At 47.8% G+C, this 139506-nt stretch overlaps 7 protein-coding genes across 7 annotated transcripts; 1 reads left to right on the forward strand and 6 right to left on the reverse strand.

Annotated features, from left to right (window-relative positions):
• The first annotated feature begins 33650 nt into the window (after positions 1 to 33650).
• On the forward strand, positions 33651 to 33953 carry LOC136500220 (uncharacterized). Its single transcript, XM_066495588.1, has one exon. The coding sequence runs from the start codon at positions 33651 to 33653 to the stop codon at positions 33951 to 33953; it is 303 nt and encodes a 100-aa protein (XP_066351685.1).
• A 21002-nt stretch (positions 33954 to 54955) lies between these two features.
• LOC136501363 (beta-1,2-xylosyltransferase RCN11-like) lies at positions 54956 to 65214 on the reverse strand. Its single transcript, XM_066496876.1, has 3 exons — positions 63476 to 65214; positions 56667 to 56816; positions 54956 to 56108 (listed from the first exon to the last, which is right to left on the reverse strand). Exons 1-3 carry the CDS (start codon positions 64160 to 64162, stop codon positions 55389 to 55391), a joined length of 1557 nt encoding a protein of 518 aa, XP_066352973.1. The 5' UTR covers positions 64163 to 65214; the 3' UTR covers positions 54956 to 55388.
• A 6217-nt stretch (positions 65215 to 71431) lies between these two features.
• LOC136500632 (tonoplast dicarboxylate transporter-like) lies at positions 71432 to 74126 on the reverse strand. The gene is made up of 6 exons (XM_066496035.1): positions 73532 to 74126; positions 72953 to 73445; positions 72592 to 72635; positions 72352 to 72447; positions 71765 to 72275; positions 71432 to 71657 (listed from the first exon to the last, which is right to left on the reverse strand). The coding sequence occupies exons 1-6, from the start codon at positions 74012 to 74014 to the stop codon at positions 71623 to 71625; spliced, it is 1662 nt and encodes a 553-aa protein (XP_066352132.1). The 5' UTR covers positions 74015 to 74126; the 3' UTR covers positions 71432 to 71622.
• Positions 74127 to 80945: 6819 nt separating this feature from the next.
• LOC136501858 (glycerophosphodiester phosphodiesterase GDPDL3-like) lies at positions 80946 to 91857 on the reverse strand. Its single transcript, XM_066497384.1, has 9 exons — positions 91593 to 91857; positions 90484 to 90783; positions 90112 to 90224; positions 89134 to 89635; positions 83169 to 83207; positions 82790 to 83080; positions 82499 to 82638; positions 81681 to 82167; positions 80946 to 81579 (listed from the first exon to the last, which is right to left on the reverse strand). Exons 1-9 carry the CDS (start codon positions 91762 to 91764, stop codon positions 81284 to 81286), a joined length of 2340 nt encoding a protein of 779 aa, XP_066353481.1. The 5' UTR covers positions 91765 to 91857; the 3' UTR covers positions 80946 to 81283.
• A 1206-nt stretch (positions 91858 to 93063) lies between these two features.
• Positions 93064 to 96641, reverse strand: LOC136500223 (uncharacterized). The gene is made up of 5 exons (XM_066495597.1): positions 96497 to 96641; positions 95958 to 96268; positions 95794 to 95872; positions 93581 to 94152; positions 93064 to 93138 (listed from the first exon to the last, which is right to left on the reverse strand). The coding sequence occupies exons 1-5, from the start codon at positions 96639 to 96641 to the stop codon at positions 93064 to 93066; spliced, it is 1182 nt and encodes a 393-aa protein (XP_066351694.1).
• A 201-nt stretch (positions 96642 to 96842) lies between these two features.
• On the reverse strand, positions 96843 to 98018 carry LOC136499145 (uncharacterized). The gene has a single exon (XM_066494836.1). The coding sequence runs from the start codon at positions 97977 to 97979 to the stop codon at positions 96843 to 96845; it is 1137 nt and encodes a 378-aa protein (XP_066350933.1). The 5' UTR covers positions 97980 to 98018.
• A 29656-nt stretch (positions 98019 to 127674) lies between these two features.
• Positions 127675 to 129088, reverse strand: LOC136502041 (fruit protein pKIWI501-like). Its single transcript, XM_066497523.1, has 2 exons — positions 128986 to 129088; positions 127675 to 128781 (listed from the first exon to the last, which is right to left on the reverse strand). Exons 1-2 carry the CDS (start codon positions 128998 to 129000, stop codon positions 128095 to 128097), a joined length of 702 nt encoding a protein of 233 aa, XP_066353620.1. The 5' UTR covers positions 129001 to 129088; the 3' UTR covers positions 127675 to 128094.
• Positions 129089 to 139506: the final 10418 nt, after the last annotated feature.

Consider the following 139506-nt stretch of genomic DNA (forward strand, 5'->3'; position numbering starts at 1 on the left):
ATGAAGCGAACCTTCTATTAAAAATAAAATTTAGGGATGAACTAATAATGGTGATCATCTTGTGTTGGCACAAAAATGTGTCAATCGTGTCGGGCACACGAGCAAGCCAGAAGGGTCTGCTCGATGGAGCTAGAGATCTGCCTGGCTTCAACGCAGGGATGATCGGTCCTGTGTACTCCTCCTGAGACATGCTAGTCAACTTGACCCTGCAATTGACAAGGAGAGAAAGTTTATCTGTAATTTAAGGTGGAACATGCCGGTCTGTGCTCAGACAGTTCTAAGTGTGCCGCTTCGGGAGTAGCCATACGGGAAGAGCGACTGAATAGCCGATCCGCACAGAAATCGACTGTTACAGACTGTAAAGCTCATGGGTAGCAATTAATTTTATGTTGACAGGTACAATACGTATATGTAAATAAGATCATCAGCTAGGTAGATATTATCAGTATGAATTATTGAGCCAATGAATCTAATCAGGAAGAGATATAACACGCAAACGAATTGACTATCTAATACAAACAGATCTACCGACGCTCTGAGTCTAATCTGTTACCACCAACAGTGAGGTTCTATCGGATCGATGACAAATATGATGATAGTAACAAACTAAAACTGAAGAATCCGCAAAAAAACATACATACTTCGATAGGCTTTCCGAAAGATATGCTATATATGAAGGCTTAGATGAATCGGCTAAAATAGCCGATTTGGGTGAGAAGGACTACGGCGTGTGAACAATCGACTATTTCATATGAATAAACCTATGGACTCCTTAGACTCAACCTGCTATCTCTAACAGTGGGGTTTGACCGGATCAATGCAGTCGTGAAAAAGACAACGAATCAAACCCTTAAAGCACACAGATCTATTCACGATTTACAGAATCATGAATGCACAATATAGGCATTATCACACAGGCAATCGGCTATTTAGCCGATGTAGGCATAGCAAACAGCTAAGGTCATGCCTAACCAGGAACAAATCTACTAACTAGCATCCTCCAATCTACAGTGCCATCAGTGGGGATCAACCGGATTGTTACAGCCATAATGGTGAACTATAAACCAGATTCAACTAGCCAGCAAACCTCTTTAAGATTATTCATGTCTTAATCGCGTACTATGCATGATCAAGATCAAAGTAAAAATAGCCAATGAAGCATAATCCGTCGCTCAGGGTAAGAAGTAATGTGTTGCAAAAAAAATGAACGACGGATCTAAAAGATATGAGGTCAATCTAATTCGATCTCGACCGGGCGAATTGATGTTGCTGTAAACTAATATCAATGAAAACATCAGCAAGATCAATAACTTAATGAATCTACCCGAAGGACGCCACCCTCAGACAGAACCGATAACTTGACCTTAATCTAGTTTGAGCAGTGGAGGTCGACCGAATCGATGTAGCCATACTTAAACTAGACAAGAGTCAATAACTAGCTTATACAAGAGTCACAGTAGAGGTCAACTGGATCGATGCAGTTGTATGAACAGAAGTATAAGCCATGACGGTACTTACTAACAAGCCGGAGGTCGGCCGAACCGATGTAGCCCTGCTCGCTGAAGAACTCGTCGAGATCTACTCTACTACTACTCCTAAGGGGTGGCCAGAGCCGAAAAAGTAAGTAACTTGTATTTGATTGATTGTGTGTCCTTTACAATAGGCGGGGGCCAATATTTATACCCAGAACCTATGCATGAATCCTACTTAAGCATGACTCATTATAATCTTTGGTATAAGAGAAAACATTCCTAATTTAAGATAACTTGGACCCTAATCTTTCCCTTTTTGTAGAGTCCAACATGTTTTTCCTAACGCCAACCGCAGTTTTCATCGTTATCTACTGGCGCTATCTGAAGAGAGCCGATTCCAGTACTGTATTCGAATCAGCTGATACCTACCTTTATGCGATTGATTCCTTGATGACACGATCTTGGGAGCTTTCGAGTTCCTGTAATTTTTCTTCCAAATTTTGGTGTAAACATCTTGTTTGTGCGGGAGTCAAACAGATAATTAGGCAAATGGTGTCTGTCTCTCTTCAGAGAATTGGTAGTTTGATACTGTCCCTGGTTAGATATGTTAGTAGAAAAATTATTAGTCTATTGGTGATGGTGTTTGGACTTTAGATGAGGCTTTCCATGAGCTGCCAATGCTGATGCTACTTTGTAGACCCTCCTCTCCTAGTCCTACTACTTCTACTCTTCTCCTCTCGTGTCCTATGCTTCTACTTCTTCTACTCCTCTCCTCTCACGTTCCTCTACTATAACTGTTTTCCTTTACATAAATTTAGGAGAAGATATGACCGAACTCCATTCGCCGGATCTGCCAAATAATTATGTGTGTGATCTGGGCTTCCATCCAGCATTGGGGAGGGCAAACCACCCATATCCAAGCATAGTAAGTAACATGTTTAAAGACACCTCTATTGATATTTTGTTCTGATATATATAATTCTTAAATGTAGATAATTCATCCTATACCATGGTTCAGAGAGATACTCTCAAATTTCGGGGTTGATTTCCTCAATGTTGATACATTCCCTATAGATGGTTGAATCAAGCAATGTCGAATTGGCTTTTCTATTCTTGCTAGGGCAGGTAACCAATAAGGTATGGTTTTATACATCGATAGGACGAGCAGCGGTCAACCTCATGACATTACTACGCAAAAATATGTTGTGTAAGCATGTTTAAGGGCGCTTCAAAATATTGGGTACAATATTCGTACATACTCCTCCATGAGGATTGCTGTTTTGAATGTGGGCCTCCACCACGATATTAGACTGTTTTGTGCAAAGCTTGCTGAGGACAACATTAATGATGTGGTCAGTCTCATAACTTATATCCAGATTAATTGATATGTCTATATATATGCATGGTTCTGATAACCATATTTTTCCCAACACTTGCAGATTCAGGAGAACGACGTAACATACGTAAGTTGTAGCTTTGAAGCCATTTTAAACCAAGCCATGTATCACTTGGGTCATTATAAATGGAAATATGGTGGCCCTATTCTCACTTCAGAGGGAATCCTGGTAAAAATTTATGTGACTAGGAGTGAAGGTCTCGACCAATGCTGATCGTCGTCAGTAGACCTTGTGAACGATCCTGTGAAGCAAGGGAGAGTGCACTAGTAAATACATTGCGCTACATCAGTGACATTTTGGCATATGAAATGAATGATCTACACTTCTCCGAGTACGTGGTACGATGTTAGAAAATTCTAGGAAGTTAAATTACTGTTAGTGGTAATAATGAACTAATCTAAATTATTATGGTTTGTAATGAACAAATTTAAATTATTATGTATTTGTAATGAAGTAATTTAAATTATTATGGGTTTGTAATGCATTTATCTTCTTATCAATTAGTTGTTGATATAATATCTTTGTGAATTATATTATATATATATATATATATATATATATATATATATATATATATATATATATATATATATATCTATGTATGTATATATGTTCTGGTCATATTTAAATTTTTAATTTTATTTTTTTGATGTGAAAATGTACTGTAGAGGCGGTTATAGAGTGAACCGGCCATACAAATAGGATTTATAAGAGCGGCTAGTGTTACAACCGCCCCTACAAATTATTTTTATAGAGGCGGCTGGTGTTACCAACCACCCCTACAAATACAGTTGTAGGGGCCGCCCTTACAAATCGATTTATAGGGGCAGTCTGGGAACCGCCCCTATAAATCGGCGATTTGTAGCCACGCTTTGGTAGGGGCGGCTAGCCAAACCGCCCATACAAATGTCTATGAGCCGCCCCTACAAAGCTTATATGTAGCAGTGAGTGAATGAGCAACTCAGTAATAAGCAAACAATTTACAAAAAGATATCCCTGGCTGCATGAGACAGACACAGCACCTATGACATAGCCCTCAAGACAAGAAGCATACCTATGAAGAGATTGGAAATCCCATTGATATTCAAGCAAATCTCATTTTTTTTGCGTACCAATTCACGCATCAAATTGGCATGTAACACATTCGATCCCAGTTTCCCAAGTCTTCTACATAAGTGCTTTGTAGTTGCCATTGGACTTTCTGAATACAGTAAGATAGCATGCACAAACATGGAGAATATAATTATCCAACTAACTGATTATAAAAAGTTGATATGAAAATCAAACTAGATGGGAGGGATGGGGTGATGACTGAGATCACCTGTGAGTACTATTACACTCAGATCCATATCAATAAGATTATCAACAGCTTTTGCGCTATCACTTCTGAGTTCATCTATGAAAGGTAGAAGACCAATGATGTCCAAATGACAGTTAACATAACGCCCAATAGCAATACATTTATACCCATCAAGACCAAGCTTGTCAATTCGTGTGAGTATATGCTCTTTGGCTTCTTCGCTCCAACTGCATTCACGGAGAAACTGCACCAAGAAAAGAAGAAACTGAAAAAGTCCATCTATGCGAGTCTTTTGCTCTAAATACAGCATAGATCAAAATCCTAACAGAGAGTAACAACCTAATGATGGGCCCACACATGCATAGGAACCTACTTACACTTTTGTTCAAAGAACAAACTGGGAGGTGCTATGATTTGGATCAGCAGGTCACGTAAGCTAGAGCGAGACAATATAAACTGGTGATGTGGTATAAGAGACGAGGTTGCTACATCTTTTTTTTTTTATGGACCAGATAGATTGCTTACCATTGCAGGGTCACCTTTCAGCACAGAACAAATGGAGCCATTTTCATCTACGTAAGTTGTCTTGTACATCAACGTCATTGCAACACACATCAACTGGTTGATAAAGGATTTTGCAATGGAATAAGAAGGAAAAAACATACATAACCTGACCATCACTTATCAAAAGATACCTTTTCTGGATCATCCACAAGGTCTAGAATGGCTGCATCAATTGGTTCTTTGTACAGTTCATTGTGAACTTTTCAAGCACGTGCAGCCAAAAGGATAGCATGATCTTTATCAATACCTTCTGCATACACTTCAATCTTGTCCGGGTTAAAACAGGGCTTGTTGCATGTCAAAGTCCCAGTCATGTTAAAGAGCATATCATCAATGGTAGCCAGATCTTCAAGAGCGAAAGTTCCTCTGCTGACAATCCCCACTTTAGAAAGCCGCTGAGAGCCCAATGCCAATACCAGGTAGAGCATAGCAGGCATGGCCATTGGTATGACACCAATTAGCGACATAGTGTGGCTGTTGGTTCCCAGATCTCCGGCACGGATGAGCCGACCACTCACCGTCGTTGCCGACCACACACACTACGGCCGTAGGTAGAAAAAAGGGAGAACAGAGCGTGCGCACACACAGCACAAGCACCAGCGTTGGCCGGAGCTCTGCAGAGGAGATGGCAAAGCTGAACTCGCTCAACTTTACTGAGTTGTAGTGGGAAGCTATATATATAACTCTACCCATCTAATCCTAGTATACAGACATACCAGGGTGCCATGCTGCTACAGTGACTAGATATGACAGTAGGGCTGACTTTGGCGCCTGCTCCTGCTGTGGCTACAGTGCGGCAGGGGAGCCTTTTCGACGCCTGCCCCTGCTGCAGCTACAGTGCACCAGCAGGGGAGCCCTTTCGGCGTCTGCCCCTGCCGTGCGTATAGACGAGAGAGCAACAGATTACTTTATAATTCTTTCCTTAACCCTATTGCTGACCCTAGAACCTCCACCATGCCGATCATCTTCTTCCGCTCCGTGAACCGAAGACGGCTGAGTGGCTCGGTGCGGATGTCCGTGAGTTGCTGACCAGTTTCGACGAACTCGATGATGATCTGCCCTTCATTAACACAGTCCTTGAGGAAGTGGAACTTGACGTTGATGTGCTTGCTTCGGTCGTAGAGAACCGGATTCTTCGCAAGGGCGATGGCGGGCTTGTTGTCCACCTTCAGTGCTGGTGGGTGAGCTTCCACACCGGTCAGTGTAGCAGAACCGTCCAATTTATAAGAGCACAAGTACAACGGCAGCCCGTAAGCGGTCGCACTGTCATACTTGAGCCCAAATAAACCTGATAGTCCGTTGATTACCACAAAGGGTCTCAATTCAACCAACATACAACCAAGATCGTACATAATTCAACATACATGCCACACGTTACATAAAGTTCATAAATAAAGTTCCATACATCAGAGTACGATTAAAAGTTATTACAAACCGAGTTTAGGTAAAATAGTAGTGGAAGTAATTAAAGTTTGAAACCAACATCTTCATCGTTGTTCGAATACTGTGCCAGCTCATGATTACAATCCCACAAAAGCATAAGAGAGGGATTAACAAGAGATGCCTTGCCTAGGGCCCTACTCCTCGTCAACGGTGGGACAGAAGCAGTTCTTACAGTAGCCATGATACATTGTATTATCTACAACAATGGAAAATAAACACTGAGTACAAGAAGGTACTCAGCTAGACTTACCTATTATAAACCAAAATAAAGTAACTCCAAGGATCATGCAAGGCTTTATAAGTAAAGCTAGCTTGACAACATTTTGCATAAAAAGCCACTAATTCAACTATACCTTTTATAATTCAGTCATCAAGTTAATTATAGCTATTCATCTCTAGGTTAGTAACTAACATGTGCTAAACATGTGGTATATCATTTAGTAGCATACAGTAGTAACCATTGCTGATGTAATAATTCCATGTTCATCATAACCCTCTATTCTATAATATAGTTACTACGATGTTGGAACTAGCCAAGTTTCTCACTGTCTGGGAGAGACGACGATTTAAATTGATTTCAACCAACTAGGAATTTATTCCTAATACAAACCCAGACAGACCATATCAACGGTCACCTTAGGTCACCTTTGGTACAACTCAGGTCCATATTTCACAGGTTCCATCAGCGCCGCACAATTAGGGACGACTAGCTGCCGAACGTTCAGGCCCGGTCTACCCTTGGGCTCATGTCTGACTCCCCACACATCCTTACTACCATCAAGAGTGCACCCTCTTATAGAACGGGGCCCGACATGAGTTGAGCTACTTGGCTTCACGGTCGGAACTAGTTATCCGGCCATCTAAGTAAGAGGCATACGTTCAATCTCGACAGAAGCGCCAACAATGGTACGATCCTTAATCAGCGTAGATAGAATCACATGAGTCAACCTATGCATAGATTTTGTCCGACCTCCAGTTACATTATTCCATGGTTCTTTTCCACGATAGCAAATATAGCCAACCGTGCTCTGGTATCCACCTATATCTCGCAGGTGATAGGAAATCACCTGACTCCTACCAGTCTAAGCATGGCTAAGCGTATATTCGATTCTGGACCTACAAAGGGTTAAAGATATATATTTGGACAAGGTACTTCTATGCATCAAGTGTTTTCAACTAACTCTTATAACCTAATGCATCAAACATAAAAGACTCAAGTGATATTTTATAAAACATAGGAGACTTAGAATGCTCCGTGGCTTGCTTTTGATAAAGGAAGTTTGCCTATGATCCGAGCACTCGGTAAGTCCTCAAAAGTTTTCTCCTCTCCTTCTGGAACTATGGCCTAAGGTGCCTCCTGTTGTTTCTCTTCTTGTTCGTTGAATTCCAATAGAGTGATCCCCTCGGACGATCCTATATGCATGAGCATGAAATAAGATATCATGAATGCATATATAATGATATGTATAATATGATATGATGTGATGAATTCATCCTCGTAAGTGTTCTCAGTAGCATTGCATTATGGTGATAGCAAGTTATATTTTCTTTTACTGAGTAGGTGCATATCTCTTCTCTAGTAACTTAAACAAACACTTATGTAAATCATTTTCTGTACTACAAGATAGTAGCCACTTGTTTTGATCATAACTGGAGTTATACACATCAAAATAATATGGTTGTGGATATTCTGGAAAGCTTATGAATTTGCCTACAACTTTCTTTTAATCAACTTAATGTGATTCAGTAGTTATCTAGGTCAAACAATTCAATCTTTCAGATCTATCCATAGAGCAAGCATTTCAGATAGCAGACTTTCAACCACCATAATCCTCAAACCATAAGGGCCTATGACTATGAAAACATAATACCAAGTAGATAAGTGAGTTATTTACAACTTTGTTATTAACAAGTTTTACAAAAAAGATCATTATCATCATGAAATCATCACCACAACAGAAACAACACATGCAGTCTTATAGTTGCATTATAAAGCAATAATTAACTAGTTGCCTATAAACAAATACTTCTAAGCCCCATTAATAGTATCAACAGATTATATGCATCACACACTACAGAAAACATCATGATTAAGCCTAACTAATTTATTTATATTCATTTATTGATTTCCTTAGATAATAAGGTGATTTACGGAGTAAATATTTCTAGTACTCAATAAATTCTGAGAAAATTACAGTAGACTACACATGACTCTAACAGTTTACTGTACAAATTGTATGCCATTTGGATAAGTATACCCACCTCTACAAAAATGACAACTTACAAAAGCTTATTTTAGCAAAAATAGTTTAGCATAGTGAAAAGTGTTAAACAACAGATTTAATATTTTTCTTACTTTTCTCCTACCATGATAATACTGTGTAAAAATTTGCATGATCATATGTTATATATTTTTACCCTATTTATTTTCACTAGAAACTAGCAACTAATTAATATTAAATAGGAAGACCATAATTCAAGTATGCTTACTATAGGTTTAATATTTTTTCCTAGCTGGAGCATGTCAACTCAAGACCAGCAAAATTAGAATTACAATTTTATCACCTTCCTAGCTCAAGTTATGCAATTTACAAGATAAAAACTATTTTAAAAACACTTATATTGCTGAATTTAATTCTCCTAGAAAAATACCATAAACAGTAGATTTCATATTTTTATCAGATAGTACACTTTGAGATGAAACCAACAAAATTTGGTTCATCCCATTTAGATACTCTTAGCTCTAGATATAATTTTTGCAAGTTAGCAACAAAATCTATGAAATAAATAAAGAAAATCAAATTTACTCGGGCGCTACAGTTAGGTGTGCCTAGTCTATACACCCACGGTGGCTGACAGCGGTAGCCCGCAGGTCAACCTGGCCCCACGTGCCAGTGAGACCGAGGCAAAGGAGACGGTTGACCGACGAAAAGCTCGCTGACGGCGAGGTCGCCGGCGGTAGCATCACCCCCGACGTGTTCCCCAACCCATTCCGCATCTACGGGTGCCCTTGGTTGGCTCAGAGACTCGCTAGAGCTAGCTCGACGACGGCCATGGTGGGCGGCGGCGCTGCGCTTTGGCGGGCTCATCGTCTCCGACGTTGGCAAGCCAAGGCGAGCACTGCTGCAGCTTTAGGGATACCTAGTGAAGACCTAGGGTTAGGTGAGGGTGACGGTGGAGCGGCAGTGAAGCTTGGCCACGTGTATGGCATGGCGGCGGTGAGAGCATGGTGGTGAGCAGCCACGTTTCGACACCGGTGTGTCGGCATTGGCTCGACGGCCAGCGGCGTGAGCTAGACATGACCCTAGGCTAACCCTAACGAGAGAAAAGCGTGAGCGAGATGGCTCGGTGGAGCACGGCCATGGCGAGCGCGAGCTTGGTGGTGCTCTGGCGAGGGCATGGCTACGACAAACTCGCCCTTAGGCGTTTACCTTGGCTCGGGTTAAGGCAATAGGTGGTCAGTGAGGTGGAAGAGGTGATGGCCGAGCGGTGCGCATGAGCAATTGGACAATGGCATGGTGGCGGCAGTGAGCGAGCTCGGCGGAGGTACGACGGTGATGACGGTGCTGCGGTTCGCTCGACGAGCACGAGAACAAAAAAGGGAGGCGAGTGAGCACGTGAGAGAGAGTGGGAGGGAGTGGCGCGCTTATCTACCCGCGCTGGCCCGACTGGTGGGGCCGACGTCAGCGTACGGCCACCACACGGTGGCCGTGGCCTAACACCGGTCGGCCATGACGCGTGCGCGCGGCATCGATTCAGTCCACCCTGAACCTGATTGACAGCGCATATTCAAGTGATTAGTACTAATCCGTGGTGAATCAGTGCAAGCTTCATTAATAAAATTTGTAGAGCTATGTGAACACTACAAAAATTCTTAAAGGAGGTTGGCCTAATTCCCAACAGTTTTCAAACTACAGTGCTCCAAAGCAAGGTACTTTGAAACTAAAAATAGCTTCAGCACTTAGAAAAATTCTTAAGTCACCAAACAACATTTTGTAGATACATGTGAGCTCCATTTGACCATGTTAGACATTGAATTAGCTCATGACCCTTAAATAAAGTTTGTTACCCATGATGTGAACTACAACTTCTATTTAGGTCACACAGCCATGCAAGCTCTTTAAACTACTGTTCAACTTTAGTCAAACTAGTATCATGAAAATGGTATTTCCAAGTAAACCAACACTTAGAAGCAAATTTCGTCTATGTCATGAATATAAATATTGTTCCAATTACCATCCTAGATGTGTCCAAGGTGTTTTCATGACCTGATAACCATCTCATGCATTGGTCACATATGATCACAAGCATAATTAAGTATATGAGCAACATCCCATGTGATAAAGAGAAGGTAAATGAAATGAAACTTCATATGCTCATGCTCATGAATGAATGGATGATGCTTGTGCTCATGAAATACAAATGCCAAATGCAATGCTTAACACTGGGGTGTTACAATCAACTTGCCAAGCAGCTGGCACTGCCACATAGCTTGGCACGCTGTTATGGCTGCTGCCACATACTCTACCTCGCACGTGGACAACGCCACCACCTTCTGTTTCAGCGACAACCATAAGACTGGAGTCGACCCAAGGAAGATGAGCACACCAGAGGTGCACTGCCATCCATCGATGTCCCCCGCCATGTCTGCATCGCTGAACAAAGTGAGCTACATCCCACTTCCACCAGTCTTGGAGAAGACGATCACCTAATCCACCATTCCATTAACGTAGCGTAGCAGCCGCTTCACCATGGCCCAGTGATCCTCTCGAGGATCCTCCATGAAGTAGCTAACGTAGCCCACGACGAACACAATATCCAGTCTGGTGTGGACTAGGTAGCGCAGACCGTCGATGATGCTTCAGTAGAGTGTTGCATCTACCTTCGTTATGGTACTGGCCTTCATCAGCTTCAGCTGCTCCTCCATCTGAGTCACGCATAGCTTGTACTCAACCATGCCGCTCTGCTCCAATAGCTTTGAGGCGTACACGCTCTGACCGAGCATGAGCACCTCCTTCCCCTATCTCACCTCGATGCCGAGGTAGTTGGAGAGCGTGCCAAGATCGCTCATTTGAAAACAAGCCACCAACTCGCGCTTGAAGCTTTCGATGTCCTCCGCACACGCGCCGGTGATGATCAAGTCATCCACATACATGCTGATGATGAGCTCCTCCTTCCCCCATCGCCGCGTGTAGAGCGCATGCTCGATTGTGCACTGCATGAACCCAAGCTCTCCTAGCATGGCGTCAAGCTTGGCGTTCCATGCTCGTGGGGCCTGCCACAGCCCATAGAGCGCCTTGCATAGTTGGAGCACCCTGTGCTCTGCTCCCTTGATGGCGAAACCCAGAGGTTGCCTGATGAAGATCGTCTATGCCAGCTCATCGTTGAGGAAGGCTGATTTTACATCTAGGTGATGGACACGCCAGTCCTTCACTGCTACCAAAGCCAGTAGCAGTCGGGTAGACTTCATGCGTGCTACCGGTGCAAAGACTTCCTCGAAGTTGATGCCCTCACGGTGTACAAAGCCTCAGGCGACGAGGCGCGCCTTGTGCTTGATAATGGCGCTACGCTCGTCCCTCTTTACCTTGTACACCCACTTTAGGCCAATTGGACGACATCTTAGAGGTGGATCGATGAACTCCCAAGTCTTGTTTTCCTCGATCGCCTTCATCTCATCTAGCATCGCCCATCACCAATTTGCATCACGCTCGGCCAGCGCAAACGTGGGTGGTTCCTTTGCACTGACGAGAAGCAGCTCTAGGTCATTGAGCAGCCGACCCATCAGGCCTGAGGACCCTATGCCACCGACGATGTCGTCTAGCTTGTGGAACCGCACCTCCTCACCATCATGGAAAGCATCCACGAACTCAATGATGTTGCTTGAAGGTGAGGCGAACTCGATCGGCATCTATGGAGTCCATTGTTCTGCTAGAGTGGTCAGCACAACACCTGGAGTGCTCAGCACCCTAGCTGCAGTGCTCAACACTACTCCTGGACCACTCGTCACCACTCCTAGAGTGGTTGGCACCACTATAGGAGTACTCAGCACTAGTCTTGGAGTGGTCGACACCACTGCAAGACCTCTTGGCTCTGCTACGGGAGCATTCGGCACCCGTCCTAGAGTTGTTGGCACCACTATAGGACTGCTCGGCACCACTCCTAGAGTGCTTAGCACCCCTCCCAGAGTGCTTAGCTCTGTTGCTGGAGTGGTCGGCACCTCCTCTCCAGCGTCTCCACCACCATGGATGACTAAGTGCTCGACGACAAAGGTGTTAGTGAAGCCGCCAGCTTCCCCCATGCCCAAACTATCCTAGTCCTAGGCCGCCTTCTCGTCGAACATGATGTCACGTGAGACAACCACCTTGCCTCTACTGGGTTGTAGAGCCGGTACACCTTGGTACCTTCCTCGTAGCCCAGGAGCACCATCGGTGTGCTCCTATCCTCTAGCTTGGTGAGAACCAGCTTCGTCTTCCTGACGTGGCCGATGCAATCAAATGTCTAGAGGATGGATATGCTCGGCTTGCGCCCATACCAAACTTCAAATAGCGTCTTGCCCTTTAGGGCCTTAGTGGGCGTGCGGTTGAGGATGAACACCGCCGTGGTCACCGCCTCACCCTAGAACCTTGCTGGCATGCTCTTGGCCTTCATCATAGATCGAGCCATGCCGACCACCATCTGGTTCCGTTGCTCCACCACGCCATTCTGCTATGGTGAGTACGGCATGGTGTGGTGTCGCACCACACCCTGATCCACATAGTATGCAGTGAACTCCACCGAAGTGAATTCGCCACCATGATCAGTCTGTAGCACACGCAGCTTCTTGCCGCTCTCCACCTCTGCGCGTGCCTTGAACTTCTTGATTGTCTCCGCCGCCTCATCCTTGCTCATTAGGAGTTGCAACCACATATAGCGACTGTAATCATCCACAAGCAGGAGGAAGTACCGCCGACCACCGTTTATGGCCGGCGTAATTGGCCCATAGAGATCGTCGTGGACGAGCTCGAGAGCGTCCGCCGCCCGATACTTGGCCACCTTTGGGAACAGCAGCCGCCTCTGCTTCCCGGCTAGGTAGCTGTCACATAGCTCGCCTCCGTGCTTGATGTGGGGCAGTCCTCAGACCATCTTCTCTATTTGACCGAGCATGTCGAAGCTAAGATGGCCGAACTAGGCATGCCATAGCTACAACTCCTCGATGTGCCGTGCTGCCAGGCACACCGGCTGCTCCACCTTTAAGTCGAACATGTACAATTGATTACATGAGTGTTTTACCTTTGCGAGAAGACGCCGCTCCTGATCCCAGATCTTTAGGATCCCGCTCTCGATCAGTACCTCACATCCACGCTCATCCAGCTGCCCGATGATGCTTGAACGCGGCTGTGGGATGTAGTACATATCCGTCAGCACGCGGTGCTCACCATTTTGGCACCTAAAGATGATGGTGCTACGCCCTCAGATCACCGCCCTTAAGCCATCACCGAACTTCACCATGCTGGTCATGTTACCATCGAGCTCGGAGAAGGCTTCCTTAGAGCCCGTCATATGGTTGCTGGCACCGGAGTCCAGGTACCACCGCTGCTCCTATTTGCCACCCACATGTCTGAGGTGGACTTGGGTGCGTGGTTCATCGAGGTTGACAGCCTTCAGAGCCTTGTCGTGCCCTTCCACCGCCATCACCTCTCCCTTCTCTTTGGCCTCAACGTCGTGTAGTGCACAGAGCGTCGTCATCTGGAAAGTGGCCTCATCATCCTCATCAGCTTGCGCTAAATGAGCCTTAGCCTTCTCTTGCTTGCGATTTAGGCACTCCTTTGCCCAATGACCTGTCTTCCCATAGCGTCAGCGGGCGTTGGGGTCGACCTTTTTCTTCTTCTTCTCCGAAGAAGCCTTGCCGCGACGCTTGCCATTGCCACCATTGCTGGAGGAGGCTTCCCCAGACTTCTTTCGGACAGCCCACTCCTCCTCTGTCAGCAGCAATTTGCCGCTGTCCATCGTTGTTGTGACCTGCTTCATGCGCTCGTCCACCACCCGTAGATGCCTTGTCACATCCTCAATGGTGAGGGTGGACAAGTCCAACATTGTCTCTATGGAGAGAGCGATCTAGATGTACACCGGCACGGAGTGGAGGTACTTGGAGACCACCTCTTCTTCGTCGATGGTGATGTCGTGGCTCCTCAGCTTGCTGATGAGCGACTGTAGGCGGAGAGAGAAGTCTTCCACCGACTCACCATCCTTGAACTTGAGGGTGGCGTACTTCTGCTTCAGTAGCTGGGCCGTCGCCTTCTTTGCGCAGTCAGAGCTGACGCGCATCGCTGCAATGGCCTCCCACGCCTCCTTAGCAGAGTTCTTCGTCCCCAATGGCTCCTTGTACTATGCTCGCACAACAGCGAGGATAGGCTCCAACGCTGACATGTCATCTTTTTCATTGTCGATGCCCTTATCAATGGCATTCTAGAACCGTTGGGCTCTAAGATTGACCTTCATGGTCACCGCCCACTCGTCATAGTTGGTGCGAGTCAGCGTCAACCAACTGGTACCACTGACCTCCCGCATCGTGCGCACGACGACCTCCTGTCGTGGCTGGGCAGCCACAGCAGCGCCGCTGCTATCGCCCGTCTCTAAACCGTCAGTCATTGTCAGCGGTTAGTCTGCGACGGCGCTTGTACGGCTCCAATACCACTTGTTGGTCCCGAGATCTCCAGCACGGGTGAGCCGACCGCTCATCGTCGTTGTCGACCACACACACTATGGCTGGAGCTATAAGAAGGGAGGGAGAACAGAGCGCACACATACAGCATAAGCACACAGACATGCCAGAATGTCATGCTGCTATAGTGACTAGATGTGACAGCAGGGTTGACTTTGACGTATATCTCTGCTGTGGCTACAGTGCGGTAAGAGAGCCTTTCAACGTCAGCCCCTGTCACGGCTATAGTGCAACAGCAGGGGAGCCCTTTCGAATAAAGCACCAGAGTGCTCTTGGGAATGCCATTACCTGTTGTGGTAACAACAGCAGTCCCTTCCCCACAGAACACAGACCAGCCGTAGTATATACAGGAGCCATTCACGCAGTCGACAAACCTTTCACCACGGATGGTTTTGGTCCCAATCCTTGCGAGATTGAGAACAAGAGCATTGGCTGGCACAATGTCACCGCACTTGAGAAATATGATATCCCCAGGGACAAGATTGACCGCATGATCATCTTTCCATATCCCATCCCTCAGGACCATGGCCCTTGGTGCGAAAGCCTTAGCTTCCAGCAGTGCCTTCGCATGGTTGGCAAGACACTTCACGACGCAGCATGCAATCAGACTTCCCCCGAGCAAGGTAATGACAATGGCCAGTTCATAGGGTGCCAGACCAGCTGAGCTAATGGCGAGGGATACGGTTGCAGCCACTATTGCTGTCCATGACAAGAAATTGATGAGCATGATACACAACATCTCCTTGGACCAGGGAAAGATAAGCTGCTCCCATGACTCCCATCCAATTTCGTACTTGATGTACTCAGTGAAGGAATGATCCCATCCCCAGAGTAAAAGGATGCACATCAGTATGGTACAAAGATAGCAATTCACCTGCAACCTGGCCCAAGCTGGGGGTCTGACACGCCGCCGGCATCCGCTTCGCCGCCACCGTTGCCGAACCGATGGCACCGCAGCTATGGTGCGGAGCGTCGTCCCAGACCTCGGTCAAGCCAGCTGGGATTGTTGCTGTCATCGGGATCTCCCGGCGTGTCATCGGTTGAGGACGAGGGCGGCGAGTTCCAATCCTGGGTTTCCACCAACCTGATGCGCACCAAGTACCGCTCTGGCCACGATCTGCGGTGCCTCTTCAAGCCTTGCACACGAGGAACCGAGGATAGCTCCATCGTGGAGACGTCCCAGGTGTGCGCCGGCATCCCCTTCATGCCGAGGAGGACCTTGTACCACAAAAACCCGGCAGAGGCCATTGATTGACGGTGCCACTGCTTCCAGATGAGGAAGAACGGTGTACCCATAGGCACAGGCACGTGAAGGACATCCTCGAGGTCGGCATTGCTGGTGAAGCGGACGAGGAAGTCTTGGGGGAGTATCTGCTCACCGAGAATGAGTCCGTCGGGATGCAGTAGAACGACTCGATCTGGTTCCGGACCTCCGCAGGTGACATCGGCGGCCGATTCCCACCGACGGACACTGGAACGAGTTCACCGTACGAAGAAAGACCGACATTTCTTAGCGCAGTCATCAAGTGATAAGGTTTTAAGTCTATCACCGGTAATAGCGTCAGAAATATCTATTGGTATTTCTTAACACCACTGCTAAGATTGAGTTAATCTTAGCAACGCCACCAAAAAACACCAACTACGATAGTTCTTAATGATTACAGAGAATATCCGCAAACGCATGAATCTATCGTTGTAATATTTCACCCGGAAGTATTCAGGTTATCGTTATTTATATTTTCCTAAAAGAGGACAAGTATGCAGAGTCTAGCATGAGCATGATCAAGATTACATACTTACATTAGTAAACCAATAGTTCATGACAGGAGTAAAAACGATATTTCATAGATAATGGACACACATCTAGACCGACCTCAAGGATAAAAGAAAAATAAAGAATAAAAGAATGTTCTTACATGGAGCCGGCATGTTCTAATATAGCCGTGCAAAGAACAGTTAATGATCATACAAGTTATATGACTAGAGTTAGAACTAAGTGTGAGATGGACGAGGAGATCTTCAAGCAATGGTCTGCCAGCAAGCGTGAGAGACTTTAAAACTTCTACACAGTACCCGGACGTGGGGGATTATTAGGGAATACCGTCATATCCGAAGGTTCTCATGTACCCGAGCACCACACCCATGTACAAAGAAACTACCTATATCCCTCTGGGACTCCAATCCTATGGATCGACAAGCAAGAATATAGGCAAACCCGAAGGAACGACGAACTGCCACCTCAACCCTAGTTCTACTTCTACTCATACAATTCATATGAATGATTAAGCATAAAGTTGGACTTGTTAAGATCATAACACACAAACTATATGCTAGTTCATATATCATGATTATAACATGAAAACTATAGTCTAGTTCATATGCACTACTATATAAATGATATGAGAGCATAACTATGGAAGAACTCTTCACAGTATTATTCATACCAAAGTTGCTCTTCTTCCAAGGAGACAAGCTCTCTAAGTAACTTTGCTAGCTCTAAATACTACTAAAAGTAAAAGTACAAGAGGTGGTAGTGAGGTGTAAATCCAAATGATGGTGTGCCGAGGAATATGCTCTACTCCTTATATAGTGAAGCTTGGTCAGTTTGGTGCAGGTAAATTAGGAAATACCTGGGAACCAACTAAGCATGTCGCCATGCAACCGCCTGCAAAGGCTAGGCCTAGGCCGGGCTGCCTAGGGTGTGGCCACACCCTGGCTGGCTCGCCTGGCCTTCGCCTTTGCCAGGTGAGCTGGTGGCTAGGCCTAGGCTCCTCCTATGCCGGTGTTCTGTCCAGGTAAGTTGCGTAGGTGGGCCTCTCTATTCATTTCTCTTGCGCATTTCTGCATTACACTTTTTGAATTGCGCCTTTTCTTTGGTTTTCCACTTGTATTTGAATATGTGACCTGCAAAACATGTTTTTTCCAATACAAATGGAACTAGGTTAATAGTAAAGGCATATGTGTCAAAAATATATTTATTTCTCCTATTTTGGACTATAATTGGTGGTCGGATTTGGTTGTTAGTGACCATCAACAAATCCTCCAAGCTTAACCTTTGCTTGTCCTGAGCAAATAGCTAAGTACTTGATTGTTGATCAGGAGTTGCTACTATGTCGATACAATTCATAAGTTCCATGTCTATAACAAAGTATTCTTCCGTAATTTAAATAAGTTAACATTTTATCCACCCTTTACCTTGATCCCCGTGGGGCGTATAGTTTTTCTAAGTTCTTGGGCGGTTGCAAGATAGAACGGTTATAACAGAATCACTAATCATTCATTCCTCGGTTAACCATCTATCCGGATGTTTTATAAGTTTTTGCAAAATAAAAGTAAGTTCCTCGAATGATTCTCTCGATCACTCAATGTGTATGAAACCTCACCAAGGCATTTGATATTTTGCCTTCTTTTCATATCCTACTACTAAGACTTTTGAGTGGAGTTTTGGGTAGGTATGAAAGTGGGGCATACTTGCATCACACATTTTGCTAAGTCAGAACCGGATCTCAAGGAGATGCAAGTTATACATTTTGATCAAGACGTGCGAGTGTGTGGAATTTTTATAACTTCCTAATTCTAAATATTTTTTTGTACTCCTTTGAATCATGACTCTCTCTTTTTGAATGAATGCCTTTTATTTGAAAGTATGGGCTATCTTTATTTTCTTCTTTCTTTTTCTTTTCTTTTTTTCATGCTCTTTGGCATGCATTTTTTTCTCTCATCCCTTTTGGCATGGATATTTATTTATAATTTTTTAGCATAGCTCATACTATTCTTTTTTGGCATATGAAACTTTTGAGAGAGACACACATGATAAAGTGAATAGAGTAATTATTTTGATGGACGAAAAAACCATATTTTTGCGTAACTCTCAGTGACCTCCGACAAAGACGACCAACTCGGTATCGGGGCGTGTGGAGATATGACCCGGTGGAGGCGATGGCGGTGGTGTCTGCGGTGGCGGGTGCGGCGACACCAGAGAAGAAGGCGACGTCGGGTGGCGACCTATGCTAGGGCGGACACGATGGGGTAAGACAGGTCTCATGGCCAGTGGGGGACGGGGTGACCGGAGACCGTCCCTCCATCCGAGGAACGAGCGGCGCGACGGACAGGACTACGGTGGTGACATGCGGCACCGGCTTGACCCCTGGCCTCGACTGCTGAAGAAGTGGAGTTCGATGGCGAGCGTGTGCGCTTGTAGGCTCGGGCGCGGTGGCTGGTGCCTCAGCAGTGAAGACAACGCGAGGGGAAGTGATAGTTTGCCGCGACATGGTCGTTGGCCAGACAATTGAAGCAGAGTTCGACCAACTGTAGTGGAACAGGATGTGGCCGATGCACCGGAGCCCTCTTCCTCCTACGCCAGCGACGCCGACTCTAGACGACGTGAAAGCCGTCGGCGTCCACCGAGGAGTCCAAGCGTGGGGGGTGAGCACGGCGAGGGGCACGTGCTCGAGGAGGGGGCGATGGCGACCTTGTACGCGGTAGGGAAGAAGGCATCAGGCAACCGGCGTGGCGGATGGGCGCGCCTCGCGTCAGCCATGAAACCCCCACGGCGCGGACGGCAATGTGCGTGACGGGGGCCTCTCTCCTGCAACGGCGCCTTGGCCTTGCCCTTCGGAACCGGCGGTGGTCAGACGAAGCCTCAGAATCCATGAAGGAGAGCATTTCCCTTGGCTCCAGCGTGGAGGGACCCGACAGGTGGTGAGGCGACGCGGACGCTGCAGGGGAACAGAGCACCCTTGTAGGCCAGATCACGCTGGCGAGGCTACGGACGCGGGTCGCCTCCGCGGCAGTGGCCAGCGGCGGAAGGGGAGACCCCCAAGGTGTCGATGTTGGAGGAGGAGCCTGCCATGGCTGCGACGGAACTAGGAAGAGGAAAGGGGACTAGAGAGGGAAAAGGGGAGGAGGGAGGTGGCCGCCGGCGCTAGAGTGGACGCCGGGGCCGGGGTGGCTGCGGGCATTGGGGCTCCTCATCGAGCCGCGGTGAGGAATCACAGCCTTACTCAGCTCCAAAGCGAGGCTTCGCTCTCAGGAACATGTTGATTCCCACAACTCAAATCAGGCCCCCTTGAGCAAGCATATTTTTGACCCGGCAGTTTTGCTAGGCTAGCTGACACCGTGTACTGTTCGGGGGCAGAGACCTTGTTACAGAGAAATTGCAAGTATACGAGCCTATCAGTAATTGAATTGCCAACTGGAGGCTGAGCGGTAATTCAATTGCCCACATGTACACTAAGTGCATCTCCAAGACTTTTTCCAAAATTTACTTACTAAATCATTATTTAGAAAGTCATTTGAGTATAAATTTCTTTCTATATGTTTGTACCCTCCGATCCCTTTCTAGAGAGCCACCTTCTTTATCTATATTTGGCAAGTAAGAAATTCAAAACAGAGGAGATCTATATTTGGAGATTCAATTAAAAAGATGTTGGAAGATATTTTTTTCACAAAAATCTCTATTTCTATAAATTAGAGAATATAGAGAGTCTCTTAGAGTTGCTCTAAAGCCACATGTAATCCACAAATTGGGGACAGGCTAGCGCCCCGACGTCTGGCCCTAAGTCCGCGTTCGGACGTAGCTCCCCACGCCCTGTGGCTGCTCCGTGCCGCACGCCTCGCTCGCTCATCTTCTGCGCCACTCGAACGAGTCGCCCCACCCTTGCCGCCTGCCCCCACACGGGTCCACGCCGTCCGAACATCACCAGCATCGAGAAGAGGAGGAGACACCGAGGTGAGGCAACAGAAGACGAGGAGAGAGATACAACACCCGATCTACTTTTGAAGCATCCAAATAAAATATTTGTAATATACGTTTAAAATAGTTGAAACACTTATAACATACGTCTGAAATACTAGTAAAAACACCTGAGAAATGCTTGAAAAAGCCATTACAAAATATAAGCAGCATCCAGATAAAACACATGCCACATACAAATAACACATTTGCAAACATATGTCTAAAAAACAGATGAAACATTTAGAATAGACGCTTGCAACATACGTGTACAACCATTGCAACATATGATACATCCATATGAAACACTTGCAACATACCTATCAAACATCTGAAACACTTGAAACATACACCTACAACATATTTTTTCACCCTTCTTCTTTCAGACGGCATAGAACAGAGCGGGGAATGACCGGTTCCGTCCAACCGATGGTAAAGGACGGTGGCACGGCATGGCAGCGACCAGTTGCGCCTACGCCTGGCATGGTCTGGCCACTCCGGATCTCTGATGTCGTGAACTAAGGACGAGCGTCGCAGCAGCGCCGGCATCGAAGCGGCCACGTCCTTCTGGTAGGGAATGACGGCGTCGGCAGCACCTCGGCACCACCTTGACGCGGCGGGGGACGGGGCATGACGCATAGGGGCAGGGATGGGGCACAGCGAGGTGGAGCGTGTGCGGCTGGGGATGGAGTGCGGTGCGGGGATGGGGGCGCGGCGCGGCGCGGCGTGTGGCGGCGAGGAGGCGCAGTGAAGCCGTGCGACGTGAAGCGAAGTGAGTGGGGACTGGGGATTTCTGTTTTTTTAGAGAAGGTGAGGATTTCTAGGAGAGCTGGCACATTGGACCTGCGCTGTGCCGGCCCTAGGGGAGGGGCGAGGGGTGCTACCGCCGGGGGCCTAGCCCAGATAGGGGCCCAAACCCAGGTATGTAATCCCTCATAGACCATAGACTTTTAGTTGTTAAGCCTTCCTAAGGAGTGACGAGAGCGAGGCCCAAGTAGTATAAAGACGAAACGTCCGCGCGTCCATGATCCATCGGCTCATCCTCACCCACTACTGCTTGCATGGCCTTGTGTGCTTTGGTGATTCAGTTGCCTCATGCAGTGACGCATGCGCCGTCCGCGCCTACTACTCGATGCAGGCATCAGCCGAGCTATGCTGGCGTGCCGCGTGCAACAAGCGAGCAGGAGCCTAGCATCCTGACTAGCAGTAGGCCATGGCCATCGGGCATTGGCCATCAGATTCAGGGATCAACACTAGCATGTGGCGCCCTGAAGTTTGAAGATTCAATTGTCAACTCTCAATCGCCATGCAGCATGCCAGCCACGGCTAGGCATTGAAGTCGATCCAGGCAATGGATATGACAGATATGATCAGTTTATAATAGTGTTGTTCATCGATTATTATTAAATATAATAAAATTGAGAATATATTCCCATAAAAATTGAGAATATATCATTACGTTTGTTTTTGTTTTGCAAGTGAAATTAGATATACACAATTCCTATCTATCAGTCGCCTGATTTTTTTTAAGTCCATTCAGGCGACGCCGTGCACTCGTGCCATCACTGGTGCGTTCCGTGGTGCTAGAAAAGCTGGTGCATGGTCGGAGCGACGACGCTGTTGCAGCACGCGTGCACCTGCGAATGCTGAAGCTATGCGACGGAGCATGTATGAGGCAAAAGAAGCGGATTTCCTTGGATGCTCCTATCATTAACGTGCTGAGTAGTACTAGTAAGCTAGTAGCAGCTAGATTGTTTTGTTAATTGTTTTTTTTTTGTCATACTATATATTTTTTTGGCCCTTGTCTACCTCCAGAAAACAATTGTACAATGTTAATTGTCTTTGTGCCAATATAGATCAAATTTTTTCAGGTCTGTGGTTGTGTCTAGCGAGTTTTTTATTCTCGGACCTGAAAATTGCAGATTACGGTCTACAGAAATTGCGATAAACTAAAGCTGCAATTTTAACATAAAACATGTGCAATAACCGTCGCCTGAAATAAAGTTAAAATTCAAGCACCTGAATTTTAGCAACTCCCTTAGATATAAGTATATATCTATTCTAAACAAACATTAATGAGTTTGCTTTAGGGCCCTTAAAATCATAGGCCCCGCATTGGGAACGGCACATTTGGATGGACGCCCTCACCAGAGTATTTTATTAAGAAGCTATCGATTTTTTTAGGTTGATTAGCGTGTACACCCGAAAGGGTGAGAAAGAGGCACGGTCTATTGGTTTCTGGATTGTCGATAGGCCTATGGACTGCCGGATTGTTGATCGGTACTGTATGATCATTACTTATGCTTAGCTCGCACACACTCATGGAAGACAGGTTTAGTGGCAGCCCCATAACCGATAGGCTAGTCGACGGTTTGTACACGGCGACACGACTAATTAGCTCTTTGGTTGCCATAGGTATCTAGTTGGCCCTCTAATTGTCGACTAAAAATCTTACCTCTGATGGGATGTCTGTCACATGGGTCTATCGGTAATTAAATTGTTGATAAATACTACATTGGTTATTTGATTACCAACGTAGTTCTGTTTTTCAATTTCCTGAAGGTAATGTTATAAAAATGTTGCTAGTGGTTAGGACCTTCTTCTCTTCATCTCTCACGATCAACACAGTAGATGAAAGTAGAACATAGACACAAGGGATTGGGAGACTATTCTTTATTTCTCTCAATATTAGTAATTTACAACATAGAGCTCCCACGTATATATAGTCATGCCAATGCCTAAGAGTTTGGTAAAAGCTCACATGCAAACGGGCTAGGATTAGGATTCCTCATTCTCTTTTTCTTCTAGGATAGAGTCCGTATGTTTTACAATACTCCCCCTTGGGCGATTACCACGATATGCACATGCCTCGTTAAAAACTCCATCCAAAAATCCAGTGGTAAAATACGGTTCTCGGAGAAAAGAGTGCATTACATTCGTTAATTGCTTTGCACATGTTGTCTCATTAAAAACCTTGTGTGAGAAACCTTCGAGTAAAAACTCATATAAGGAAAAAGAGTATAATATTTAACCTTCTTGGTCATGTATTCTTCAGGATATTCTATTCTTTATGAATAGATATTGATCTTTATGATCTATGCATAAACTTTAGTGTTTTAGCAAATATAAGATCTACTTGATCTTTGTAATTCTAGTGGTTTACCTTCAAGCTAGATTCAATAAAAATATGCTCCCCCTCATAAAGCCAAATTTTGAACTTCATTATTCAAATCACACTTTACATAAATGTGTGCTTAATTAATAGTATGCAATACCACAATATTATATCTTTCAAAAAGTTGGCTCATAATTCTTCTATGAATTATATGGGTATAAACAAGAGCAATATGCTTCATGCATAATAACCACTTATTAGTTGTGCAAAAAAATAAATTTTATCCTTCAGGGAAATAAATCCTTTCAGAGGATTATTAATAGGGCTAAATAAGTTACAATATTCAATATCTTCAAGATAGTGCATCAAATCTCATACTAGAGTATGAATAGTTATAATTCTTCCTTAGTGGATTTTCATATTATATGTTCTACAAATCTTCAGGATTTAGATTGTACCACTAAATAATAAATTCAGTCTTGCATCTGGCTTTTAGGGAAAATTCAATTGCCAAAATCACCAATATTCTCATACCTTTTATGGTATTTAGAGGATATCATCACTTCATTATGAGCCTTTCAATATGCACTTCTTGAGTGTTTGTATGGCACCTTCATGATATTTAGGATTCCTAATTTTCTTTTTCTCGGGTCTACATTCACTTCAGGGATTAATGATGCTTTTCAAGAATCGACTAGTAAGTCCTTCATGGATTAAATCCTTCAAGGACGTTCTTATTCTCAGTGAATAATATTTCTTTTCTATGAGATATATTCTCTACTACATGAGAGCTTATTATGTTATATACACAATGAGATAGTGTTATTCACTACAAAGTCATTCGATGACTATTCCTTCTAGGACATGCTCTTCTTTGATACTTCAATATTCATTCAAGAACATATTATACCTTAGACTTCTTAATACTTTGTATAAGATTCAATTTTCATATGTTGCGATTTATATTCTTCTGGAACTATATGGATCTTCATAATCCACTTATTAACTGCATATTTCATATTCATTCATTTCATTTGCCAGAGATATAGCAGAACATTTATTTCTTCTGAGTAGGAGATTTAGCCTCAATTGCTTTCTTCATTGACCCGATATAATCACTACAGGCGACTTTGCCATGGACTTTGTTTTCGGATCTGGGTTCTCATAAGAGAAATATTTGCAATTTCAGAGGTAACGTTGTCGATAACTATTATTTTCTCCCAATATTCTCACAATGTGAGATTATTCTATCTCTTTATCATTTCCTAAACTAGAGATAATTTATTGTTCTGTATCCCAACACTAATGATGCACACGCTTAGTGTGTTGGATTTCATCTTCACGATGATTCTCTTCATAAGGTGCTTAACCTTCTTCATGAGGTGTTCTCTTCATAAGAATGGAGGAGTTTTATTTTATTTCTATCCAACAAGTACACACTAAACTAGAATCCACTGGCATCCCCGTAGATTTTAGCTTGATAGTATACAATATTTAGTTTACTACTAGTAAACACAACTTCTGATTTATAACTTCAAGTTACTCCTCTTATTTTCAAAAATATCTGGCATATGCTCCACTTCATGCTTCACAAGAGCATTAGTCAAACTATTGTTTGATTTAGTGCGTGATACTATTCCTGCTTCAAGCTTCAAGGAATATTTTTTCTCTTAAGATCATTTTTCTTCTATGGAAATAATATTTAGCATTCAACATAGGCTTTCTCTCCCCCTAATACCAATATTAGATCTTTTATAGCATACTTCAAAAGATATCCTCTATCATGGGCTTAAAGTATTTCAAATTCATGTATCTCCAACTATAAGTGGAGGCCCATTCATGTATGCTATGATGTAGTTTTATGGAAAATATTCACGCACATATTTTAACATGGGGTTATTATTCACTAAATGCAGCGAGCTAGAATAAATAAAGCGCACTTAAGAATGTTCAGCATTCCTACAAACTCAGGGATGTTCTCCCCCTAATTTGCACATATCATGGTTTAGAAAACTATTTCATTGTCTGGCTTCTTTATTGTTTAGCCAAAAAAAATGATCCAATTACAAATACATAAAAATGGACCATATACTTCAAATGTATATAATACGCAACATTCAAAATCACATAGAATTTCTTCTAGAAATTTCTAATTGCCATTAATACAAAATTCCCAAAATGTCTTTTCTTTAAAAATCCCAAATCATCTAAGTGTGTAATCCACCATCTTAATTCCACAATTATTTATCCCATCAATTGGGTCACTTCTCCATTTAGCTAATTTTAGATTAACCGACTCCCTTGATCTTAGGCTAATTGGCCATAGACCAATGTATTGCTTATGCATGCAACACATTGAAAGCAAAATATTTTTTCGTTCAACGAGAACTAGCTGCTAGCTAGCCAATTTAATTGAGGGGAAAAGGTAGTAGCTATAAGCTATGAATATAGTTTCTATGCTAATACTCATGTAAGAGTGGAGAAGTTGCAACTCAACGAGAGCATAACATAGTGATACACATTTATGTGTAATGTGGAATGTTGGTATTTAATCTAACGTAATAGATAACAACAAAATGCAAAGCTACAAGTTTACTTACAATTCGTGCAATGTAAAGAAAGTTAACTCAGCCAGAGAGAACGCGGCTTGGATTTCAAGTCCTGATACATGCACTTAAAGATAGATTTAGAAAAGCTTAAATATATATTACCCATATTTTCTTATGCCTTTACCCAAAATTGCTCCCTCTTTTTATGCCATAATTACTTTAAGTAGTAATATGCTTCATGCATCATCTATGAATAATTATTCCTAACGTTTCAAAGAATCCAAGCATACTTCTAGTATTCATTTATTATGGCATAAAATTCACATATATAGTGTACTATTTAGTGTATAACTATATATTCAGGGTAGAACATAAACTTCTAGTTTTTGGGCTAACGTATTAAATACTTAGTTTTAGAATTATACTATTTCTTGGCTAAGTCGATCCTTCCAAGATCAGTTAATGTGCCAGTATAGTCCAATTGTTCATGTGTTTCTAGGAAATCTAGTTTCCCTACTACATATATGGCAGTAGTGCACAAAGAACTATAACCTTCATGGTTAATTAAGGTTTCTTTGTGGATAAATCATTGCAAACTTATTTAGATAGGCAAAAATAGATAATTATTTATATGCGAAACATATAAAACTTATTTATTCCATGCAAAATTGACACATATTACTGGAAGTAAGAATTGCAACTAAGAATATATAAATGCTTCATATTAGTCTTCAAGCTAATAAGGTAACCATTAACTATTCTATGTGTTTACATAATCCACTTAATTCAACGGAAACTAAAACTTAAAGCACCATTACCACTACTACTAATACTTTAGGATAGTAAGTGTAAAGACATACAAGTCTATAAGCACATGGCTAAGCTCTTCTTCAAGAGAACCTTTAAATATTCTAATTCTTATCCATTCTTACATGTCTTAGCTTCTATGCTTGACATTTAGCAGCTTCATGCATGCTATACTTCATAGTTGTGATATGTAATCATGATCCTTCTAGGAGTACAACATATGCAAGTCATATATCCTGATTCATAATACTGTTCAAAAATTCTAACTCAATTTTTACTTGATATTGAGTAATTATGGATGATAAATTTGAATACTTCTAGTACTTCAATGCTCTCGGTCTTTCTATTTCAAAAAATATTTCTTCTAGAATTAGAAGAAGTCTTATTTACCATCTCATCTTCTATGACTTTTAATCACAAAGCTTCAAGCTTATTGTATTTGTTTATAGAACGGCATTATATCACATATGGTCATATAGCTTGAAAATTCAATTTTCAATATTTCTGGCATTATACAATCACAATGTAGGATATCTACTAGAATTTCTCATTTAGTGAGTCCCATAAGACCTTCAGGATTTAGCTTAGTCACATACTTATTCTTTGAGAGTAATATAAGGAACTATAATGCTTAAGGTCAACTCCACTTCAGTGGCAGTAAAATATCCTACTAGGATTTAATAAATGACCATATTATATAATTCTGTCATTCAGGACAAATCCAGGATATTCCTTCTTCACGAAGGTATTCATATATTATTATTACCGGAATCATCATGTGCGTATGAGTTTACTGCAAGTAAACAAGTGGCAAAGTGCAAAAAAGATAGCGGATGGTTATACAAAATACTCTTAGAAGCATCTAGCATTTTTCAGGATTATGGTATATGCAAATTTTTAGAATTAATACCAAGCATTCATTCATCCTAAAAATTATTCACTGCTAGGAAAGAAAATAGATATGAGCCTCTTGAGAGGGGGGGGGGGGGGGGGGGGGGGGGGAGGGGAGTCTAGGGTCCACAGGATTCAGCTGTTATAATTATTCAACATTTTATTCTTGTAATTACATGATATAAAATTCATAACGAGGTTGCACTAGCAATTTTCAGAATTAAATTGAAATCAAAGCATAGAAATTTTTCAGAATTAATCTACTATTTGATTCGGAAAAAATTAAAGCTAGACAAAACAACAATTAAACTCCAGATTTAATGTTGTATACAAATCCTATACGGCGAGATATAAGAGAATTGTACAATAAATATAACACGTGTGTCTAGGGTTAATTATTATTCAGAAAAAGTGCTGTAAAAACTGAAAATTGGAGAGAGTTTTCGTTTGAAAACACCTTAATGCCATAATTTCCAGAAACGTAAGTGCTGTTCTGCAAGAGTACACAACCAATGCATCAATTCTGCTAGATTTATGCGATTTTTCACATAGCCCAATTCACGTGTCCGAGTCGGCCTATTGATTTTTCCTTTCACACGTGACACGTTTGTTGGCCTCTTTACTCGACTCGGCCTGCTCGTCCCGTAAGCCGAAAATAGAGCCCGACGGCTCATCCGTAACCCCCACTTGTCTCATCTCCTTCTCCCTGGCCGTGACGACATCGCCACGCATCCGCGGTTGCTTACGCAGATAGAGGCCCTGCGGTGCTGGCGTAGCGTGCGCCATGCAACTGCTTGCTGACAGTATCATATCAGATGAGAACATGCAAGCTATTTACGAGTCCAGCCAGGAACAATATTGTTGCTGCCATGCCCTTTTTTTTAATTAACCCTAGTTGCCATCTATGTATAGCAAACACTGTTCGTGTATGTATATACTTCGAGTATATATATACACTTCATGTACATACAAATTTCTGCGTACTACGTGTACGGTAAAAACGATTTCTCAGCTTGATGTCAGGATCTAATGCAATCTGCTTGATGCTATTTTTTCCATACATGATACATGATGCCAATTTGATCTACCTTACATGCTGCGTAGGGCTTGACATTGTCGTAGAACTGTCTGCTTGATGACGACGGTGCATGTCGATGCAGTGCAGATAAGTTGCAGGTAGAGGTAGCAGATCCATTCCGCTAACAACGTCGGAGATATCGACGTCGTCGAAGTAGTCGCGGCGGGACGTCGATGGTACAAGTGTCGGCATCGAAGATCGACGACGACTCCAACAACGATGTCGGCGAAGAGTTTGTTGTGCTGATAACGTGTTATAAAACATGTTGACAACGGTTAGGACTTTTCCCTCTCCGTCTCTCACGACCAACATAGTAGATGAAAGTAGAATACAGACACAAGAGATAGAGAGTGTCGGGTACCATAAAACGGGGTACCCCGAGCGTACACCAAAAGAGTCACTTAAACCCCATCAACAACAAAGCCAGAAGGTAAGCCGTGGGTCAACCACCGGCCCCGTCCGAGCCCACCGGCTCTCCGACTCGCACGAGGCCTCGCACACGAGGTCTCGACGCCCTGACGAATCTCCGCCTCGCGCGAGGCCTCTCACGGGAGGCCTCGACAAGGAGCCCAATCTCCGTCTCGCCCGAGGCCCCGTGCGTACAGCCTCGAACGAGACAGCGATTCATCGTATCACTCGAGGCTGGCTTGGCAGTAACCCGCCGCTCCCGCCTCGACCAGTCTTCCCAACAGCGCGTCACGTCCCATTAATGCGTCAACCACTCCCGCGATCTCAGCCGGACGACGGCTCGACACCACGGAGTGGCCAACGGGACAAGGAGTCGCATCAACGCCATACCAGCTAGGACAAGGCACAGCGGGGATTACCGGCCACTGTGTTCTGGCGCTGTGCCCACGATCAGCGCATGCACTACAATGCACACCGTAACCCCCGCCCCGAAGACAACGCGGCATGGGAAGTCTAGTCCGGGTCATCATCGCCTCAGAATCAGTGTACAAGATCAACCGCTCCCTCCGAGCCTCGGCACCCCATGATAGGGCCTCGGCTATCTCGAGATTCACGTCTGCCGAGAACCCCCACCACGGTTCAGCCTAGGCACCAACCGAGCCTCGGCTTCGCACGCAGTCAAACTACAGTGACCCGCGCGCCAACCGACGCGCCCGCTTCGAGGTAGCCCTGGAGCTCCCATGACGCACAGGATCGGATGTGACCAGCACGACGCCCCAGTACTTCAAGAACGGACCACTCCATCGGTCACGCCGCCACAGGAACAGGCTACAGGACTCGGACACGCCGCTTCCGTTCGCACAACGCCGTGTAGTTGGCACACGTATTACCCTTGTCCCCCTTCAACTATAAAAGGAAAGGACCTGGGTCATTTCTAGGGGACGAACACACACGCGCACAAGCAACACTCTGTAACACGCACGCTCCCCCGCTGCCAGAGAGCAACATCTCAAGCAGCCCGCCTCACTCCACGCCGAGACCTGGGACTAGCTCCCTCTCTCACCCAGCTTGTAACCCCCTACTACAAGCACTTCGGTGCGAGGAATACAAGGTCGATCTCTCAGACTGGATGTAGGGCATCGATTTCCTGAACCAGTATAAACCTTGTGTCTCTTTGCATCACCATCAGAGATCAGGAACACGCAGTACAAATTTAATAGTTGGTTGAGGACCCCCCGGTCCGAAACATCAATAGTTGGCGCGCCAGGTAGGGGCCCTCTGCGTGTCAGCTTCGTCATCCCAACAAGTTTCGGATGGCAGACCCCGTACGACCACTGCGTCTCGGCATAGTGGTCTGGTTTGGGAGCCTAGAATTCATGTCTCTTGGGCACGAGTACGACATGGTACTCCTCACACCCCGAGCCCCGCCTACCGACGACGACGTCACGCACCCACAGCCTAGGTGTAGGCGACGCCCGGGCGGCCGCTCTCGTCGCACTCGCCAGGCACAACGCGAGTGGGGCCACGCTGACATCACGCGAACCCAGGACGACACGCCGCGCTCCGCCGGTATCCCGTGCCTAGCTGTTGGCACAGGGCCCCTGGCTGGGGACCTGTCTGGCCTGAGCCTAGACAAGGGAGAGATGCCGGTGGCATGCAGCAGCACCCCGTCACCGAGCTATGCTCCGCTACCCCCTGAGGCGCCGGCTCCGGCAAGGCGGAATCCAGCGATAGCACTGTCTCCGTACCCCTTTGGGTTGAGAAATGCCACCGCCTCCTACGCTTATGCCTACGCTTCCATTCACGCGGAGCCCTCGGGTCACCACCAATGCTTCGCCATCGACTTTGATACCGTGACTTCGACTCACTCCCACGTCGACTCCTCAGAGGAGGACGAGGTGTGGGCCGGAGCGGATTTCTCCGAACTTCGTGACCCTGAAGCCATGCGCCGTTTCCTGGCCGCGAGTGACTATTGCTTTGGCTACTCCGACTCTGACGACAAAGGTACTCACGATCCCGCTCGTGAGTGCTTCCACATCGGACTTGGGATGCCAAGCACGGGCGATGAGGACGAGGGGGCAGGAAACTGTACTCCGCTTCATCAGGGAACGGGCGATGCCACGCCCTCGCGCATTATCCCACCGGCAGCACGGAACGAGAACCTTGCCCTCGGACAACTCCGACGCCTGGACTTGGAGCAGCTCCGAGAGCTTTAGGCCAAGGTCGAGCAAGATCGACTCCTTCTGCAACAGCTCCAAAACACTCTTGAGCAGGAGCAGCAGGGCCACGGTGACGACGGAAGAGCCCGGCGACGGGCTCGTGACGTGCACCACCGCATCAACGACGACGAAGGGGACGATCGTCCCCCAATCTTCAATCGTGCTAGCCAGAATGTCGTGGCTGCAGTGATGCTAGTGCGCGCGATGCCCGAGCCCTCTACCACAGAAGGGCGACGGGTTCGCGGCGAGCTCCGAGATCTCCTCGAGACCGCCGTGGTGCAGTAGGCCGAGAGTTCCGCCTCTCGGCGGCGTGGAGCCATCTCGGACCTCCCCTCAGCACCGCATCGGCAGGATAGGGAGGCCTCGGTTCGTCCCGAGCCCACTCGGGCGCCGATAATCAATAGGGTCCCCTCGGTCCACGACCGCCTCGACAACCGACGTGAGGCGCAGGGCGACCACGAGGTGGTCGGCCGACGACGGCGCCACGACAGTGAGGGGCCCGCCTGAGGCTACCATCCGCATCGGGGCGGCCATTATTACAGTGAGGAAGACCACAGTCCTTCTCCTGAACCACCTGGCCCTCGGGTCTTCAGCAGAGCCATCCGCAACGCTCAGTTTCCAGCCCGATTTCGCCAGCCAGCCAACCTCACAAAGTATAGCAGTGAGACCAACCTCGAGCTCTGGCTTGCCGATTACCGCCTGGCTTGTTAGCTAGGCGGCGCGGACGATGACCTGCTCATCATCCGCAACCTCCCCTTGCTCTTGTCAGACTCAGTGCGAGCCTGGCTCGAACACCTCCCTCCCTCACAGATCCATGATTGGCGCGACTTGGTTAGGGTCTTCGTCGGGAACTTCCAGGGCACATACGTGCGCCATGGAAACTCCTAGGATCTTAAGAGCAGTCACCAGAAACCGGACGACTCTCCGAGACTTCATCCAGCGCTTCTCTAAACAGTGCACCGAGTGGCCCAGCGTCGGCGACTCAGAAATTGTCCAGGCTTTCCTCTCCGACACCACCTGTCGAGACTTGGTCCGAGAGTTAGGCCAGAACATGCCGCGCTCGGTTGCCGCTCTCCTCAACATCGCCACCAACTTCGCCACGGGCGAAGAGGCTGTTGGGGCCATCTTCCCCGAGAACGATGCCAAGGGGAAGCGGAGGGACGAGGCCCCCGAGGCCTCGGTTCCCCACCTCCCCAAAAGAAAGAAAAGGGGTCACCAGGGGAAGCAGGCCGTCCTCGAGGCCGATCTGGTCGTGGCCGCAGAACGCAAGAATCCCCGAGGCCCTAGGGGCCCTAGGCCCTTCGACGACATGCTTAAGAAACCCTACCCTTATCACCAGGGCCCAGTGAGGCACGCCCTCAAGGATTGCACCATGCTCCGGCGTTATTACGCCAAGCTCGGGCTCCCCGACGATGATACCAAGAAGAAGGGCGCCGGCGACCAGGACGATGACAAGGATGAAGGGTTCCCTGAGGTACACAATGCCTTCATGATCTTTGGCGGACCCTCGGCGTGCCTTATGGCGCGCTAGCAAAAGAGGGAACACCGAGAGGTCTTCTCGGTTAAGGTAGCCACTCCCCGATACCTCGACTGGTCTTTGGAAGCAATCACCTTCGATTGGGATGACCACCCTAACCATGTTCCGAATCCTGGGCAGTACCCACTTGTTGTCGACCCAATCATCGGCAACACCCGACTCACCAAGGTGTTGATGGACGGAGGCAGCGGCCTCAACATCCTCTACGCCAACACCCTGGAGCTCCTGGAGATCGATCGATCATGGCTACGAGGTGACACCGCACCTTTCCACAACATCGTGCCGGGGAAGCGCACACGACCCCTCGGGCGCGTCGACCTTCCTGTTTGCTTTGGCACCCCCTCCAACTACCGCAAGGAGGTCCTTACCTTCGAGGTGGTTGGGTTCAAAGGAACCTACCATGCCATCCTAGGGCGGCCATGCTACGCCAAGTTCATGGCGATCCCCAACTATACCTACCTCAAGCTCAAGATGTCAGGTCCCAACGGTGTCATCACTTTTGAGTCAACATACGAATATGCATACGACTGTGATGTCGAGTGCGTCGAGTACGCCGAGGCTCTCGTGGAGGCCGAGAGCCTCATCGTCGACCTTGAACGACTCGGCAGCCACCTGCCTGAGCCCAAGCATCGAGCCAGAACTTTCGAGCCCACGAAGGCCGTCAAACTCGTCCCAGTCGACCCTGCATGCCCCGACGACCGGGCGCTGAGGATCAGTGCCACTCTCGACATCAAATAGGAAGACATGCTCGTCGACTTTCTCCGCGCTAATGCCGATATGTTCACGTGGAGTCCCTCGGACATGCCGGGCATACCAAGGGAGGTCACCGAGCACGCCTTGGACATCCGGACCGGCTCTAAGCCGGTGAAGCAACGCCTACGCCGATTCGACGAGGAAAAACGCAGGACCATTGGCGAGGAGTTGCAGAAGCTCTTGGCGGCCGGATTCATCAAGGAGGTATCCCATCCAGAGTGGTTAGCTAACCCTATGTTGGTCAAGAAGAAAAATAGGAAGTGGAGGATGTGTGTAGATTACACCGGTTTGAATAAAGCCTGTCCAAAAGTCCCCTTCCCATTACCCCGAATCGATCAAATCGTTGACTCCACTACGGGATGTGAGACTCTGTCTTTCCTTTATGCATACTCTAGTTACCATCAAATCAAGATAAAAGAGTCTGACCAGCTCACGACTTCTTTTATAACACCGTTCGGCATGTACTGCTACGTGACTATGCCTTTCGGCCTCAGAAACGTAGGAGCCACATACCAGCGGTGCATGACCTAGGTCTTTGGTGAGTACATTGGGTGAACCATCGAGGCCTATGTGGATGACATTGTGGTCAAGTCCAAAAAGGCCGAGGATCTCGTCGATGACCTGGAGATAGCCTTCAAATGCCTTAGAGAAAAGGGCATCAAGCTCAACCCTGAGAAGTGTGTGTTCGGGGTTCCCCGAGGCATGCTCTTAGGGTTCATAGTCTCAGAACGTGGCATCGAGGCTAACCCAGAGAAGGTATCAGCCGTAACCAGCATGGGACCAATCCGAGACCTCAAGGGAGTGTAGAGGGTCATGGGATGCCTTGTGGCCCTGAGCCGCTTCATCTTGCGCCTCGGCGAAAAAGGCCTGCCTCTGTACCGCCTCTTGAGAAAATCCAAACGCTTTTCTTGGACCCCCGATGCCGAAGAAGCCCTTGACGGGCTCAAAGCATTGCTCACCAATCCACCCGTCCTGGTACCGCCGGTCAGGGACAAGGCCCTCTTACTCTACGTCGCCGCAACAACCCAAGTGGTCAGCGCTACCATAGTGGTAGAGAGGCAGGAAGAAGGGTACGCTCTACCCATCCAACGACCTATTTACTTCATCAGCGAAGTGCTCTCCAAGACCAAAACGCGCTACCCCCACATCCAGAAGCTAGTCTACGCCGTAGTCCTGGCCCGGCGCAAGCTGCGTCACTACTTCGAGTCCCACCCAGTGACCGTGGTATCGTCTTTCCCCTTGGGAGAGATAGTCCATAACCGGGAGGCCTCGGGCAGGATAGCCAAGTGGGCCGTCGAGCTTATGGGGGAAGCCTTGACTTTTGCGCCTCGGAAGGCGATTAAGTCTCAGGTCTTGGCTAATTTTGTGGCTGAGTGGACCAACACCCAACTGCCACCTGCTCAAATCCAGATAGAATGTTGGACCATGTACTTCGATGGGTCTCTAACAAAGACCGAGGCAGGCGCGGGTCTGCTCTTCATCTCGCCCCTCGGAGTACACATACGCTACATGGTACGGTTCCACTTCGCTGCCTCCAACAACGTGGCCGAGTACGAGGCCCTCGTCAATGGCTTGCAAGTCACCATCGAACTTGGGGTACGACGTCCCGACGTCCGAGGTGACTCGCAGCTCATCGTCGATCAAGTTATGAAGGAGGTGAACTGCCTCGACCCCAAAATGGAGGCATACTGCAAGTTGGTATGACGCCTAGAAGACAAGTTTGATGGTCTCGAACTCAACCACATCGCGCGGAAGTACAATGAGGCCGCCGATGAACTGGCAAAGATGGCCTCGGTGCGGGCTCCGGCCCCCCAAACGTCTTTGCCAGGGACCTCCACAAACCTTCCATTGACTATGCCTTGGCAGCAGAGGAGGGCCCACCGGTCGAACCCACGACGGGGCTCAACTCCCCCTTTGCCGCCGAGACTTCTTCGGCCGAGCCCGAGGTCATGGAAGTCAACGCAGAGCCTTCCTAGACCAACCAGGACATGGACTGGCGAGTCCTGTTCCTTGATTGGCTTGCTCAGGGAAAGCTTCCTAGTGACAGGACCGAGGCCCGACGGCTTGCGCGGCGAGCCAAGGCTTACGTCCTCTGCAATGGCGAATTGTACAGGCGAAGTCCCTCTGGTGTCCTCCAATGATGCATCACCACCAAGGCAGGCCAAGCCCTGCTTTGGGACTTGCACGTAGGGGCCTGCGGGCACCATGCAGCGCCTCGGACGCTCGTCGGAAACGTTTTCCGCCAAGGGTTCTACTAGCCGACGGCGGTTGCCGACGCCACCAAGCTAGTACGCTCCTACGAGGGATGCTAGTACTATGCGCGGCAAACACATCTCCCAGCCCAGGCCCTCCAAACCATTCCCATTACATGGTCGTTTGCCGTATGGGGGCTCGACATGGTCGGGCCTCTACAAAAGGCCCCCGGGGGCTATACCCATCTACTGGTAGCAATCGATAAGTTCTCCAAATGGATCGAGGCTCGTCTGATCAATCGAATCAAATTCGAGCAAGCAGTGCTGTTCTTCACTGACATTATCCATAGGTTCGGGGTCCCTAACACCATCATCACCGACAACGGGACACAGTTCACCAGCAAAAAATTCTTGACGTTCCACGACGACCACCACATCCATGTGGCCTGGTCGGCCGTAGGACACCCAAGGACCAATGGCCAAGTAGAATGTGCCAACGGCATGATCCTACAAGGCCTCAAGCTAAGAATTTACAACCGGTTGAAGAAGTTTGGCAAGAAATGGCTCGCCGAACTCCCATCAGTCATCTGGAGCCTGAGGAACACTCCAAGCCGAGCCATGGGGTTCACGCCTTTCTTCCTAGTCTATGGAGCCGAGGCCATCCTCCCCACTGACTTGGAATATGGTTCCCCGAGGCTACAGGCCTACAACGAGCAAAGCAACCGCACCACCCGCGAGGACGCACTTGACCAACTGGAGGAAGCCCGAGACGTCGCGCTGCTGCACTCGGCCAAATACCAGCAAGCCCTATGGCGCTTTCAAGCCTAGCGCATTCGAAGCCAAGACCTGAAGGTAGGCAACCTAGTGTTGAGGCTGACATAGACCAACAAGGGCCGCCACAAGTTGACCCCACCATGGGAAGGGCCGTACATCGTCGCCCAAGTGCTGAAGCCCGGGACGTACAAGCTAGCCAACGAGAAGCGCGAAATCTTCACCAATGCTTGGAACATAGAACAACTACGTCGCTTTTTCCCTTAAATTTCCAAGCATTGTATATATTGTTCCTTGGAATACAATTGAGAAGCGTTCTTTAGTTGTTCTAATTTTTCGAGAAACCCCCCCGAGCCCATCGTGGGTCTCGGCAATATGATAACACTATAAGGGAGACTCGGCTCTGCCTCCACAGAACTGAGCCTCCCTCGGGGGCTAGATGGGGGATTCCCCCCTAAGTCCCACGCACCACTTTTTAGTCATTTTTCGAAAAATTCCTACGCCAAACCCTCTAACACGCTCTGACAAATCGATTGTGAAAAACCCAAGGACCGAAAGCCCGTCTCAGGGCCGGAGGGCCAGTAGAGTCATGAGACAGGCTAAGCCTCTGGGCTATGGCGCTCCCTCACCACCTTTCGCCCAAGGGACGGCTTAGGCTCTAAGGAAGTTTTTTGCGAAGAAATCTGATCAGAGACAACAAGAGGGCAGAGGCTCGGAAATATAAGACAAACGATTAAGAAACACGAGTACTTTAAAAGAAAGGCCTCGACGGCCACAAGCGTTACGATGAAAAGTTAATTCCTATTCTATTTACATGGCCGCTTGGGCCCAGGTCAAGGCTCAGGACCTCCAGCATTGGTAGATGGTAGGGGAGGGACCACCTCCTCTTCAAACAACATTGCCAGCGCCGTGCCAGGGACTTCCGCCACCTCTAACAGCTTCGTCACCACCTTGTCGGCCTCCGCATCATCATCAGGCAAGACATAGCCATCGCTGATGGCTTGGAGGTCAACACCAACGTAGTGCGAGGCGATGACGGCCAGTGCATGCTTGATTCCCGTATGCAGCGCTCCTCGGAGCCACTCACGCACTTGACCGCTCAGTGCAATCAGACGGCTCCCAAGGGAGCTGCCTGACTGAACCCCCTCGACCTCTAGGGCCTTGCAGGTGGTACGGGCGGCACCCTTCAGCACGTCGTGCTCCCTAATCTCGGTCTCGAGCACCGTCTGCACCGCGACGGAAGCCTCGGCTGCCCGGGTGACCTCCGCCTCCGACTCTACGCCATAGGAAACGGAATGGGGTTGAGCATGAGGGAAAACAAGCCAAATAGGGATGGAAGCCTACGGGACTCACCCTTGGCCTTCTGCTCCTAGCGTCGGGCCTCGACCCGAGAGGCCTCGGCTTTCTCCTTCCAGCGCAGGGCTTCAGCCCGGGAAACGTCGGCCTCCTCCTTCAGGCGCTGGGCCTCGACCCGAGAAACCTCGGCCGCCCTAGAAGCTTCACTCCCCAGCTCTGCATTACACTAGGGAGTTAGGGAGCGAACATAAGAAAAAGCGAATAAAACGAGGGGAATAGGACTCACCCTCGGCCTTTCCCCTCCAAACCACAGCCTCAGTTCGCGAGGCCTCGGCCACCATAAGGGCCTCATCCAAGGCGCCTTTCGTCAGCTAGTGCGCACACTGCTCCGCCCCTAGCTGCCCAGCAAGGACCTTGCTCAAGGCCGTGGCCTCTCCAGCCTGGGACCTAAAGGCGTCCCGCTCACCGGCCACGCGGGTCAGCTCCTCCTCCAACTCCTTGACTCACGCCGCTAGAGGGGCGACCTGCTCCTGATCCGTGACCGCCTCGACCTTCGCATCGGCACAACGAAGGCAGAGGTCCTCCACCTCTGTGCTCCGCGCCGATAGGAGCTCGTTGGCACCGGCAAGAAGGCCCTTTTGCCGCTGAAGCTAGTCCCAGATGTCCCTCTCCCGCCGGAGAAAGACCAACTTCCCAAGGGACTAGGTCTCGAGCTCCTAGAGGAAACAGAATAGGGGTCAATCCCTACAAAGAAAACTCAGAAAAAGACCACCGCATATGAAAAGAAAGCACGAACCTGGGCGACTCTGGGTAGATCGTCGGCCACCACGGACAGCGCCGTCCGTAGTGACCGCTCCGCCAGCTGGCGGTACTGCTCGAACGTGTCCCAGTGCCCGCCCTCGGCCGCGTCCTCGAGGGCGAATAGAGGCTCCACCTTAGGGTCGTCCTGGCTCTGCCACAGGACACGCGGGTGATCCCACCCGCGGGGCTCGGGTCGTACCCACGCAAGGGCCGAGCTTCCCTCACCTAGGGTCGGAACCGGCTGTTCCACGGCACCGGCCACCTCGGCGTCGACCATCTCCTGCGCCCGGGAAGCATCGTCGGAGGAGATCGGAAGAACCTCCACCTCCCGGGCGCTCTCCCGCAACGACGGTGGGCCTTGAACCAAGGGGGCCATCCAGACCTCTGCCGCCTTCATCTCCACTTCTTGGGCCGACAGCCTCGCCGCAATCACGTCGGCCTCGGTAGTCCTAGGGGCTCTGGCCCCCACCATCGTGGCCTCGATGGTCCCGGGGGCTCTGGCCTCCGCTATCGTGGCCTCGGTGGTCGTGGGAGCTCCGGCCACCACCGCTGCGCCTCTGGCGGTCCTAGGCGCCGTGGCCTCCGTCGCCCCGGCCTGTGAAACCCTAGGGACCTCGATCCCGATGGCCTCGGCAGCCAAGGGAACCTCGGCCCCACCGGACCCACGGGCCTCGCCATCGCGGGGCGGAGGCGCTCCCTTCCCTGCCTACGTTGGGGCCGCCTCGGTGGCCCCTCCTTGGGTGGCCGGCTCCTTCGGGTCGGCCCTAGCTGACGCCACGCCACGTTGTAGGGTGGCTTGCGCCTCCACCACCCAGTGGGCGGTGGAGCCAGGGTTAACCTTGAGCGCTTTGAGGGGCGCCAAGGTAGGCACCTCCGCAGGTCGCTTCTGGCTAAGGACAAAACTTTACAGGGTCAGCACGAGACAAAAGAACGAACGGAAAGCACTGTGGCTCCACCAAAAATACACCTACCTCGAGCGGGGCTGCAACCGCTTCGGCACGGTGACCCTTGTCTGCAAAGGTGGTGGCGGCGGCAGAGGCACGGCCTCCGTGTTCATCGGCGCCGGTTGGTCCTCAACGGACCCCGATGCCCCCTCGGTCCTCTACGGGGGCAGTTGCGTCGCCCCCGCCGCCACCTGCTCCACCGCTGCCACCGAGCCCACCGGGCTGACGGCACGCTTGCCCAACACCCGCTCCTCGGGCGTGTCGGCCTCAGCCCCGAGGCGGGCAACCGCTGACCCCAGGGCGGCTCCTCCTCCTCCCCCCGGGAGCGCCGGGTTGCTAGCCGACGCCTCGGGCACCGTCTCCCTTACGTCAGGGAGATGGTCTAGGGGACCCCGCCTGTAACACCCTAAAATTTACCTCTTTTAAAATAGAGCTAAAATGATTTATTTATGAATTTTTGTGCACATAAAATATAGCAAAATAAAAATTTTCATTAAATTAAAATACATTATAAGGTAGCAATATGTTTGATGCATACATGCTATTGCATTTAATTTTATTGGTTGAGTGGTTTTAGTTTAAAAGTCAAAATGGTTAAAATGCTTTTGAAAAGTGTTTGAAAATGGCTTTGAAATAAAAGAAAAGAAAGAAAAGAAAATTAAAAAATAAAAGTATTTTTAAAGTTGTAAAGTTTATCTTGGAAAGCCTAATAGAATTATCTATTTTTATTGAATGGGAAAGTATTTTTGAAACCATACTCGAATTGGATTTGAATTTAGCTTAGAATTGGAAGATTAGAAAAAGAAAAGGAATTGGAAAATGTAAGAACTTAAAAAGTTATTTTTGGAAACTTCCCAAAAATTGGTTCATCTATGTTGGAATTAGAAAGTATATTGAAATCATATTTATGCTTGATTTGGTTCATATTTGAAATGGTTTTGAATTAAGAAAAGAAATAGAATTTAGAAATAGAAAAGAATTGAATTTGGAAAAAACTTCATCTTCCTTCAGCCCAACTCCCGGATTTAGCCCAGCAGCCTCCTCTCCCTTTTCTCCCCTGCTTTCTCTTTTTCTCCAGGCCTCGGCCCACCGCTGCCGGCCCGCCTCCCTTCCCTTCCCATCTTTCCCACTTTCCTGGCTTTGGCCCACTCGGTAGCCTAGCTCGTGCGTTGCCCGCGCGCCCTTCTTCCTTCTCCCGCGCACCGGTCTGCACCGCATCGGCCCACTCCGCGCGGCCTAGCTCGGCGCTGCAACCACTTCAGCTCTTCACCGCACGCGCCGTCCGCTCCTCTCTCCCCCTCACTGCGCTGCCGGTCCCGCATGTCAGCGCCGCGCCTGCCTTCTTCCTTTCCTTTCTTTCCCGCTCCCTTTCCTTCCTCCGCCCCGTCAATGGCGTGGCCATGCACGGCAAGCCACCGCCGCCGTCTCTCCCGCAAGGCAAGCGCCCCATCTCGCCCACGCGCCCTGCTCCCTCTTCCTTGTACACCGCGCCTGCTCACCTATAAAGCCCGAACTGAGCGCCTCCCTTCTCCCCTTTTCCTCTGCTCGCGTCCAGCAACTCCCCACCGCCGGCAATCTCCCTCACCCGCGCCTCAATCCTCGACGCCGACGCGCCCGTGAGATCCACCACGACCCGACGCAGCCGTAGGTGCCTCCTCTTCTCGATTTTGGTTTTGTTTTGCTCGGATTTCCTCTCACCCGTGCGCCTTTCTCTCTCTCTAGTCGCCATCGCCGTCGACGACCCGCTTTGGAGCCCTCCCGAACGCCGCGACCACCACCGTCGACCTCGCGGTGAGATTCTCCACCTCCCGGTGCCCCCATTTTTGCAGTTGGCGCCCTAGAACGCCGTACCCGCAAGCATAGTCGCCGCCGGCCATGGCGGGCTCGCCGGTGATGACCGCGCTGTCGCTGGAACATATCCTGAGTGTCCCTCACCGCCGGATCCTGCACGGGCGGTTGAGATTAGATCATACCGATTCATTGTGTTGTCGGTCCACAGCGACCCGTGAACCCGGTCCACCCCGCCGCGTCAGCACGCGCCCACGCACGCGTGGCACACCGCGCCAACCAGCGGCTGCCGCGTGGCGCACAGTCAGCAGCCACGAGTCAAACCCCCAGTCAGCCGCGCTCTTTTGCAGAAAAGCCCTCCTATTTTTGTAGAATCAACCCGCAGTCCGATTTAGTTCAAAATAATTACAAATCCGCCCTGATTTTATTCGTTTAGGACCCTATAAATTCCAGAAATAGTATGCCCAGTCCAAAATACATTTAAATTCAGATTTTTAATTGTTTTAATTCAAATTTGAGTTCAAATATTTACAGGAATGCCACTGAATCTTATTTCATGCGTAACTTTTGCGTTTTAAGTCCGATTTGATCCGTTCGAATTGCGTTAGGACCGTATTTACGTTATCTACGTGTTTATACTACTGTTAGGCATGTTTTCAACACTTGAAATTCATGAGTAGATTTAATCTATTATTTAATTAAAGTAAAACTTGTTTAAATCGTAACTTATTTATTTAAACTCTAAAATAGTCCGTTCAAGTTGCGTTTGTTTCGTAACGACGAGATCTACGTATTAGTAATGATGTTTACTATATTACTATTTCATAAAAATCATAGTTTAAATCATATCTTGATTAAAGATTATGCAACTAGGTTTTATACATAAAATATGATTTGTTTTACTTTTGTTTTATAATTTAAATCTAAGATTGACTTGATTCAATCCATATTGTTTATAAAATATCTTTTGTATATGAATTCATATAGTTAACATAAATGAAGCCTATAGTTTCTTTTCCACGTATTAAGCAAATCTTTCGGTAGATGTATCTTTTTCATCGTAGCTTTGATTAGCGTGCTTCTCGCGACTGTGTGATCGTAGTGATACGTAGAATCGTATATCAATCTCTTTTACTTAATTTTTCTATGATTGGTGTACTGTTCTAATATAGATGCAACTCTATGCTATGCATGTATGTGTATGGATGTTTGTGTGGTGTTCTACGATTGTCCAGTCGGTGAGATACACGTGGTGATCAAGAAGAAGAAGAAAGACATCGAAGAATAAAGCTTACCGAAGGATCAGTGTGTAAGGCAAGTATAGCATGGGACTATCCTTGTTACCTATTCACATTTAAACACTTAATTCATATTGCATGTGTCTACCTTGGCAACTGTAGTAAATTCCCTAGCTAATTGATATCCTGGATTCCTTGACACCTTTGGGTAATTGCATTGGATAGTTTTTGCTAGTGCTTAATCAAAATCATGATCTTGTAACTTGACTAATGGTATATGCAATAAACATTAAAACATGACTTTTTAGTAACATGGAACCAAGGGGCTGGAGTGTTTATATGCTTCAGATTCCTCTCCCTAAGGACTTATCTGTAAGCGATCATCCGGGACTTACAGTACAGCTGTGAGGGCCATATGGCTCTGGCTTTAGCTCAGTATGGGGATCTTTTCTAGCTTGTTAGTGGTTACCTTTGAGGTGCAGGGTATGTTTCCTTTGCTGCTGGGAAGTGTGTACCGTGCTACGATGCCCACGCTTGCCACTCCTAGAGATGGGCCACATACGCTTGGCGGCCCTAACTTGTTAGACGAATTCTTTAAAAGGCTTCATAGTGAACCCTGCCGACCTTCCTTGGAAGTGGGTCAAGAGAATAGCTACCTCGGGCGAAAGGGTAAATCACAACTCACAGTGAACGTGTACAAACTCTGCAGAGTATAAAACTGTTATAACAGCCATGCTCACGGACACGAGCGGCCTTGGACCCTTATGGAATAGAGATGATCACTAATGGATAATGATGATGCTAATGATCAACTGTTTATGCTATACATTATTCATGTTTACCCGATCATGTGTTTATGGGAATGATAAATTCTTTGCCACCCAACTGCTTTAAAAAGATGATCTACTAAAGCTAATCGCAGTAAACCAGTGTCAGCCCTTTTGAGCCTCATGAACCCCATGATATAAATCATATAATTGTTAAGTACGACATGTACTTACTCTTGCTTTATTTTCCTATACATTGGATAAAAAATCCCGGATGGGTACCAGATTGCTGGTTTGGAGGAGTTAGGCTTGTGGTCAACCAGTTAGTCGTCCCTGTAGATTTGGAGTCTTTGCCAGAAGATCGGAGTCAACTTTCCGCTGTCTTTACTCTGAGGTTATTTTCCTTTTTACTAATACATTATGTAATAAGTATTGTTTCTTGATATTACCCTTATTTGTGGCTATATGTGAGATTTGACTTCCTAGGCTCACATATAGTGTGTATCTGGTTTTGTCTTTAAAACCGGGTGCTACAAAGTGGTATCAGAGCAATGCTGACTGTAGGACGCAAGCCTAGATAGAACTAGATGTTTTAGCATGCTTTTATCTTGCTGAGTTCTTGTTTTCTCTCCAACCTTGCTATTTGCTAAAATTTATGCTCACTTCCGCCTCTGTCTGTTATAAAAACTTTGTCTCTACTCTCAATCCTCTATCTTTGTCTATATAGATGGATCGTAATGAGGAGACCACCGGTATCAAAGGTCAGGAGGATGAAGCTACATTGCCCTTGACTGCATTCAACAAGGAGAAGTTTGTAGCTATGCAACTACAAGCACCAGAAGGTATGGCTCAACCTAAGAGTTTTCAACAGTGCTTGCCACAAGGTCAAACCAACATACCAAAGGGACTAGTGAAGAGACAAGTAGTAGAAGCTTGGAAGAATATGAAGTCCAATGAAGATATTGGAAGAATGGCACGTGAATGCCAAGATCACCCACAACCGAAGCAAGAACAGAAGGTCCAGAAGAAACAGGAGCAAGGAAGTAAAGCAAAGAAAAACTACATCCAAGGAAGATTGAATAATGTGGATATGACTACTACTCATGGGGCTAAGGAGGTTGTGTATGGTATCATTCAAGTAAACTCAGCTTCTACCACAGTGCTATTTGACCCCAGAGCTTCACATTCATTTATCTCTAGTGCATATGTAAAGGAACATAAGATAACTATGCTTCCAATGAGGAGACCAGTGATAGTTAAGACCCTAGAAGGAGAAATGAAGGCAAACCGCAAATGCCCCAGAGTTAGTCTTAACATCAAAGGAGTAAAATTTGAAGCAAACCTTATTGTATTAGAGTTAGTGGACATTGATGTCATTCTTGGAATAGGATGGCTATCTACTTGTAAAGGAGTGATCAAGTATGCCCAGCGTTCAGTGCTTCTAACTGCACCGTCAGGAGAAAGAATTGAGTATGAAGGTATTCAGCCTATACCTGAGGACAATGTGGATAAGAAGAGAAAGGAGATCTCACCAGAGTCAGAATTGGGAAGCAATCAACATTTGAGTTCTATTACATCGTCACATCCAACTCCAATCCCTAGTCAGATAAACTCATACTCTAAAGAATTAGAAGTTTCTCAAGCTAAGGTTACTCCAGTCTTTCCACATGAGGTATGCATAGATGGGTGGACAATCACCTACACGGAGTTTCAACCCCAAAAGATCAAGCGAGCTAAAAAGCGGTCTAGTCAAACAAAGATGAATTTACAGAGTCAGCAAGCTAACAATACTCTAAGCAACAATTCTGTGGAGTATGACATCACTAAGGATCTAGCAAAGAGGAAGTGTTATCATTGCCAGCAGGAAGGACATTATGTTAAATCTTGCCCATAGAAGGATCAACAATTATGCCATGGAGGTAGCCAGAGTTAGGTCAATACAGGACTACCACCAACAAACGATGGTGACACACAATACAAGGGAAGCCCATGATGAAATTGATGTAGTGGATGACGCGTCACTCCCATGCGAGAGATGTCCCTGTAATCATGCCATTTTTAAGAAATAGGAGTTGTGCCCCTTATGTAATAAAAACGATAGTATCGCAAGTGAGTCAATGAATGAGTTATGCATTTTTAAGTGATTTGTTGATTTGTCATTATGTTATGCTTGTTTTGCATCTTTGTAATGATTGCAATGATTTTGTTGGGTGTTCCCGCAATTTCATTTAGTTTATAGGTTTAAGGTATAAGGATTAATGAAATAAAAAGTTGGGTTACGGTTTTCTTCCGTTTTCCCTATCTTGTCTTTAGAACAGCCTGTCTTTATCGGTTCATATCTCTGATTTTGGACGATCAAAAAAATCCTAAGGAAAATTCTGAACAATAGTATACTACAATCACAAGAGGATGCAAGCTATACTTTGGTGTCCCCTAGTTTGTCTCATCTTAAGGGGGGTAGCCAAGTTGAAGAATTGGTAAGATGAAGTGTCATACGTTCGAGTTTGCACAGCGGAAATCAGAGTGCGCAGCGGAAGCATGGTGGTACTCAAGGATGTAAGAGAGAACTCAGAGTTTCAATGAGTTTTGGTTAGAAGTCCAAGAAAGGTTTATCCAAGACCAGCAAGATGTTGATAAAGCTACCGGAGGAGCTTTTAAGTTAGTTTGGATCAGGAGACTTCAGTCAAGTGTTTGAAGGAGTCCAAGAGGTCAAAGTAAAACCTGAGTATTAGCTTGTAGATCAAGATGAGAGCTTTGTATCTACGATAATGCATCTTGTGAAGGTGTATGATGTGTCCTTATAAGCGTGAGTTGAACTAACCTGTTATCTGGAGTTATCCATTGCGAAGCATGGAAGTACCATCTTCTTGAAGGAAAAAGTAATATCTAGGAGGATCACAAGAATATATAGGACATCTTCACCAAGTTGGTCTTTAGCTTGTGATAACCTCGTTGGAATGAGATTGATTGTGACTTGGAAAAATGCTATCACTTCGAGAAGCGAAGTCATGGCCAATGCCCTTAGCAACAGAGAATTGTGCTAAGAAGGTTCGAGTGACACTAAGGATTAAGAGTTGTATTCCCAGTTCAAGCAACGTCACTAGGATCATTAATGTTTTGAAGATTAGTGGTAGATTCTCTTTTGGACCAAGAATATAAGGAAGCCTTGTTGAAAGGTGAACATATGAGAAAATAGAATTATGGTCTAGTGATTAGGGTTACCAGAGAGTTGTTCAAGGAACCTGTCAAAGTTTTGGAATTAGTTAGGCAAATTACTTGGAGTAAGAGCGACAGGTATGCAAGTAAAGTGGATCTTTATAAAGACGATGGAACTACATGAGGAAGTAAAGAAGAATCCAAGGATAGAGTATTCCCATCTCTTAGTCGACGTCTTCCGAATCTCGAGGACGAGATTCATCTTAAGGGGGTAGAATTGTAACACCCTAAAATTTACCTCTTTTAAAATAGAGCTAAAATGATTTATTTATGAATTTTTGTGCACATAAAATATAGCAAAATAAAAATTTTCATTAAATTAAAATACATTATAAGGTAGCAATATGTTTGATGCATACATGCTATTGCATTTAATTTTCTTGGTTGAGTGGTTTTAGTTTAAAAGTCAAAATGGTTAAAATGCTTTTGAAAAGAGTTTGAAAATGGCTTTGAAATAAAAGAAAAGAAAGAAAAGAAAATTAGAAAATAAAAGTATTTTTAAAGTTGTAAAGTTTATCTTGGAAAGCCTAATAGAATTGTTCATTTTTATTGAATGGGAAAGTATTTTTGAAACCATACTCGAATTGGATTTGAATTTAGCTTAGAATTGGAAGATTATAAAAAGAAAAGGAATTGGAAAATGTAAGAACTTAAAAAGTTATTTTTGGAAACTTCCCAAAAATTGGTTCATCTATGTTGGAATTAGAAAGTATATTGAAATCATATTTATGCTTGATTTGGTTCATATTTGAAATGGTTTTGAATTAAGAAAAGAAATAGAATTTAGAAATAGAAAAGAATTGAATTTGGAAAAAACTTCATCTTCTTTCAGCCCAACTCCCGGATTTGGCCCAGCAGCCTCCTCTCCCTTTTCTCCCCTGCTTTCTCTTTTTCTCCAGGCCTCGGCCCACCGCTAGCGGCCCGCCTCCCTTCCCTTCCCATCTTTCCCACTTTCCTGGCTTTGGCCCGCTCAGTAGCCTAGCTCGCGTGTCGCCCGCGCGCCCTTCTTCCTTCTCCCGTGCACCGGCCTGCACCGCATCGGCCCACTCCGCGCGGCCCAGCTCGGCGCTGCAACCACTTCAGCTCTTCACCGCATGCGCCGTCCGCTCCTCTCTCCCCCTCACTGCGCTGCCGGTCCCGCATGTCAGCGCCGCGCCTGCCTTCTTCCTTTCCTTTCTTTCCCGCTCCCTTTCCTTCCTCCGCCCCGTCAATGGCGTGGCCATGCATGGCAAGCCACCGCCGCCGTCTCTCCCACAAGGCAAGCGCCCCATCTTGCCCACGCGCCTCGCTCCCCCTTCCTTGTACGCCACGCCTGCTCACCTATAAAGCCCGAACTGAGCGCCTCCCTTCTCCCCTTTTCCTCTGCTCGCGTCCAGCAACTCCCCACCGCCGGCAATCTCCCTCACCCGCGCCTCAATCCTCGACGCCGACGCGCCCGTGAGATCCGCCACGACCCGACGCAGCCGTAGGTGCCTCCCCTTCTCGATTTCGGTTTTGTTTTGCTCGGATTTCCTCTCACCCACGTGCCTTTCTCTCTCTCTAGTCGCCATCGCCGTCGACGACCCGCTTCGGAGCCCTCCCGGACGCCGCGACCACCACCGTCGACCTCGCGGTGAGATTCTCCACCTCCCGGTGCCCCCATTTCTGCAGTTGGCGCCCTAGAACGCCGTACCCGCAAGCACAGTCGCCGCCGGCCATGGCGGGCTCGCCGGTGATGACCGCGCTGTCGCTGGAACATATCCTGAGTGTCCCTCACCGCCGGATCCTGCACGGGCGGTTGAGATTAGATCATACCGATTCATTGTGTTGTCGGTCCACAGCGACCCGTGAACCCGGTCCACCCCGCCGCGTCGGCACGCGCCCACGCACGCGTGGCACACCGCGCCAACCAGCGGCTGCCGCGTGGCGCACAGTCAGCAGCCACGAGTCAAACCCCCAGTCAGCCGCGCTCTTTTGCAGAAAAGCCCTTCTATTTTTGTAGAATCAACCCGCAGTCCGATTTAGTTCAAAATAATTACAAATCCGCCCTGATTTTATTCGTTCAGGACCCTGTAAATTCCAGAAATAGTATGCCCAGTCCAAAATACATTTAAATTCATATTTTTAATTGTTTTAATTCAAATTTGAGTTCAAATATTTACACGAATGCCACTGAATCTTGTTTCATGTGTAACTTTTGCGTTTTAAGTCCGATTTGATCCGTTCGAATTGCGTTAGGACCGTATTTACGTTATCTACGTGTTTATACTACTGTTAGGCATGTTTTCAACACTTGAAATTCATGAGTAGATTTAATCTATTATTTAATTAAAGTAAAACTTGTTTAAATCGTAACTTATTTATTTAAACTCCAAAATAGTCCGTTCAAGTTGCGTTTGTTTCATAACGACGAGATCTACGTATTAGTAATGATGTTTACTATATTACTATTTCATAAAAATCATAATTTAAATCATATCTTGATTAAAGATTATGCAACTAGGTTTTATACATAAAATATGATTTGTTTTACTTTTGTTTTATAATTTAAATCTAAGATTGACTTGATTCAATCCATATTGTTTATAAAATATCTTTTGTATATGAATTCATATAGTTAACATAAACGAAGCCTATAGTTTCTTTTCCACGTATTAAGCAAATCTTTCGATAGATGTATCTTTTTCATCGTAGCTTCGATTAGCGTGCTTCTCGCGACTGTGTGATCATAGTGATACGTAGAATCGTATATCAATCTCTTTTACTTAATTTTTCTATGATTGGTGTACTGTTCTGATATAGATGCAACTCTATGCTATGCATGTATGTGTATGGATGTTTGTGTGGTGTTCTACGATTGTCCAGTCGGTGAGATACACGTGGTGATCAAGAAGAAGAAGAAAGACATCGAAGAATAAAGCTTACTGAAGGATCGGTGTGTAAGGCAAGTATAGCATAGGACTATCCTTGTTACCTATTCACATTTAAACACTTAATTCATATTGCATGTGTCTACCTTGGCAACTGTAGTAAATTCCCTAGCTAATTGATATCCTGGATTCCTTGACACCTTTGGGTAATTACATTGGATAGTTTTTGCTAGTGCTTAATCAAAATCATGATCTTGTAACTTGACTAATGGTATATGCAATAAACATTAAAACATGACTTTTTAGTAACATGGAACCAGGGAGCTGGAGTGTTTATATGCTTCAGATTCCTCTCCCTAAGGACTTATCTGTAAGCGATCATCCGGGACTTACAGTACAGCTGTGAGGGCCATATGGCTCTGGCTTTAGCTCAGTATGGGGATCTTTTCTAGCTTGTTAGTGGTTACCTTTGAGGCGTGGGGTATGTTTCCTTTGCTACTGGGAAGTGTGTACCGTGCTGCGATGCCCACGCTTGCCACTCCTAGAGATGGGCCACATACGTCTGGCGGCCCTAACTTGTTAGACGAATTCTTTGAAAGGCTTCATAGTGAACCCTGCCGACCTTCCTTGGAAGTGGGTCAAGAGAATAGCTACCTCGGGCGAAAGGGTAAATCAAACTCACAGTGAACGTGTACAAACTCTGCAGAGTATAAAACTGTTATAACAGCCATGCTCACGGACACGAGCGGCCTTGGACCCTTATGGAATAGAGATGATCACTAATGGATAATGATGATACTAATGATCAACTGTTTATGCTATACATTATTCATGTTTACCCGATCATGTGTTTATGGGAATGATAAATTCTTTGCCACCCAACTGCTTTAAAAAGATGATCTATTAAAGCTAATCGCAGTAAACCAGTGTCAGTCCTTTTGAGCCTCATGAACCCCATGATATAATTGTTAAGTACAACATGTACTTACGCTTGCTTTATTTTCCTATACATTGGATAAAAAATCCCGGATGGGTAGCAGATTGCTGGTTTGGAGGAGTTAGGCTTGTGGTCAACCAGTCAGTCGTCCCTGTGGATTTGGAGTCTTTGCCAGAAGATCGGAGTCAACTTTCCGCTGTCTTTACTCTGAGGTTATTTTCCTTTTTACTAATACGTTATGTAATAAGTATTGTTTCTTGATATTACCCTTATTTGTGGCTATATGTGAGATTTGACTTCCTGGGCTCACATATAGTGTGTATCTGGTTTTGTCTTTAAAACCGGGTGCTACACCGCCCCATCTCGCCCTCGTCATCTCCGTCCGAGGCATCCGTCGATAGCGATGGCGACGGGGACTCCTCCAATGGGAGGCCATCCTTCCTTTGTTGCCGGTGGCGCTTATCTAGCTCCTCACGCGCAAGGATCTTCTTCGTGCGCTTCGCCACCTTGGCGTCCTTCCGCCTTTTCTATGCCTCGACGTGCGCCCGGTTAGCCGCCCGCCGCCTTGCGTCCTTAGGAACGGGCAGCGGGGAGGCTCACACGTCCCTCATCTCCTGCGGGTACGGCGAACATAGATAAGGGAACAAGAAGCAATAAGAAATGTGGACGCCCCGGGGGTTACAGTGGTACGTGACTTACCAGCGAGAGGAACCCCCACGACGGGCGCATCGCGAAGGGGGTCAGGTTACTGCCCCTCAGCTTCGCCTCCACCGTCTCCCCCACTCGGCAAAGAATTTCCTCGTCGGAAAGGGCGGAGGAGGACATCCGGATGCCCTCGTTTGGCTCATCCGGCCTCATCTCGAACAACCGCCGCCACCGAGCCATCAGCGGCAGCACCCTCCGGCGGTGGAAGGCGGCCACGACCACGGCCGTAGTAAGGCCATGGCCCCGTAGCCTCTCCAGCCCCTCCAGGAGCGGCTACAGCTTGGGCTGATCCTCCCTCGGGACGCCGTACTTCCACCTCTTCGGGCAACTCCCCACAATCCGCCCAGTGTAGGGGGGAAGCCCGCCATCATCGTTGCGGAGATAGAACCAGCTCGTGTACCATCAACGATTGGATGACGCGAGCTGGGCTGGGATGTAGATGTGCTGGCGGTCCTGGCGCACTTGGAGAGTGCACCCGCCGGCCCTCATCGCTTTCCTCGTGCCCAACGTGCCCGTCGGCTTTGTGGTATGCCCCGCCCGGAAGAGGTGGAGCCACAACTCCTAATGGGGAGCAATCCCCAAATACCCCTCGCAGACAGCGATGAAGATGGCCGCCTACGCAATGGAATTAGGGTTGAAGTTGTGGAGCTCCACGCCATAGTAGTGTGGGAGCGCCCGCATGAACCGGTCCGCCGAAACGCTGAGACCGCGCTCGTGAAAGGATACGAAGCTCACAACGTAACCGCCACGAGGCCTCGGCTCCGGCTCGCCCGACGGAGCGATCCACTCCGGCCTATTGGGGTCAGTCACCGGACGAAGGAGTCCGCCGTCGACGAGCGACTGAAGCGTCTCCACGGTGACGTCAGATGGATCCTAGGGGTTCGCCTCGATGACAACAATGTCGCTGGCCATGAGTGCGGTGGAGGGTTCGAATGCGGCGGTGAGTCTGTCTCTCTGTCTCTCTCTGTCTCTCTCTCTCTCTCTCTCTCTGGCTCGCCCTTCTCCCTTTTTCTTCCTAGTGCCCGCTGCTCTAGCGACGGCTCAATGGGGGCAGAGCTAACGTGGGCAAGGTAAGGTGGGGAGGGGCGAGGCTCGTTGTGTATTTATGCAGGGTAAAGGCGAAATGGACGGGCAACGAAATCGGGGAAGTTTTCCCCGGATCCGGTGCGGTTAACCCCGATCCTATTTTACCGCCCACATGCCCACCTTTCCCTCATTAATTGCGGGAACAGTTACGTCCCATCCGCTAACACCACGTCGCGCCCGACCGCTGCAGCAGCAGGCGTCGTTCCGTCTCCCTAGAAAATCGCCTCAAAAGGCGCGCCAGTCATTGTCAAGCCGATGGGGGAGACATTCCCCCCACCCTATTCCTTTCAGATGAAGGAACTGGGCACCGAGCCTATTACGGTCCAGGGGTTTGGAGGCTGGGCCCCTAAGGGTTTCGACAGCCGCCCCAGGGCAACAGAGTTAGGGACGACCGCGGGCGAGCCCACACGGGGCCGAGGCCTAAGCAAGCGAAACGCTTGGGACGCCCTAAGTCGTGTCCGAGACCGGCAGGGAGGTCTCTGAATGGGATCCCACCGTAGGGAGGCACCGAGCCACCGGAGCCCAGCGAACGGCCTCGGCACCCACTAGAGAAACCCTCTGGTACTCTTGGAGTGCGTCTCTGGACCACTAGCCGACCCCTAGCGAACGGGGCGTGGGCCTCCACTCGGACTTACCCGATAACAGCTCACCGGAGATGTCATCGCTCGCGCCCACCGAGGGTAGCCTGGCATATCCCCCCTCCTTTCGAGCGAAAAGGAAGCATGAGGGTCACACAAAAAGTCAGGGGAACCCCTGATCGCCCTCTTGCTCCGTGCAGAGGCTCGGGGGCTCTCCCTGCGACTTTGCCAAAACCCCGCGACCCGAACTCGCACTTGTGGGCTCGGTAAATACGATAAAAACTTCTCACTCAATACGAAAAAAGCCCCTGGAGGAGTAAATCCACTCCTCCAGGGCCTCGGGGGCTACACCCGGCGGGTGCGCTCGCGCGCACCCACCGAAACCTCAAAAAACAAAACACAGTCCCTACAGGAGCGGCTGCAAGCCAAGTCTCGACAAACCCTCAGGGAGAGTGCTCGCACTCCCCCTAAGGGTTGGGGGCTACTGTCGGGTACCATAAAACGGGGTACGCCGAGCATACACCAAAAGAGTCACTTAAACCCCATCAATAACAAAGCCAGAAGGTAAGCCGTGGGTCAACCACCGGCCCCGTCCGAGCCCACCGGCTCTCCACCTCGCGCGAGGCCTCGCACATGAGGTCTCGACGCCCTAACGAATCTCTGCCTCGCGCGAGGCCTCTCACGGGAGGCCTCGATAAGGAGCCCAATCTCCGTCTCGCCCGAGGCCCCGTGCGTACAGCCTCGAACGAGACAGCGATTCATCGTATCGCTCAAGGCTGGCTTGGCAGTAACCCGCCGCTCCCGCCTTGATCAGTCTTCCCAACAGCGCGTCACGTCCCATTAATGCGTCAATCACTCCCGCGATCTCAGCCAGACGACGGCTCGACACCACGGAGTGGCCGACGGGACAAGGAGTCGCATCAACGCCATACCAGCTAGGACAAGGCACGGCGGGGATTACCGGCCACTGTGTTCTGGCGCTGTGCCCACGATCAGCGCCTGCACTACATTGCGCACCGTAACCCCCGCCCCGAAGACAACGCGGCATGGGAAGTCTAGTCCAGGTCATCATCGCCTCAGAATCAGCGTACAAGATCAACCGCTCCCTCCGAGCCTCGGCACCCCACGACAGGGCCTCGGCTATCTCGAGATTCACGTCTGCCGAGACCCCCCACCACGGTTAGGCCTAGGCACCAACCGAGCCTCGGCTTCGCGCGCAGTCAAACTACAGTGACCCGCGCGCCAACCGCCGCGCCCGCTTCGAGGTAGCCCTGGAGCTCCCATGACGCACAGGATCGGATGTGACCAGCACGACGCCCCAGTACTTCAAGGACGGACCACTCCGTCGGTCACGCCGCCACAGGAACAGGCTACAGGACTCGGACACGTCGCCTCCGTTCACACAACGCTGTGTAGTTGGCACACGTATTACCCTTGTCCCTCCTTCAACTATAAAAGGAAATGACATGGACCATTTCTAGGGGACGAACACACACGCGCACAAGCAACACTATGTAACACGCACGCTCCCCCGCTGCCAGAGAGCAACATCTCAAGAAGCCCGCCTCACTCCACGCCGAGACCTGGGACTAGCTCCCTCTCTCACCCAGCTTGTAACCCCCTACTACAAGCACTTCGGTGCGAGGAATACAAGGTCGATCTCTCAGACCTGGTTCACTTCGGTGCGAGAAAACACTGTTCTGGCTGATATGTTGTGAGAGAAAAACACTGTTCCGGCTGGAAAAAAAAAGCCGAACAAGCCGGATATAAGGTAAGCCGAACGGCATGACTCATACAGCATGCACAAAGGAGGAACCTATACCGTTTTCTATCAGGCAGTTCTTAACAGCTGAACAATGCGAAAGTACTCAACACTCAACATGTGTAACATACAAAAGATATGCTAATCTATAAACCAGAAAAGAATATAGTTTGGTCAAGATTGTGGTCCTAGAATCATGTCCAAGAATAGAGTGGACAACCTAAGGTTGGATTACGTGTTAACATTTGCTGTAAGAAACCAGACAGAGGATTGCTTTCTTGGCTTTCAGCATTTGGCAGCATAATAAAATTCTTTGCTGGGAACTGTGAATGATTGGGTTCTTGTCACAGTGGTTGAAATAATCCATGAAACACCCCCCTCGAGTTAAAACTCATATGCATCGGTGAAATTAATGCAACCAGGTATGTATGATGAAGTAGACACGTTATCCATTCTGCATGGCTTGTGGTCGCTTTGATGAATACCTGTGTCAGCATCCGAGACCTTCCAGTATTTTTCTTAACTCACTGATGACATCTGTGATCCTTGCAAATGACCCAGAGAGATTTATGGCATGGTACTCTAAAGACTTCCAGTGTGAGATCAGTGCAAAATGTGGGCGCCGGTACATGCTGCTGATAATCTCAAGAACCTTTGTATCAGGAGTTGCTGAAACTAAGTGTGTTAGACCGGCCCCATGAGCCCCTATTACCACTGAAGCTTCCAGGATAGCACGCAGTTGCTCCTTCATGGTCATGTGGGCGAAAAGACCGTTGACAACATTCACTTTGCACTTCAGACCTTGTGCCCACTTGTCAATTGCCTCATACACCTCCTGCTCATTGCTTAGTCTGGATTCAACCTTACCAGTGTGGCGTGGGTGGGCCAAGTAGTCTTCTCGCCGAACAAAGAGAATATTGAGCCCATTTGATTTTTTGGATGACATGATGTCATCCTGCAGAAGATCAAAAGAAGCTACAATCATTTCCCCGAATTCAGATAACCGTGCAGTTTTCTTGTAGTCCGGTTTTTCTCGGAGGGACTCTGCGGAGGCACCTTCACAGCTGAAGCTCTCGCTGAGGCCTTTAAACATGGCAGTCTCATAGCCCAATGGTGAAAGAATGGCATGTCGGAAACAAACAGGACCAGAGAAGTTCTTAGCATATGTCACACTTGAGAAAAGTGCTTCCCATGTTTCCTCCAATTGTGCCTGTGGAAATCAGGTCACATCTGTCACTTGACAAGAATATACGAGAGAGGGAAAAGAAACATAAATCATTGTGCAGACAAATAAGTTGACTGCTACCTAGCAATAGAATATCATATTAAGTCATGCTAAATCTGAAAGAAAATGACATAACAGAGGAACAATATAATCTGGAAGTTAGGTATACATGGAAGCATGGGTATGACTGGCAAAAGTTTTGGATGAAGCATCAGGACTAACTGCCAAAAATATAGCAAGGGTGCTATTTGCCTCAAATGTAGAACAAAGGAACTGACAGATTGGCATACAATCGAGAACTGCTTCTGATTACAATTGTTCTCCAAACATGAGCAACAGACATGTCAGAATAAATGAGGAAAAAAACAGGAGATCACCATGCTGTGTTATCATTGCATGATACAAACTAAAGATAAAGCATACAAAAATGTGACTAATGTTGTTTACCCCAGTAATAGCTGAAGAAACAGACTTGTTGGCCATAACTTAAGCAACAAACAGAATGAACTGAACCAATAACAAAATACACAGTGCATGACATACCTTGCAATGCCCATCCACGAATATAACATTAGGACGGTTTTGTAAATTCGTGACTCTGGAACTAACATATGCACTGTACCAATCCGTAATTGTGTGGAAAAGGTTTGCATATTCAAAACGGGTGACCAGAAGTGTCGGTTCTTCAACCCACTGCAATAACAAGTGTGATAATACAGTTAAGAAGGGACTACTGAATTCCAGAGATAAAGGAATGTAAGAAGAAAACATCGATTCAAAATTGAATAAAAAAACCCTAATCCAACAAGAGCCTAGCAAAGCTACCCTTTTGAGTGTCCAAAAGGTATAACCAAAAGGTAAAACCAAGGGCACTCATTTTGTTCAATGATAGTTAGAATATATCTATCTATTATATTATGAATCTGCTACATTGCAATCAACTCCCATTCCAAAGTAACTGAAATCTATCTATTATATTATGAAACTGCTACATTGCAATCTGTTAGTTGATCTCCACCAACAGACCCAACGGCCTATTAGGCCCTTATCTCTGCTCCCTGATCGGGGGAGCCCAACCCTAATCCGGTTGGTGGGCCCCTGTCGCACAGCACACATAAAAGGAAGGTGAGGGTGAGGGCTCGGACTACGAGGTTCACTGGAGCCGCCTCACCCACCTAAAGAAAACCCTAATCCGATCTAAAGGCCGTGCAGCCAGCGACGGGATGTGACTCACCACCGTTGCGCCTGCAGGTTCTCCGCCGGCGCCACTGGACTTCTCTCCACCGCGCTGGACGACTCCTACTACACCGCGGCACCGGCGTCTACGTTGCTGTGCCGCAAAGAGAAACGTCAAGGAGACTAACCAGATCTACGGTTACACACAGAGGTACACACATCGATCCTAACAATGGTACCAGAGCTAGGTTCACTCTGTGTAACCCTAACCCTAGATCGGGTACGGGAAAAGTGGACACGGTTTCAACAAAGAACCCTAGCAGTTCGTTAGCCTAGGGTGTAGATCTAGGGTTTCAGATTGAAAAACAAAGAAAATGCCCGATCCAGATCAGATCGGGACGGTACTCGAACCCTAACCCTACAAGAGAAAGAGGACGGTCATGAGGCTACCTACCTGGAGCCTGGCCGTCCTGTCACTGCCGTCGACCAAATCTATGGCCGACGAGAGAGACAGAGCCGCCGGGCTAGGTAGCCTGGCGCGCGCGAACAACAGGGCACCGTCGCGAGACTACTCGACGGCGGCGTGCTACGCAACTGGGCGAGCACGCATGCCGGCGAGGAGCTCCACGGCGGCGCCATCTCGTCTTCCTCCTTCGGTCACCGTAGGTGGCCGCCGCTCGTCCGCCGCAGCGCGTGAGAGTAGGAAGAGGAGAAAGAGAAAGAGAGAGGCCAGGGGAGCCGCGGGTGCGAACTCCACCCACCCCTCGTCGCCGCCGGTCGATGGCCACCGCGGCCGCGGCCACCGCCGTCGCTGCGTGCTGAGCTGAGTGAGAAAGGCGGGAGGGAGAAAAGAGAATGAGGGTTAGGGTTCAGGGAGCGACGGCGGCTGCTGGTTTTGATCCAGCGAAAATGAAGGCCGACCGTCCGATCGCGTTGGACGATCAAGATTTACCGCGCCGCGGCTCGGGCTTCTTTTGGCCCTGGCGGGCGATGATGCTCGGCCGGATTCCCGGCCCAGGCCCACGTTGCGGCCTAGGCGCGGTGGAGAGATGGAGGCGCCAGCTGGGCCAGGCCGGTTCGGCCGCTGGGCTGAGTAGACGCGCGTTGCGCACGTGGGCCAGGGCGCGAGCTACTGGGCCGAAATGGACATTGACATAGTGACACAGTCTTTTGTCTTTTAATTTGCCAGAAACAGTTTTGATGTATTTGAACAATTCGAATTGAATTTTGATGTTGAAATCTGTACAATTTTGATCCAACGTCAATTTTGTTCAGAGAATAGTAAAGTGTTGTAACCGTTTATGAAAAATAGAATTAAATGATTTATTAAAGTTTCCGCTGCGTACTTAAAGATTGATGCTTTCATTATTAAATTCGAACCAACGGGAGAATTTGATTTAAAGAGCCAAGAAATAAATATGAGTTGATTATGATATTTAACTGGAGAAAAGAAAAGTTTTTCCAGTAAATCTTTATTTCCTGGAAATTGATTAATGGATTAAAGGAAATCGAAAATACAATTTTCCCTGTGGGTAAAATTCAAGGAAAAGAGAATTTTTCCACAGCTAAAGGAAAGTTGTTTATTCTCCAGTTATTTTGAACCAATGCGGTATTTAATTAGAGAAAAAGAAAGTTTTTCCGCTGCTAAAGAAATTATTGATTCTCCAGTTATTTTGAACCAATGTGGTATTTAATTGGAGAAAAAGAGTTTTGATATGATTATGATGTTGTTATTTTCTGACCAACGTTGTTAATAACAATATCATAATTGTAATGATTTATGCATTAATTCTACTTCTGCCCAACGATGATGTAGAATTAGTGTATGGGAACAGTTATAAAAGTTAATGATTTATGCATTAATTCTATTTCTGCCCAACAGTGATGTAGAATTAGTGTGTAAGAACAATTGTGAAAGTTAATGATTTATGCATTAATTCTATTTCTGCCCAACGGTGATGTAGAATTAGTGTATAAGAATAGTTGTATGTTTTGATTTTGACCAACGTTGGAATCAAGGCATGCAAATGGTGTTATTTTTATGTTAAGAAAAGTTTTGACCTGGTTTTCATCTTGTCTAAGGTGGACTGGGTAGTCACCTCACCGTGTTCCACTGAGATTGTGGCACCGGTGAGGGAGACAAAAAGAGAATGATGCCACTTGGGCAACTAAAGAAAGGAATTTTGAATCCCAAAAGATATCATATGGCTTTTGAGCATAGAAAGTGGTCACTGCCAACAAGAAAGTTTGGCTATGATAAAGAACATGATTGAGCTTGCAATTGTGGGCTCAACCTCAGAGTGTGACACGGTCACCGAGTACCTCGATAGAATAAAGAATCAGTTCACTGGCTCTTCAAAGACATATGCTATCCAGCTGATAAAGCAGCTGGTGACAGATAGTCACTCTGATTATGGTGGCATAAGAGAGCTCACAATGCGTCGTCGAAATCATGGCACTATCGTTCAGGCCATATTTCGATGGGGAGAATAGAAATACTAGTTAAGAATGATATTCTTCCTCCATTAGAGCTCTCAGATTAAGAACAATGCAGAGAATGCATAAAAGGAAAGTATGTAAAGAAAGATGACAAACGAAGCACAAGAATTTTACAGATTATCCACACTGACATTTGTGGTCGGTTTTTCTGTAAAGAGTGTGGATGGTTGTGATTCGTTCATAACATTCACAGATAATTACTCCTATTATGGCTATATTTATCCAATCAAAGAAAGAAAAGATGTATTGGATAAATTCAAGATATTAAAGATTAAGATAGTCAGGTCTGACCGTGGGGGAGTACTACGGTCGGCATACCCCTAAAAGAATGGCATAGTAGCCCAGTATTCTACACCGGACGAACCTCAGCAGAATAGAGTAGCTAAAAGAATCAATCGCATCCTGATGGATATGGTGGACAGTATGATAAGTTACTCCACCTTATAGTTGAGCCGTTGGATGGAGGCGTTGAAAACGACCATTCATATTCTCTATAAAGTATCAAGAAAGTTGGTGCCCAAAACACCGTATGAGTTATGGACAGAAAGAGTACCCTCACTAAACACTTGAGTGTGTGGGGGAGCCCTGCTGAGGCTAAAGTTTTTAACTTAAACATTGGGAAGTTAGATCCTAAAATAGTAAGGTGTCATTTCATTGGCAACACAGAAAAGTCAAAAGGTTTTTGTTTTTTTACTGTCCAGAGAGACATACAAAGTTTGTGGAAACGAGACACGCTGTTTTCCTAGAGGATGAAAAGATGAGGGGGGAGCATGGTAGCTCGAGAAATTGACCTTGAAGTGAAGCGGATGTATGCGCCCACTCCAATGATTCATGAGTCAATTTTCTCACTACCTGCTGTCGCTGCACCGACAGTGCTAAGTACTGTGGTGCCAACACATGTTATTATCCCACCTGTGGCAACAATGAATGACGATGAGGAACCTGTTCTTAAGGATTCTATAGAACCTATTGCCACACATGAGGGGGAGCAACAACAGCCTCAAATAAAAGATGTGCCAAATATAAAGGCCTCTAGTAGGTCTCAAAGAGTTAGAAAATCAGCTATTTCTGCTGATTAAGAAGTGTATAACATTAAGGAATTTCAAATGGAGGATGATCCCACCTTATTTGAAGAAGTCATGAGAAGTGATCATTCATCAAAGTGGCTTGAGGCCATGGAAGATGAAATGAAATCGATGAATGCCAATAGAGTTTGGGACTTGAAAATAATTCCTAAAGGAGCCAATACAGTAGGCTATAAATGGGTCTACAGAGCAAAACTTGACTCTCAAGGGAATATAGAAACATATAAAGCGTGACTTGTAGCAAAAGGCTTTATGCAAAGAGAAGGGATTGATTACAATGAGACATTTTCTCCAGTCTCATGTAAGGATTCCTTCAGAATCATAATGGCATTAGTGGCACATTACGATTTAGAATTACATCAGATGGATGTAAAGACGGTATTTCTCAACGCAGACTTGGAGGAAAATATTTACATGGCACAACTGAAAGGTTTTGTCATGAAAGGAAAAGAACGAATGGGATGCCGCTTAAAGAAATCCATTTATAGATTAAAGCAAGCTTCAAGATGGTGGTACTTGAAGTTTGATCAGTCAATAAAGAATTTTGGGTTTTAAAGAGAAGGTAGAGGACAATTGTGTCAATACAAAGTTTAAAGAATGGGAAGTTTATCTTCCTTATCCTATATGTAGATGATATCTTACTTGCTAGTAGTGATGTCAGTCTACTACTGGAGACAAAGAAATTTGATATGAAAGATCTTGGCGAAGCCTCGTTCGTTCTAGGGATCGAGATTCACCGAGATAGAAGAAAAAGGGTATAAGGACTGTCACAAAAGGCATACATGAAAAAGATCTTAAAGAAATTCAGTATGCACAAATGTAGTCCCTCACCTGCTCCTATAGTCAAGGGCGACAGATATAGGGATTTTCAATGCCCTAGGAACCAATATGAGCTCAATCGATAAAGTAAAAGTGGTTCCATATGCTTCAGCTGTCGGAAGCTTGCAACATGCTCAAGTATGTACGCGCCCTGACTTGGCATTTGTTACCGGGTTTTACTTGACAGATTCTAGAGCAATTCTGGAATAGAACACTGAAATTAGTAAAGAAAGTCTTGCATTATTTGCAAGGAATGAAAGGCCTCATGATGATATATAGAAGATCTGATTCACTCCACATGGTGGGATATTCAGATTCTGATTATGCGAGAGTGAATGCATATCCAGACGTGGATTTTCTATCATCTCGCAAAGGAGAGCTATTTCATGGAAAAGGTCAAAGCAAACTGTCACTACATCGTCCACAATGTATGACAGTTTGTAGCGTGTTATGAGGCAACGGGCAAGTGAACTAACTAACGAAGTTCATACCCGGTTTGAAGGTAGTTGACGACATCTATAGACCACTAAAGTAATACTGCGATTATAATCTGACAGTACAAGATGCTCACAACATAAGTCAAGTGGTGCTGCCAAACACATTGACATAGAGTATTATGTTGTGAAAGATAAAGTCCGGGATCAAGTCATAAGTCTTGAGCATATAAGTACAGAAAGGATGCTCGCGGATCCGCTTACAAGAGGCTTACCACCCAACATGTTCAGAGGACATGGTGTTCAGAGAACATGTAGCTAGCATGGGTTTAAGGGAAAGCCTATAAATTCCTGGATAAAAGAAGGCCCAAAGATAAGTATCTATTTCAGAACAGAGTAGTGAGTTGTAGCTGTTAAGTCTATCGGCAATGGGCCGTGACGATGAGACATGCTCTATGAGCTAATCTGTAATAGAATGAACAAAAGTAAATGATATGAAAGTGAAAGATGAAATGAGATCAAGGGCGAGAATGTTAGTTGATCTCCACGGTCTATTGGGCCCTTATCTCTGCTCCCTGATCGGGGGAGCCCAACCCTAATCCGGTTGGTGGGCCCCTGTCGCACAGCACACATAAAAGGAAGGTGGGGGTGAGGGCTCGGACTACGAGGTTCACTGGAGCCGCCTCACCCACCTAAAGAAAACCCTAATCCGATCTAAAGGCCGTGCTGCCAGCGACGGGATGTGACTCACCACCGTCGCGCCTGCAGGTTCTCCGTCGGCGCCACTGGACTTCTCTCCACCGCGCTGGACGACTCCTACTACACCGCGGCACCGGCGTCTACGTTGCTGTGCCGCAAAGAGAAACGTCAAGGAGACTAACCGGATCTACGGTTACACACAAAGGTACACACATCGATCCTAACACAATCAACTCACATTCAAAGTATAACTGAAATAATAAGCATAAGTTATATGATAGAATCATCAGATAACTGCACAGCATTAATTGAACAAATTCAAACTAAACCAAATAACCAAAAGCAGAATCTATATACTATTACTATACTTCCACGATGTTTTATTTTGGATATAAATCAGACACAGACTTCATTCTTAGATCCTATTTCTGCTCCTAGTCTTAACACAAATAAATATTCACACGACTGCTCAATATATCCAGCATGAGGGCTGGATCAAACAGACTTTCATTAAATACTCCTATATCAAAAACTGAGCTGACTGTACTCTTCCTAATTATTGGATTTCAGAAATTAATTAACAAACTACTTATCATCAATGAGCAAATCAGCTACTAGTAGATTGCAAGGCAAAGAATACCTGAGAGCAGCGCAGCTCACCGGGAGGCACAACGCGCGCCGACTCGAGCAGCGCCCTCATAGTGTGCATCCCGATCCCGCCGGTGGGCACGTAGTCGTTGAGGAACCCCGCGTCCACCAGGGGCGCCGTCCTACCCGCCGCCGGCCCCTCAACCTGCAGCGCGCCGGGCTCGTACTTGGGCAGCTCCTCCTCCTCGGCGCGGCCCATCACCTGCTCCAGCGGCTCCCCGCCGCGGGACATCGCGATGAGCGCCGGGTCAAGCCGCACCCTGGCGCCCTCGCAGATCGAGCTTCCCAGCGTCTCGCTGTGGTGGCACCGGAACCAGCCGCCACCGCCCCCGCGGCCCGCGGGGAGGACGTCCACACGGCGGGAGAAGCCGTTGCCGAAGTAGGCCTCGCAGGTGTGCGGCGGCGGAGCGGCGCTGGACACCCAGGGAAGGAAGGACGGGAGCCGCGGCCACGGCTTCTGCGAGGACGGCGGCGACCCGACGCCGTCACGGGCTTCAGTCCTCGGGGTGGGGTCCGGCGGCGACTCGTGGTGGGACTGGGACTGGGACTGGGACTGGGACTGGAGGAGGTAGATCGCGAAGGAGGCGGCGTAGACGGCGAAGACGAGGAGGAGGAGCCGCGGGATGAGGCGGCGGAGGCGGTTTCTGTGGCCATGAGCTCGGCCCGGGCCCACCATCATCTCCGGCGACCGGCGAGCCGCTGGGGCTCTCGCGCAGATCGAGGGGGTGTCGCCGCGTGGGCCTCTCACTGGGCAGCAGTCGCGGCGGGGAAAGTAGCCGGTGTGCTTGGTTGGTCGGATCGGACGGTTGCCATCTCGGGTTGTTGTACTGTGGACGGCCCAGATGCTCTGTCCCTGACCCTCACTCCTCGTCTTCTACTCTTCTTCTCCCTTGCAACTGCAAAGCGAGGGAGTCGTCGCCGATCTCGCCGAGGCGGCCGCCGCCCGCCGGTGGAATTGTCACGTTGTAGGTGGGATGGGATTGCTGGCATCCGGTTGACGATCGAGGCGGGACATGGTGCTCGAAATTGGCGAGCTATGAAGGCAGCAGTTGCAGCGCGGCGGGCGTACGTGACCTGGTCAAGGGTGCGAGTCAAGCCACGATGCCGGCCGGCCATCTCTAATTCTCTATCGCCCGAGCCGCCGCATTGGTCGTTCAACTAGTAGCCCCGGCGGGCCGGCGGTGAGTCACTCTCACTCCAGTTCGTGTGTAAGTGCCAACTCCACTGCTCCTCGGTGTACTTTTACTCAAATTGCAGAGTTTTTTCTGCTGCTTGCTTCAGAAAAGGGAAGACAAACAATTTTCATTTGCTTGCACGGCTGAAACCTCAAGAACACATATGAATGGGATGTTTGGGATATCTTGTGCTTGGTGAATTTAAGTATGACGAGAGAACTAAAATCTCCACAAATGTCAACGCAATCTCGGTAGGATGGCCTACTGAATTTGAGAGGTCAACAGTCAACACCAGCCACATTTCAGAGTACAGAAGTTTCAGTTTAAGACAGTACCGCATATCCTTGGAGCTCGCTACAAAAGTGCGAAACCCACAAGCTTTACATAGTATTTATTTACCCATATACTTGATAGGATACTGACCTTTCCAACACTTGATCTGAATTTTCCTCCGTTTCAAATCCATCATCCTTTGTATGCTGAAGTTTTGGAATAGGATTGAGCTTCCCATGTTAGGATGGGCTAAGAAGTTCGTCTTGAATTTTAAATTGCTCTCCCTTTCGCTTCATTTTGTTAGGATCGATGTGTACCTCTCTGTGTGTAACCGTAGATGCGGTGAAGGCTCCTCGCCTTCTCAGTAGATGCACCGCAGCGGGGAGATGCCGGTGCTGCGGAGCAGAAGATGTCCAGCGCGGTGGAGACGATCACCAGTGGAGCTGTGGAGACCCTGCAGTGGGCCAGCGGCGGTGGTGGTGCACATCCTGTCACTGGCAACAGCTCTTTTGATCGGTTTAGGGTTTACTGTAGCGGGATGGCGGCTCCGTTCAACCTCGTGACCTGAGCCTAGTTCCCCACTCCTCTATATATATGCGTTGTGCGACAGGGGTCCACCAACCAGTTAGGGTTGGGCTCCCCCGATCAAGGAGCAGAGGCAAGGGCCCAATAGGCCGTTGGGCCTATTGGTGGAGATCAACTAACTTTCTTTCCCTTTATCTCATTACATCTTTCACTTTCATATCATTTACTTTTGTTCATTCCATTACAGATTAGCTCATAGAGCATGTCTCATCGTCACGGTCCATTGCCGATAGACTTAACAGCTACAACTCACTACTCTGTTTTGAAATAGATACTTATCTTTGGGCCTTCTTTTATCCAGGAATTTTATAGGTTTTCCCTTAAACCCATGCTAGCTATATATTCTCTGAACACATTGGGTGGTAAGCCTTTTATAAGCGTATCCGCGAGCATCTTTTTCTGTACTTATATGCTCAAGACTTATGACTTGATCCTGTACTTTATCTTTCACAACATAATACTCTATGTCAATATGTTTGGCAGCACCACTTGACTTATGTTGTGAGCATACTGTACTGTCAGATTATAATCGCAGTATAACTTAAGTGGTCTATAGATGTCGTCAACCACCTTCAAATCGGGTATGAACTTCTTTAGTTAGTTTACCTGCCCCGTTGCCTCATAACACGCTACAAACTGTCATACATTGTGGACGATGTAGTGACAGTTTGCTTTGAGCTTTTACATAAAATAGCTCCCCTTTGCGAGATGATAGAAAATCCACGTCTAGATATGTATTCACTCTCGCATAATAAGAATCTGAATATCCCACTATGTGGAATGAATCAGATCTTCTATATATCATCATGAGGTATTTTATTCCTTGCAAATAATGCAAGACTTTCTTTACTAATTTCAGTGTTCTATTACAGAATTGTTCTGGAATCTGCCAAGTAAAACCCGGTAACAAATGCCAAGTCAGGGCGCGTACATACTTGAGCATGTTGCAAGCTTTCGACAGCTGAAGCATATGAAACCACTTTCATTTTATCAATTGAGCTCATATTGGTTCCTGGGGCATTGAAAATCCCCATATCTATCGCCCTTGACTATAGGAGCAGGTGAGGGACTACATTTGTGCATACTGAATTTCTTTAAGATCTATTCTATGTATGTCTTTTGTGACAGTCCTAATACCCATTTTCTTCTACCTCGGTGAATCTCAATCAATAGAACGAACGAGACTTCACCAAGATCTTTCATATCAAGTTTTGAGGACAAAACTTCTTTGTCTCCTGTAGTAGACTGACATCACTACTAGCAAGTAAGATATCATCCACATACAGGACAAAGAAGATAAACTTCCTATTCTTAAACTTTGCATAGACACAATTGTCCTCAGCATTCTCTTTAAAACCCAAAATTCTTTATTGACTGATCAAACTTCAAGTATCACTATCTTGAAGCTTGATTTAATCTATAAATAGATTTCTTTAGGCGGCATCCCATTCGTTCTTTTTCTTTCATGACAAAACCTTTCGGTTGTGCCATGTAAACATTTTCCTCCAAGTCTCTGTTGAGAAATGCCATCTTTACATCCATATGATGTAATTCTTAATCGTAATGTGCCACTAATGCCATTATGATTCTGAAGGAAACTTTACATGAGACTGGAGAAAATGTATCATTGTAATCAATCCCTTCTCTTTGCATATAGTCTTTTGCCATAAGTCGCGCTTTATATTTCTCTATATTCCCTTGAGAGTCCAGTTTTATTTTGTAGACCCATTTATAGCCTACTGTTTTGGCTCCTTTAGAAATTATTTTCTAATCCCAAACTTTATTGGCATTCATCGATTTTATTTCATCTTCCATGGCCTCAAGCCACTTTGATGAATGATCACTTCTCATGGCTTCTTCAAATGAGGTGGGATCATCCTCCATTTGAAATTCCTTAGTGTTATACACTTCATAATCAGCAGAAATAGCTGATTTTCTAACTCTTTGAGACCTTCAAGGGGCCTCCACATTTGGCACATCTACTGTTTGAGGTTGTTGTTGCTCCCCCTCATATGTGGCAATAGGTTCTATAGAATCCTAAAGAACATGTTCCTTATTTTCATTCATTGTTGTCACAGGTGGAATAACAACAGGTGCTGACACTATAGTATCTTGCACTGTCGGTGCAGCGACAGCATGTAGTGAGAAAATTGGCTCATGAATCATTGGAGTGGGCGCATACACCCGCTTCACTTCAAGGTCAATTTCTCGAGCTACCATGCTCCCCTCATCTTTTCATCCTCTAGGAAAACAACGTGTCTCGTTTCCACAAACTTTGTGTGTCTCTCTGAACAGTAGAAACGAAAACCTTTTGACTGTTCTATGTAGCCAAACAAATGGCAACTTACTGTTTTGGGATATAACTTTCCAATGTTTGGATTAAATACTTTAGCCTTAGTAGGGCTCCCCCCACACACGCAAGTGGTTAAGTGAGGGTACTCTTTCTGTCCACAACTCATACGGTGTTTTGAGCACCGAGTTTCTTGATACTCTATTGAGAATATGAATAGCGGTTTTATCGCCTCCATCCACAGGCTCAATTGTAAGGTGGAGTAACTTATCATACTGCCCACCATATCCATCAGGGTACGATTGATTCTTTTAGCTACTCTACTCTGCTGAGGTTCGCCCGGTATAGAATAATGGGCTACTTTGTCATTCTCCTGTAAGAACCTTACATAAGGTCCAGGAACTTTTGCCATATGGGGTATGCCGACCGTAGTACTCCCCCACGGTCAGACCTGACTATCTTTATCTTTAAATTACGTTGGATTTCAACTTTTGCCTTAAATATCTATATTTATCCAATGTTTCTGTTCTTTCTTTGATTGGATAAATATAGACATAACGAGATTAATCATCTGTGAATGTTATGAACGAATCATTACCATCCACACTCTTTACAGGAAACTAACCACAGATGTCTGTGTAAATAATCTATAAAATTCCTACGCTTTGTTTGTCATCTTTCTTAATCTTCTTTACATACTTTTTCTTTTATGCATTCTCTGTATTGTTCTAAATCTGAGAGCTCTAATGGAGGAAGAATATCTTTTTAACTTATCTTTCTATTCTCCCCCTCGAAATATGGCCTGAACGATAATGCCATAATTTTGACAACGCATCGTGAGCTCTCTTATGCCACTATTTTCAGAGTAACACTCTGTCACCAGCTGCTTTATCAGCTGGGTAGCATATGTCTTTAAAGAGCTAGTGAACTGACTCTTTATTCTATCGAGGTACTCGGTGACTATGTCACACTCTGAGATTAAGTCCACAATTGCAGGTTCAATCATGTTCTTTATCATGGCCAAATATTTCTTGTTAGCAGTGACCCACTTTCTATGCACAAAAGTCATAGGACTATCTTTTGGGATTCAAAATCCCTCTCTTTAGTTGCTTAAGTGGCATCATTCTCTTTTGTCTCTCTCACCGGTGCCACAAACTCAGTGAAACACGGTGAGGTGACTACCTAGTCCACCTTAGATAAGATGAAAACTAGGTCAAAACTTTTCTTAACATAAAATAACACTAATTACATGCCTTAATTTCAACGTTGGTCAAAATCAAAACATACAATTATTCTTATACACTAATTCTACATCACCGTTGGACAGAAATAGAATTAATGCATAAATCTTTAACTTTCACAACTGTTCTTACACATTAATTCCACATCACCATTGGGCAGAAGTAGAATTAATGCATAAATTATTAAAATTTACAACTCTTCTTATACACTAATTCTACATCACCGTTGGGCAGAAGTAGAATTAATGCATAAATCATTAAAATTATCAACTTTTCTTATACACTAATTCTACATCACTGTTGGACAGAAGTAGAATTAATGCATAAATCATTAAAATTATGATATTGTTATTAACAACGTTGGTCAGAAAATAACAACATCATAATCATGTCAAATCTCTTTTTCTCCAATTAAATACCATATTGGTTCAAAATAACTAGAGAATCAACATTTTCTTTAGCAGCGGAAAAATCTCTTTTTCTTAAATTTTACCCACAGGAAAAATTGCTTTTTCTATTTTCTTTAATCCATTAATCAATTTCCAGGAAATAAACATTTACTGGAAAAAAATCTCTTTTCTCCAGTTAATTATCACGTCGGTTCAAAATCACTGGAGAATATACTTTTCCTTTAGCAGCGGAAAAACTCTAACTCAATTTCTTAAATTTTACCCACAGGTAAAATACCTTTTTCTATTTTTCTTTTGAGCCAATTTGTATTTTCAATTTTCCAGGAAGTAAAAACTTTTCTAGGAAATAAAAATGAAAAAGGACTCCTTTGTTTTGGGCTCAAAACCCCGGCAACAGTTCGGCCCAGCTTTACTCTTAGGCCGGCCCAAAACTGGCTCGGCCCAGCTTTCCGCGCGCGCGCAGGCCGCACCCAAGCCGCAACCTGGGCCTGGGCCGGCAAAGTCGCGCTACCGTGCGGGCCCGCCTGGGCTGCGAGTCGACCCGTGCATCTGGCGCCGTTGGATCTGATCGAACGGCCGAGCGTTCGTTTCGGGTGAATAAAAACCCGCCGACGGCCGCGTCCTCCCGAACCCTAGTTTCATTTGTTTCGTTGCTCTCTCTCTCTCTCTCTTCTTCTCCACTCTCTCCTCTCTCTACCTCATTTCTTCTCAGCGGCAGCACAACCATGAGTTGACCGAGAGCGAGATGACGAGAGCGACGACGGTGGAGTGGCCATGGCGCCGTCGCCAGCCCCCTCACCGGCGCGTGTGCTCCCAAACGGGTGAGCACGCCGCCGTCGAGCGGCCTGGCCGGGGCGCCCCCCTGGCTCAGCTCTTCTTCTCCCGCACCGGCGAAGGGCCGGTTAGGCTCTTCTTCTCCCGTGCGGGCGAAGGTGGGTCCGTCCCCCTTTCCCCTTCTTCCCCGTCCCCTTCTCTCTTCTGGGATTAACCCGTGGTGGGGATGGGGTCAAAATTAGGGTTAGGGTTTCGCTTTTCGATTCGATTCGGTCGATTCGGTTCTATTCTTTTGATTTCTTTTCTTTTCGTTCATCCGAATGGGTTCCCTTCCCATCCGAATCGGTTCCTTTCCCCTTCTCCCTTTCTCCTTTCCCATCCCCTTCTTCTTTTCGATTTAGACTGTGTTCTTCTCTTTTCCGAACCAGTGGATGGGAATAGGGTTTAGATCTAGGGTTAGGGTTCGGAAAACGACCTACCCCTTTTCCCTTTCTCTGATTTGAGTTTTCTTTTCTCTTATCCGAACTGATGTAGGGAATTAGGGTTTAGATCTAGGGTTCCTTTTCTTCTTCCCCTTCGGATCTGAGCGGGTCTAAGCCGAATCACATTTCTTTCTTTTCTTTTCGCTTGTTCACCCGAAAAGGGGATCTAGGGTTAGGGTTCGGTTTTCTTTTGATTTCTTTTCTTTTTCTTATTTGTACCGAATCCCTCTTTTCCCCTTCCTTTACTTCTTCTCTGATCCGAACACGGATCTGTTCTTTCTTGCCGTGTCAGTGCGGCACTTTTTCTCTTTTCCCCTTCCTTTGCCGGTAGACAGTGACTTCCGCCACCATTGTTAGGATCGATGTGTACCTCTCTGTGTGTAACCGTAGATGCGGTGAAGGCTCCTCGCCTTCTCAGTAGATGCACCGCAGCGGGGAGACGCCGGTGCTGCGGAGCAGAAGACGTCCAGCGCGGTGGAGACGATCACCAGTGGAGCTGTGGAGACCCTATAGTGGGCCGACGGCGGTGGTGGTGCACATCCCGTCCGCTGGCAGCAGCTCTTTTGATCGGTTTAGGGTTTACTGTAGCGGGATGGCGGCTCTGTTCAACCTCGTGACCTGAGCCTAGTTCCCCACTGCTCTATATATATGTGCTGTGCGACAAGGGCCCACCAACCAATTAGGGTTGGGCTCCCCCGATCAGGAAGCAGAGGCAAGGGCCTATTGGTGCTATAGCTATTTTTCACACAGAGATTGCATACCAATCAATCTCAATGTTTAACCTTGTACAGATCAAAGAGTATACCCTTCATAGCCTTGACTAGGCCATAGATACGAAATAATGAAAGTACTGTACATATATACAACTGGATTTGGAGGGATGGACTGTCCAAAATTTGCATTCCACTCCTAGAACCTGCTGTCTGTGCAAAAAAGCTGTGAACCTGCATATAATCGTTCAAGAAAGAAGAGTATCAGAATAAGAAGCCAGTACTGAATTTACTGACTACTGACTAGCTCTTAGTCGTGATTTGTGCAGCTGTTATGTTACCTAGAGTTGGCATCAAGATTGTGAGAGCTGCTATTCCGACAACTTTCAGGGGCAGTCCTGTGATCACAAGATCCTTGATGGTAATGTGGCCAGTACTGAACCCAATTACGTTTGACGGCGATCCAGTAGGTAACAAGTACGAAAGCTGAGCCCCAACTGCTCCAGAAACCATAAGCAACGCTGGGTGCACATTGATCGCCTTCGCCAATTCAGCGAACAGAGGGAGCACCAGCGTCGTGGTCGCATCGTCAGAGGTGAACTCCGTGATGACACCGCTGACGATGCAGGCCACAGGTACAATGACCACCGTCCCTGCACCCTTGAGGAACTGGAGCCCGTCAGAGAGGATATCAGTCAGGCCGCTTGACCTGAAGCCTTCAGCAATGGCGAATCCTGCCCCCAGGAGGAGGATAATGTCCCACTGGAGCTTCCTACACTTGTTCCAGTCCATCAGTTTCTCGCCCTTGTTCTTCCGGCTTGGAATTATGAAGAGCAACGTAGCCATCATGATCTGAATTGCGAGTGACTTGTGAGATTAAAAGATGCATACATAGCTTTTGGATAGTTTTTTTTTCTGGTGCACTTACGGTGACTGTTCCATCTCCGACATTGTTGTGGAAGAGAGCTCCCCACCCTGGTATGTCACCTGTAAGGTTCCTGGTCATCCATAGCACAATCAGACCCTGCCAAAATTACCCATTTCAGTGTGTCACAAACAAGCAAGTCTGTTACACAAAAACAACCCTGTATGATATGACCATCTTTGGAAGAGAAAATTTATGACACAGATAAGGTAGAACATGTGTTGGCAAAGAAATGGAATTTACCCCAAACACTGCCAAGACCATCTTCTCTGCAAAAACCATTGGACCTGCATAGTTCAGAAGAATATTTTCATGAGATAAGTATTCCCTGGATTGCACTGGATGAGTGATGATCTGAAACATGGAATTTAAACGTGGTGAGGTCTGAGTCAAATGCTGAGACCTTACATCAAGCTGATGACATCTGTCACGTGGCCTAAATGGTGGGAAAGATATTGGATGATGTTGCCATGTTGAATTAGCAGTATTATATATTTTTATTAGATGATGACTAAAATAATGAAAATCTTGTCCGCAAAGCTTTAGAAACAAAAAAAGAACTTCACTAAATTCTACTCCGTACTAGATAGAAAGAAGCACGAACCTAACAAGCTGAGCTCTCTTCTGAGATGGCTTCTGTCCAGGTGAGCAGAGAGTGCCTTTCCGGTGTTGTTGGAGCAGTACATGTGGCAGAGCGTGATCCAGAGTGCCAAGAAGAGGATGAGCGCCATGGGGAAGCCGAAGCACATCCAGGAGCTGAAGGTGATGGGCTCCTGCTCCGGGAAGTAGGTGGACCACATCCCGACGAGGATGATGTTGACGCCGGTGCCCGCCAGCGTGGCCATCCCGCCGATGGCCGACGCGTAGACGACGCCGAGCACCACCGCCTTGGAGAAGCGGCGGACCTCCTCGTGCGCCCCGGCGTCGCCTCCGCCGCCCCCGCGCGGCAGCCTCTGCAGGATCCCCGTCGCCACGGGCATCATCATGACCGTGCACGCCGTGTTGTGGATCCACATGCTGACGAAGAAGGTGGTGCCCGTGATTCCCAGCAGCAGCAGCGGCGGCCGCACCGGGTCGCCGCAGAAGAGCGACGTGATCTGCAGACCCACATGGTGAGGACTGAGGAGTCAAAGAAACGATGGCGAGATGAAACGGAAGGGAGGGAGGGCGGCGCGTCACGTACGTTGAGAGCGAGGCGGCGGTGGATTTGGTAGTGCTCGATGGCGAGCGCGAGGATGAAGCTGCCGAGGACGAGCGAGATGACGTCGTCCATGTAGGCCTTGGCGACGGCGTCGGCGGAGGCGACCCCGAAGAGCGGGAACAGGAAGAGCGGCGCCATGGAGGCGACGGCGAGCGGCACGGCGCCCGTGACCCACCAGAGGAAGACCCAGGCGAGGACGGCGAGCATGTCGCGCGCCTCGCGGTGGGCGTGGGCGTGGGCGCCCCCCGGGCCGACGCTGAGGTCGACGAGCAAGCACACGGCCGCGGCCGCCGCGGGGCCCGACGCCACCGCCGGGTACCTGTGCGCGAGCAGCGCGCGCACCCACGACGACGACGAAGACGGCGGCCGCTCCTTGGCCCTGTCGTCGCGCGCGGGCGGCGGCGGGAGCAGCGGCGCCTCCACGTCGTCGGACGAGCTCCCCCCGAAGCTGCCGCGCTTGTCCATCGCTGCGGCTGCGTGGAGGCGAGCTCGTTTGTCTTGGCTGGCTTTGTAGCTGCAGAAGTGTGCTTGTCTGGCAGTAAGCTACAGTAATTGACACATGAAACGCAAGCAATAATAAAATGATACTAAAATATTTGCACGGCGACGCTTTTTTCTTTTGCCTCGGCTGGCTGTCGACGCCGACGGCAATCATTTTGGGGGCCTCTTGGGTTGTTGGATGGCCACGAATCCGGGTGGCAATCGGTTGCGTCCACGTGGCACATGTCCCCACCAGCCTCCGTGTGCCAGCCATGCGCCACGTCGGACGTTGAGGATGGAGCTGTGGGGAGCTGCCTCTCTCTCTCTCTCGAGATGGAGCAGCACGATGATATGATTGAAGTCGCGATCTCGGTGTCGGCCACAGTTCACCCCACTGAACCCATGGTGCAGCAAGACCCTTGCAGCATGCTGAAACGACAAGTCTGACTCATCAACGTACGAACTTGTTAGGACCACAACTAATTAAGAATGCGCAGCGGATGCAAAAACATCTCGAGTTTGTTCTCGTCTCGTACAGTAGGACTTTAGGTGCATGGTTGTTAGCAACCTCAATACTTTGTTACTAGCAGCACCAACAACCAGATACAATCGAGAAGGAATTCGGGACAAGTAGCAAGCAGATCGAGGAATAAGATGCCAGGAGGAAGACGCTAGAAGGTTCTAGAAGATAGTGGAAGTAGGAAATCCAGGTACAAGAGTCAGAGGCATGGGGAGGAAGAAGAACGGTAGAAGCCAGGGAAAAAAAACAGTTACGTCTTATGTCCTGGGATGAAGGGAGTAGTTCCTTCTTCCCTGATCTGCTACTGCTGCCGTACTTTTATTCCTCCACCGTTCTCTTGGCTGCTTGGGCCTTGTGTGAGAGCACGCGTCGACCCATTGAGCCCATGGCGTATACTGACAATGGTGCTCCATAATGCAGGCGCATCATGGAACCATGGTCGTCTTCGTCAGGGCCACAGCACGCACCGGTTGATCCTCATCACGATATCCCGGATCCGCCTGGCAATTGATCTGGCACTGCACCCCACTCCAATCTGACCAATCAGCGCATCCATTAGGGCTGCTAATAATAGATTAAAACCTAACCTAACCCATATACCAAATTACCTCTCTTACCTATCAGCACATCCCAAAATTTTACGATAATGATAGGGTTAGGGCGTCCGACCGACGAACGCTTTGCTTACTGGGCTTGCGTACCGGCCAGGCAACCGGCCTCTGGGCTTTCTAACTCCTACAGAACATTTCCCTACTCTCGTTCGTCGCAGCCGCTTCCACCGAGCCGTCCGTCCACAGCGGCCGCCTCCACCGCGCAATCCGCCCGTCGCGGCCGCGGCGCAACGTCCGCCCGTACCCACTCTGCCTCGCCGCCACAACCATCCTCCGCCGCGCCCCAACCCAATCTCACCTCATCTATCGCGGCTATGGCGTTCATCGCGCCACCACCGCCCCGATGCCACCAGGAGGAGGTCGATGCCGGTGCGCCTGCGCTTGGGTGTACGCTAGGCTGTTGTTCTCGACGCCCCCCCCTGTCCCGAGCTTGCTGGCTACTGCAGTTCCTCAACAGGTAGGTCGTGGCTGTCGACGACGCCATGTTTTAAGTGTTTACATTTCAGATATATGTTTCAAGTATTTTATCTGTATGTTGCAAAAATAGATCTAGGATGTTGCATATTTTACAATGACAATATTGATGACATATGTTTTAAGTGTTTCATTTCAATGTTGCAGAAGTAGATCTGGATGTTGCATAACATGCGTGTTGCGAGCGTTTATTTAAGGTGTTTCAGGTGATCGATACTTATGTTACAATTGTTTCGTCTGGATGTTGCATATGTTTTGCAATTGCTACACACGTGTTTTCAAGTGTTTCATGTGTTTTTGCAAGTGTTTCAGACATCTGTTGCAAGTGTTTTCAGCTGTTTCAAACATATGTTATAAGTGTTTCTTCTAGATGTTCCAAAAGTAGATCGGGATGCTCCACATGTTGCAATGTGCCCCACCTGCCACAACCTCCTGCTGCAGTTGTTGGGGCGTTGTGCATGCGTGTGAGGAGCAGAGGGATGGAGCGCTGCTCGGGTGCCGAGGAAGCGGAGGGAGATGACGACAGGAGCGCAGGCGGTCCCTGCATGTGCGCACGAAGTAGGGGAGCAGCGCAGGCGCAGCAGGCGTGGTGCGGGGAGCGGTGCAGCAAAAAAGCACTTGGAGCGGTGGGGAGGGTAGGGGCGTGGGAAGCAGGAAGCACGGAGAGCGGCGCGGGCGTGTAGCAGGCTAGGCATCTGGACACGCACGCCCATCCGGATGTCTGGGCGCTAGCAGTTGCAAAAATTTTATAGTTTCAACCCAATACAATACGACTTTTCCATGCTGTCGTTGCATCCTCCACCCCCGCCTTGTCAAAGCCTCCCTTCCTCTCGGTATTTACCTTAGGCGAGGCTAACCTCATGTCTAGGGGCAGAGAGCCAGAGACCCCCTGCCCCCTTTCTCACCCATGGTTGGCATGAGCGCCTCCTCCCACCTTATTCACGCACCTCGCCGCTTTGCTGCGAGATCCAATGGCTAAGGCCTTAGATCCATGGCTAGAGGGAGGATTCAACTAGCATTCGACAGCCTCGTAGAGGTCAACTACATCTTGGGGCACAACCTCCGTCTGACCCTAAAACCAATCCCAAGGGCTTGATTGGTTCGTGGATGAACTCAGCCTGACTCGCATGAGAGGAGCATGGCTCTCGGTAGCTAGGCACAATGCATACTAGAGCGTGGCGTTTGGTTGTCTGTTTGCATGAGCCATGTTGTCCCAAGAACCTGTTTGGTTGCTCTCATAAGGACAGGTTGCATGAGATAAAAATATATAAATAATCATCATCATGACATTTATTACGAACAACTATTATCTTATATCTCTTAATTTATCTTATTACTCCTTAATATGAATCGAAATATGTTAATAGCATTTAATATTGTGCTAATACTACATTAATAACGCCATTAGATGGCTAATTACCCGTACTGCGCGAGCCTGGCCCGCCAGAAACGACCGATTTCTATGTTTCTTAAGAGGCTGGCGCGGGGGCTCCTTGCACTCGGAGAGCCTGGCCTGACAGATATGTGAACCAAACAAATGTATGTTCTCGCATGCGGAGGGCCTGGCTAAGGGCTGGTACAGGCAACCAAACGCGCTCAAAATGTCTCATGGTACACTACTAGGCACAAATTGTAGACCCAAATTCAACCGTTGTTCATGAAGTCAACTAATTCTAAGTTTGATCCAACTTATATAAAATGCACTAACATTTATGATAATGAACAGATACCATCAAATCAATCATGCAATATATTTTCATAGAAAATACTGATATTTTTTATAAACTTATTTAAGCTTAAAATTATTGGACTTTTTGAAAATGATATGTGCGCCACTTTTTGGACGAAGGGACTATATCATCAGTGCCTGACACGCCCGTGCATCATTCACTGCCAGTCCGTGGCCGAAAGAAACTCCGTTGAACAATTCGTCATTGAATCGAGAATCGTTGCGTTGTGTGTGGTCGAGAATCGTTGCGTTGTGTCGCACTCAGACACGAAAGAAATTCCGTTTCGATGATACCCAACCCTGCTGCTGTGCATCCTTTGTTGTAGTGGGTATTGGATTATCCGAACTACTAGTTCTTAGTCCAACTAAAATTTAGATGAATAAAATTCAAAAAAAATGGATGAATAAAGTTTAATCATATACTGTCTAGATATATGAACTACCGACAAAGACTAATAACGTAATTCGACCAAACTACAATTTAGTGGCGTAGCACTAGTCCAGCTATACAACAGGTCCGTAGTACGCTGCTGCAACCATGGCCTCCGAGCCTCCGAGGCAAACCTCTCAGCCACACAGCAAATCCTATTCATCGGACACTCAGAACCGATCGTCTGAATGAACTCTGAATTGCTGCTTGCATTGGCCGGAGAAACTTGTCGTTATCTGTGCTGTGCACGTGACAGCTTCGCGATCAGGGCGTCCCCAACGGGCTTAAAATAGCTAGCTCGGAAGCACAGCTAGCAAGAGATTTCTAATTATTTGCCATTCTTACGGCGTCTGCCTCTCCTGTTACCAACTTTATGATGCAAACTACAAAAACATCTCAGAAAACACTAATTCGTCTATTATTTTGCCATTTTTGCTGATATGGCAAACCAGATCAGCCAGCCAGCGTGGCACCCGTCTACTCAGTCCCAACGGTTCTCTCCCCACTTCTTCTTCCTCCGTCTCCCCTCCCTGGGTCGTCGCCGCCCCTCCATTGCCCTCTCCTACCCTAGCCGCCATGTCTCGTCGTGCGAGCTCATCGACGCGCAACAGGTGCCCGCGGCTGCCGGATAGGATAGGGGAGTACCCACTCGGGAGACAGACTAGGCTCCCCCTCATCATCTGCGATGAGTGTGGGCTGCAGAGGGTGCTGGAGCTCGTGGCCCAGACAGATGACAATGGCAACAAGGGGCGTGTCTTCTTCAAATGTCCTAGGAACATGCAAGGGGTAAGCCACATTTTTTGTTTGGATTTGTTCCAGATTTGTTAGGGTTTTGACTCGTTTTGTGGGATTTGATGTGTTTCCATGTGTTTAGGTTTCAGGAAGCTGTGGTTTTTTTGAGTGGCAGCGAGAGTACCTAGCCAAATTGGTGGACATGGGGAAGATTGTGATGAATCTGGAACAACATGGAGCTGTACAGGAAGAAGCTGATTCAAGGGCACTGGTGCCTATGCAGAAGAATTCAATGGAGGTGAAGCTGGATGCTTTGGTTGGTGCAGTGAAGGCTTTGAGCATGGTCACATGTGCTGGTGTAGTGGTTCGAGCTATGTATGTGATGAAGTAGTTGTCTGTTAGTTGAACTAGGTAAATCTATGTGTTAGTTGAGTAATGTATTATGGTCCCGTTCGCTTCGCTGAAAAAACAAACCGAAACACTGTTCTGGCTGATTCGTTGTGAGATAAAAATACTATTCCGGCTAAAAAAACAAGCTAAAAAGACGGATTATAAGAGAAGCGAACATGGCCTATGTGTTTCAGTATTAGTTGGACCAACCAGTGGGCATGTATGTGTAAAATATTCAATGGTTAATGGAATGTTGTTTCTGTTATTGCACTTGTACATGACATCCAAAAATCATCACAGGAAGAGCACTGATGTAGCAATGCAAATGAGATGAAACTAGAATTAAAATAGCAAATTCAGTCTGGATACATGACACAACCATAACAAAGTCATTACAAGTTGTTCAGGCCTAGAAGACAATACATTACAAGTTGTTCATTCAACTTACAATACCATAACAAGTTGTTCATGCAACTTGCAATACCATAACATATGTTCCAAAATATGCATCACAAAGGTTCATTGCTTGCTATCAGTTCCCCTTGGCAGGAGACTTCTTCACCTTTGTGGCCAGTTGCTTCTTCCTAGGGGTCATCTTCTTGGCTGGTGCAGGTTTTGGAGGAGGGTCAGGAATGATCATAATAATTCGCTAGGTACTCCTTTGTCATGTAGGAGGAGGGCCGACAATGTCACAACCACACCCTGACATCTCTACTGCAGTCTGGAGCTTGACCGTCAGGTGATGTCTACGGCGACGCGGCCTTCCCCAGGTGAGCCTTCTCGAGGCTTTCTTGGTATGCAACAATTCTCCCCATACCCAAAGGGGCTGACGAGTGGGCCCGAAGGCCTCTGCCCCGTGGGCTTAGGGAGTCTCTTGTTCTGATGCGTCACACCCCTTGCATGGCCCTACCGAAGGAGTGGCTAATAGTGCCTCGTGGCTATGGAACGGGAAGGCGGTGTAGTGCTTCTGTACTTGTCAGACTCTGACGGCCTAACGGATTCCGGGGTTGGCTTCTGGTCTTGGCTCTAGACGTCGGTTGGCCCCAAGCTAAGATTAGGGTAGTCACCATGGCGGGGGCTCGGTCTAGGCTCTACGTCGGTTGGGAATCCCGACGATGTGGCTGAGCCCCCAAACCCCGAGCAATGGTCGCTTGGCCTGCTCGGGCCTGCCCTTTTGACATCTCGGGCCTCCATGTTGGAGGGCGATTTACAGGCTGCCAAGCCATCCTTGTTCCACTAGAGGGTACGCGCGAGCATACCCGATGGTTATAGCCCCCAACCGATTCGGAGGGTCGGTCAGGGGGTCATTCGGACTACTGTCTCCTTCTCGAGGATTTGGCATACCCCTATGTTGTACTCTAGATTTACAATTTTGGTATAAATTTCGTATTCATCCGACTTCGTATGAAAAAAATTACAAATTAATTTTTTATGTAACTATTTATAGAAGAAAAAAATTACAAATTAATTTTTTATGTAACTATTTATAGAAGCTGATCTCTTAAAAGTGTCGTCTATTGTAGAGGTGGATCCTTAGAATGCTATCTCTGTTGATAGCCTTTTTTCGAGACCGCCTTTATTAATCGATTAAGAGAGTTTTTCTTGAGACCTGATGCGGTCTCTAAAAAGGTAAAAATATCTGCCTGTGCTAATCAGAGAGCCTATATTTAGTAGTGTGCTCTTCACTTTAGGAGACAGGGAAGTGTCAGTCCTATATCTTGCATCCGTCTCACATGTTGCGATCTTACAAGCACTGTGCTGAGAGTAAAAGCCTAAAAGATGTCAAATACGGGTGATTGGCATCATAGTTGTGTTGCGATCATACAATGCAATGTGTTATATCCAATGTGGATAGTGTTTCGAAGTTTCGACTTTGTGGAGGCTAACTATCAGTGCTAATGAATCCAAACAGTCGCTTACACACGGGGTAGCTGTGCTCTCAGTGGAGCAGCTCAGTCAACTCGAGAAGCCCGAGACCAGCTGACCAGGCTGTTACTACTCCGCGCTAGGCAGTAAGTAAGCCAGTAACAGCAACCACGACTGGAATCCACGCGTGAGGCTTGACAATTCACAGAGCATATATATGCATGTTCAGCTCAGAATGAGGACCTATACAAAGCAATGGCGTGCATAAACCATAAAATGTGGTATCAACTAGCAATGTACTGTATGATATATCCACACACACCATGCTCACTGGAGATAGTATGACCTTTCTACTGACAAATTTGTACATGTGGACACGATTATGCGGCCACATACCAAAATAGCTGAGAAAAAAGTGCATGGTAGCACCGTATCGCTGGTCAAAGCTTGCTCGAATCCAAAGGAAATTGTCATTAGCTTCCGTTGTGTACCATGTGTCTGCTCAGATCAGCAGAGCTGCGGAAACCATCACAAGTAGCATACTAGTACCTGCAGCAACCGTCTGATGAGCATCAGAAGGAGGAGCGGTGGCGCCCCCTGAGGGGCCAACATCAGGCACATTTCTTGGCGCAGTAGGAGGAAGAGGCGGCTCCTCCACGCTTGAAGAATTCAGTGTCGGCATTGGTGCCACAGATGGCGGCTGGGTTTGGAAGGATTGGAGCAACTGTACAAGGGCGCCAACCACAACAGGCTGCATGTAGTCGGGCGTATCCTTTCCCAGAACTGTACAGGTGTTTTCTGCCAATGCAAGAGTATGTAGGTGTCAGAACATGGAGCATAAATACTGCAACTGCATGCGAGCTAGTGATTAGTCACATGACGTGGCAAATGAGACTTACTTTTGTATCTTCTGACTGTCTTCGGGAAATCAGTTATGATGCCAGATAGATTAAATGACTGAACATAGTAATTGATTTCCACAGTTGCATCTCCAAAGAAATCCAACGGGTGTGCTACAAACTCATTCCGGAACACCTGTGCATACACAGCTAGCCCCGCTGACTGCAGATCTTGCATAAGTCTGTTCTGTCTTATGATAAAATCAGAACTTAGAGTGAAAACAGATAACCTGTCAACAACTACAGCATGAGCAAACTTCTTAATGTCTTTCAATGAGGAATTAGAAGCGTCCCCGATGCTTGAAGGGAGAGTGTAAACAAGCTTGTATTTTGTTTTCTGCTGCTTCAATTTGACTAGAACAGCACTATCTTTTGACTGGATCAGAACTTCCTTGGCAGTCTGATTACCAAAGCCAGCAGCACTTAAGGCAGTGGTTACAGAATCAACAATGTCAATTCCTAATGACTTCGCTATATATGCAGCATTCTGTAGTACAAAAGATAGATTGGTCAATGACGAAAGAATTCTATTTATTAAGATAATTTTAAGATATTTAACTTCTTGAAAGATTAATAGGATATTTGGTAAGCCATAAGGGAAAAACACAATCTTTGTAGAAGTTTATACAAGTTATGTCTCCTTCTTAATATAATGATGTTAACTATCTGGTGAACTTTTTTGCACATCATATAGTCATGCTTTTTTTAACGAAACGGACAGGTATCACATTGTCATAATAGAGAGACAAAAATCAGGTGGAAAGTTCAATTCTATGAGATCATATCAAAATAAGCAAAACTTTGAGTGAAGGTATCACCTCAATAATGATCATGGCACCAGACAAATCGCTATCCATTACGATTGCAAGAAAGTCAGATAACTTCAGAAACTTCCCTTGATTTGCGTACCTTGGGTTCCTAACAAGATAATAATCACTCACTGGGGAAGATATCTTGGCTGTAGATAAAGGGCCAGTCAAAAGGATACTTATGAGTTTGTGCCTTTTGTGAGGTATTCATGTATTTGTAATGTTATTTTCCATTTACTTTTGGTAGTAGAAAGCAACACGGTAAAAATTATATCGACAATGCTACAAAAGAAAACTCACGTTTTAAAGCACTACTGCTAATGTTGGCCCAAGTGAGGTTGAATGTGAAGATTCCTGGTGTAGGCTGAATTTCTGGAACAACAGAAGGAGGAGTGGCGAAAGGTGTTATCTGAACATTCGTGGTGTCAAGCAGATTAATGGAACTCATGCACATAAGAACTCCATCACTTGTCACTTGAACTGGACAATCAATTACATCTGCGCCATCATCAATGGCACTATGGTAGGCCAGGTCTGTACAGTCCGGATAGTCTCCACTATCACCATTATGCGAGATAACTAAGGGTTTCCCTGTAAAGAAGCGCTACAGATAATTAAACTGAGTTGAAATAGAAGATATCCAACCATCATGGTACAATTACTAAGGCATGAAACATACCATGATCCGTCTTACTTGAATTCAGTTTAGCAAAACAACCTGCAGATGAGAAGATTCAAATGAATTAAAAACCATACCGGAGTATTGCTTTTTCCGTCATAAAAACAACTAACTATCATACTAAGTTTTCAAATGGGCACAAACATATCTTAAAATGTGTGTGTGTGGGTGGGGGTAGCCCACTGGATCACCGGCTCAGGTGAGTCGACCACTCACCAGTCTTACCGACTACGACAAACGTTGTCCAATCACACAGTATGGCTAGAGGTAGAAGAAGTGAGGGAGAACAGAGCATACACACACAACAGAGACACCAGCGTTGGCCGGAGCCCTGTATAGGAGATGACAAATTTGAACTCTCTTAACTGAGTTACAGTGGTAAACTATTTATACAACTCTATCCATCTAGTCCTAATACAGCTGCCATGCTGTAACCGTGACTAGATAACACAGCAGGGCTGACTCTGGCGCCTGCTCCTGCTGTGGCTACAGTGCGGCAGGTGATGCGTTCGGCGCCTGCCCCTGCAGTGCTACAGTACCACAGCAAGGTACCTTTTTGGTGCCGACTTCCACTGCCGTGCGTTCACACAAGGGAGTAGTAGATTATCTAATAATTTTTCTCCTAATCCTACTGCTAACCCTTGAACCCCCTCCATGCTGATCATCTCCTTCAGCTCCGTGAGTCGAAGACGGCCGAGCGGCTTGGTGAGGACGTCCACGAGTTGCCGACTAGTTTCGACGAACTCGATGACGATCTGCCCTCCATCGACACAGTCCCTGAGGAAGTGAAACTTAACGTCGATGTGCTTGCTCTTGTCATGGAGAACTAGATTCTTCGCGAGGACGATGGCGGGCTGGTTGTCCACTATCAGTGCTGGTGGGTGAGCTTCCACACTTGTCAGCTCGCCCAGCAGCCAGCACAGCCACACAACTTGGCACGCCGCTGTGGCCACCGCTACGTAATCTGCCTAGCATGTAGATAGCGCCACTACCTTCTGTTTCAATGACAGCCATGAAATTGGAGCCGACCCGAGGAAGACGAGCACGCCAGAGGTGCTCCGCCGTCCGTCGATGTCTCTCGCCATGTCTACATCGCTGAACACAGTGAGCTGCAGCCTACTTCTGCTAGTCTTGGGGAAGACGATCCCTTGATCTACCGTCTCCTTGACGTAGCACAGTAGCCGCTTCACTATAGCCCAGTGATCCTCTCTAGGATCCACCATAAAGCGACTGACGTAGCCCACGGTGAACGCAATGTCTAGCCTCGTGTGGACTAGGTAGCACAGACCGTCGACGATGCTCTGGTAGAGTGTTGCATCTACCTTCGCCGCGGTACTGACATTCGTCAGCTTTAGCCGCTCCTCCATCGGAGTCACGCACGGCTTGCACTCAGCCATTCCGCTCCACTCCAATAGCTTTGAGGCATACGCACTCTGACCGAGCGTGAGTGCCTCCTTCCCTTGTCTCACCTCAATGCCGAGGTAGTAGGAGAGCGCGCCGAGATTGCTCATTCGAAAACGAGCCGCCATCTCGCGCTTGAAGCTATCAATGTCCTCCGCATGCGCACCGATGACGATCAAGTCATCCACATACACGCCAATGACGAGCTCCTCCTTCCTCCGTCGTTGCTTGTAGAGCGCATGCTCGGTTGCGCACCTTGTGAACCCAAGTTCGCCCAGCGTGGCGTCAAATTTGGCGTTCCACGCTCGTGGGGCCTACCGTAGCCCGTAGAGCACATTGCGCAGTCGGAGCACACTGCGCTCCACTCCCTTGATGGCGAAACCCAGAGATTGCCTGACAAAGACCGTCTCCGCCAGCTCGCCATTAAGGAAGGCCGATTTTACATCCAAGTGATGGATGCACTAGCCCTTTGCTGCCACCAAAGCCAGTAGCAAACGGACAGACTCCATGCGCGCTACCGGCGCAAAGACTTCTTTGAAGTCGATGCCCTCACGCTGAATAAAGCCTCGGGCGATGAGACGCGCCTTGTGTTTGATAATGGCGCCGTGCTTGTCCCGCTTGACTTTGTACACCCACTTCAGGCTGATCGGACGGTATCCTGGAGGTGGATCGATGAGCTACCAAGTCTCGTTTTTCTCAATCGCCTTCATCTCCTCTAGCATCGCCCGTCGCTAATTTCCATCGCGCTCGCCCAGCGCGAACGTGGGTGGTTCCTCTATACCGACGAGCAGCAGCTCTTGGTCATTGAGCAGCCGACCAGCCAGGCCTGAGGGCCCTATGCCGCCGACGATGTCGTCCAGCCTGCGGAACCGCACCTCACCTTCGTGGAAGGCATCCATGAACTCACTGATGTCACTTGGAGGTGAGGCGAACTGGATCAACGTTGATGGAGTTCCCTGTTCTGCTGGAGTGATCAGCACAGCACCTGGAGTGCTCGGCACTACTCCCGGACCGCTCGTCACCACTCCTAGAGTGGTCTACACCCCTCCCGGAGTGCTCGGCGCCCGTCGTGCGGTGGTCGGCACCACTACAAGACCCCTCGGCTCCGCTACGGGAGTGCTCGGCACCCATCCTGGAGTGGTTGCCACCACTATAGGACCTTTCGGCTCCACTCCTAGAGTGCTTGGCACCCCTTCCGCAGTGCTCGACACCTCCCTAGGTGTGCTTGGCTCTGTCGCTGGAGTGCTCGGCACCCCTCCTGGAGTTCTCGGCAGCTCTTTCCTAGTGTCTCCACCACCGTGGATGACCAAGTGCTCGACGACGAAGGTGTTGGTCAAGCCACCAGCTTCCCCCGTTCTCGGACTGTTCCAGTCCCAGGCCGCCTTCTTGTCGAACACGACGTCGCACGAGACAAGCACCTTGTCTCTGCGTGGGTTATAGAGCCGGTACGCCTTGGTACCCTCCGCGTAGCTTAGGAACACCATCGGTGTGCTCCTATCCTCCAGCTTGGTCAGGACCGGCTTTGTCTTCCTGACGTGGCCGATGCAGCCGAATGTCTAGAGGAAGGACACTCTCGGCTTGCGTCCATGCCAAGCCTCGAACGACGTCTTGCCCTTCAAGGCCTTAGTGGGAGCGCGGTTGAGGATGAACACCGCCGTGGTCACCGCCTCACCCTAGAACCTTGCCGACATGCCCTTGGCCTTCATCATGGATCGAGCCATGCCAACCACCGTCTGGTTTTGTCGCTCCACCACGCCATTCTGCTGTGGTGAGTACGGTGCGATGTGGTGCCACACCACACCCTGATCCGCATAGTACGCAGCGAACTCCACCAAAGTGAATTCGCCGCCTCGATCAGTTCTTAGCACGTGGAGCTTCTTGCCGCTCTCGGCCTCCGCGCGCATCTTGAACTTGCTGATCGCCGCCGCCGCTTCGTTCTTGCTCGTTAGGAGTTGCAGCCACATGTAGCGGCTGCAATCATCCATGAGCAGGAGGAAGTACCACCGACCACCATTTGTGGCTGGCGTGATTGGCCCGTAGAGATCGCCGTGGACGAGCTCAAGAGCGTCCATTGCGCGATACTTGGCCGCCTTTGGGAACGACAACCTCCTCTGCTTCCCGGCCAGGCAGCTGTCACACAGCTCGCCTCCATGCTCTATGTGGGGTAGCCCTCGGACCATCTTCTCCAGTAGACCAAGTGCATCGAGGCTGAGATGTCTGAAACGGGCATGCCACAGACACGGTTCTTCGGTGTGCCTTGCTGCCAGGCACACCGGCTGCTCCACCTTTAAGTCGAGCAGGTACAACTGGTTCTGGAACCTCTTCACCTTGGCAGGAAGTCATTGTTCCTGGTCCCTGATCCTGAGGACTCCGTCTTTGATCAGTACCTCGCTACCGCGCTCATCCAGCTGGCCAATGCTGATGATGCTTGAATGCAGCTACGGGATATAATATACATCTGTTAGCGCGCTGTGCTCACCATTCTGGCACCTGAAGATGATGGTGTCGTGCCCTTAGATTGCCACCCTTGAGCCATCACCAAACTTCACCGTATCGGTAACATCGTCGTCGACCTCGGAGAAGTCTGCCTTGGAGCCTGTCATGTGGTTGCAGGCACCAGAGTCCAGATACCACCGCTGCTCCTGCTCGTCGCCCACACATCCGAGGTGGACTTGGGCGCGTGGTTCATCGAGGTTGACAGCCTTCAGGGCCTTCCCAGGTCCTTCGCCCGCCATCACCTCTCTCTTCTCCTCGGCCTCGACGTCGTGCAGTGCGTAGAATGTCGCCATCAGGATAGTGGTCTCATCATCATCGTCAGCTTGCGCTAGATGAGCCTCAGTCTTCTTCTCCTGTTTGCGATTTGGGCACTTTCGTGCCCAATGGCCTGTCTTCCCGCAGCGTCGGCAGGCGTTGGGGTCGACCTGCTTCTTCTTCACCGAAGAAGCCTTGCCGCGGTGCTTGCCATCGCCATCGCGGCTGGAGGAAGCTACCCCGGAGTTCCTCCGAGCAGCCCACTCCTCCTCTGTCAGCAGCAGTTTGCCGCTGTCCTTCGTTGCTCTCGCCTGCTCTAGGCGCTCGTCCATCGCCCGCAGACGTCCTGTCACATCCTCAATGGTGAGGGTGGACAAGTCCAGCAACATCTCTATGGAGAGAGCGATCTGGATGTACTTTGCCGGCACAGAGTGGAGGTAATTGGAGACCGCCTCCTCTTCGTCGATGGTGACGCCGTGGCTCTTCAGCTTGCTGATGAGCGTCTGTAGACGGAGGGAGAAATCCTCCACCGATTCACCATCCTTGAACTTGAGGTTGGCGTACTCCTGCTTCAGAAGCTGGGCCATTGCCTTCTTTGCGCAGTCGGAACCAACGCGCATCGCCGCAATGGCCTCCCATGTCTCCTTAGCAGAGCTTTTCGCCCCCAATGGCTCCCTGTACTCCACCGGTATAGTAGCGATGATAGCCTCCAACGCTGACATGTCATCTTCTTCATTGTCGGTGCCCTTGTCAACAGCATTCCAGAGCTGTCAGGCTCTGAGCTTAACCTTCATGGTCACCGACCACTCGTCATAGTTGTTGCGAGTCAGCGTCGGCCAACTGGTGCCGCTGACCTCCCGCACCGTGCGAACAATGACATCCTGTCGTGGCTGGGTAGCCACAGCAGCACCGCTGCTGTCGCCCATCTCCGAACCGTGCATCATCACCAGCGATTAGTCCAGCGACGACGTTTGTACGACTCTGATACCACTTGTTAGCCCACAGGATCATCGGCTCAGGTGAGTCGACCACTCACCAGTCTTGCCGACCACGACAAACGTTGTCCCACCACACACTATGGCTAGAGGTAGAAGAAGTGAGGGAGAACAGAGCATACACACACAGCAGAGACACCAGCGTTGGCTGGAGCCCTATATAGGAGATGATAAATCTAAACTCTCTTTATCGAGTTGCAGTGGCAAACTATTTGTACAACTCTATCCATCTAGTCCTAGTACAGCTGTCATGCTGTAACAGTGACTAGATAACACAGCAGGGCTGACTCTGGCATCTGCTCTTGCTGTGGCTACAGTGCGGCAGGTGAGGCGTTCGGCGTCTGCCCCTGCAGCGACTATAGTACCACAGCAGGATACCTTTTCGGCGCCGCCTTCCCCTACCGTATGTTCACACAAGGGAGTAGTAGATTATCTGGGGGTGCAAACATTCTTTTATCAACCCAACGTATTAGAAAATATAAGTTCAGAGGATTGCAATGCTATGCCTTTTACTTAATATAAATGTGCAAAGCCAAAATATTATTATAGCAGAACAGAGGAAGTACTTCAAAGGATATCGATAACAAGGTTTTAAATCTCCGGCTATAGCCTCCGCTATCTCCGGCTATAGCTGTTTGAGAAGGATTTAGCTAAGATTTTTCATATACAAGTTAGCCATTAGCTGCCGCTATAGCCCGCTATAGCCCTTTTTAGGACATAGATAGCAAAATGGCTTAGCCAGCTATTTAAAACATTGATCGATAACTACATTGTAGTTGAATCCTTATGATGTACTAATGGAAAACTTAGTAGCTTACCAATTGCCTCTGATGCAGTAATAGGGTAGTCCGACAGTACACCATCAACAGAGAAGCCACCATCACTGATAAAGTTTAGGTATTCCGCCAATGGATCGTAGCTGTAGTTATAGGGAATAATTCTATCATTGGCAAAATCAGAGGCATATATTTCCAGCCCTGCTTTGTGCGCATCTGTGACAATTGATGTGGACAGCAGCTGTAGATAGTTATCATTCGTCACCGGCCAAATGTAGTCCTTAGGGACCATTATGCCAGATGCAACAGACTTAATAAACGTTAGGTTCCTCGACAGCGAACCATATGTTTGGTTTATAGAGTGATCTAAGAGGTTTTTATCAAGAAAGCTATACACAAGCTTTGTTTTGCGACCAACTCTTGCAGATATATTTTTGAGGAAGCCCAGTTCAGGTGACGAGATATAATCCATGGATACCAGCTTTCGGATTGAAAGTATGTAGCTGCTCATGTCCAAACCATGTTGCTTGTAGAAGATGGGATGCTACACATATGGAAAAAAAAAAGGAAATTAGCTTTCGAATGTAGCATAACACTAGCTAGCAACAAAATGAATAAATCATGGCTCCTGTTTGGTTACCCCTTCTAAAAGTTTTAGGAGCTAAAATCTGGATAGAATTTGTCTAAAGAACCAAACACCTCCTCCTAAAAGCTTTTAAAAAACTTTAGGAGGGGCCAAAAACTTTAGGAGCTCCATCCCCTCCTAAAAGCTCCTAAAGTCCATCCTGAACCCCCACTATCCTTCCTTTATTGCCCTGTCCCCCCTCTCTCTCTCTCCTAGAGGAGGGCTGCATGGTCTATTTGCTCGTGTATTATTGCTTTTAATCAGTTTTAAGAGATGGAACCAAACACTCTTTTAGGAGGTTTTAGCAGCCTCATGAAGCTCTTAAAACTTTTAGCTCCCAAAAATTTTAGGAGCGGAACCAAACAGGGTCTAAGTTCCAAGAATAGTAATCCAACCTGGACATTCAGCCAAACAGGAGACGACTTGACAAGGTACTGAAAGTCAGTGACACTGACGATAGGATAGATGTCGTCGAATTTCTCAGTGCGAGACCAAATTGCTTGTGTTACTGCTCAATATAGTAGATATTCAGTTAAGAAAAATAGCTCACATCATTAGACTAAATTTGTAAGCCAGGCCATAAAAAGCAGATGACCGTAGAAATGATTTTGACCAAACAAAACATAAAAACAGTACTAAAAATAATGTCAATGCAAACTACTTAAGATGTCCATAATGTAAAAACTAGTACGTACTAACATATGACACCCATCGCTGTAAACGAAAGGCTTTGCATTGCAGTGGCATATATTGCGTGCTGTACTCACGACGAACTGCAGACCGAAGCTCAGCAATGGTGAAGTCGGAGACAAACCATCCAGTCTTGTGCACACCGTCGATGACGTATGTCCGCTTCCTGGCGGGGTACGCCGCTTGGCCGACGGTGGTGCAGTTGTTCATGTTTATGTCCCGGAGGCAGACACCAACACCGTCCTTTGTTAGCTGGACATCGCACCACATAGCTGTGCCAGGCACGCTGGCGACCTTGGCGAAAGAGTAGGCGCTTTGGCTGGAATCTGGAAACACTCCTGAGAACCCGCCTTTGGCGATCACAAGTGGAGCGGCACCTGCAGGAAGAACAAATGCTCATGATTGTTTTTTTAGAGTTTCAGGGCTAAAACGCCCCGGTCATTGTATTATCATCACAAGGACCAGAAAACAGTTTAAGCATTCCGTGTTCATCACCCACATACAGAAAACTTATCACCCTCCAACCTTAAGCAGCTGATTAACAGCGACAGCAAGATTACAAAACCAACACCTGCTCTTTCAAATGCTCATGATTGTTGGTGCCGTGTCCCATTAGAGACTGTATATCTGCTCAGATTATCGCTCAATTAGTTTTGCGCTTCTCCTATATTTTATATTTCAGGTGCCTAACTTTTTTAGCGTTATGCAGACTAGTTAATATTGTCGTTGTTTGACTATAGAAAACAATTGTGAATTGTCTCTTATGAGTGAGTTGTCCTTTTAATTGTATTAGTTGGTTGTATTAGACTGTTGTCTAAAATCATCTTAGACTTCAGGCGACTGAAGTACAGCAACTCAGCGGCAATCACTCCACTTGTCAGAGAAGAACCGAAACTTGAATTCTGGAATTCCCAGAAGCAATAACCAGTTGGTACGAATGTTTTAGAGAGATAGAGAACGGAACTCCCTACACTCGTCAGAGAAGCTATGAAACTCTAGAGCAAGCATCCCCAAGAAGGGCCCAATTGGGTTTGCCAGCAGGTACTGACCCGCGGAAGCAACAAAAGCATGCACACGGCTCCTACGAACGAATGCACGAAGCGAAGCAGAGGAGTACTGCAGGTGCAGGACGGGACGCGTGGAGGAAGCTGTAGAGAAGAAAGCAAGGAAGGATGGGGTGCGTTACCGCTCAGGGTTTTGTAGTCGGAGGGGAGCCGGGGGGCCTGCGCGGCGGCGCCGCCGACGAGGGCCATGACGACGCAGCCCAGCAGCAGCGCGGCGAAGGCAGCTGCGGCGGCCACCCCTCCACCACCCGCACCCCGTTGTTCTCCTCCTCCATGGCGTCTACTCCTCCCCATCTCCGAAGCTTACAGCACCTTCCCGCGGCGCACGGGAACTGGAGGAGAAGCTGCTGCTGCAGGCTGCAGTTGCACTCACTGAAACGAAATGGAAACGGCCTCTTGTTTTTTTTTTTCGGTAGGCAAGCATATATAGCAGCCGTAGGCCGCACAGCCGCGTTCAAACACCGGCCCCACCTGTCTGTACGCGGGGAATGTGGCGCACTGAGGATGGGCCCACCGCTCAGTGACACGCTCGTGAGCACGCGCTGCGTCAGCCACAACGAGCGGGGAGTAGTGGCCCGTGGCCTGTAGGGTCCTTTTTCAAATTTTTAAGTAACAGTACTCCACGGTTTAATCATTGTCCAGCCAGATAACCGTACTCCAGACTGTTATACCAGAAACGCATGCAAGTGGCTCAAGTATTTTTTTTTCTCTACGCCTCCAAACATATCCTTCCAAAGAATATGCAACAGGATGGCGAACGGGACTCCGCTAAATGAAAGCTCACTAACCATGTGTCATTCGCAGTAGAGTCGGTGCATAAACATTTTTTTTAAAAGGCGGTAAGAGTTTTGCTAGATTTTTATTAGACAAGTAAAAGAAAAAACAAAACAGAAAATTACAGAGAGCACTGAGGGAAGGGGGCATCACCACTGCAGCGTCCCCCTAAACCCACTCCAAACTCACTAAGGCCTTGTTCGTTTGCTGAGAATCTAATACCGGAGCTGATTTCTTCCAGCCCAGGAATGAGTGGAACCGTGCCTGTCACTTATTCCCAGCCTGTAACTATCCCTGCCTGTAACTATTCTCTGCTTCTACCGTCTGCTGTTCGGTTAGCCAGGGATCAATGTCAGGCGGGCAGATTTGTTTCGTATAGATACGAAAATCAGGCGCATTCGGCATGTGATATGGAGATTCAGAGCAAAGAAGATTCTGTAGTCCATGGAATCTCAAAAGTCAAAACGGAACGTTTTCAAAGTTTGTAGTGATGAAGAAAATAGAAACGCCACTCCAGATACAAAGGACTCAGCAACGCATCCTAACAGCAACAGGAATAAATCTGATATAAAACTTGCTGGCAATGTTCATCAATAAACCTGACATCGCTGCCTGAGTATATAACCAACAGAAGGCAAGGAAAATGACATTCTGAGGTACTGCTCCATATTGGAACCCAAAACTCTTTGTAATAGATGACTCAATCACAGAAACTAAAGCAGCATAAAGTTTACATCATTCCACACAATAATAAACTACATTGTTTCTTAAAAAAAGACACTATCGAACTGCCATGGCAGAGAGAAAGTCCTGATGTCCTTAGCCATAGTTCAGGCGGAACATGTCGTTCTGCACGTAGAAATTCCTAGGTCCTGCTAGCATCAAATGGAACATCTGCACAGACAACAGGTTATGATGTCACAAATTTTGTTCGTGCATGTGAATCAATAGAAGTAAATAGAGACAAAATGAAAAACCCTACACTTCAAGTAAGTATAAACCATAACAGATGTAATAAATATTAACATAACATTCTGTACAGCTTAACACAATAAAAAACTGAAAGCACTCTTCCCCATTTGGATTCAATGGAGTTCACCTATGGAACACAAGCAACCAAAAAAAGAAATACTAACACAGTTCATTGAAACATAGCCAACTGCATGAAACACAACCATAAAGTGAAGCCAAGCAGTCAAAGCAGAAGAATACATTGCAGACAGTAGGATAACAAAGAGAGATGTCCACATAATGATACAATATAACAACTAGAAAGGAAAAAAACTTGCCAATTAAGTAGACTGACCTGTTAGACCATCGCACTTTTGAGCCAAACCAAAGTTGCTTCTCGATCTAGTTCATACCCACTTAGGAAGGCCTCTCTATTTTCTTTGCTCTTGATGAAAACTGCAAATGCTTTTGCCTTCTCTTCCTTTGTCACTTCCATTGTCCTCAGAACGGATATACACCTTTTGATAGAGACGTCATTACCTTCAGCAACCTCCTTTTCTTTGGCTAGATCTGCAGACTCATCTTGTACTTGCTTAGTCCTCATGTCTAGGTATCTCCCCATCATTTCTTCAATCCTTTCACCCTTCTTAGGTCTCTTTTCTTCCTTTTCATGTTTTTTGCTTGATGTAGTAGTAGTAGTTCTTTGCTGCCTGCTTCTTTCAACAGCTACGACCTCATTTTCTTCATCTCGTGACAGAGAACCTCGCTGTCCATTTCTTTCAACAGCTACAACCTCACTTGCTTCCTCTTGTATCTCAGTGATTGAATCATCTTCATCTAGTACCTCATGAACCTCAATGTTGTCCAAGTCATCTACATCATGAATTTGTCGAAGTGGTGCTTCCTCTTGTGGTGGCTCAAGAGAAGTCAGATTGTAAGTACCTTCAGCCAAATGACCTACACGATAACAAGGAAATAGCTATAGAAAGTGGTCTTTCCTCATGAAATTCAAGTATAAAGAGAACCAATATAGTTATGACAACTAGAAGGAGTTAATTGGGGGGGGGGGAAATATCAGAGCAACTAGTAGTGCAGAACTGAAGAAAACTCATCACAGTACAGATGAGAAGAACATGGATGTAGAGTTGCTATTCTGACATCTATAAATTGTGACAAGTAGAAGCATATAACCTAACTCTATAAAACTAGCATATTGTTGCTTAGTCATCAGAACTAGTAGAAAAGCATTACTGTAACTAGCATATTGTCAGCAATATAATACTTGATCTACTGTAACTAGCATAATCAGCATTACTGTAACTAGTAGAACATGTATAATGCTTAGTGTGGCCTGGAATAGGTCTAGGCTCCATTAGAGATAGTACTATACTCCATGTTCTGGCCAGTGTGGCCTGGAGCTTGTGGAAAACTAGGAATGACTGGGGTTTTAATGATCACCTCATTAAGTCTGCCAAAGTTGTAGCTCACAAAGTCATGGGTTTTTTTGTCACAGTGGAAGAAACTTAAGCCGAAGGAGAAGATGAACATGGACGACACTCTGAAGAAACTCCAAGAAGGACAGCATGCATGGTGAGCTTTATATTTTGCTATCTTTTTGCTTGTAGCTCGCTTTTATTTCTAGATGGTAACGTTTGTGTGGGCTAAACATTGTAAGCTGGTAATCCCAGCAGATACGGTTGCTTTCAATATAAGCAGGGTCTTTGCCTTTGGTCTAAAAAAATGTTATCCTTAGAGTATGAGTTAGTGTATGTTTCCAAATATTGGCGGGAAAAGTCCTTAAACTAAATCTCTATTGAAAGGCACTGCCATCCTTACCAAGGCACTGCTTCATGCATGCATGCGTGCTGCGCTGCTGCTAATTTTCAAACACACGCATACTGCACGGATGAGCCCAGCCCACCAAAGACAAGAGCTATAGTATGTCGAAACACCAATGGAGCAAACGGTGGGCTATGGAGTGTGCATATGTCGAACGAGTCATGTCTGGCAATGGTATATATATATGGAACGAAAGTAAGGCGGGATATGGATGAGGAAGAAAGAATGATTAGATAAGACATGACACTGCTTTAGTTGAGGAGATTAGAGCTGAAAGACTGTGGGACCCAGCCACGTGCTGCTTGTCCTAACAAATTTATGGCAACCATAAATATAGATCAACTTTAATATGTGTTCATAATTGGACTGGTTGTTAGTTGAGGTTTGTGAAACCTGGTTTACCAACACAACTTTTTATGGGTCAAATATCCATATTGAAGTGGGCAAGGAATTAGCTTAGGCGCTACTTCTCTAATGGTTTCAAAATTGCGCGGGCAAATACACTACTTAACACATAGGTCAATGATGTTGTTACTTTGTATATACCACTACTACGAAAATAATTTTATAAGACATGTTATTTATAGAAGCAGTCAAAAGAGTTTTGTCACCAAAAATACTTGATCAAAGACTACTAGACAAATCAAGTGAATCATAGGATAATATAGATCAGCAAGATAGAAACAAACAAATACTAAAGTGAGAAGCAGAAAGAATATATTGATTGACACTGTTTGCAACTATAGAAAGTGAACCTACCATCATAAAGCTCTCCCAAAGCATCAAATAGTGGAAATCTTGCCTTACTGTTGCGGAACTTCCTAATTTTAGGGAATGTCTGCACATTCAAAGAGAACCATTGATCAAATATGAGGTTATCACTATGAGGATATCCATAGAATTACTTTAAGAAATCAACTTACAATTTCAAGGTTATCCCACATAGATGGTGATCCTTCAACCATATGCCTATCTTCATTCCAGGTGGCCCCACTCTGCCTCCTTGCCTCTTTGAGCATCCTATAGTCTTTCTTTAGCTGTCCTTCTTTGTCTTGAATCTGACTCTTTGTGTAGTTGACATACTTGTTCCTCAGATGGAACTCCTTCACCATTTTATTCCACCCTTTAGGGGTCCATCCGTTGTCACCTCTATAGCCACTATCTTTATACTCATGGAGAATGTCTACTAGGGACTTCTCAAGGGCCGGATTCCAGTCTGCTCTTTGCTTTACTACTACGTAAACCATGGTCAGACATCAGGTTACCAAAAATTAGCAAATATAAATAACAGTAAAGAAATACTAGTTTATAGGTTACAGGTTTACTAAAACTACTATAATAGCACATGGTGCAATAAACTGTATAGAAGAAAATTACTTCAAGAAAGTTTTTTTAGTAGAGAATTAACAGCAATAATAGCAGAGAAATAACAGCAATAATAGCAGAGAATTAAACACCATACCTCTTGGAGAACCTCCAGTCTTCTTTGCCTTACTGCATTTAGGAGAAGCCTTCTTTTTAATACCACTTGTTGTACCCAAGAACCGGTGCAACTTTGGTGACGCCCTTGCAATCATATTGAGCTTCGGGGAGCCTTTTCCAACCATCGCTGTCAAATATGACACAAGCCTATTCACTTATTACAAGCTTATTCAATTATTACAAGCCAAGTTTATTACAAGCTTATTCATGACAAAAGCTTATTACAACCTATTCAAAGACTAATTTAAAGACTAAAAAGAAGTCTCGGCTTAATTACAATCCATGCTTATTACAAGCTTATTGACTTATTACAGCCTATTCAAAGATTAATTTAAATGTTGCTGGTACTGAACCCACATTTCTTGGGCGATGGTGTCTCTTAAAGCGTTGCCTTGTACTGAACCCACATTTAGGTCATTCATTTGATCACCACTTGGTACAGCAACAAAGTTTCTTGGAGGGATATTATCCGGCTGATGATCTAACCATTCCTCGTCTCCATGAAGTAATCGGATCAGATTATGGAAGATGGAAGCAGCTATAGGTATCTTTACTTGATTTTCCAACATGTGGAATGTGGCAACTTTCAGAATGGGGAAGCGCTTCTTAAGCACCCCCAAAGCCCTTTCCACATGGTTCCTCAGTAGTGCGTGGTGGTGGTTAAAGAGCTCCTTTGGGTTCTGCGGCCTTCGATGTCCAGCCCCAAATTCTTTCAAATGGTATCGAACTCCCCGATATGGAGCAAGAAAAGATGGAGTATTTGCATACCCTCCATCGACTAGATAGAATTTGCCTGGAGGTACTTGGAAGCCCTTGCTCATAGCTGATCGTAGCACTCTAGAATCTGTAGCCGATCCCTCCCATCCACTAGAGACGAAAGTGAAGTTGAGATCGAAATCACATGCCACCATCACATTAATGCTTAGTGTGCCCTTCCTATTTCTAAAAGGAGAAGCTTTCTCAGAGGCTATGGAAATAGGAATATGAGTTCCATCAATGGCACCTAGACAATTCTTGAAAAATGGATAGAATCTAGGATTGTCTTGGATTTTTGTATGCACTTGATTAGGATCAGGAGCTTGAAGGTAACGGCGAGAGAGTGCGGGAATGACCACCTTGAAGAAGTGGTTGATGTGATGATGGAAGGTGTCATTGATGTGCCCAAAGAACACTTGGAGATCCTCATACGAGGCGTTGTGACTTAACATGTATAGGAAGAAACCCAACTTCTCCTCCACAGTTATCCTAGTATCAACAACAAGCCTTTTGCTTCTAAGATAATTTGCCAATTCTCTAAAGATGTGTGGTTCCATCCTAAATGCAACTTGACAGTTCTTGACATGTCCCTCAAGGAGTCTTCGAACTTTAACCTCGCCTGTTTCTTCCGAAGTATGATGTTTCTTCTTTTCCCCTCCTCTAGTAGAACTCATAAGATATAAGGCGGGGAAAATAAATAGCATCATGGCATCGTCTTCTTCCTCCCTCCTCTTTCTAATACGATCTCGTAGTGAGCTGCTACTTCTGGCCTAATGTTGGTGGGATGGGCTCATCCGTGCAGTATGCGTGTGTTTGAAAATTAGCAGCAGCGCAGCACGCATGCATGCATGAAGCAGTGCCTTGGTAAGGATGGCAGTGCCTTTCAATAGAGATTTAGTTTAAGGACTTTTCCCGCCAATATTTGGAAACATACACTAACTCATACTCTAAGGATAACATTTTTTTAGACCAAAGGCAAAGACCCTGCTTATATTGAAAGCAACCGTATCTGCTGGGATTACCAGCTTACAATGTTTAGCCCACACAAACGTTACCATCTAGAAATAAAAGCGAGCTACAAGCAAAAAGATAGCAAAATATAAAGCTCACCATGCATGCTGTCCTTCTTGGAGTTTCTTCAGAGTGTCGTCCATGTTCATCTTCTCCTTCGGCTTAAGTTTCTTCCACTGTGACAAAAAAACCCATGACTTTGTGAGCTACAACTTTGGCAGACTTAATGAGGTGATCATTAAAACCCCAGTCATTCCTAGTTTTCCACAAGCTCTAGGCCACACTGGCCAGAACATGGAGTATAGTACTATCTCTAATGGAGCCTAGACCTATTCCAGGCCACACTAAGCATTATACATGTTCTACTAGTTACAGTAATGCTGATTATGCTAGTTACAGTAGATCAAGTATTATATTGCTGACAATATGCTAGTTACAGTAATGCTTTTCTACTAGTTCTGATGACTAAGCAACAATATGCTAGTTTTATAGAGTTAGGTTATATGCTTCTACTTGTCACAATTTATAGATGTCAGAATAGCAACTCTACATCCATGTTCTTCTCATCTGTACTGTGATGAGTTTTCTTCAGTTCTGCACTACTAGTTGCTCTGATATTTCCCCCCCCCCCCCCAATTAACTCCTTCTAGTTGTCATAACTATATTGGTTCTCTTTATACTTGAATTTCATGAGGAAAGACCACTTTCTATAGCTATTTCCTTGTTATCGTGTAGGTCATTTGGCTGAAGGTACTTACAATCTGACTTCTCTTGAGCCACCACAAGAGGAAGCACCACTTCGACAAATTCATGATGTAGATGACTTGGACAACATTGAGGTTCATGAGGTACTAGATGAAGATGATTCAATCACTGAGATACAAGAGGAAGCAAGTGAGGTTGTAGCTGTTGAAAGAAATGGACAGCGAGGTTCTCTGTCACGAGATGAAGAAAATGAGGTCGTAGCTGTTGAAAGAAGCAGGCAGCAAAGAACTACTACTACTACATCAAGCAAAAAACATGAAAAGGAAGAAAAGAGACCTAAGAAGGGTGAAAGGATTGAAGAAATGATGGGGAGATACCTAGACATGAGGACTAAGCAAGTACAAGATGAGTCTGCAGATCTAGCCAAAGAAAAGGAGGTTGCTGAAGGTAATGACTTCTCTATCAAAAGGTGTATATCCGTTCTGAGCACAATGGAAGTGACAAAGGAAGAGAAGGCAAAAGCATTTGCAGTTTTCATCAAGAGCAAAGAAAATAGAGAGGCCTTCCTAAGTGGGTATGAACTAGATCGAGAAGCAACTTTGGTTTGGCTCAAAAGTGCGATGGTCTAACAGGTCAGTCTACTTAATTGGCAAGTTTTTTTCCTTTCTAGTTGTTATATTGTATCATTATGTGGACATCTCTCTTTGTTATCCTACTGTCTGCAATGTATTCTTCTGCTTTGACTGCTTGGCTTCACTTTATGGTTGTGTTTCATGCAGTTGGCTATGTTTCAATGAACTGTGTTAGTATTTCTTTTTTTGGTTGCTTGTGTTCCATAGGTGAACTCCATTGAATCCAAATGGGGAAGAGTGCTTTCAGTTTTTTATTGTGTTAAGCTGTACAGAATGTTATGTTAATATTTATTACATCTGTTATGGTTTATACTTACTTGAAGTGTAGGGTTTTTCATTTTGTCTCTATTTACTTCTATTGATTCACATGCACGAACAAAATTTGTGACATCATAACCTGTTGTCTGTGCAGATGTTCCATTTGATGCTAGCAGGACCTGGGAATTTCTACGTGCAGAACGACATGTTCCGCCTGAACTATGGCTAAGGACATCAGGACTTTCTCTCTGCCATGGCAGTTCGATAGTGTCTTTTTTTAAGAAACAATGTAGTTTATTATTGTGTGGAATGATGTAAACTTTATGCTGCTTTAGTTTCTGTGATTGAGTCATCTATTACAAAGAGTTTTGGGTTCCAATATGGAGCAGTACCTCAGAATGTCATTTTCCTTGCCTTCTGTTGGTTATATACTCAGGCAGCGATGTCAGGTTTATTGATGAACATTGCCAGCAAGTTTTATATCAGATTTATTCCTGTTGCTGTTAGGATGCGTTGCTGAGTCCTTTGTATCTGGAGTGGCGTTTCTATTTTCTTCATCACTACAAACTTTGAAAACGTTCCGTTTTGACTTTTGAGATTCCATGGACTACAGAATCTTCTTTGCTCTGAATCTCCATATCACATGCCGAATGCGCCTGATTTTCGTATCTATACGAAACAAATCTGCCCGCCTGACATTGATCCCTGGCTAACCGAACAGCAGACGGTAGAAGCAGAGAATAGTTACAGGCAGGGATAGTTATAGGCTGGGAATGAGTGACAGGCACGGTTCCACTCATTCCTGGGCTGGAAGAAATCAGCTCCGGTATTAGATTCTCAGCAAACGAACAAGGCCTAAAAGAAAACAGCAACTCCAGGAAGAGGCCTCTGGAAAAACAACTAAACAGGGAAAACGAAAGGGAAACACTAAACATCTAAACTTAACCCCTCACTAGATCTTGTTGCCCGCGCGGTATTGCTGTATATCCTCATTGCATAAAAGAGGCACTTGTCTTGGTTGTAACGATTTGTTTTGAAAAGTTATTCTGTTACGCTCCTTCCAAATATTCCACCAAAAATAAATCATAACACCGTCGAACTCTTTTTGCTGTCTTTCTATCGAACTTTGCTCGGCACTTTCGCCAATATTTGTGAAGCGACCCTGCCATTCCTACTCTGTCAATCGCAGATAGACCCGGGCACCGCTTTAAAATGGGCCACATTTCATTAGCGAAGGTGCAATCTTTGCACAGATGTGTCAGCGTCTCATTGTCTGTCCCGCAAAGCTTGCAAATCGGGTCATTGGGCTAATTCCGTATGATTAAATGGTTAGCGGTAAGGATCTTCTTATACAGTAAAGTCCAAGCAAAAAAAATAGCATTTGGGTTCCGCCTTTGCTTTCCAAATCGGACATGAGCTTCATTTTGCTAAAAGTTCCTTCAAATTGGATACGGTAGGCACTCTTGGCTGTGTATTCACCGTCCGTTGTCCATCGCCAACTAACAATACTTTCATTTGGCTGAGTTTGCCCTGTGAACCGATTTGCAATGCCTGTAAATACCTTTTTTATGGAAGCTCTGCTCACTAGACATGCCAGCTACAGTTAGTTGTAGTGCTTTGCAGTTTGGCTCCCCTTTTGACTTGGTATATGGCAGCACTGAATGTTCAGTATGAAAAAGCTGAGAGATTTGTAAAGCGCAGCGCACTTCCTCCCCTCTCCGTGTCCGACCGTGACTCCGTCGATTCCCTCGCGCTCAGTTGCGGCAGATTCGCTAGAAAAGTGGTGTGGTGGTTCGTCTGGCACGCAGCCCACGCGGGCGGTGCGATCAAAATCAAATGATGCCATGGCCCGGCCGCATGGTGCTTTTTCGCGGCATAGATAACGAACTGTGTGCGCTATCTATGGTGTGGCATTGCTTATATCTGATAATAATAAATCTCCTCTTGTTCCCTTCCCACTAACACAGGGCAGGAAGAACACGGCAATAGTGTACGTTGATCACAATATTCAGGGCACCCATTAGGAGCTGGAAGAGAAGAATTAATCAAGGAAAGTAGCTGGGAAACAGTGACGAAAAGCTGCAACGTAACGGGTCATGGTGGATTGCGACGGTGCCATTTTGCCGAGGGTAGGAAGAAGAAAAGGACCTGTTTTCCACGGCGAATTGCACGGCTAGGCCGCATTGCCTCCACTCCAAGGCCATACAAGCCACCGGCATCGATAAAAAAAAGAAGTGAAGAATCATAGTGGAGAAGAATCATCGTGCATGGACTGGAATTAATCGAAGCGCTGGTTCTTGGCCCACACGCACGGCGGCTTGACCTGGATTATCGCGTCAACGGAAAGAATGGTCGGAGCGGAGAATTATTATTATTATTATTATTATTATTATATATATATATATATATATATGATGAATGAACAATATAATAATGATGATGATGTCATCTGTCACCGCCGGTCAAGTCGTCGATTTCGTCTTCTTTTTAGCTAGCGAAGGGAATACGGACTGAGTATGCATCAAATCAAATTGTTAGCAGTGGGGAATCGCTTGCTCAGGAAGAAAAATGGAATCTGCAAAGCTCGACTGGAAATTTGATGTACTAAATATAATTTGCAGAATATAACAGACAAGTGCTTAACAGAGGAGTACTTGAATAGTAATGAACATAATACATTCCAGTCTGATCCCCCTCTCCCTAGCATACACAAGTCTTATACTATTATGCCTAAGCCTTCCACTCCGGGCCGGCACAGCCTGACGTTGGGCCGGCGCTCGCGGACGGGCCGGGCCTGCTCACTTGAAGATGATTCATCATAGTGTATCACTGGAGCCATAGAAGAAGTGTTGACAATCTCGCCTCCTTTGGAGCCGGCATGACCCTAGGCCGGAGCTCTTGGAAAACGCTGCTTCAAGTGCTCCAGTGTCTCCCAGGTAGCCAGCGACAGTGGCATTTGGGACCACTGCACGAGGACCTCCTCCACAGGTGAGTCTCCCGAAGTCCAGCGGCGATCAAGTATCCGCTGAGGCACCTGAAACTGGGCAAGATCATCTAGAAAGAGCATCAGACACCGGCAGCTTACCATGAGAAGCCTTGAGCTATGATACATGGAAGACGGGATGTATGGAGGAGGAAGAAGGAAGAGCCAGCTTATAAGCTATTGCACCAATACGCTCCAGGATCTTGTATGGGCCAAAGAACCGAAATGAAAGCTTCTGATTAGCACGGCGGGCAAGTGAAGACTGCACATAAGGCTGAACCTTCAAGAAGACCCAATCACCAATAGCAAAAGAGCGTTCATAATGGTGCTTATCGACCTGGCGCTTCATGCGGTTCTGAGCCTGGCTGAGGTGTTGCTGAATCACTAAAGTCATCAGAGCCCGGTCATCGAGCCAAGAATTGAGGTCAGCGACAGGTGTGGCAGTAGGAGGACGAATGCCAAAATGCCGTGGAGGAAAGCCATACAGTACTTCGAATGGAGATCGACCCAATGAGGAATGGTGAGAAGAATTGTACCAGAACTCAGCAAGGGCGATCCATTGAGTCCACCTGGAAGGACAGGCATGGGCGAAGCAGCGGAGGTATGTTTCAAGACACTGATTAACACGCTCCGTCTGTCCGTCCGTCTATGGGTGATAAGCGGAACTCATACGCAAAGTTGTGCCCACAATACTGAAAAGAGTCTTCCAAAAGGCACCGGTAAAGATGCGGTCATGATCCGATATGATGGCTAGTGGCATTCCATGAAGCCGGTAGATATGATCCATGAAGAGGCGAGCCACCATAGCTGCTGTAAATGGATGACACAAAGGAATAAAATAAGCAAACTTCGACAGCTTGTCGACCACCACCAGGAGTGCATTGGCGGAGCCGGATGGTGGAAGTCCTTCGACGAAGTCCATGCTGATGACTTCCCAGGTTGCCGAAGGAATTGGGAGGGGGTGAAGTAATCCTGGAGAACGAGAGCGGTCAGGCTTGGCGCGCTGACAGATATCACAAGCTCTGATGAATTGTGTTGTGGCCGCATGCATGCCAGGCCAAAAGAATAGCTGTCTCAACTTCTGATAAATAACTAGTATGCCGGAGTGACCGCCGAGTGGGCTGGAATGCAGAGCTGTTAGCACTTGAGTCTGGAGTTGCTTACTATGGCCCAACCATATACGCCCCTTGTAACGGATGACTCCATTGCTTAGCGAATAATGTGGTAATGCAGCCGGATTAACTGCCAGCTGAGACAAAATCTCCTGAGCCAGTGGACTGTCAGAATAAGAGCTGGCCATGTTAGACAACCACTGTGGTGAAGAAGAAGAAATGGCCAGGTATAATTCTTCAGTATCTCGGCGCGATAGTGCATCAGCGACTGTGCTATCCGAACCCTTTTTATACACAATCTTGTAACTCAAGCCCAGTAATTTGGTAAAGACTTTCTGTTGCCATACCGTATTATGGCGCTTCTCATTGAGATGGGTGAGACTTCGATGGTCAGTGTGGATGAAGAATTCACCTTGGATGAGATAGTGATGCCAATGCTCGACTGCTGGAGGATTGCAAGGTACTCCTTCTCATAAGCGGATAATCCACGGTTACGAGGGCATAAGGCCTTACTGATGAATGCAATGGGATGCCCATCCTGGTGAAGCACGGCGCCAATACCAACCCCATTGGCATCTGTATCGATGTGAAAAGGCCGCTAAAAGTCAGGAAGTGCCAGTACTAGAGTAGAGCTCAATGCGGACTGAAGAGCAGTAAAAGCCTCCTGCTGTGAAGATGTCCAAACGAAGGGTGCATCCTTTTTGAGAAGCTCAGTCAGAGGCTGTGCAATAATTCCAAAATGCCAAACGAATTTGCGGTAGTAACCCGCAAGTCCCAAGAATCCGTGAAGGGCGCGAACTGTTGTAGGTCTTGGCCAGTCCCTGATAGCCTGCACTTTGGAAGGGTCTGTAGTGACGCCATCAGCGCTGAGCACATGCCCGAGATAGGTGACTGATCGTTGAGCAAAAGAGCACTTGGATAATTTTAATTTCCATGAATCCCGGCGAAGCCATGACAGCACCTGGGTAAGATGATCGATGTGCTCTGCCAAAGTGCAGCTGTAAATTAAGATGTCGTCGAAAAAGACGAGGACAAATTTGCACAGCCTAGGAGCCAGTGTGCAATTCATCGCCCCTTGAAAAGCTCTTGGGTGCACCGGTCAATCCAAAGGCCATAACACGAAACTCATAGTGCCCCAAGTGGGTCTAGAATGTTGTCTTGTGTTCGTCTCCAGGATGTAGCAAAATCTGGTGGAATCCGGCTCTCAGATCAAGCTTGGTGAACCAACTGGCATGAGTCAATTCATCCAGGAGCTGATCAATGACAGGAATCGGATACTTGGACTTAACAGTCATAGAGTTCAACTTCCTGAAATCAACGTAGAACCGATATGAGAGATCTTTCTTCTTCACTAAGAGGATTGGTGAAGAGAACATGCTGCTACTTGGTTGAATAAGCCCTTGTGACAGCATCTCATGGACTTGGCGTTCAATCTCATCCTTTAGGGCTGGAGGATAACGATAAGGATGGATGTAGAAGGGTTGAGAACTAGGAATGAGGGGAATTGAATGGTTGCAAGGGCGAGACGGTGGCAAGGAGTCTGGAGCTTGAAACAAGTCAGTGAACTCATCAAGGAGGGACTGCATAGCAGTAGGAATACCGACAGATGAGAAGGCATCAGTTGTACTCTCCAGACTGCAGACTTGTAACAGCAACTTGCTCGGAGCCTCCATGGACTCGCCTTGCAATAGAACGGTGCTGCCCTCATAAGGTATGACCAGCCGTTTAAGTTGCCAGTGGACCTGCATAGGACTGAAGGATTCCAGCCAATCCATCCCAATAATCATATAAAAATGCAGTCAGTGGAAGAACCTGAAGGTCAGAGGTGAAATAAGTTGGCCGATAGACCACTGAACAGCAAGCAGGGTAACTGCACTTGTGAGAGTACCACCAGCAGCAATGCGACCTTGGCATGGAGACCACTTAACAGACACCTGGCTGAGCTGAGCTGCCACCGACTCACTAATGAAGGAGGTTGAACTACCGGAATTGAGCAAGATGTGCACAGGAACGCCCTGAACTGTCCCTGAAAACTGAACGGTGCGCGGAGCAGAATTGCCAGTAAGAGCACATTGAGAAAGAGCCAAGAAAGCCTGAGGTTCAATATCGGCAGGGGTAGCTGTATCTGCTGGGGAGTCATCATCTTGAAGGAGATCCCACAATTCCTGCACAACATGGAGCTAGACCTGAGGATTACACTTGTGGTCCTTGCTCCACTTGGCGCCACACTTGTAACAGAGTCCCATGGCACGGCGATATGTTTTGACGGCGGCCAACTTAGCATCAACAGACATCGTGGTTGGGGTCGATGTTGCTGTAGTAGGGGCCGGCTGCTTGTCAGGCCGCGGTGGGAGCGGCAATGGCAGCGCCATCTTGGGGATAAATTTGTTGGACAATGTCCAATCAATCTAGGACGACGCGCGAGACGTCAGTACCGTGGCCACCTCCTCCTGCACCAATGCCATAGAAATAGCAGCATCCAAGCTTTTTGGTTTGGAAACAAGAATAATTGCTTTAAGCTCAGGTCAGAGTCCATCAATGAAGTGCATAGTATAGAAGAGGGGATCAGTGGTAGCAGAATAGGCCTTGAGCTAATCAACGAGTTTGGTGAAATGCTCAACATAATCGGTGACAGTAGAGGTTTGTTTAATTTGGAAGAGCTAGCGTATGAAGGCCTCATGTTGGTCACAATCAAAACGATCATGGAGAGATTGACAAAAGGTGGTCCATGTAGCGATGGCAGGCGTGTTATCGATGGACTCATACCAGCAAGCAGCATTGCCCTCCAAATACATGGAAGCAACGCTGACCCATAAAGATGGATCAACTATGTTCATGTGAAAGTATTTCTCGCAATTGGAATGCCAAAGGCGGGGATTTTCACCATTGAATTTGTTGAAAGGGGGTTTAGAAAGGCGACCGGTGGGATGATGATGAAGATGGTTTGGGGAAGGAGCTTGGAACAGAGGGGATGTAAATGGTGGACGAGGTGGAATTGTGAGCGAAGGTGGGTTACGATAATGAAGGGAAGGAGGAGGACACTACAGGGTGGATGAAATAGGCAGAGGAGGAGGAGGATCGGGAGGCTTACCCATGACCGGGACATTAGTCCAGGTCATGACTGACCCAAACCCAACGTCCGGGTGAGACGATGCAGTGCCATGCCCACTAGGCAATTTGACGGTCGCGCCAGCAAGAGCACGGGCAGGCATCGAGGAGGAAGGAGTGCCGACACTCAGCCACTGTGGCTAGGCGTCGAACATCTTGTGGTCAAGAGCCTGGGAGAGCTTCCTTACCTCGAGCTTCACATCATCCACAAGGGCCTCGATCTCCGGGCGCCAGGTACCGAGATCCGTGGTGGCGACCTCGAGAGCTGTGACGCGGTCAGTGCTGTCGATGAGGAGTTTGCCACCGCGGAGAGCTTCCAGATCAGTGACCCGCTTGTCGGTGTCGAAGGTGAGGTTGGAGCATGTGGACTCAAGTGCGTCGAAGCGCTTGTCGACGGCGGCAGCACGGTCGAGATTGGCGAACCGGCCCTTCCACTGCTCGTCGTGTGCGTCGAATCGGCGATTGAAATCCTCCTTGGACTTCTAGATCTCGTCAAGGATGACCTTGAGTTGGGGATCCATCGTGCCCAGGGTGCGACTGAATCTGGTGAAGTGGTTGTGGTGGATTTGGTGAGGTTCCAGCGCGTCTGTGGTGCGGAGCGAACTGGGAGATCGAGCAGGATCGAAGAAGGCGAAATCTGATACCAATTGTTAGCAGTGGGGAATCGCTTGCTCAGGAAGAAGAATGAAATCTGGAATGCTCGACTGGAAATTTGATGTACTGAATATAATTTGTAGAATGTAACATATAAGTGCTTAACAGAGGAGTACTTGAATAGTAATGAACATAATACATTCCGGTCTGATCTTGCTCTCCCTAGCATACATGAGTCTTATACTATTATGCCTAAGCCTTCCACTCTGGGCCGGACAGCCTAACGTTGGGCTGGCGCTCGCGGATGGGCCGAGCTTGCTCACTTGTAGATGCTTCATCATAGTGTATTACTGGAGCCATAGAAGAAGTGCTGACACAAATATTTTTAGCTTCTTGTTGTGATGCGAGCGAGGTTGTGTTCTCGTGTTTTCTACTTGTCTCACTGTAATGTACCCCCTCTATCGGGGACCTAATACCGGGGTACCCCGGAAGGTGGAACCAATAACCACCGAACGTTAAAAACTTCTGGACGCATAAGAGCGCTGTTTCGTCTCTTATTCGAATGATAGGAGTTTGGTTCCGCCTCGCCCAATGCCTTTTGAGATAGCTCTGCCTCTCCCAAGGGCTCAGGGTTAGTCTCTGTCTCGCCCAACGCCTTTGGGGCGGGCTCGGTCTCGCCTGAGGGCTAGTCTCCATCTTGCCCAACGCCTTTGGGGCGGGCTTGGTCTCGCCCGAGGGTCGAGGGATAGGCTCCGACTCGCTCGACGCCTCTAGGTGGCTCTGCCTCGCCCAAGGGCTCAGGGCTAGTCTCTATCTCGCTTGACGCCTTTGGGGCAGGCTCGGTCTCGCCTGAGGGCTGAGGGATAGATTCCGCCTCGCCCGACCTCGGAGGGCAGGGTCGGTCTCGCCCAGGAGATAAGGATTGGTATCCGTTTCGCCCAACGACAAGGAATGAGCCTCACCCTGCTCCATATCTAAAGACTGGATTCATCTTACCTGACCACTTCTCCCTGTTCCCTCAAGATGATAGGGACAGGGCAAGACAAGACGTTCGGATCAACCGTGGCTCTAAGAACCATACCCTGCGCCCTGGCAGGAAAAGTACTGCTAGGGGATGACGGGACAGGTGTTTTAGACCCTTCTGGGCGCTGCAGGGCCCAAAAGGTTGTACAGGTGTGTGCTCCTCGTCCTGTAGAGTTGTAGACGCCGCCTTCAGCCCTAGGACATAGAACCCGACGAAGATATACGACAATCGCTACGCCCCAGAAGAAGATTTGTTATCTCCACGAACGATGGGTATTCTGTCACCACGCTATGGATCCGAGGGAGCGGTGCCCGCTTCCCGACCCCTCAGGACCACCAAGTCAGAAGACCTTGGCCACGGCGTTACTCCAGACCCTGACCCCGCGTCCCTCTAACAAAGACTCATGAGAACCAGAAGGCGTGCGGAGCAAGGCTGGGGGAGGCTCATAAGTCAAAACCACTGTACTATAGCCCATACCCTGCGCAGGGTAGCACCCTGTAACCAATCTGACATTCTACAGAAACATCGACAGTATTGTAGGCGCTTATCTTCCTTCGCACTCATCAGAATGACGGACCAGTCCAGGTAGACGTGAGCCACAAGACTAAGTAGAGTACGCGTCCTAAACCCTTGCCCTTGTAAAAGCCACCCCCTTCCTCTATAAAAGGGGATGCGCTTCCTGCATCAGGGGGACGGACTCTCAAGACCGAACAATACGACGCACTCATACACATAGTCAAGCGGCTACAAAGCTCTTGACCTCCTTTCAACCCTTCCATTAGAGACTTGGGACCAGTCCCTCTCTCGATCATTTGTACCCCTTACTACAGACCGTTCACGGTGCTAATAACACGAGCAGCAGCAAACTAGACGTAGGGACATTCAGCTCGAACTAGTATAAATCTTGTGTCCTTTAGCGCACCATCCGAGCCTAACGCGCATTACTATAAATTTACTTGCCGGTGCTTGTGCGAAACACCGACAGTTGGCGCGCCAGGTAGGGGGCTTGCGCGTTCCAAATCAGGCTTCGGATGGCCACCCACGCAATCACCTGGGCCCCGGGCGCACACGTGCATTTCGGTGACCTAGATTTCATCATCACACTAGGAGGAGAGCTGGCGCTAACTCACTCAGCCGCCCCATCTCCCCCTTCCATCAACATCAGCCGTCTTAGGCTTGAGGGCTCGCCGGGCAACTCACTGGGGGTCCCGTCATCAAGGGAGGCCTCTCACAATGCCACCCTGTGTCCGGAAGGGTCCATATGGAGCGCCCCGATAGCATTTTTGTTCGGTCTCCGCAATGCTGCGACAACCGCTGGCCGCCTTCTGGCGCTACGTATGGTTCAATCACCCACGGACATCGAGTTCGTGGGGGCGATTGAGCAGGATACGGAGACCCTCTACGGGCTCCTCAATGAGGAGCCGGGATCGTTCTCTAGCTCGGATTCCAGTAGGGGGAGCCACCACCCTTCTCGGAAGTGCTTCATGACGCAGACCCACGAAGGTCACGTCGAAAGCGCCTCCAGGGAAGAGGTCACCCCTACAAACCACCCTGACAGTAGATCCGGGGAAGAGATGATAGCCCCATCTCGCCTAAGGATGGAGCAGCTGAGGGCCCATCAGCAAGAGATCGATGAGGCCAGGCAAGGGCTCGTCCGGGAGTACGCGGACATCAATCGCGAGATTGAACGCCGCAAAGATGGGGGCGCGCGCGCCACGGCCTACACCGTACACCAAAGGATCCTCACCGATGATGGGGCCCTTCCTCACTTCGCCCGAGCCAGTCAGAACATCGCCGCAGCAACCGCCTTACTGCATGGCCTTCCGGAGGCCGCGACGTCCGAGGATCGCCACGCTCGCCGAGAAATTCACACGTTGCTCGAGTGTGCAGCGGCGCAACAGGCGGAAAGTTCGTTGTCTCGACGACACGAACCCAACACCAGCCAGTGCACGCCCTCAGGGCGTCCCACCAAGGACACATCCGTCCACCAAACGCTGCCAGCCAGCGGGCAGCCCTCTGTCGTCCCAGTACATCAACGCCTCGGCCATGGCCGCGACGTACGCAGCATCATCAACGCTCGGAGACGTGCACACGACGACGATGGAGAAGCAGCATGCCACGGCTATCATCCCCGATGTGGCGGACGCTACGACAGCAACGAGGATCGAAGCCCGAGCCCCGACCTGCCAGGCCCTAAGGCCTTCGGCCGACACATCCTCAACGTTGCGTTCCCCCTAAGGTATCGACCGCCTACCAACATCCCTAAATATTCTAGCGAAACAAATCCCGGGCTTTGGCTCGAAGACTATCTGCTTGTATGTTAGGGCGGTGGTGTGAGTGATGACAATTTCATTATTCGCAATCTCCCGCTGTTCTTGGCCGACTCGGCGCGAGCATGGCTGGAGCACCTACCGTCTAATGCTATTCAGAGTTAGGCGGATCTGACGGAGATCTTCGTGGGCAACTTCCAGGGCACATACAAATGCCCTGGAAACCCATGGGACCTCAAAAACTGCTGCCAGAAGGCCGATGAAACCCTTCATGGGTACATTCGGCGCTTCTCTCACCAATGCAATGAGCTCCCTAACGTCGCCAACGCCGACGTGATAGGAGCCTTTCTGTCCGGAACAACCTGCGAATCCCTGGTCCACAAGTTAGGACGTAGGGGCCCGCAAACTACCAAGGAACTCTTGGACATCGCCACCAGTCACGCCTCTGGAGAGGAGGCGGTCGGAGCTATCTTTGATCGCTCTGATGGAAAGATGAGGCGAGACGAGGACGCCGGCGATGGCGCCTCCAACCGTCCCGTCAAAAAGAAAAATAAGAAGCAACGGCGCGACAACTCGCGCGTGGCCGCTGCCGACCGCAAAGGTGGCCGGAAACCCACGGAGAGCACTCCAAACCACTTCGAGAAAATGCTCGAGGGGCCATGCCCAAACCACGCCTTCTCAGCCAAGCATCTATACAAGGAATGCGGCCTTATGCGCAAATACTTGGCTGGGGGCCTTAACAAGGGGGAGCAGGGGAAGGAGCCTGTTCCCACCACTGACGACACGGAGGAGAATGACGACGCCTTCCCAACGCTGACCGGTGCTCTCATGATCTTTGGAGGATCAACGGCCTACGACTCCAGGCGCCGCTAGAAGATCGCACGTCGTGAAGTCTATACCGCCGGACCGGCCACGCCAGCCTTTCTCCGGTGGTCGGAATCCACCATAACCTTCGACCGGACCGACCATCCGGATGCCATCCCACACCCAGGAAGGTATCCGCTTGTCGTCGATCCGATCGTCAGTCCAAAGTGGCTCACCAAGGTACTGATGGATGGGGGCAGCGGCCTCAACATCATGTACGCCAAGACGCTCGACGAGATGGGCGTCGACCGAACGCACCTTCGTCCCATCCGAGCACCTTTCCATGGCGTCGTGCCTGGAAGGCAAGCCATGCCACTGGGGCAGATTGACCTGCCCGTCACCTTTGGGGATCGATCCAATTACCGGACTGAGACTCTCACCTTCGATGTAGTGGGGTTCCCAGGGACTTTCCACGCCATCCTGGGGCAACCATACCACACGAAGTTCATGGCCATGCCTAATTACATGTACCTGAAGCTGAAGATGTCGGGCCCCCACAGGGTCATCACCATCGGCACCACCTTCCAGCGTGCTTACGAGTGCGAGGTCGAATGCTGCGGACACGCATCTGCAGTCATCGCATCCGAAGAGCTCGCCACCCTCAGGGAGGAGGTCACTGAAGGGACACCCGACGCAAAGAAGTCGTCCGGATCGTTCGAATTGGCAGAAGGCTCCAGGGACGTCCTCTTGGATCCCAGTAGCTCCGAGGGCAAAAAAAGTCCATATCGAGACCACGTTCTCCTCCGAATAGGAAAGCGCGCTCGTCGACTTCCTCCGCGCCAACAAGGACATCTTTGCGTGAAAACCCTCGAATATGCCGGGCATCCCAAGGGAGGTCGCCGAGCATACTCTCCAGATCCTCCCGGGCTCCAAGCCGGTGAAGCAACGTCTGCGCCACTTCGACGAGGAGAAACGCAAGGCCATCGGCGAAGAGATAGCCAAACTGCTGGCCGCAGGATTCATTAAGGAGGTATACCACCCAGAGTGGTTAGCAAATCCCGTTCTTGTGCAAAAAAAAGAGCGGGAAATGGAGAATATGTGTCAATTATACCGGCCTCAATAAAGCATGTCCAAAGGATCCGTTTCATTTGCCACGAATAGACCAAATATTCGATTCCACCTCGGGGTGCGAAACCCTCTGCTTCCTTGACGCATACTCTGGCTACCATCAAATCATGATGAAAGAGTCCAACTAGCTCGTGACATCTTTTATCACCCCCTTCGGATCGTTTTGCTACGTTTCAATGCCATTCGGTCTGAAGAATGCTGGGGCAACATACCAGCGCTGTATGCTCAATTGCTTTGGAGACCTCATCGGGTGAACCGTTGAGGCCTATGTCGATGACATCGTAGTCAAAACCAAACGAGATAACCACCTTGTTGCTGACCTTGAGCAAACCTTTGTGAAACTCCGAGCAAACAGCATCAAACTCAATCCCGAAAAATGTGTTTTTAGGGTCCCAAGGGGCATGCTGCTCGGCTTCATCGTCTTCGAGTGTGGCATCGAAGCCAACCCAGAGAAAATATCAGCCATCACAAGGATGGGCCCGATCCAAAACATAAAGGGGGTTCAGCGGATCACATGGTGCCTTGCCGCCCTCAGCCGATTCATTTCACGCCTCGGCGAATGAGGACTCCCCCTTTATCGACTCCTGAAGAAAACTAACCACTTCGAGTGGGCAGCTGATGCTCAGGAGGCGCTTGACATGGTTAAACGATTTTTAACTAAGCCGCCGATCCTAGTTCCTCCATGCGACGGAGAATCTCTCCTACTGTATATATCGGCCACCACCCAAGTGGTTAGCTCCGCCTTAATAGTAGAGCGAGAGGAAGAGGGGCACACCTTCAGGGTGCAGCATCCTGTATATTTCATCAGCAAGGTGTTATCCAACTCCAAAACCCGCTACTCCCAAATCTAGAAACTCCTCTACACTGTCCTCATCACCAAAAGGAAGCTACGCCACTACTTCGAGTCGCACCCCATGACAGTAGTGACGTCGTTCCCCCTCGGCGAGGTCGTTCGTAGCCATGACGCTACGAGAAGAACCGCAAAGTGGGCACTCGAGCTGATGGATCAGGGCATTTCTTATGCCCCCCGAACGGCGATCAAATCTCAGACACTAGCTGACTTCATCACGGAGTGGACCGAGGTCTAGATGCCACCTCATCCATCGATCAAGAGTACTGGACAATGTACTTCGACGGATCGCTGATGAAGAAGGGCGCTAGAGCAGGACTAGTCTTTGTATCCCCCCTCGGGGTCCACATGAGGTACATGGTTCGACTTCATTTCCCCTCATCGAACAATACTGCAGAATACGAAGCGCTCATCAATGGCCTATGAATCGCCATCGAGCTGGGCATCCGATGCCTCGACGTCAGGGGCGACTCTCAGCTGGTCGTCAACCAGGTTATGAAAGAGTCGTGCTGCCACAATGCCAAGATGGAGGCATACTGTCAAGAGGTCCGACGCCTGAAGGACAAATTCGATGGCCTCGAACTCAATCACATCCCCAGGCGCCTCAACGAAGTGGCCGACACGCTCGCAAAAGCGGCGTCCAGCCGAGAGCCAGTCCCAACAGGCATCTTTGCCAGTGATCAACACAAACCCTCGGTATGCTACGCGGGGTCGGAACAAGCCGACGATGGCCCTTCTAGTCTGACCCCTGGGGCCGATCCGCCAACTGCTCCGCCCGACCCTGTGGTCATGGAGCTTGGAGAGGACCTAGCAGTAGAGTCCGACCCTCCCAATGACTGGAGAACACTTTACCTCGACTACCTCCTCCACGACATACTACCGGCAGACAAGACGGAAGCCCGACGACTCGCACGACGTGCCAAGTCCTTCGTTCTTGTAGAGGGCGAACTCTACAAATGAAGTCACATCGGAATTCTGCAACTCTGTATCCCTGGCGAACAGGGAAAACTCCTGCTGGGCGACATCCATGGTGGAGTATGCGGTCATCATGCCGCACCAAGAACCTTGGTTGGGAATGCATTCCGACAAGGTTTCTACTGGCCCACCGCGATAGCCGATACCGAGCAAATTGTACGCACCTGCGAAGGGTGCCAGTACTACGCTCGGCAAACACACCTCCCGGCCTAGGCTATCTAGATGATCCCCATCACGTGGCCCTTCATGGTCTGGGGGCTCGACCTGGTTGGGCCACTCAAAAAGGTGCCCGGGGGCTTTACCCACTTGCTTGTCACCATAGACAAGTTTACAAAATGGATTGAAGCTCGACCAATATCCACGATCAAATCCGAGCAAGCTGTGCTGTTCTTCCTCGACATCGTCCATTGCTTTGGAGTACCGAACTCCATCATCATGGACAACGGCACGCAATTCACTGGTAGGAAATTCGTTCGATTCTATGATGAACAACACATCCGGATCGATTAGGCAGCCGTCGCACACCCCTGGACGAATGGGCAGATCGAGCGTGCAAACGGCATGCTTCTTCAAGGCCTCAAACCTAGAATTTTCAACCGATTGAACAAATTTGACGCACGCTGGCTAGCTGAGCTCCCGGCCGTGCTCTGGAGCCTAAGGACAACTCCTAGCCGGGCCACCGGCTACACACCCTTCTTCATGGTCTATGGTTCCGAAGCCGTTCTTCCAACGGACCTTGACTATGGAGCACCAAGAATCAGAGCATACGACGAACAAGGAGCCAAGGCATCCCACCAAGACGTCATGGACCAGCTAGATGAAGCCCGCGACATCGCCCTCCTCTGTTTGGCTAAGTACCAGCAGGCGTTGCGATGGTACCATAGCCGATGGGTGCGGGGTCGAGCCTTCAACGTCGGAGACCTTGTCCTCCATCTTGTGCAGAGCAACAAGGACCGCCACAAACTCTCTCCGCCCTGGGAAGGGCCCTACGTCGTTGTAGAAGTACTTTGCCCAGGCGCCTACCGGTTGAAAACTATCAACGGCGAGGTCTTCACCAACGCCTAGAACATCGAGCAGCTACGTCGTTTCTATCCTTAAAATAAGCTTACATTTCTTCCTTATCAGATTTTGTCATAACAAAACCCTCGATCCTTAGTGACATCCGACCCCTGCAAGTCGCGAGGGGTCAGACATCACTCGGGGGCTGGCATGTGATCGTAACATATGACATGTGTGATACAAATATTACGCTTGCAAAAAACCTCCTGTGTTATGTTTACAAACATTCTCTAAGTTTTCCATTCGCCTCATAAACGAGTCCCAAGGACTAAGATTTTGGGAACCAATTCTGAATACAACTGGTAGGACTGCGAGACACCCACGCCCCAGCAGCTGCAACCTCTTTGCTCACCAGTTCAATCAGAATTAGTTCACCCACGTTCCTAGTTTCTTATGACTTAGACCATGAGAAGGGTCGGGAAGCACTAAAATCATTCCTACAGAAAGGGGAAAGATAAAAAATTGCTTGCCATAAGCAAAGGATGTAATTTTGTTCATTTTTGCACAAATTCGTCACTTACAAAGCGATTTCATTACAAAAAGGGACAATATACTTATAAATTCAGAGGACTGTTTACTCAGGGGCTTCCCCACAAAGTTATTTCATTACAGTCTCTGCTTAGCTCTACTACAAATACTACTGCGGTCGCCGTGCCACGCTCTCCATCGGCGATGCCCGGGGCATGTACACGAGCCAGCTCGTCTACTGTGGTCGCCGCGCCACGCTCTCCATCGGCGACGCCCGGGGCGTGTACACGGGCCAACTTGTCTACTGCGGTCGCCACGCCACACTCTCCATCAGCGACATCCCGATTTCCCGCCGCTTCACTAGATCCTCGAAGGCGCCACCATCTGCAACGCCTCTGCCGGAGCATCCGGGGACTACGCCATCGACGTCAGCCGTAACCTCGACAGCGATGCCACCGCCAGGGCGTCTGGGGACTACGCCATCATCTCTAGCCATAACCCTAACAACGGCGTATTGGCAGGAAACACCTCCCGCCAAAGGAGGAGCATAGCGGACGACGGCGTAGTCGACGACGTACGACGCCCACCGGCGCCTCTTCTCCTTCGGTAGCAGCGACTCCTCAGCAAGGGCAGCACGCACCATCTCATCTACGTTGGATAACCTCCGGCTCAACATCACGCACCAGACTCATGAGCAAATTTGTGAGTTCTCTCTCTCTGGCATTACTCTTCCTTACTCACAAACTGCCGCGACGCACGGACGCGTTCGGCGGAAAGGAAGAAGAAGGAGAGATAGCGGCTCGGAGGCAGAAGAGGAGGTGGGATGAGAACTCCTCTCCCCCTTCCTATTTAAAGAGGAGGCGCTGTAGCTAAGGAAAGGCCAAAGGTTGGACGAAAAAATCTCTCCCTTCCCCTCTTTAAATACAGAATCAATGCTGATTGATATCTGGGGGGATGCGCCGAAACTGATAGGATGCACCCCAGTCGACGAGGCGTCCCCCTTTGGTCAAACTGAGTACTGCCAGGGTATGGCCCGCCACTGACCCTTTCCGGACATGGCAATTAAGGCGCCCACATAGGCAGACAGCCCTTCACCTCCCCATGCAGGACAACGGACGATTCGACGACAAGACCTTTTGGATCTCCTAGGCCGGCCGTTCGGCCTAGAGGACACGATGAACGAACGTCCAAAGAAAGATATGCATCTTTGATTTCTTACTTTACACGATAAAATTCATTCTCGAGCTTCCGACCCCGTCAAAAGGCAGGAACACGAACATCACTCGAGGGCTACCGAGGATGTCTACCAATCTAGACATCCTTCTCACCCGACCACCTCTGTACGCTTGAAACTGAGCATGTGAAGCACGGGCATAGAACTTTGAGTAAAGCTGGACGAACTAGCAGACCCTACGCCTTGGTAGCTATGGTGTTTCTGTTCACCAGAAAAATCATGCTCAAACGCCCCTCGCGTCTCCAGCTTCAACGTCTGCCTTCTCAGAAAGGGTTCGGAGGGGTCCACCTATAGAATCTCCCCCAGAGGAGAGGCTATCAGGTTGCCCAAGTTAATTAAATGGCTCAGAACGCCACTAAGATATGAAAAACAAAGAATAGCGATTCTTATGCAGATTACTTCCAACCTCATCGTGAAACATCAGGGTCCAAACCCCCCACGGACACATCAGGTATGAACTTTTCGTCACTCATACCACCAAGGTAACGTTACCAACCCCCCTTGTTTCATTTCAATTATATTATACATACACAAAACATCCTGACGCTTCATGTCGCACCATGAAACGGCCGTCGCCTCATTCAATATAGGCAGCCACAGGCCGAGGTTCGAAGGTCGGCTCGCGAAGGGCTCGAGGCCGCCTCATGCCGAACAGAGCCAAGGAGAAATAACTGAGACAAGCCCCAGTGGCCCTGCCTGACCCCGCTCAGAAGCGGACAGGGACGTCTCGACATTTTCTCGTTCGATTCTAACCCTGAGCCAAACCCATAGAATCTCCATCGAGGAGAGTCCATCGGGCCACCAGAGCCTATCGAACGGCTTGGGCATCTGCCGAGAGGCGGGTTAAGAAGTTGTGGAATGCCACCAGAGGGCTCTGCCGACCCCATCAGCAAATAATGGACCCGGATTCCACACGAACGTACCCGTTAGTGAGCTTGTTGAGCGCGATACTCGAGCCGTCGAGGCAAGTGTCATTCACTCAGCCCCTCAGATTGCAAAAACCAAGGATGGGCTAACACGCAAATAACGGTCGACCCCTATCAGACCCTAACAAGGCTCGGGGGCTCGAGCCAACCAATACAGGGACACAGGTTCGAAGGCCCCACCTTGCTAAGCCCATAGAATCCCCAATTTGGGATTTCTGTTGGAAGACAGGGCGGGGAATATGGCGATGCCATCCATGGACTTCGTCGACCCTATCACCAAAACAACAGTTCCGATCTCCAGTAACCCCCGACCCCAGCAAATGCTGGGGGTTAGACCTTACTCGGGGGTTGGTTAAGGTACGGCTACCTCCTTTCTTCCTTTCGAAACAATCTCCTCGCATCATAACCAGCGGCACAATTCAGAGGAACAGATTGGTAAGATCATAAGAAATCAAACAAAATGAAATTACGACGCAAAATCATGAAAAAGCGTCCAGACTCAAAATGTACCGACACTTGTCCACATATTACATATAAGTTGTTCTCAAAATTGTTCGACTAATTACTCCCGCGGAGGGAGAACTATCTCTTTCAGATTGTCTGCTAGGTTTTTTGCAAGGGGAGCAACCATCTTCTCCATTTCCTCTTGCTCTTCATCCTCGTAGGTGGACAGGAAGCCTTTGCTCATCACCTTCAGGTTGATTTCCTTCTCATAATGAACGTGGGCGACGGTGAAGGCCTAGGTAATCCCGGCGTGAAAGGCACTCTCCTCGAGCTGACCCACCCGAGCCGTGATACCTGCGACACGAGCCGCGAGCAGGCCGGTCTCCACCGGCTCCGTCACATTCAGGGCATTAAGGACCACCCCGACCGCAGCTTGTAGAAGATCATGCTCATCGCTCTCAACCTGAAGGGTCCTCCGTGCATAGGCAGCCTCTTTTTCCAGCTTGATGGAGACGTTTTCAGCACTCAACCTTCAGTTCACCGCGTCACCGAGCTCCTCCCAGAGAGAGCGGACCACCTCAACGTCCTCGTCCACCTTCTGCTGGAGGGTCATGGTCCTACTCTCGGCCTCCCGTCGGAGTTCCCGCTCGATCTCCAGCTCCTTCAGGACTTCACCGGCCTTCTCATTGGCCGCGGCATTCCTCTGCAACAGCTCGTCTCGCTCTTTTTGGAGCCTGACAATCTCCTCTCCATCTAGTTTAGACCTCGCTGATAGATCCTCGAACATCCCATGGGCCTCCTCTACGTCCTGACGCGCCTGGGCCTCCCGCTCCTAGGCGGTAGCAAGCTGGGCGGCCATGTCTGCTCGCAGCCGGGCCTCCTCAGAGAGGCGATCCCATTATGCTTTTTGCTCGTGGAGGAATTGGGATTTATTCCGGCTACGAGCAACAAGAACCTGAGGAGGAAGAAGGCTAGTATCAGAAATGCGAACGCACAAAAACATGCGAAGAAGAAGAAAGCCCAGAAAATACCTGAGTAGTAGGGATAACGATCTCATGGAGGGCTCCTCTGGCCTGGTCCAGGGCGTTCAGCATGGTCGAGATCCCGATGTCAAGACCCTCTCGCTCCATGCTCTCGGAATGATCATCGAGCGAGAAAAGAGCCGACGTCGGGTCCTGAGCGGCCATCCACTGGAGCGGCGGCTTCCCCCACGTAGGGGAGCGGTTTCCTTCTGACAAAGGGGCCGGGGGCGGCTCCCTCCTGACCCTGTGCGGCACCACCGCCGCACTCGAAGACCCTCCGGCTAGACCCTCCTCCGTTTGGGCCGCTTCGAGCGCCACGGGCGGATCCACCTGGGCCCCTGGTGGCGCAGATTGCACTACGCCCTCGGGCGCCACCACGACCGCGCCCGGCTGATCCTGGCTTGGCGCGGTCACGACCACCTCCACTGGCGGTATGCGGCCCTCGGCCAGCCATTCCACGTCCGCCATGGAGGAGGCCGCTCGCTCAGTAACCTCCACGGGCGTGGGAGCCACCACGGGCGCCGTCAGGTCGGCCAACACGGCCCCGACGTCGGCACCACTCCTGCCCGAAAACAGGGGTGACTCCAGGCGACGCCATCTGTCCCGCTTGAATGGTGAGACTCTTCTTGGGCGCCAGCCCCAGGGGGTGACCCGTCTGCAAGAACCTGCACAAAGGTAATAGCCATTAAGTCAAAATAGAAATAGAAAAAGGATGAAAACAGGGGAATCAGCAGCTTACGTTGACGTCCTCGGCCGACGGAAGCGTTTTGGGGATAGATCCCCAGATCCCTGCCCCAACTCATCTGGGTGGGACCGTTTCGAGCCTGCCCCCTGCTCCGGGGCAGGGGGGTTCATCTCGTGGGGCGCGGCACCGGAGCCGCTCCCCTCCATCATCTCATGGGGCGCGGCACCGGAGCTGCTCCCCTCCATCGTCTCATGGGGCGCGGCACCAGAGCCGCTCCCCTCCCCCTTCGCTTCGGGGTTGGCGGCAGCAAGCCCGCCCTCTCCCATCCATTGGTCCTCGGGCGGCACGCCGTGCGAAGCGGTGGACTCGCCGGCCTCCACCGACCTCATCGATTCACTTCCCTCCGCGTGGAAAGGGAAGGGTCCCTGCACGGATGGGTGGCCGCCTGTCAACGTGTCCTCGTCCTCTAGGACGTCCCAATCCATGCCGATGGCTACCTCATCGTCATCATCATCATCGTCGTCTTCATCCTCACTGCTCACATCCTCTCCCCGATCCCATGCCTCCTGCTTCAGTCGTTTCGCCTTCTTCATCTCCTCCCTTGCTTTCGTGTCCCACTCGGTCGCGAGTCGATTCGCCGCCACCACGGCCTTGTCCTTCGGCAGCGAAACTAGACTATCCTTGAAGACTAGCCCCCTTGGCTGATCCCAATGTCACAAAAGCAAGTGTTAAAAAAGGGAGATTCAGGAGAAAGAAAAGAGCACGGGAGAGGAGGGCTTATGAATTCAAAGAACCCAGGCTCTGGCCGCATTGGGGGATATCCAGGCACCGGATAAACGATGTCGAGGACCCTGCCGGTAGAATCTTTCGTCGGCTCCAACGCCTCCTTGATGCGTTGCGCCACTTCCGAGTAAGGGAGCGCCTCGTCAACGAGCACCGTCCCTTCAAACGACATCCCGGGCATCATCCGATGCAGGGGAAGCACGCGCGCCATCAATGGCGCCACCCTCCTTGCGTGGTAGGCGCTGATAATCCCTGTCCCCTTTACACCCCGGTCCTTCAGGGCTTAGAGGCCAGAAAGAAGGCCGGAGATGTGCTTCTTGTCCTTGTTCTGGACGCCCTAGCTCCACAACTCCGGAACGTCCACAATAAGACGTCCAATATACTTCGAGAGGGTGGCACTCGCATCATCCCTAACATAAAACCACTACGAGTGCCATCCCTTGTTGGATGTCGCCAGATGCATGTATGGGTAACCCTTCGACCAGGTATGGCGCAGATGAATGCTAGCACATCCCATCGGCGCGTTCACATCCTTCCCCCAATCTTCCTCTTTGACAGACTAATGTTAAAGAAATACCGCCACAGATCAAAATGGGGATCGATCCCCAGGAAACCCTCGCACAGGGCAACAAACGCTGCCATGTGCTGAATCCCATTGGGAGTTAGATGCTGCAGCTCTACCTCATAGTAATCCAACAGCCCCTGAAGGAATCTATGCGCGGGAACCCCGAATCCCCACTCATGGAAGATGGCAAAAGAGACAACATACCCTTCAGGCGGCACCGGCTCACCCTCGTCGCCAGGTAGCAACCACTCCTGGACGGCGGACAGTGGGCGAAGAAGGCCACGGCGAACGAGGCCCTCCAGACGCCGGGAGGTGATGCTTGATCTGCCCCACAACTCCATTAAAGCAGTAGGGGGGAAGGGCAGGCACGAGCTTGACGGTGGCTGCAACACGAACGCAAGCCAATCGACGGTGGCGATGCAGGCGTAGGAGGTTGGGACGATTAGCGGCGGATGTTTCAGAACGCAAAAGCAGGGGAGCGAAATATGGAACCTTGGGGGCGAACCCCGTGGTTTTATAGGGGGCGACGGATGCGAGAAGGGCAACCGTCCGCTTCGATCTCCAGGCCTGCCATGCGCGCCGCCGCGTCACGTCGCGGGACATGCGTCCGCAGTCCCTATCCTCTCACCCCAAAAAATCTCGGCGGACGGTTCGCCTTCCTAGGTGAATCCGAACTCTCAACCCACCGGGAAAACGCAAGCCACGAAGGCCTGTTCCTTTTCTCTTTGGCCCACCTAGCGCCCAGAAGCTCGCCAGCTGGCCCAACTAAGAAAGGATCCGCGAACGATCCAAAATCAAGGGCAGAAGCACCAGTTAAGTCAGCCCCGAATCAGTTCCCAGCGAACGGGATGCCACGACCCACTCGGAAAAACATCCAGTTGATAAAAACTAAGTACTTCAGCCTTACCCACGAAGGGACCGATATAACCCCCCGGGCGACTCTACTCGAATCACCCGGGGACTCAGGGGCTACACCCAACAGGTGCGCCTACGCGCACCCTCTGGCAAAATAACTTCGACAAAGTCAAAAAACACCCTCCAGGTGGTTCTACTCGAATCACCTAGAGGCTCGGGGGCTACTATCGGGGACCTAATACCGGGGTACCCCGGAAGGTGGAACCAATAACCACCGAATATTAAAAACTTCTGAACGCATAAGAGCACTGTTTCGTCTCTTATTCGAATGACAGGAGTTTGGTTCCGCCTCGCCCAACGCCTTTTGAGATAGCTCTGCCTCTCCCGAGGGCTCAGGGTTAGTCTCCATCTCGCCCGACGCCTTTGGGGCGGGCTCGGTCTCGCCCGAGGGCTAGTCTCCGTCTCGCCCGACGCCTTTGGGGCGGGCTCGGTCTCGCCCGAGGGTCGAGGGATAGGCTCCGACTCGCCCGACGCCTCTAGGTGGCTCTGCCTCGCCTAAGGGCTCAGGGCTAGTCTCCGTCTCGCCCGACGCCTTTGGGGCGGGCTCGGTCTCGCCCGAGGGCTGAGGGATAGATTCCGCCTCGCCCGACCTCGGAGGGCAGGGTCGGTCTCGCTCAGGAGATAAGGATTGGTATCCGTTTCGTCCGACGACAAGGAACGAGCCTCACCCTGCTCCATATCTAAAGACTGGATTCATCTTACCTGACCACTTCTCCCCGTTCCCTCAAGATGATAGGGACAGGGTAAGACAAGACGTTCGGGTCAATCGTGGCTCCAAGAACCATACCCTGCGCCCTGGCAGGAAAAGTACTGCCAGGGGATGACGGGACAGGTGCTTTAGACCCTTCCAGGCGCCGCAGGGCCCAAAAGGTTGTACAGGTGTGTGCTCCTCGCCCTGTAGAGTTGTAGGCGCCGCCTTCAGCCCTGGGACACGGAACCCGACGAAGATATACGACAATCGCTACGCCCTAGAAAAAGATTTGTTATCTCCACGAACGACGGGTATTCTGTCACCACGCTATGGATCCGAGAGAGCGGCGCCCACTTCCCGACCCCTCAGGACCACCAAGTCAGAAGACCTTGGCCACAGCGCTACTCCAGACTCCGACCCCGCGTCCCTCTAACGAAGACTCATGAGAACCAGAAGGCGTGCGGAGCAAGACTGGGGGAGGCTCATAAGTCAAAACCACTGTACTACAGTCATACCCTGCGTAGGGCCGCACTCTGTAACCAATCTGACATTATACAGAAACGTCGATAGTATTATAGGCGCTTATCTTCCTTCGCACTCATCAGAATGACGGGCCAGACCGGGTAGACGTGAGCCACAAGACTAAGTAGAGTACACGTCCTAAACCCTCGCCCTTGTAAAAGCCACCCCATTACTCTATAAAAGGGGATGCGCTTCCTCCATTAGGGGGACGGACTCTCAAGACCGAATAATACGGCGCACTCATACACACAGTCAAGCGGCTACAAAGCTCTTGACCTCCTTTCAACCCTTCCATCAGAGACTTGGGACCAGGCCCTCTCTCGATCGTTTGTACCCCTTACTACAGACCGTTCACGGTGCTAATAACACGAGCAGCAGCAAACTGGACGTAGGGACATTCGGCCCGAACCAGTATAAATCTTGTGTCCTTTAGCGCACCATCCGAGCCTAACGCGCATTACTATAAATTTACTTGCCGGTGCTTGTGCGAAACACCGACACCCTCTGTCCCTAAACGTGTGTCGTTTTTATTTCTTGATAAACAACTTTGACTAAATATATATTAAAAAATATTAATATTTATGATACATAATCAGTATCATTATTTGAATTTAGTTTTTAATAAATTTATTCGAAGATAGAAATGTTATATAACATTTTTTATAAATCAAGTTAAAGTTATACGCACATAAATCGTGACGACTAACGCACGGAAGGAATAATTGCGCGATCCACGACCGCGCCGCGATGCCAGTCGCCCACCAGGCCACCGCACGGCGCGCCGAGCCGACCACGGCCGGGGCCGGGGGACGAGTCCACGACGGCGAGCAGCAAGTTGCTCTTGCATACTACAATACACAAGTTTTTTTTCGTACCGGATTAATTGATGTGCCTGACTTTTAATAGCGCAATAAGTTGACCAGCCATTACTGCAAGGATCGGTTTTGCATCAATACATCATCGTCATGGTCAAAAATCGTCACGGATTGGTCGATCGGCATGCAGCATCAGCGAAAAAGGTTGTGCTTGTGCCGTGCGAGCGCCGGCGACGGAGACAGACCAGCGCCATCAGGTCGTGCACTCGTCCGGCACCACGCAGCACCCAGGCATATATGTATGCATGCCAGCCGGGGCAAGCTAGGGAAAGGGAGACGAAACCAAGGCAGACACCACGTGCGTCCGTGCCCACTGCCCAGCCCAGGCAGAGACATTACGCTACAGGGAGCGTGACGGCTGACGTGACACGACCATGGCAGGGCCCTCACTGCGGGCGTGCAGGCAGGGCGACGGCCCAGGGCCTCCGGTTCTCGTAGGCCTCCAATTTTCTAGGCCGCGTTTAGTTTCCTAAATTTTTAACTTTAACGCCATATAAAAAGAAGATTCCTCGTCACATTAAACTTGTGGTATATGTATGGAGTACTAAATGTAGATGAAATAAAAAACTAATTGCACAGTTTAGTTGAACTTTGCGAGACGAATCTTTTGAGCCTAATTAGTCAATGTTTAGACAATAATTCACAAATACAAACGAAATTACTACAGTGTTTGCCGCCACATCAAACACTGTGCAAATGCCGATTCTGGCCGAACTAAACAAGGCCCTAGTACCATAACCCATATAGGCTTCATTGGCCCAAAACAGGATCACCCACTAGCAAGCTTAATAAAAAAAATGGTTTTCCGAAGATCGCACGGCGTCGTTTTGTCTCCCGATTCCTGCGATCCCAAACCTGCCGTCTCCTATCGGCCATGTATCGCGAGTGACAACAACAGCGAGGCACCGAGGCAAGGCCCTGAAGGCTGAAGGTAATACTAATCATTCGTATTTCTTTTTTTTTTCCAATTCATTCACATTAAACTATAGCGAGTAGCGGATCAATCTCTAAATTTTGTTCTTTTCATCTAGACTCGCCTAGTGGACTAGTGTTTGAAGATTGAAACCATATCTTCTATAAATTGGTCTAAAAATTTTGAATCGAATTGACAAAAGCGTAAGAAAAAATAAAGAATAGAGATTTTTTTTCTCGACTAGTAAACCTCATTTTTTTTAGTTTTGTATAAGGCCTCCTGTCTCCTCGGGACGGCCCTGACCATGGTCAGCCTCCGCTCTCCAGGTTGCTGCGGCACGGCACGATTGCAGGTAGAGTGCAGTAGACTTCAGCCGGGCTCCGCTTTGGTGCTGTCGATCTTATGGACTAGTTGGCTCTTGTTCGCTAGACTTATTTTTCAGCTATAGAATAATTTTTTTATCTCACAATATTTTAGTATAAGTCAAATTTCAGCATAAGCGAATAGGCTGTTAAATTTTGGATATATACACAAAAAAATGGACTTATAGGCAATCCTCAGGCTCAGGGCAAAGACATTTCAATAATTCCACGGAAGATTGTTTCGCTGGCTTTATTAATTCCAGGAAAGATCCTTTCAAGAACCAAAACATCTCGCCCTTGCCCTTGCTCGGACATCTCGCAGGGCTGCGAACAGTCAACCCCCATGGGCTTTTCAGTAGTGCAGGAATGGTGGCGGATCAAGCTGATGATCATGATCCCATGGGCCGATCAGGAGGTACGGCCTTTCAACCCATGTTGGGGCCGGCCCTAAAATGGGATTCGAACAAGAGCCCTTGTCAAGCGGATCTCTATTGGGCTTAAACTTTGATCCTGGACCCTTTTTTTTTAACAAAAGTGCTCCACGTTTGAAGCTAGGCAAGTAAAATCAATCGTTCTCTCTTAAAAAAAAGTGAAATCAATTGTTGCACAAACGTCCTATACGACTCTACATAACTCAAGGAAACCACCCACCTTGCCACACAGTCTTTTTTTTCGCAAACCAAAAAGAGGCACAAAGTTTATATATAGAGACATCCATACTCACTACCACATCTATGGACACACACTTTAACTTTGTGAACACCTTTGAAAGACTAAACCAACCGATTTACAAGATTGACGAAATCAACATAGGAGCCCCACTTAATAAATAACATCTCTTCTTCATGGTACTCCCTCCGTCCGTGAATACAGGGCGTAACTACTTTTTTCAAGCCTAGGATTTGAACCTTGATCGATTAAAAGTCCACCACTAGCTACCTAACTAGCTAATGGACAATAAATTTGCCACAAAGTTAGGGATGTCAACGAGGAGGATTGGGGCTAGGTGAACATCCGTGCATCCATGCCTGAAGAAACTCAGCACCAAAACTCGCCGTAGCCCAAAAGTCCTTATGGGTGACACCTATGAGCTTTGGGTTGGCCAGGAGCAGGAGGGGGAGGAGTTCTAGAGGAGTCTAACTCTATATGAAGGGAGATATTTTATACCTACTAGTGTTGGTTTATTAGACGGGCCATGTTAGGCTTCATCGAATAGTGGGCTTAATTTACTCTAGTTTGATCCCTGGTGGGCACGCATGGGTAGAAATAAAAACTCGCCTCGTTTCGAGGCCATGAACCCATAGCCTATGTGGGGGAGTTCAGATTTGCCCTCACCCCCGTCGGGTCGAAAACCCACATGCCTCGGGTCCTTACCCGCTAGATAACCATTATTCCTACACAAAGTTAGAGAGTTATGTATAGCTCAAATCTAGCCCACATGGTAATGCTCGTTAGTAACAAGTTCATACTTGAAGAGCTTGATTTGAAAGAAAAAAAAAGAGATCTTCAAAAGATGGAACAGAGAGATACTACACACTCAAAACACATACTAGCTAGATGGTACGGTACACGTATTAACCAACATAAACGACAGAAGGCCCGGCCCCACCGATGTGCTGTAAAGCCAGGCCACATCAGCACCGACACGGCCCACTAACCCGACACAGAAGTAACACACAGATACATTATTCGACACAACACAACACAAGGTACTAATGGGGCCCACCCCGCCACGTAGCTAAGTACGACACAACGTGAATCCGGTGAACAGCGACGACGAGTCCACCAAAAAGCAGCTAACTAGCGACCTATGCCGGCGCCATGCCGTGTTCCGTGGCGCCAGCGCGGCGCCATGTGACAGGCTGACACAGCTAGATCGACCGCGCGCACGTCTGCCGCTGGACTTACTCGGACTTGTCATCGGCGGCGGCGGCCTCCAGAGCAGGGGCCGCCTCCTCGGCCGCTGCGGCGGCCGGTGCTTCCTCCTGCGCCGGCGCGGCTTCTGTGGCGGCGGACTCGGGAGCGGCTGCCTCCTCCTCCTTGGTGTCCTCAGCCGGCACGGGCACGGCCACCTCGGCCTCGGCCGCCGCCGCAGGCTCCGCTTCCTTGGTCTCGGCCTCGACCGGGGCCGCCACAGCCTCTTCCTCCGCTTCCTTGGTCTCGGCCTCAGCCGGAGCTGCTGCCTCCGGTTCGGCCGCCACCTCCGGCTCAGCCTCAGTCTCGGCCGGGACAGCCTCGACGGGGGCAGCAGCAGCCTCCGTCTCTGCTGCCGGCGCGGCCTCCGCGTCTGCTTCCTTGGTCTCTGCCTCAGTCGGCTCAGCCACGGCCTCGACCTCGACCTCGACCTCGACCTCGACCTCCTTGGTCTCAGTCGTCTCGGCAGGGGCAGCCTCGGCCTCCGCCACCGCCTCCGGCTCCGGTTCCTTAGCGACCTCGGTCTCCGCCGCAGCTGGCTCGTCCACGGCCGGGGTCTCTGGGACGACCGGAGCAGCGGCCTCCTCCTTCGGGGTCTCCTCGACGACGGCTGCCGGCTGGACAGCCTCCACTACCACCGGAGCCTCCTCGACGGGCGTGGCAGTCGGGACCTGGACCTGCACGTTGGCACACACGGAAGGAAGGAAAGGTGAGCATGCATTTTCCATGGTGTGTTCAGTACGATCACGTACTGCATCATTCACGCAAAATATAGTGGTGACCGGTGCATGCATGCAGATGCAGATGGATGAAATGAAACTGACTATGCGATCGAGTGATTGAATTGAAGAGAATAGGATCGGAATTAAGGCGGTGGTTACCTCGACGGTGGCCATTGGTGCAGCTGACGATGGAGCTGGACTGAACAAAGCACTGAAGCTCCAAGCTTAGCAGAGCTTACCAGTGTGATGGACTGTGTCTCTGTACGGTGTGTTGAGGCAGAGGGCCAGAGGGGCTGTATATATAGTGCCCGGCGCTGCAAGGCCAAAATGGTCATTGCGTGTAAAAGGGCAAGCCAGCCAGCCAACCATGTGTAGTGTACTGTATCATCATCATATATACGGATTCTTTTTTTTTTGTGTGTGTGTGTGTGTATATATATATATATATATATATATATATATATATATATATATATATATATATATATATATATATATATATATATATATATATATATATTCAGTAGCCAGCTACAAAAATAAGTTATTCTGTAGCCACCTCTATTTACGATAATTTTGTATACTAATTTACGATAATATCAATACATATTTACGATAGTTGGGTTACTATAACACATGGAGATATTTACCATAACGTTATCGTAAACCACTTAGTAAGGAGTTACTATAATCTCATAAATTAACATAATAATTATCGTAACTTAAAGTGGCTACAGAATAAGTTATTTTTAGCCACTTATTCTGTAGCCACTTTGAGTTACGATAATTACTATGTTAATTTACGAGATTATAGTAACTTCATACTAAGTGGTTTACTATAACGTTATGGTAAATATCTCCATGTGTTATAGTAACCCAACTATCGTAAATATGTATTGACATTATCGTAAATTAGTATATAAAATTATCGTAAATGGAGGTGGCTACGGAATAACTTATTTTGTAGCTGGCTACTAAATATACTCTCCCTATATATATAACTACTATCCTGTAGCTGGCTACAAAATAACTTATTCTGTAGTCACTTTGAGTTATGATAATTACTATGTTAATTTACGAGATTATAGTAACTCCTTACTAAGTGGTTTACTATAACGTTATGGTAAATATCCCCATGTGTTATAGTAACCCAACTATCATAAATATGTATTGACATTATCGTAAATTAGTATATAAAATTATTGTAAATGGAGGTGGCTACAGAATAACTTATTTTGTAGCTGGCTACTGAGTATACTCTCCCTATATATATAGAACTACTATCATGTAGCTGGCTACAAAATAACTTATTCTGTAGCCACTTTGAGTTACGATAATTACTATGTTAATTTACGAGATTATAATAACTCCTTAGTAAGTGGTTTACTATAACATTATGGTAAATATTCCCATGTGTTATAGTAACCCAACTATCGTAAATATGTATTGACATTATCGTAAATTAGTATATGAAATTATCGTAAATAGAGGTGGCTACAGAATAACTTATTTTATAGCCGGCTAGTGAATAGCCTCTCGCTATATATATATATATATATATATATATATATATATATATATATATATATATATATATATATATATATATATATATATATATATATATATATATATAAAAGAGCGAGCCGAGCTCCACCACATGGGTACATGCAACGTCATTATTCCCCATATCGTACGTGTCCATTATATTCAGGGCAAGTTGATATCTCTCCAAAAGATGGCCACCATGATCCAGCGATCGAGCGAGCCCATGCCCATGCATGCAAGGCAAAGCCTGGAAGATGCACATGTCCAGATCTCGACGACGATGAATGTGCAATGCTAGTACAGCTAGCTGCATGCGTGCACTGTTTACTTTTGGCCTAGCTTGTTAGGAGTAATAAGCTGCTAGCTAGGACGTCGATCGATCCGGCTGCCAGCATGAGGCCGGCCAACGTACAAGGGATCAGAGATTCAGAGCTGGCTGGCAGGGCCACGACGACGGCCAGACACACGCCTTTTGAGTAGTTGTAAGGGATGTGTAGTGTATGTCCACCGTGCTCGTCAACTAGCTGGGCTGGACGGACGACCACATGCACGCATGCATGCATGTTCTCCTCATCTCCTGGATCCATCACCATAGATGATCGATCTCCCTGCAGCGTATATTTGATGCATGGATCGATCGCCTCCAGATCTACGCACCTTGGTTGCATTGTTCGAGAAAAAAATAATAAACTAGCACAAGTGGCACGGTAGAATTGTTTTGTACGGCCGAGAGATGGTGCATGATGGATGGCGGCGTGTAGACAGTGCAATGCAAACGTACGTGATGTATATATCCCGATCCATCGGCCAAAGAATGTGCGCTCGCTCCGATGGTGTACATCCATCCACCAATCGAGGATAGCGTGCCACGCACCCAATCGATCAAACTAGCTACTCCTGGCTTGCATTTCTAGCTAGCTAGGGTCAATTTATGGATAGATGGCTGCAAATTACTACCTACATTACTTACTTTTTTCCGTGTCCAACCAGAGCTTAGAGACAGGTTGGTAATAGGTCTGGGCCTCATCAGTGGAGGCCGGCGTCGTACGTGTACGTGTAAACAAAACAATCAAGCAATGTGTGTTCACGGGTGAATAATAATATTGCTGATGTATATAGGATTATTGGCTTAGAAACAAAGCAACACATGAATGAGTGCGTCTATGGCGTAGGCTGCCGGAAGTCCGGAACGATATATGCAAAAGGGAATTTCAAGATCGTATCCTGATGCAATGATGCTGATATAGAGGGAGCTGAACCCATCATATAATAGTTATTTAAGTTCATAAACCGAAGCTTATTAGCTTGTGGTAATACATGAATGTGATCGCTGCATGGCCATGCACCCTACGTGTATCCATATGCACGCCATGAAAGAGATCGATCATCAGATTAACACACAGCTACGACTACGAGAAGATATACACATATACTACTAGTTAGTTAGTTTTTTTTTACAGCTAGCTCGGCATAACACGCCAACACGGGACGGGAGCTCATCTCTGGGTCTGGGGTGAAGTGAAGCGCTGGCCTCCCGGCCAGCAGCGGTGGCAGCCTCCGCTTCGTTCGCTGGGCAACAACAATGATTCCGGCAGGTGGAGGAGGGATCGCGTCGGATCGAGCGCGGCACGGCCTCCCCTGCTGGATTCAAAATTATACAACTGGGATCGCCACGCCAGCCACCCAAAACTTTCCGCACCTTTTCCCAAAAGCCACGCACCGTTGTCCGCCGGCGCACGTCCGAGTCCGATCCATCGGTTTCACTTGGGGCTGCTGGCCTCCCTTTTTCCCGTGCCAGTCCCAGGTGACATGCTGGGTTGGCGGCTACGACCTAGCTTTCGTTTTGTGTACTCCACTCCACGTTGACAACAAGTTCATCTTCGCTTTGGCCATCGTTTGACAGAAACCCCCACACATTGTTCATCCTATCGAGACCATTATTGCAGCGATGCAGAGCTGTTTCAGTTTCAGGCTATCACCTAGCACCTAGCAGTAGCAAAAGTTTACTCCTAACGACAGAGTGTCAAAGCCGTAATCGATGTGCCTGGAGACAGCTTTTTTACGGCGGGTTTGGAGCGACGCACGCACTGCTCCACCAGAAGGCAGCGAAGGACGACGGACGGTCAGCATTGCTGCGCCGAAACGGAAAAAAAAAAAAACAGCACGGGACAGAGTCCAGACCTACCGCCCAGCATGCCCTGTTGGGCTCTCATCGAGTTCGGTGCCAAATCGCTGCGAATCGGCGTGGCCGGCCGGCCGGTGACGCTGACCAGGAGGGGCCCCATCGCCATCGTCGCCACGCCGGCCACGGATCCCACCTGCCATGCCAGCCATGGAGTCGTCCCATACATGCGATTGTTCGTTCATGTGCCTTCGTGAGTGAGCGTGGTATCGGCAAGACGGCGAGGCAACAGGGTTGCCCATGGACCAGGCTGACGCAGAGATCCGGGAGTCGCTTTCATGGGAGCCGTAGCCGCCAGCAACGCTGATGCTCTTGGTCGGTGGCCGTGGGACCCGCGAGCTGTCCTTCCTGAAGAGTGGATGGTGCTTCAAATCAGACTGGTGCCTCCTCTAAAAATGGCTTCGGCTCTGGCTCCTCTAGAGGAGCTGAAGCCGCTTTAGAAAACGTTTGGCAAAACGGCTCCTTCGCACTAGACGATGTGAACCCACAACAAGGAGCCGCGTGAAGCTCGTTTTTTAGGCTTCTCCTGCGCAGGCAAAAAATGGCCCTGACTCTTGACCGACTCCCCATGCGGAGCTCTTTTCAAAACAGACGTTTGGCACACTGTAGGAGCCGGAGCTGAAGCCCCTGCAGGAGCCCTGTCAAAGAGGCTCTTACAATGGGGATGGTTACCTCAAGGAACCTAGTATGGCGTAAGAGGGTTGTTGGATGAACATTCTTCGTCGAGAGAATTCCTTGGTTCCCACTAAAATTTATAACAATTCCCTCGTTGCCATAAAAATTTATGAGTTTCCCTCATTGCCATTCATTTAGAATTTTTGATCCCCTCATCGCCATTACCGTTGCATGATCAAGCTTTATTTCCTTGGTTCCCATCCATATAGATAATTTGTTCCCTTCAATGCCATCGAGAGAATAGGACACCGTTACAAGATGTTCGTTACATATGACTAACTTCGTAACACCGTTCATAGCTAAACTTGACCACTTTTTGTAGTTTGAGCTTGATAGTATGCTTAGGCAATTTTCCCCGGGACTAGTTAAATTCAAGTTTAATTCAGCTTAATTTTATTGAACTTGGTTGTGATTATTAAAACTCTCATAATTTGTAAAATTATTAATCAGCTGGCCAATATTGCTAATGACTAATTAGTCTAAATAGAAACTAACGATCATAATATATTTAAGACATACTCACCTGTTTAATAGACAAATGTAGTTGGTTATATATTAATTATGGCTGATATTAGATTGATATTGGACAGATGAGAAATGCAAACTGCAACTTTGTACGATACTGAAATATACAATTGCTTTCGTTTATTTGGCGACCATAACTTTGATTTGCATATATATTAATAATCAATATAAGGAGGAAAGAAAGCTGCCGGTGAGAATTTATATATTATAATCAACAATCTTTATGCTAATTTGCACTTGGTTGACCATTTTTTGTTGCGAGGATTGCTGCTGTATTTTATTAGCTGGTGGTTACTGCCTACTACCCCAGATTTTTTAAGAGGAAAAAACAGAAAATATGTACGTAGAGATATAACGAATTCAACTTGAATTTAATTAATTCAGCAAAATAAATCGCCCAGGCAACTATCAAGCCCAGACTATAAAAAAATAATCAAATTTAGTTATCAACCATGTTCACGGAGTTAGTCCTACGTTACGAACACCTTGTAACGGTGTTTTGTTCTCTCGATGGCATTGAAGGGAAAAAATTATCTATATTGATAGCAACCAAGTTAATAAAGCTTGATCATGCAACGGTAATGGCAAAGAGGGGATCAAAAATTATAAATGAATGGCAATGAAGAAAACCCATATTTTTTATGGCAATGAGGGAACTGCTATAGATTTTGGTGGCAATGAGGGAATTCTCTCTTCTTCATACCCGCGTCTTGCAACTTGAATAAAATAAGGAGAAAAAGCTTGGAGAACAAAGAAGCTCTCATATCTTCAACCTCAACCCGTGATAATGAAAAGGCCTGTAGAGTATCCTTCGCTAAGCTCTCTAGTGAACTTCAATGCACAACTACAGAATCTTCATCACCGCCGGTTTTGACCTCTCAGCGGTGAAATGATAAGAATAGTCATCACCGTCGGTTGAAAACCGGTGGTGATATCACCACTGGTTCATGTTACCAACCGACGGTGATTAGGATTTTTAGAAATTCTAAAATTGGGTCAAAAAAAATAGCTAAAAATTATTTTAATCACGGGAAGGCCCCATCAGCCAGCTGCACGATCGCGTGTTGCAAGCCACAAGTTACACGATTTTTTACGCGACAATCCGCGCATTGCATGTTGCTAGGATTCGAACCTCGCTTATGTCTATATGACATGTTCATTCCCTTAGTATTCACTTCTCAGAATTTTGAAATAAATATTTAGGACCCTAAACAACATCAGATGAAAAAGTCATCAACTACAGAGTTGTTGTTCTAATCATGATCTACAGCTTTGATGTTGGTCGTTTCGCCGTCTGAGATCGTTTGACAAATTTAAATTTTAAATCGTCAAAACTTCAGCCATACTTTTGGCACCTTCAAATTATTTGAAATAAAAAGTCATCAACTACAAAGTTGTAGTTCTCATCGAGATCTACAACTTTGGAGTCTGCCAATTTTCCATCCAAGGTCGTTTGAAAATTTTGAACTTCAAAACTTTAGAACTTCATATATAAATTTGAGACCATAAATGATTTATAATGGAAAAGTTGTCAACTACACCCATGTATGCAATAATTGAAAATAGCACTTTTAAATGCATCGATACATATGAGGATATGGTTACAAGGATGCAGCCGTGTCCTTGTTCCATTGTCATTATTGGCGAGCGACATTTCTAGCTTGCGGATGACCCCAATCGATATGGAGAAAATAGAGAAGGAAGTTAATGAAGGATGAAGAGTAGGACTATTACAATGGCCCTCGCTCATCGCTCCACTGACCCTATCTCACCATCATCGCTGGTGCTCCTAGATAACAACTGCATGATGCGGTGGTGAGGAGAGTTTGCAAGCTCCTCTCTACCTAGGTCTCCACATATCTCATGGTGGTGGATACCATCCTTGGCACGCATGGTTGGTCCAAAATCCCAGACGCCATGTGTAGTAGCAACAAATCTTTTGAAAATCGTATGTCCTTCTAAGCTTCAAATGAGATGATCTATATATGCGAAACAAAGAGCACAAAATGACTTTCATGCGACAATGATGAGTGGATTGATCTATAGGTCGATGCATGGGACTTCAGTGGTTTAGCACTCAAGACACAGAGGTTTATCCTCGTTCTAGCCTTGATGAGCCCTATGTCCATCGGCGATTTCTTCGTGTTAGAATGCTCAAGTCAAGTTCTTACAATGAGAGAGAGGTGGTAGGAGAGCATAAGCTAATTCTGATATAGGGTTTGCTACGATCTATCCCCGGGACACGCGTGCGCACGTACGCACGCACACATATGCACAAACACACACACACACGTGCTCACACACACGCGCACACACGCACGCATGGTTGGTCTCAGATCCCAGATGCCACGAGTAGTAGCAACCGATCTTTTGGAAAAATAAATTGTATGTCCTTCTGAGCTTGAAATGAGACGATCTATATATGCAGAAACAAAGAGCACAACACAACTTTCATGTCACAGTGTTTAGTGGATCAATCTATGGGTCAATGTGTGGGATTTCGGTAGTTTAGTACGCAAGACAGAGGTTTATCTTGGTTTGGGCCTCTGAGACCTATGTCTAGCAACGATTTCTTCAAGTTAGAATGCTCAAGTCAAGTTCTTACAATGAGAGAGATGGTAGGAGAGCGTAAGCTAGTTTTGATCTAGGGTTTGCTATGATCTATCTCTAGGACACACATGCACACACATTCACACATGTATGTGCGCGCGCACGTACGCACGAAACACACACGCATGTACACATGCCCGCACACACACACGCCCCTGACACACACGCGTGTGCACACACACGCACACACACCATGCACGCACGCACGCATGTAGGCACACACCCACAAGCTTACAACTAGCAAGGGCAGTGGCAGATGGCGTGTTAGTGATGGCAGACCTGGAGAGGCGCTGAGGTAACCTAGCCATAAGGTGCCAAGCTTAGAGCTAGCAAGGGCAGTGGCCAAATAGGGAGGCACTGACCTTATAGATGCCAGGCAACAAGTCGTAGATGGTGGGTGGGGATCTACTGGGCTTGTTGGAGCCGACCTCCGAAAGCACATGTGTGGATGTTCTCGTGTGAGGCACCAATTGGAAGGCTCTAGGCTCTGTTCAGCTAGTCTATAAGCTGCTTGTGCTGATTTGTATGACTGATTTATTGGGAGAGAAAAATACTGTACCATAACTGATAAGTTGGCTTATAAGACAGCTTATAATGGCAGCCGAACAAAGCCTATCCATCACCACCGTTGGGCCCACCTAGGCAGATCTGGCTAGGAGAAGTCTATGGTATGAGTGTGGTTGGTGGAGAGTAGATCTTGTCTGAGGGAGGCTTCCCCCTAGCAAGAGGGCATTGAAGAATAAAGGAGTCCGACCGGCTAGCTACATCATTCAACACCCTAATCGACTCAAATTATTTCATAATAATGCCTTTTTAGTTGAAGAATGCAGGGGCTACATAACAGCAGTGCATGCAGCTCTGTTTGCACATGCAGATCAGTAGAAATGTAGAAGCCTACGTCGATGACATAATTGTTAAGTCGAGAAAGGCTGAGGATCTCATCCGAGTCCTCTCAAATACTTCTGATAACCTCTGAAAGTATGATATAAAGCTAAACCTAGAGAAGCGCACCTTCAGTGTTCCTTTAGGTAAACTAATGGGATACATTGTCTCAGCACAAATAATCGAAGCGAATCCTAAAGGTGAAAGTTGTCCTCAAACTAGGTCCATTAGAGAACTCAAGGATGTGCAAAAGTTGATGGGGGTGCTTAGCATCCCTAAGCTGATTCGTCTCTCGACTCGGCGAGAGAGGATTCCCCCTATATGTGCTCCTCCGCAAGACACCAAACTAGCAATGGACTCAAGAGGCCCAACAAGCCTTCAATGATCTCAAGAACTTCCTCACCCAACCTCCTATTCTAGTTTCTCCCCTCGATGAGCAGCCACTATTGCTCTACATAGTAGCCACTACCCAGGTGGTTAGTGTAGTGGTGGTACTCGAAAGAAAGGAGGTCGGGCACATGCAATCCGTCCAATGGCCGGTTTACTCAATCATGTGCACGCCATATGGATGCACCACCTGGTTTACTCAATCAGGTCCTGCAAGTGCCACCCTAAGTAGGACTAGGCAATCTATTAAATTTGACATTTTGGTTTGGTTTGTTCGGTTTGCCAAAACTTCATTTTTATGAATTAAAACACAATAACTATCTTTAGAGTAGGAAACCTGTGAATCCGGTGCTAGCTTTTTGCATTAGTTTTTTTGTTCAAATTGTACTAACCGAACTCACTGATTGTAGCCGCCAGAGCCGCTCGTTGTTGCACCGGTGCTGCTCCCTGCTTGGCACCACCGCTCCCTGCTCCTCGCTGCCACCCACGCACGCTGTCCCCTATCTGCACTGTTCCATATCCCCATCGCCTTAGTTGTTGCCGCGTGCACCGCTTGCTCTTCATCGTTGCTCGCACATGCTCCCGATTTGCCATCACTGCAACCGCCCCTACTCGTGCCATCATGCAGTTGCGGCTGCGTGCGCCGCTTGCTCATGCCGTCGCCATAAAGTACAACTTATGAAGGTTAGAGTTTAGGATGGCTGAGTGAGGGTGGGCTGGTGGGCCACAGGAATTGTTCTTAGGTACTCTTAACTCAGTTAACTAGCTATGGGCTCTAGGCTAGATGGTACACGTGGGACGGTGGGAGCCTTGGAGTGGGGTGGCATGCACATAGGATGGGGGTTTGAGACTTTGGCTTTATTAGTGTTACAATTCAGTTGGATGGGGAAATCAAAGCCGAAATCGATGACCAAAGTTCTAGAACATAAAAACCAAAGTCGAAACCCAAAAATCAACAATTCAGTTTAGTTTGGTTTGGTTTTCGGTTTTCGAGAAAAAATGCAGCCAACCTGAACCCTAGGTGAGATATCTACTTAACTAATTTGGTTGTCGTTGTCCACCCCAAGCATGTGGCAAGCCTTGACAACACTCATGAGCTTGAGGTCCTCCATGATGCACACCACCTAGATGCACCACCTGGTCTGCTCATCTAGGTCTTGCAAGTGTTGCACCAAGTGAAACAATAGCTTAGTTGAGTTGGCTGTTGATGTGCACCCCAAGCACATGGTAAATGTGTGATCTCAAGTACATTCTCCCTCTTGGGGTTTTATATGTAGAGAGTAGGGAAACATGTCTCACTACTCATTTTAAGGATCTTAATCCTCTTAAAATGTCACCTAGAGTAGAAGTGAATGGGCATTCCTGCATATTTCAACTCATGGAGAAAATTAAACAACTAGCTTGTCTAACACTTTACTAGATGTTTTAGTATTAGAGGATGTGACAACTTTCTAGATGGTCTAACCAAAGAATAAAACTTACACAAATCAAACAAGAAGTAACAATAACTAGATTTTGCATGAGGCAAAGGTTTGGGAATGAAGCCAATTGACTATCTAGTCACCTATAACAATAACCTTATAATGGGGTAGGTCAGGTGAAATCCCCAAATATCACAAAGACAAGTTTAAGCACAAGAGCAATCCAAAGACAATACAATCGACATTGGATTTGTTTACCAAAAGTTTGGTCCCCTCACAAAAAAGTGGCTATATCTTCATTTAGGACCTCATAATGAGATGAGTCTCTTTGAACCTTATCCTATCTCAAGAAACCACAAAGATAAAACTTGTGATAACTTGCTCTATTCATTGAATGGTACAATATTCTCAGAGCTCACCACATTCTTTGGGAGAGCTTCATAAGCAATG

The sequence above is a fragment of the Miscanthus floridulus genome, chromosome 13 (genome assembly GCF_019320115.1).
Source record: "Miscanthus floridulus cultivar M001 chromosome 13, ASM1932011v1, whole genome shotgun sequence".
NCBI classification, from domain to species: domain Eukaryota; kingdom Viridiplantae; phylum Streptophyta; class Magnoliopsida; order Poales; family Poaceae; genus Miscanthus; species Miscanthus floridulus.

Coding starts and splice junctions, on each gene's coding strand:
- LOC136500632 (XM_066496035.1), bottom strand. CDS start 74,014: ATGGACAAGCGCGGCAGCTTCGGGGGGAGCTCGTCCGACGACGTGGAG. Junction 73,446..73,531: donor ACCGCCGCCTCGCTCTCAAC/GTACGTGACGCG, acceptor GTGGGTCTGCAG/ATCACGTCGCTCTTCTGCGG. Junction 72,636..72,952: donor AAGAGAGCTCAGCTTGTTAG/GTTCGTGCTTCT, acceptor TGAACTATGCAG/GTCCAATGGTTTTTGCAGAG.
- LOC136499145 (XM_066494836.1), bottom strand. CDS start 97,979: ATGATGCTATTTATTTTCCCCGCCTTATATCTTATGAGTTCTACTAGA.
- LOC136500220 (XM_066495588.1), top strand. CDS start 33,651: ATGGCGATCCCCAACTATACCTACCTCAAGCTCAAGATGTCAGGTCCC.
- LOC136501858 (XM_066497384.1), bottom strand. CDS start 91,764: ATGGGGAGGAGTAGACGCCATGGAGGAGGAGAACAACGGGGTGCGGGT. Junction 90,784..91,592: donor CGACTACAAAACCCTGAGCG/GTAACGCACCCC, acceptor TTCTTCCTGCAG/GTGCCGCTCCACTTGTGATC. Junction 89,636..90,111: donor CTGTTTGGCTGAATGTCCAG/GTTGGATTACTA, acceptor CCATATGTGTAG/CATCCCATCTTCTACAAGCA.
- LOC136500223 (XM_066495597.1), bottom strand. CDS start 96,641: ATGGTTGGAAAAGGCTCCCCGAAGCTCAATATGATTGCAAGGGCGTCA. Junction 96,269..96,496: donor GACTGGAGGTTCTCCAAGAG/GTATGGTGTTTA, acceptor TGGTTTACGTAG/TAGTAAAGCAAAGAGCAGAC. Junction 93,139..93,580: donor TAGATCGAGAAGCAACTTTG/GTTTGGCTCAAA, acceptor TTGTCTGTGCAG/ATGTTCCATTTGATGCTAGC.
- LOC136501363 (XM_066496876.1), bottom strand. CDS start 64,162: ATGATGGTGGGCCCGGGCCGAGCTCATGGCCACAGAAACCGCCTCCGC. Junction 56,817..63,475: donor GTGAGCTGCGCTGCTCTCAG/GTATTCTTTGCC, acceptor TTGTTATTGCAG/TGGGTTGAAGAACCGACACT. Junction 56,109..56,666: donor TCGTGGATGGGCATTGCAAG/GTATGTCATGCA, acceptor TGATTTCCACAG/GCACAATTGGAGGAAACATG.